This window comes from Cygnus atratus, chromosome 2, assembly GCF_013377495.2.
Source record: "Cygnus atratus isolate AKBS03 ecotype Queensland, Australia chromosome 2, CAtr_DNAZoo_HiC_assembly, whole genome shotgun sequence".
NCBI classification, from domain to species: domain Eukaryota; kingdom Metazoa; phylum Chordata; class Aves; order Anseriformes; family Anatidae; genus Cygnus; species Cygnus atratus.
Window position 1 is genome coordinate 118,752,066 of NC_066363.1, and position 144,179 is coordinate 118,896,244.

The 144,179-nt window shown below is 37.4% G+C and overlaps 1 protein-coding gene across 5 annotated transcripts; it reads right to left on the reverse strand.

The window, feature by feature from the left end:
- Window positions 1-5,578: 5,578 nt before the first annotated feature.
- RB1CC1 (RB1 inducible coiled-coil 1) lies at window positions 5,579-86,677 on the reverse strand. Of its 5 annotated transcripts, none has more exons than XM_050708893.1 (24): window positions 86,601-86,677; window positions 69,501-69,616; window positions 67,547-67,674; window positions 64,539-64,665; window positions 64,110-64,280; window positions 53,550-53,752; window positions 52,015-52,450; window positions 49,039-49,209; window positions 41,991-42,175; window positions 39,096-39,282; window positions 38,934-39,015; window positions 38,013-38,074; window positions 36,931-37,034; window positions 34,852-34,978; window positions 25,018-26,933; window positions 20,829-20,988; window positions 18,929-19,037; window positions 18,576-18,816; window positions 17,582-17,633; window positions 16,207-16,254; window positions 12,217-12,275; window positions 10,268-10,404; window positions 7,130-7,200; window positions 5,579-6,551 (listed from the first exon to the last, which is right to left on the reverse strand). In XM_050708893.1, the coding sequence occupies exons 3-24, from the start codon at window positions 67,615-67,617 to the stop codon at window positions 6,474-6,476; spliced, it is 4,797 nt and encodes a 1,598-aa protein (XP_050564850.1). In that variant the 5' UTR covers window positions 67,618-67,674; window positions 69,501-69,616; window positions 86,601-86,677; the 3' UTR covers window positions 5,579-6,473. The 5 variants fall into 5 exon arrangements, with proteins under 5 accessions (XP_050564850.1, XP_035409084.1, XP_035409086.1 ...); XM_035553191.2 differs by lacking the exon at window positions 86,601-86,677 and adding an exon at window positions 81,794-81,984; XM_035553193.2 differs by lacking the exon at window positions 86,601-86,677 and adding an exon at window positions 81,794-81,904 and having other exon boundaries at window positions 5,579-6,325; window positions 10,277-10,404.
- Between the last annotated feature and the right edge of the window lie 57,502 nt (window positions 86,678-144,179).

The following is a 144,179-nucleotide window of genomic DNA, read 5'->3' on the forward strand; positions in this document are numbered from 1 at the left end:
GTCCTGGTACTTTGTTCCTTTGCACACATTGTTTTACCTTTTAATAGCATTTTCTCTCTTACATAACAGAGCACAAACAGCAAGAACACGGTATTTTGAAGCTATAAACTACAATGCTCTGAAACAGTCCACGTGCCTCAATTTGGTCACCTTGGTTTTCAGGTACCAGGTATAAATGGAAACTAAGAAACCTAGAGACTCTCATTTCTTACCTACGAGGCACATAGCAAGTATTCTACTTGAAAATTGTCAACATAAAAGGGACAGGAATGTAATCATACATTTAAGACAAGGTTTTAATGTAGAACTGTGAGAAAAGATGTGAAAGAGAAGAGCAGGAAAATAAGAACTAATTAAAATGTGCATCCTCACGCATATGAAAGAGTTTAAGAGTTTGTCAAGCAGTCAAACTGAAATTTCCTAATTTTTCAGAGCTTTAAAACTAACGTTGCAAAAATCTAAGTGCATTCCATCAGACTACATACACACAAGACAAACATACATAAGTCTGAAGAGATCTGGTATTCTGGACTGCGGTCACAAATCAAGCATGTAACTATATGCACTTACATTTTAATGTCATTTAACAAATTTTACAAACTCTACAGTATGTTGTTAGAAGGTCAACACAAGCATATTTAACTCCATGCATCATGTTTGGATAATTATTTGTGCTTACAGAAGTTCACTTATATCCAAGAGCTACAAACAAAAATTATAAATACAATGAGCATGACAGGGTCTAAACTTAAAAGAGGGCATTTTACTTCTTATCCATTTTCTTAAATATTTTTACAGGTACAATCTCTGAAAAAGTTATTTTAGCTTGATTCAAGAAAGATTAGTATTAAACCAAGAAAGGTTATTTCCAGTTTAAAGCCTTTTAGGCATGTTCAATTGAAACAATCCTTTTTCTTTTTTTTTTTTTTTGTCCTAATTACATAAAATAAAGCTCTATCACAAAGTTTAAAAAAGAAAACATTCTACGGCAATATAAGAAACTTCTTTGCCAAATTTAGTATTCATCATAAGCTTTTTCTACAATTTCAATCTGAAAATACCCCTCCTCATGAGTCATGGCAGTCAATTTATGCTGAACGGTCCCCTGTGAGAGGCAACACTCAGCAGTCTTCTGATTACCATTGCAATTACATTAGATATTTTATATGCTTATGTTTCAGTTGCTTAAATTAATACAGGCTCAGAGATGAAATGGTTATTCAAATACTTTAAATCAACTTATTCTCCTTAAGTCTCCAGGATCTTTAGGTCACCTTTGTTCTTCCTCGATATTTTCTCTGCAGAGACTATTGAAAGGATGAGCTGCTAAGTGGTAAACTGTTCCAAGAACAGAAACCCTTCAACAATAGAAACACATAGGTCCTACTTCTGTAGTTAATCTTTGCACAAAAAATCTTGATACTTTTTTTTTTTCCTCCAGACCTCTGATACTCACCATGCAGGTAAACGGGACCAAAATATAGCAAGTAGGTCAGTATCACTCAAGCATTTGTTGCACACATGTTCAGACTAGATAGATCTCATGCAGAGATCTGGGGCAGAAACAGGTTTTATTACTTTATATGAATGTGTCTACCTAGCTTCTAACACCCCCCTGATGACCTTTACAAGTTCTTGATTATAAGACACCTTCAAAACTGCTCCTATTACAGAAACATCAGCTTCTTACACAATAATTCTCCTATTTTTTCTTTTCCAGTGCAAGTTTTTCAGTACAAGGTGAAAGCGGTGCCTTAGGAAAAGTCCCAAGATAAATAGGTAAAAGGCAAAATTTAAGTCCAACAAGCAAAAGGTCGGGAAGGAAAAGAAAAGCAAGGCTGCCACCCAGGAGCAGTTTCACAGGATTAAAACAAGAATATGGAGCAGAATATTCAGCGTATTCAGACTATTCAGCACTGCAGTGGCAAGCCATATGTTTATGGCTTGAAATATACTACAACTATGAAATGGAATTAACATATAGGACAAAAAAATATTGTATTTGCTGGGAGCAGCCATAGAAATATTAATTGGCAGCCAAGTTTGTTTTACTTAAGAAAAAAAATATTGTAAAACAAAAACATGCTAAAAGCCAGTATTTACCTATGATTTTTTTTTTGAGGGGAAAACTAGAAAACTTTAAAATTACCCAAATTATACCATCAGTTTCAATCCAGCTTTCAAAACAAAGGAAATAAATTGAACATTTTGAACATTTTGAGTTTGTTCAATTGAACAAATTAGTTTTAATCTCAAATCCTCTGGTGAAAATGTCCCTGCAATTCTGCCTGAGCAGGGGTTTGGACAAGCTGACCTTGAGAGATCCCTTCCAAACCTTAACTGTCCTGCAATTCTGACACCACTTGAGCATGTTAACACTGAACTGAATTCTTTGCCAGTAGCTACTTGGAATACAGGACTAGACTTTCCCTTACTCCTCAGTATTATATATGGATGTTGTTAATACAAGTGATTTAATTACAGTGAGTGCTAAAGGAAGTAACTGTTTAACATTTCTAATTTATCATCATTGCTTTAGGACTGTGGAATGGCTTGTAAAGTGATATTAAGACACTGTGACCTTAAAACACAGTACCGAGATAGCTTACTGAAGTTTAATAGCCAAATGTAACTTGAAAAGGGAACAGTTCTTGTGTGGTGAATGCTCCATTTCTAAAATTACTAAAATTAACTTTTTCATATTGTACAAAGGTAACTCCCTGTATTACAGCTTATTAATGAAAAATCTACCAGAATGAGTAAGCACTACAAACTACTATTCAATTTTTGCTGTTTACAGCCAACATAGTTTCTAGCTGAAACTCCACAGAAAAAGAAAGGCTGGAATATTGGGTACGGAGGAAATCTTGTACTACAAAATGGCACAGAATAATTTTGCAGAGCGAAGGGCATACTTTCCAGTCCTGCTATACAACATATGTAACGGCAGCTATATTTAGGGAAACACGTATACTTCTGTGTATGCTTAATCAGTCTTACTCATTGGCCATCTTAAGATTCAAATGAACCACAAATGAATTCTTAACAGCACAAGCGCCTGACTGGAGACGTACAGCAGCAGAGGTGCAAAAGCCACGTAACTCTCAGAGCACTCAGATACAGACTTCCAAGACTTTTTTTTTTTTTAAAGTCCTTTTAAATTATCACCTCCTTTCTGTTTAAGTCTACAGGATAAGGTTTGCTCTTAATCAACTTTATCCACTCTTCATGTTACTTTTTGCACTTCAAAATATAGTTGCTATTGTTAAAAGCCAGACTTACAGACTAAATATATATTAGCAGTAGCACAAGAGGGTTTGTTTTTAAAAAAGTCAAATACATTTCCAACACACAGCCACACACAAAACAATGAAAGAAATCTCTCATGACCTAACTAATTCCCAGCCTTCCCCCACCACTTCTGAATATGCTGTTCCTCCAAATTATATAGCTATATACAAAGTTTTATTATGGAGCAAGATGAAACACATAGGTGGTGCATAACAAGCATAGTTTCAAGAACCAGTAAGGCTGTGACATACAAAAAATATGTAAACTAAATTTTTTTCAATGACTGTTCAGAATCATTACTGAATATGTTAGGAGTTTGTTTGACAGAATTTCCATTTTGAATATACATAAAGATTATAAAATGAAACACATGACAAATATTCCTAAAAACCAAAGCCATTGCTGGTTATTTACATTTTAGAAGTATGATGTCATGTAAAAATAACAGCTATATCCTGGTATTCTTTTAAGTGGCAGATATCAGCAGGGAAGGACTTTTTTCTGCCCTCATGGTTTGCATTACAGTACTTTATTTTAATCAAAGTATTTAGGCTAAACACAAGTTCACACTCAGAAATTGCTTGTGTGTTTCTTGGTTCTATAAGCATCAGTCACATTTTTGTCTATGATAAGATAGAAATCAGAAGGAAATCAAGCCAACTTTTGTAGCACCATGCATCACTACTGCTACTGTCCACATAAAAGTTACATATAATTTCAATCTGCACAAACAACTTTGACTAATTTCAAATGAAAGCACAGACTTTTAAGACTTAAGACAAAGATAAAGTGTTTTTATTTTGTTAAAAAATTCCCAGTACGGAGTTGTACACTCAAGAAGATAATCCAAGCAGCTGCAATGACCTAATGTCATCCAAAATGTAGCAAGATACAGAGACCTTGGTGCTGTCTTAAAGGCTGGAGTACCAGAAACACAATTTAATTTTTGAATGCCCTAAAAGTAGTGTTTTGTAGGTGCATAGTTCTGTAAGCCCGTAATAGTTTACAGTTTTATCCAATCTAGAACTTCACAAACACATCCTTCTCTCCATGAAGATGGCTCTGGGGAACCTTTTACTTATCTTTGAAGTAGACAATTCAATAATGGCAGAGTGGGATTTTACATTGTAGTGCTGGACTACACACTATTATGCAGATCCACTGCTACTCAAGGAGTAACCATTCTCCTAGAAATAGAAGGACTCTGTGCCTCATAGCTAGGCCTAGTGGCTTCTAGGAGATGAGTCCCTAAAAGACAAATAAGGCTCAAAGCAGTAGGAAGATTATCTAAGGACTGGAGAAATTTTTTCAGTGGAGTAAAAGTATCAAGGCAACTGAACACACAGCTTATTAGAAGGAATGAATAGTGCTATGTGTGCACCTTCGTAAACCACTTGACCCAACTGACTACAGGACCTTTAAACTTGCTTTATAGATTAATGTTATTTACATATTTGACACTGGGTAATACTCAAGTATGGTAATATTGTTCCGGAAGAACAAGGCACTTTTTTTTTTTTTAAATAAGTAGCTTTAAAAAAGTCCATCCATCAACTAGCAAATTTAAGTGTCAGGTTGGAAAAAGACTTGGCGAAATGCCATCCTATTTTCCAGAGATTAACTGTCTTAGTTTTATTTTAATTAAAGGTGAGATACAATTCCAAGTCTACACATTTCCTAATTTAAAAAAATTAAAATCTGAATTTAATTTTTGTTTGTTTGCTTGTTTTAAAGTAAATCAGACACAGGATTTTCTGGGTATTCAAGTGAACTAGCTAGTCTGAAGGAATAATATTTTCAACATACCGGCAGAAGCATCGACATTTTCATGTGATCATTTCTTTATCTTTTCTCTTCCTCAACTCTATACCTTCCGAAGACAAATTATCGTTACATAATTATATCAGTTAAGTCCTAGACATAAGCTTATTGTTGAATCCAGAATTTCTCTTTCAACTGGTTACTCATTTGTGGTGTGTCTTCTTATAGTATTATTGAAAAAATGAAACAGAATAAAGTAGACTATATTTTTAAACTGTAGCCAGTATAATTGTTTTTAAAAATGTCACGTTATCAGTCTTATTTGCTAACAAAATTAGTATCTACCTACTTAAGCTCTTTTTATTATTACAAGGCAATTACTGAATGTTGTTGAACACTAACTCCTTCTGGTGAAAATGTAGTTGTAATGAAACTTTTGAGTAATCAGATAAAAGCTACAACAGATTAACATGAAATAAACATTATAGAAAGTTAATATTTAAAAGGCACACAAATGCTTCAAACATACAGTTTCAAATCTTTATTGTTTTAAAATTCTACATGTCTTTTACAATTACAATAATTTGTTACTTAAATGACTCTTGTATGGGTTAATGTACAATGAGTTTTTTCCTGAAACTCAACCATGAAATACAATTTCATCAATATGATTTTTCTAAATAGATTAATACAAGATTTCTGGTTTGTTGGGAAGAACAAGCACTTCACTTTGAATAAACAGCATGTGAGTCTTCCCTTCAGAATCTGTGTGATCAATCCATCGAAAGTGCTTTTGAAGATTGCAGATCTAATAACTGTGACTGATTTCCAAAATCAGTCCATCAAATTACTTTTTTTTAAACATTAAAGAGCATTTTCATGTAATGAAACAAGTTGCAGTAGTTATTTTTATTCATCTACTGAGGCAAACTCATGTTGAAGAAAAATTATATGATTATCTGCATGCAATGAACACTCCTCTTTAAATAGTTGATGAATTTTACACATATAAAGAATCTGTTAAAGAGTGCAAGTACTTTGATAATGATTTCACAAAAGGACATATGCTGGTAATAATGGTAACTAACATTTAACACCTAAATACAAGCTAATGTATATTTAACAGGCAATTAACATGGCTAACAAACCATGTTGCACGTGGTTGCCCTTTGAGAAAATGAACTCATTTGGTCCACACTCCTAAAGTTATCTGGGTAAAAAAATTGGAACAGGGCCAGAGATTCTGATGAAATTCTTGTTTCTAAAATGTGACCTGTTAAAAAGTAAAAGCAGTACATCAGTGAAGTATCTTGTCACATGACCTCAGTATAAAAACATGGCCTGGTATTCGGAGCGATGAACAAGCACTGAAGGACAAGTCAAAAAAGAATGGAGACAAAATGAACTGAAATTCTGTTGTGTTATACTTTCTTGTTCCACGGTACTGCCTTCACTCTGTAGAATTTTGTACCCAAAGGAACTTTAAATCTGTTTTGTGCCTACAAAAAAAAAGCACATCAGAAATGTAATCAGAGGATTATTTTTGTTTTTTGTTTTAAATAAAAACTGACTCCCATCCCTCTAAGTTTGCCAGACCCGGGCAAGGTTCCTCTGTATCTCTTCACACTAAAGTATTGCCTTATCTGGGTCTCCAAAGACACCTCATCATTTTCCCTGATTCCAGTAAAATTCCGATGGTTTCAAGGTACCAAAATCTTACTAGTAACTGAACGGAAGTTTAGGAATTGTACCCTACAGGTCATTGAAATATTATTACACAGGGTTGATGGAAATAGTCACTAGGATCCAAACATAAACATGAAGTTTAATCACACAGGCAGGTTTTCCAGAGACAAACCTACCCAAGCCACTTGCTCACTTACTCTTTTTTCTACTTCCCCTTCTCTTGCTATTCACTGACTCAAAAAATATAGCAAGAATGGCAGAATCCTGGACAATCTCTATACTGAAGTACTCATTATGTGAAGAGTATAGTTTTATAATCGGTACAAACATTTAATCTGTTTTTCTTCTCTATTAATGTAATCAGATGATGTTTCTATTCCAATTTGCTTACCTTTTTTGCCTGGCAATATTCCTTTTCCATAACTTTTCCTAGCACCCAAGGTCTCCTAGATGCACCTGAAGCTAAAGAGACAATATGCTTATTTTGGATAGTCAACTACAGACAACAGGACATTATATTAACTATAGTTAAAAATTATTTGTTAACATTCTCCTTGAAAACATGAATTGTTCAAAAACCATATAAAAAAAGTTAAAGCCACAAAAAATAAGAAATTCAAAGGTGTCAAAATGGGGTTACTGGCATTTTCAAATAAAAACAATGTTTCAGTTCAAACTTTATTTGAAAAATTAAAATCAGCAATGAGAAAACCAAATCAAAATTGAAAATTTAATGACTCAGAATTATTCTAGTCAACCTTGTTTGACCTTTTAGTCAGATTTAGGATGAGAATTTCTTGATGTATTTCAAAGGATTGAAAGTCTTCCATATAAAACTTTCAGCATTTATAGATTCCAGTAAGAGTAAGGACATGTACTTGTCTATTATTCCAAGAAATTATATATATTTTATCAATGATCATGGCATGAATAAAGTATCAAAAACAGACTGAATGAACATGCTCTGCATAATCAGTGCTTTCTAAACACATCTATGAAAAGCTGGATCTAGTAACTAGAAGATAAGTCACTCAAGAACCGGTGTTTGAAGTTTTAATCTTTCTCTTCAAAATTAATTTGGCTATTAATAATAAAGCAGATTCCATTCTGCTCAAAGCTCCTACATATCAGTAGGACATATTCATATCTGACCTGAATGCTGTACAACAATATATTGTGATTTAAATACTAGATTTTTTTTTTTGAATTTGCTTGTCTGGTGGACTTCATTAAATTCACAAAAATTAGAAAGATGCCATCCATTCCTGAAATTTGCAAATTAAAACTTCCATATCCAGACAATGTGTGACAAAACAAATCCTGCAGTCTTCCAACCAATTTCAGCATCATCCTAACATTCTAAGTGTTCTTAATGGAGGACTATGACAGCCTAAGTCCCTGACACTTAATGTTGTAGAGATCTATACTAAAATATTAACAATTTATACGTGTTGGTACCAAAGGTCAGATTTATGTTGTTTTTGGAAGACCTTAAAGCAATAATTTGTAGTACCTAGGTCCACACCAATTCTGATCTGTCACAAATAATACTGAAGTAACCTTTATTTCATTTTCCCTACTTTTCTGATACAGAAATAGAATCAAGACACTGTTTCTTGAAATACTGAGCTAGAAATAAATGTGTTCCAAAGGTAAGTCTTCATGGTTGTTTTACGTGCAGTTTTCTCAAGCTTAACACTACCTCTGGTTAGCAAGTGGTAAGGACAGAACAAACTAAGTCCGTTCAAAAACAGAGTTCAGTGAACTGCATACTCAGAATAATATACAAACTGAAATGGCGGTTACCTTATGTACGTAAACCAACAGTAAGAAAGTCATATTTCACAGTTACATATGCAATACTAATGCCATTGTTAGACTGTATTTTAGACTGCATTATCTCTGTAAGATAGGAATTCTGCCCAGACATGTAAGATAAAACATACAGCACAGATTCTTCAATAGTTTCTGAATTCAGTTAGAACTTTGTGGTCTTATCTTTCATTGTAACTGAAATCCATAACGAGGTCTGCTGCTTGAGTATAAATTAACAGCTTCTGACAAGCAACAGCAGATATACATTTTCACTGATAAGTCAGAATTAATAAAGTTCCTTTTGATGCACACTCTTAGATATTTCTGCAACAAAGACGTGGAGCATGGTGGGATGGGGAGGTTTGCAAAACATAATTAGCTGTGATAGATAAAGACATTTACATGAATCTATTTAATTTAGCATGGTTTATTGTAATGCACTAAACATTGTTTTTTTCCTGATATCTGAAAGATTAATACTTCAATTTAGTTAAGTTTACGTAGCTGCCAAAAATCGCCAACGAATAACGTGAAGATTAAACAGGGGAAAAAGCAAATGTACCACCAAGCTGGACATAAACAAAAGGTATAGAAACTACTCTCTGAAGAATAATGAGTCCTGCTAAACACCACGTAAATACAGTGGAAAAAATTTATCAGCAAAAAAAATTGCTTACAAATCCCCCTATACTACAGCTTACATTTTATTATAGACACATATTTAGGGCCGTAAATACATGAACCTAAAATCAAGTCACTTCACAGAAGATGAGCTAGAAAGAGAACACATTTTATCCAAATATAATCTTTAAAGAGCATCATAAAGTCACGTATTAAAAATAAGAACTGAGTATGCACAGTTTTGACAGAAATGTTACGAGTTTTGCATTTGCTATCCTCACCAAATAAAAAAGACACTGAAAACAAATTCCACATAATAATAGGCCTGAGACCTACACGATTACACACTGTTATTGCTGATACTGAACAGCTAAGTGGCCTGACAGAATGTTTTCCCTAAATGATCAAAAGATTGGCGAAGCTGCCCTATGAGGAAAGGCTGTAGGCAGGTCTTTTGACCCTAAAGAACAAAAGGCTTGGGCAGACCTCACAGTATTCCAGTACTTAAAGGGCAGCTGCAAAGAGGACAGAGGATCTCTTCACAAACAGCTACATGGAGAATGCAAGGGGCAATGGGTACAAGCTGCACTGGAAGAGGTTTGTCTTGATATAAGAAAAATGTTTTACAGTGAGAAGAATCAATCACTGGAGTCCACAGAGACGTGGTAGAATTCCCCATCACTACAGGTTTTCAAGATGCTACTGTACAGGGTGCTAGACAATCTCATCCAGGCTCCTTTTTTCTACAAAAGGTTGGATGTGATGTTCTTTTGAGGTCCCCTCCAACCTAGGCCGTTCTATGATTCTATGTTAATATACACTGGCTGTGCATAAAATTGGCATTTATTTATTACAGCTTGAAGATACAGATATTCTTTTCTTTTTTCAGAGATATCAATACCTACATAAAATTTTGAAGTGTTCTGTGTTGAAAAACATTTAGTATCAAATAGCAAAAGCTACAAAGAAAGCTAGTAGCTATTTATATTACACACTTGTATTTACCACATACGTATTTATATCACTTACTAAGTGTTAGAAATTTAAGCGTTATTTGTAGGAAGACAAATATTGAAAATAATTTGACACTTACCACACTCACCTGGTCTGAGATCCAGTGCAGCAAGAGATTCTGAGTGCAAGAAATACAAGGTTGGACTAACAGTAAATAATACATAGTTGTCATGCCTTTCATCCAAGATTATTAGAACCAAATCGCCAACCTGAAAACTAGAGATATTAAGGAATTTAGTGAAAAAAAGCACGAAAGTTTAAGACTACATAAATTACACGAAATATTTTTCCACATACTGCACAGGATGAGATTAAGCTGCAAACCAACACAGAATTTTCTACTTGTTATGCCAATTCATATACATTTTGTATTTTCTGGAGTCAACAAAAACTCTACTGTTTAAAAAGTAAGTTTTTGAAATGTTTTTCTATATCCATCAGCTCTTATTATTTTTTTCAAAAGAACTGACAGCTTTGCTTTAAAATATAAACAAGAATACCTAACAAAATACTAAGGTCTTTTTTTAAATTGATTTATATTCACCCATACTTATGATGATGACCACTGTACCACAGTATTTACAAACAGCCTTTTGATGTTTTAAACTGTAGTTAATTTGATCACATATAAATACACATTTGATCACATATAAAAATACTGCAAAGCATTTACGTAGATATCTTAAAATTTTAGGCATGCAGGACAAAGAAGGGATGAAATATTCATCTGACTCTGACCAAAGGGATAAAAACAGATACTTTGGTGACTACATAAAAAGTTTCAAAAGTCTCCTTCTTCACAGCAGGTTAACACAAGCCACAAAGTTTTTCAGGCAAGTTTCAGTGACAGAAGTCAGAGAATTTCTGTCTCCAATTTGTTTCACGGTGCAAATGTGTTGGAAGTAATTTAATTACCCGTGAATGAAATGAAGTCTGAAATAGCTACAAATTAAGCATTAAACCATGAGAACACTAAGAATAAATACTATTATACTATTACTATTATACTGAACGTGGGGGAGGAAGTGTCAAAGAAAGGGGGAAACACTTCTTTGGGGGGGGGGGGGGGGGGGGGGAGGGGCAGAAAGATACTCAGGTATAGACAAGTAAATCTGGAGAGAAATATAGCTCATATGCTTGAATGCACACTTTCAGATTAAGTAACACTTCCAGCTTTTCTCCCTGTTCTGATCATGACAACAGACTATGACTCAAAAGATATTTCTCCTGGACAGGTGAATTCTTTTTTCATAATATTTTTCTCCCCAGAGAATACCATGAGAACTGCCATAATATTTAGATGCTCAAAGGAAAGGTTGATTCTGTACATACTGCCCTTGTTACAGTAAAAATGCAATTTGGTGCAGTTCAGAAAACATTATAGGAATAATCTGTTTTGTTTTTTTTTTTTTTGAAAAATCACTTCTGATGTTCCTCAATCTCAAACTGAAATATTACTTGAAAACAACTGTCTGTAGCTTTTGTATTTTTCAACAATTGACACATGCACACACCCACACAAGCAACAACTTCACATGTTAACAGTTCCATAATACATAATATTTGAGTTAATTTCATTCTCTCAAGGTAAGTCAAAAGATTTTAGGAAAGTAGAATTCCTACTGAAATACAATGGAGCACTATACAGATTCAGGATTAATAGCATTCCTTCTACTTTTTCTTAGCATGATTTCAGAAAGATAACTAAACAAAAAGTAAATCTAAAAGAAAATACTGGATGCATTCTAGAAATCCCATGAAATACTAGCCTTATGAACAGCGTAAAGAAAGGCAGGGAAATCAAGAAATCAAAAATTCAATAATGAATTCAGAAAGGCCTTTTTAAAAAGAAATGTTTATAAATTTTGATTTATGCTGAACTGGCATGGTTCAATAGCTGATGTGTAAGCTATAAAGATGATCTATACACCTTTCCATCAAAGAGAATGGACAGAAGAACTGTGACATTCTTTAAACAACTTATTACTGAAGGCACATCCGACTATAGGAAAACAAATATGTACTTACTCTCTAATTGCTATTTTTTCAGAATGTCTTGAGGATACTGAAGACATGCTCTGGGACATCTATAAAAAAACAAAAAAGCTATAAAGAATTGGCAAGCTATGATGAAATGTAAACAGCAGGCAACAATATGGTTGAAATAAATCATTTGTTTTCAAACCTGCCTGCTCTTGTAGATCATGTTCACTCAAGAAAAAAGCATCTTTCTTTCAGCTTGTTCTGTAGCAGCTTTTTTAAAATAACTACCTTTATGAAATAGCTGGTATCTCCCTTGTTATTAAGGATGAGAAGTGCTTTACAGATCAGTGCTACTGAAAATTTGTTCTGGGTATACAGAAAATCTATGATATAGCTACACACTAACACAGAATCCACTGGCATTCTAAGAAGTCTGATGGTAAAATAGTAGAAGTTAAACTCTGAATGTTATATTTGTCTAACAGCCATAAATTCAGTATGGGGATCTTGGGTTTACAAAGGATTGTCACACAATCCGAAGTTTATTGTAATAAAGCAAGATCCCCTGGAGTAAAATTGTAGTTAGATGTACTAAGACCAAACAAAGGCTTAATTATGAGAGTTTTTGCACATCATTCTCATCTCCTATAAATGCAGTATTCGCCTTTAATTCGGTTTAAATTCCTCTAATACTGACACACAAACCAACTGTAACAAAGTAAATTAGATGCAAAAATGACCCTGTGTACATACACTATCAGCAGTAACCATGATATAATAAGAAATGAAAATGGGTAAAGCTACTGCTCTGTATTTACAAAGGTATACCAACCCATATACAAGCAACTAGAAAGAGAAGCTAATCTGATGTAAATTTATACAATTGTCTCCACTTTGATAAGTGCCCTGTAGAAACTCTGATTAAAGGTTCAGTAGTTTTTCCCTTGGTTCCTACTTTCTGGATCATTTATGTATAAATGGCTAGACAAATCAAGGTTACTGAATCCAGCACAACACAAAAAGCTCCTGACTTCCTGACTTTTGATGACCCTCTCAGCAGTTTTCTTTATGTAGTCCGACTTCAGACTCTTTTTTTCTTAGATTCATTTGACTCGCATAGTAATTCTCTTACTTGAAAAGAGTTGCATCTAACAAGAAAAGTTGTCACCTGCTTATCATGTACTTAGATTTTTCTCTAAAAATATTTGAGAGTTTTCTTTAGATGTTAAGACTAAAGTTTTTCATTTAATTGGATTGTTAAATTTAAATTAAAATGCAAGCTAACTTGTACCTTTTCATTAATTTCTAACTTAAAGACAAAGCACAGAACAAACGAGAGCATTAAATACATTTGTACTACAACTAGGCAAAGCTTAAGAATACTCTAACTAGAGTTCAAATAGCTTAAATTGTGATGGTTTTACTCGGGTGGGCAGCTGAACTCCACCACAACCACTCTCTCCCCTTCCTCAAAGGGAAATGGGGAGAAAACACAATGGCAAGGGCTCAAGGGTTGCGATAAGAATGGGGAGATTACTCAATAATTATTATCCAGGGCAAAACAGACTCAACATATGGAAATTAATATAATTTATTGCCTATTACTAACAATCTAGAGGAGTGAGAAAAACTAAACCCACCTTCCTCCCATAGGAGGTAGAAGAAGGTACCTCCTCCCCACAAGCAGCACAGGGGAACAGGGGAATGGGGGCTGCGGTCAGTCCCTGACACTTCGTCTCTGCCGCTCCTTCACGGTCACTCTCTGCCCCTGCTCCACGTGGGGTCCCTCCCACGGGATGCCGTCCTTCCCGAACTGAGCCTGCGGGGGCTGCCCACAGGCAGCAGCTCTTCAAGAACTGCTCCCACATGGCTCCGTACCACGGGCTCCATCCCCCAGGAGCAAACTGCTCCAGCACGGGTCCCCCACAGGCGGCAGCTCCCCCCAGACCCCCTGCTCCTGCGTGGGCTCCTCTCCACGGGCTGCAGCTCCGGCCCGGGGCCTGCTCCTGCGGGGGCTCTCCATGGGCTGCAGCCTCCTCCAGGCCACATCCACCTGCTCCTTTTTTCCTCCTTTCTTAAATCTGCTCTCAGAGGCAGAAACATCATTTATTGGCTCAGCTCTGACCAGCTGCAGGTTCCTTTGGAGCTGGCTGAAACTGGCCCTTATCTAAAATGGGGCAGCTTCTGGACTCTTCTCAGAGAGGCCACCCCTGAAGCTGCCCCACTACCAAGACCCTGCCATATAAACCAAACACACAAATGGAAGTTTTTTCAAGCTCATATAAAGTAATGAAAATCCTGTAACAACATTCCTGTCATTAAAAGAAGCTCCTTTTTATCTTGTATTGCTAAAAGAGGTAACCCAAAAACTTTACTGCAAAATCCAGTCACCTGTAAAGATTCTTTTATTATGCAGTACACCTTCTGGGTTCCTTATCTGAGGTAGCTGGATATAAATAAATATTGATATGTTAACGTTGATGTATATTTTAGCTTTAGAAGAGTATTGGGAAGGGGGTGAGAAAGAGGAGGAGGAAGAGACGACTAAATGTTTTATTTTTGAAACAGCTGACCTACATGGAAGGAATCGAGAAGGTATGTTCTCATGCCCATTTAGAAATTAATTTTGAATAGATTTAGACACCAATGATCTGCTAATTTCTCCTATACTGCTTGTTATTAATTACACTAACAAAAATAATTTTGTATTTATCTTGTACAACACCAGACTTTCTTCAATTTAATTTTACTCTTAGATGACAAAAGATCCAGAATTTAATTCAGGATACTACAGAGAAGTTTAGCAGACGGTCCAGTGCATTTGTTATACAGAAATGCCTTGTGTGCACTTTATTAGCATTCTGAACGAACAAATATGAGGAAATATGCTTTAAAAGGTATTGCAATCATTTATGATCTGTAACAGAAGGATTTTTAAGGACATGTTTTAATGTGGAATGGAAAGCTTTTGAAAAAAAATCATTTAATACCTGAATGTGTAACAGGAGAATAGGAGGAAATTCTAAACCAAATTTCAATCCTATCCCAGACAGAAAACTGACTGCTGTTATGTAACTGAAGAAATTTAAACACTTTTGCTATGACATGTAACTTCATCCAACCACACAGATACCAGTTCTTACAAAATTCCTAGATATATGTTGATTTAAATAAATGGATATCTCCATGGCCAGTCCAACCACTCAACTGCCAGTAGAACTAACAATTTCCTGTATAAACCTTTTTTTTAAATTAAGGTTAAGATCTGCTAGCAATACTATGCTGTAGCTAAATAAATCGATAAGGATTCATAGTTCATGAATTAAAGGAACTCTGTCAGCATATTCTCTATCCTTCCTTAGGCATTGACTAATATTTCAGCATATAAGTTAAAAATGATGACTTAGTATTTTCAGTAGCTAAGCAAAATTAAAGTTTCACATTTGATAAAAATACAGATGCAGGTGGAAGGGTCTCTGAGTATTCTGAATGCTTTATTAGGATAATTAGATTTTTGGCTTATAACTTAAAAGCACTTTGTAACAGAAATGTGACAGAACCAACAGCACTGTTGGATTCTAATGTGCTGCATCCCTGTTTTGAAAATTAAAAACTAACAAAAAATCCTCTAAAATGCTAACATCAAAAAACAGTTTTCCAAAAACAATCTCCTGGTTATTGCTAGATATGCTTAATGTGCAGGCATATATATAAACTTGTAAACTGACTTTCAATCTACTGTTCTCAAAGAACTTAGCCTTGGTGACACTGAAATTTAGTCCCCCCACACCAAGGCTGGAGAGTCTGCGCTCTTTGGGAAGAAGTCTCTCCAATCATATTCATCCGTTCTATGGGAAAACTGCTAAACTGAGGTAACTCAAAGGTTATCAGATCACCAATTTGCCACTTGCATTACCATTTAAAACACTTTTGTAGTTAATAAACCACATTTTTATATTTAAACGAATTTTAACAAATTTAAAATTTGTAATCTTTTTAAGGTACTTAAGAGATGTGCATTGCACAAACACTTACCAATCTTTGATTTAATCTCTTATTTTCCTCTTCTTTCAACTGCAAAGTCTGAAAGAAAAAATCTTATCTGATTAACTAATACAACTTGTACAGTATACACATCTTAAATAATGTTGACACTACCAGTTCCAGAGTAGTTGCACAATAGAAATCTTTACTTGCTTCAGTTTTAAAACAGTATCAAAACATATTTTGAATGAAGACTTGTGCAAAGATCAAAGGCCAGCAATTACTACTGTTAAACTATGCTTATCTCCACACTCATTCTCCTTAACTTGAAAACATGCCATTGATAAAACAGAAAAAAATATATATTACTATTTTGTGGCTGCTAGCTACTAACCATGACAAATCCTTTGCAAGCAGAATACAGAATAAAACGTGCAAGTAGTCCTAATCAGAAACATCCAGTCACTCGCATTATGTGGTTCAACATTCAAGTTCTCCTGATGATCACAGAATTCAGTCTAAGTGATCCTAAAAAACTGAAGGCTAAAGACTGAAACTCGGGTTTCAATTTTGAAGAGGCAAAAAAAAAAAAAAGGCAACTAGAGAGGAGTTAAATATGACTAGATTGTTAAAAATGACCAGAACCTGAAAGATTTCAGTTTAATCACTGAGGATTAATTTAACTGTTTACAAATAAGTAAAAAGCTTATTTCAAACAGGTTCCATAATTTAATGTATGCTGAAAGTTACATTCAAAATAAAAGGTGTAACAGAAGTAAAAATTAAATTAACATATATTATTTGGGAGAGGCAGGGGCGCGAGTCTTAGTTTTAAACTTACAAACCTAACCTGCACATTAAATAAATACTTAATGTAGGAGCATTACTGTAAAGTCAGAAAATCGTTAATATGAACATTCAAAACAGGTGTTATCTCACTTTTTACAGAAGCAAAATTAGGATTATAATGCATCCCAGGTAGAACTAAAATCATCTAAGTAGTAACAGTCTAAGAGTAGAAGTAACCTGTTTCCAAAGGAAACGCATAAAACCAACCTTGATTCACGTCCAACTGTTTTGGATGCCTTGATTTGAAAATGCAAACTATTTTTTCCATGGTAAAAAATTCCCTAGATCAATGAACTGTTACTCCAAAAGAAGAAATACTACACATGACTCATTTATCCCGAAATCTATATAAACAGAATGAAGTATAAATGAGCATTAAGTTAGGCCTGGTATAAATACAGTCTATTAATACTTACTTTGAATGACTTCACTTATACCAATCTGAAATTCATACAAACAGAAAGCATTCCTCGAAATGATATTTATAAGCTTTGCTGATGCGATATTGCACCAGAGTACATAACAGACATTTATAATAATTAGCTGTAATTCTTAATCTCACAAATAATCTACTCACTCTTTCTAACAACATGATCCTCTGTTTTTCTTCAGACATATGGACATTTTCACTAAAAGAGAAAAAAGAAAATGGGTACATTAAAAGCAATATTTTTCCCCACACACTCTAAAGTGCTTTTCCCCCCTTCTCATTCACGCACAGATGAATGCTGTCATTCTGCTAGCATGATAAGTAGCTTACTTCAGAGTTTACAGAATACTTTGGTACTAGCATTCCTAGTATATAGGCAGGGTATATATTTAGGAAAGAAAGAATCAGGAAAGAGAAGAATCGGGAAAGTAGCTGAGAAGCTGGGGGAGAAAAAAACTACAGCACAGAAAGGTAGTTTAAGAATCAGCACTGATATTTCTGGCAGAACCTTTGAAAAAAGGAAAAAAGGAAAAAGCTTTTTTTCCCCCCTCTATAATCCAGTGAGTTTTCAGTTACTGATAAAAAGTTTGCGGTCATTTAAGAAGAATGGGGCCATTTCTGAATATTTCACAGGATTCAGCCCAAGATTTAGCCTAATTTCTACCAAGGACAGGTATCTCCACTTCCCACTCATACATGAACACTGTTATGCAATCTACAGCAGTCACATGCTCAACCAACCATGAAGTTTTGTGTGTTTGATATGAGTCAGCCACTGTTCAAAAGATAAGCCAAAAAATGCAAACACTCTACTAGCTCATCCTAGGTCAATTACAATTACTCTTAGCAATTAGAATTGCTCTTCTTCCACTTGATTTATATTTCATACACCTAGATGTAGTTTTCTGCCTTATAATTGCAAGGCCCTTAAGGCTGTCTACTTCAAAGCCATCAAAACCATGCATTTCTGATGACTGTCATGCCACAATTGTATGTGTACATTTAAAAGAAAATTCTTAGTAATAATATCAAAGGTGGAGGGAGTGTTAAACATGCTCATTTGTACATTAGAACACCCAACAGTGCACACAAAGAATGAGAGCATGCTTTGTGCAATTCTACTACAATGCCCCATACTTACTGCACAGCCATCATACTGGTTTCCATTGTGGAATCCATTCTCCCTTCAGCTGCAATGTCAGAAGCCAATCTATCTGTGTCAGCAGGAATATCAGCTGCACATGCTCCACAAGCTTCTGAAGCTGCTGCTAAGTAGGTTGATGGAGAAAGATTACTAGTTCTCAGCTTATTAACTTGTTCTTCAAGCTTTTTCTTTTCTTCAAGTAAACGAGCTCGATCTTCAGAAAGTGTTTCAATCAAATCTATGACACAAATAAATCAAAATTCCTTTAGTAATAGCAGAACTAAGGAGCAAAACCAACCTGAAGCAAATGGAATTGTCCTAATAGAAAAATACTTTCACAGTACGCTTACCCTTATCTTTTTCTTGCTGTTGTGTTAGCATTTTTAATTTATCACTAAGATCATTAATTATATTTTCTTTCTTCATTTTTTCTCTTGTCAAAACAGTGTTAAAGTTGGTCTGAAAACAGAAAAAAGTATTACTGAAGTAGGAAATGTATGAGACGAGTAGAGCAAGAGAAGAGAGAAATGTAAAACAAAGGCCCAAGCAAGAAATAAGCTATTTGTTTTGATGCCATACCGAGGAAATTTTAGGCATTGGAATGGGTTGCCCAGGGAGGTGGTAGAGTCACTGTCCCCGGCGGTGTTCAAGGAAAGGTTGGACGTGGTGCTTAGGGACATGGTTTGGTGGATGATAATGGTGGTAGAGGGATGGTTGGACCAGGTGGTCTTAGAGGTCTTTTCCAACCTTAATGATTCTATGATATGAATCCCTCTACTAACCATTACACCCTCATACCTCCTACTTTTAAGGCTGTGGTGATGGGAGACAAAAAAATTATCAACCATCTATTAAGAGGATATTTTAAATCACAATTTCACTTTGGTGAATTTTAGGAGCCAGTCATGACGTTGATTAGTTTTAGATTCTCTATTTCTGTTTTTACTTTTTTTCTATGCCTACTCATCTGTGTCTTGAATCACAACTTATTTGACTGGTTATACAACTTATATAGCGCATTGCAGACTTTACTAAACGTCTGTCTAATAAAACTCACATGACAACACATCGCAAGCATAAGCGTAAGTAAAAACTTAAGTAACTTTGCTAAGGTGAAAGTGACATCAAGTATGAGGTTAAATACACAGAAAATTCAGCAATCATTGGAGGCAGTCTCATAAGTTTTCAGCACTGGTGGATATGTTTATTTATTTTTAATTAGGTTCTGTATTTCATTGGAATTTGATGTTAATGCTTTCCCTACCACGCTTCTGCTGAATGAATGAAGATTATTAGATAATGAGGAAAATGGCATACTAAGGCAGATTCCAGCACAAAAAGAAATCTTAAAATTATCAAAGTAATCTATAAAACATCCCTATTAGATTAACTATGTATGGCTCACTTCAGTATTAATGTCTGCAGTCCAGAAATTTCAAAAATACTCTTTTCCTTATAACTGTCTGATTTTCTGCTCTCTGTACCAAGTGATTCAAAGTTCATTCACCAAGCTGATTGATTGCTACACTGTCTCTGACCTTATTTGATCCTATTATAACTAAAGTAAGTAGAGGTGCTTAAAACAGAAAAAACCTTTCTTAGTGGTTAAACGCTAAGCTGTAGATAATAGCTGTTGCTAAGAGAGATTTAATTTCAGAACTGAGCACCTCTACAAAATCAGAGATTCACGACATTTTAAAAAGAAAAAAATGCACCATTAAAGATATTCTAATAATTAAATCAGTGTAGTATGAGTTTGTATCAAGGTAAGGAATACATAGTTGTTTAATATAGGTTTAGAAAGAAGTAAAAGATCACATTTGCTTTGAACCTCAAACGCCATCTGCCCAGGCTAATAAAGTATAAAAGCCATTAAGTAGCATTCCAAATCAATTAGTATTTCAAAGCTTTAATTACATATTGCACAGAATAACACTTAACTTAAACTGTACTTAAGTGACATCTTTCTGGAGTTCAATATATTAACAGATACAATTTACAGAACTAGCATAACAACACAAGCAAAAGTGACGGAAGAACAGAACTTGAATCTGGATTGCACATTTCACAGATAGTTAAGCAATTAATAAATAAACCATGGAGTGCTGAATTTCATTAACACATCATATGACTCCACAAAACAGTACAAATTCTGAATGTGTGTTACATAGCAAAAAAGAAGTCCGTATCTTCAAAACGGCAAAAGAACACATTCTCACAGAAGGGACGGTAATAAAGAATCAACTTTACCTGCTGCTCTGCAGTTAGCGATGTTCTGATGTTCTGCATTTCTTCATTCTTTCTTCTCTCTTGTTCTTCAAGTTGCTCCAAGAATTTCATTTTTTCTTCCTGAAGCTTTTCTTGAAGTTCAGCAACCAAGCTTGATTCAGCAGATGATTCAGTGGGAGGACTTAAAAGAAAATGTTTAGGCTTTAAATTTATGTCATATACAGAGTCCCAGAATATATGGAAAGAGGGAAACACACAAATCAGAAGTCAGTTTTGAGACAGTTTTCTCTGAAATGTTTAACAAATACTGTAACTGTATTCCAATTAAGTCATTATTAATACTCCATTCTATTTTTAATCACATACATCTCAACATATTCACACTCTTGGGCATTGTTTTCTAGTGCACTACAGTGACTATACTTTTGAAATTTTATTGAGGGAGTGACTTTTGTTTTTCCTTTTTTGAACACAAAGGTATGGGAAGTGGTGAAACAAGAAACAATGACAGATCAATTCCATTGAGATTTTTAGTATGTCAAAATGCAAAGTCTACAGTACCCTTACAAAAATAAGCAATTCAGCAATAATTCAAAGGAATGCAGATGTAGAAGACAACACTGGCTTGCAGAATCTGAAGAACAGCAGTAATGATCATAAAGAAAAGAAAGCATTAACTGCCACTCAGGCAGGAAGATTAATAACAACATTAAACAGCTCTTTAAACAGTTTGGTTATACCACCATTGTGTACAGTACTGGGACAGACAAATCCCTTTTGTTCAGCAACTTTTGTGAAAACTTGTATTATTTTAAGTTTCAATTGTTCCTCCACTCCAGTTATATTTTATATAAATTAAATTTCCCCAAACCTATCTACATACATGTGTCATTTTTAAAAATTTTTTCCCCCGGTCTCAGCAGCCTGCATGGACAGTCTCCTGACATTAGGTAGACTGTGCTGAAAAACACTGTGTGCACTAATATACCAACTCCCAGAAGCACATCTAATCTAAAAATGCTTCAAGAATTCTTCACTGTATCATCCAGCACAAACTCACCTGTTTCCGCCATCAATTCTCCCTATCCAGTTAAGAGAGCTATGTAAAAGTTTGGCTGGGAAGTGTAAGGAGGTATGCCTGCATCTTACAATACAAACAAAAAAACATTACTCGTGTTACTCCAGGTTGCCTGAGTGCCAAGCTAATGCACCAGCCTAAACCCAAGACTGTCAGCTGCACCAAACCAAAGGAGGTGTCATCTGCCTCGCAGATGAACTGAATGAACTCTCAACTCTTTAGAAAACGACACTCAAGTTCATTGTTATTCTAAGGATGCTCAGTACCTATGGCATTAGTTACAATGCCTACCTAACCTTTATTTTTCTTTCAGATACCAAAAGCACCTTTCTTCAGCGACTGGGGTTCCTCTCGCAAGTAAACAGTGTACTACTGTACTTTAAGTCGACAAAGGACATATTTAGGAACACTGCCACTGCTCTACCACATGGGCATATACTGAAGATACAAAATATGATGCAGTAGCGGAGCACTCAGTAAGCCTGTCAGAAGCTGTAAATACAAAGGCCCTGAAAGAACTGAGTGCACACAGTGGCAAAACAACCTTTTGAGATCCCAGAAGTCAGAGGGAAAACGAGCAGAGAAGAAAGCAAGTTGTGAGACACCCAGGCAAGTCTTTTTTTTTTTATGCCAGAAAAAGCATTTTTGTGCTGGATTAAATTTAAATTTGTTTTTAAATAAATTAAAACTATCTGTGAGATACGACATGCATGCTTTATGGAAAAGCTTCACCACTAAGCTGGAAAATCCCATGGCTGGAAGATATCAAATCGGTAATTCAGTTTTAAAACCAGTCAGAAGTTCTACTACACTTTTAATATTTTTTCAAAGTTATAAATCTTTTAGCTAAACAAATTGCTTAATGACAGTAGTTATAAAAATTGCATTGTTCAATTAATCTCTGTTAATCTAAGTTGGGAACAGTACACACTACATACATAAGAAAAATTAAATAGTTACAAATGCTTTGCACATCTATTCTCTTTCTTAATCACGACAACTTGAACTCCAGGCACTTTATAAACAAAATGCATTAATTTTCATGTCTTAGTAATGCATGAGCCATATACATTTATTTCTAGCTTCTAAATACTTTTGTTCACTTTCATGAAAGTTCAAAAAATTAAGTTTCTGATACCAGTGCAACACTCAGATCAAATTCAACAATGCAAGTCCCTATCAGTGACTTCTGGAATGCTAGTGTAACATTGATCTTGAAGAAAAAAGCATTTATCTGACAAGCATTTAAGCAGGTGCCAAATAAAAGCTGTTTTCTACTGTTAAAAATTAATGGCTAAACAACAACCAAGTGAGTATAACAAGTCAACTCAAGTTACTGACATCGCTTGGGTTTTAGGTACTTGAAAACCAAATAGCTAGACAGTGACTTTGAAATATTAAGACAGATTCACATAACATATGTGCCCTCTGGAGACGAAACACGTTGTGTCTTTATTCCTAGAGAAAAAGCCTAACAGCAGATTAAAGGCATAAAGAGCGGCCTTATTTTAAGATCACACTTTGAAAATTAAATCACTTGATAGAACGCATAACAAACTACTAACATGTCTTCAGACTGAAGCAGATAACATTTCTTTGAAATATATTGCTCTCCATTTCATCCAGTTTGTATAGTAATGCACACAGCTGTGTTCAGTTGTTCAAATTTAAATGTCGGTCTATTTTTTAAATAAGTCTGATGACATAGCTACATCTTTTTCCTGTTGAGTCATATTTCTAAAACTTCTACATGCATCAATACAAACAAAAGGAAAAGAACATAGTGCTTGATGTATTCATTTTTTTCCTCCTCATTTCAGTGTATTTCATTAAATTTAAAGAACATTTAAAAACAGAAGTTTTAATTTAATTGTATCCTGATCACTGAATCTTAATTCAGGAAGCACACCCTCATTTTGACCTTTTTAGTACATGGACACACAAAACACAGACAGTAATACAACACTTAATGACAGATATTAGCATATCAAAATCCTTAGGTAATGGGGACGAAGTGGATATTTCAAGTGAAGCGGATGTTTATATTTCTTTACACCACAGAAGTGAACCGTGTACTGGATTCTCTGCATAAACTCTCCCCATTTTTATTTTTTTAAAAATATTACCTTGATATTTAAAAGGTGAATGCCAACTTAAGTTTGTGTTTGCGTTCTGCACTGTTCTTTTTATGTATATTCTGCTAATTTTATCACGGTTTTCACATTTCACATACCTGATATATCATAATACCTAGAACAAAATGCTTCAATTGGGTATTGTACAAACAAGAATTATCTCCAGAGCTCCAAGACTCTACAGGAAGGTTAACAACAAGTTCTAGCATTTCAAACTAGAATATTGTTTCTAAGCCACAGTCGCATAGAAAAAGTCTAGTATTTCCATTATACAATATACAAATGTCTACTCAGTTGACAGGCATTATGAACTAGTAGGTAGATTAGAAATGGGAAGTCAGGAGAAGTAACGAGGTTTTTATGGCAAGGATTTTTTTTCCCCAATTGGAAAAATACTGCAAAAATTAACAACAAAAAACAATTATGTTAGGATGTCCTTTAAAAGGACGTTGCCCAATAATGTTTCATTATAAAGCCCAAATGGAGGACCCTAAATTTATAAACAAGGCAGCTAAAGTCCAGTTTTCAGTTGACCATGTATTCTCACACATTTTTCCATGGCAGCATTAGCATCACCATGAGAGTACAACTAACCGATATAAGAAAGTTACTAGCCTAAAAGCCATCCACTTCAAGCTCATATAGTGCTAGTGCCAGAGCAAAGGACAGGACAGGACAGGAGGCTGAGACCATCAAATCCTGAATTTCAAGCAACCGTGGAAGTGCTCCTTCAACAAAGCATTACAAGACTGAAATAAAAAATCTTCATTGCTGTCTGAAAATCATACTGTATAAAGTATGTTACAGTCTTTTAGACTAAATGCAGACACAGGAACACCACTACCTATAAAACAGAAATAACTTGAAACCTGAATAAAAAAATCAAACACTACTACAAACATGTAGAAATTTTACCTACTGCATAATGCATCACGAATATACCAGATTAATTACTTTAGAATACTAAGACAATACAGCAACTTAATTCTTACAGTACCTCCGATTTACTTGCATCTCAAGTTGTTGTATTTTTTCCAAAAGCCCTTTTTCAGCAGCTTCTCTCTGTAATTCAAACTCTTTACAAGCAGTTTGCACTGCATCCTCTTTTTCAGAACTGAGCTTCTGAATGAGCAACTGCCTGTCTTGCTCTTGGTTAGATACTAACAGTTCTTTCTCTTCCTTAAGCTTATGGATAATAGCTTCATATTTTTCCTGCTGCTCACAGAGTGCCATTTTTTCTGTTTTTTCCTTTTCTAAGGCATTCACTTCCAACTCTAACTTACTTTGTAGTTCTGTTATTTGCTCTGAAAGTCTTTTTTCTGCTTCACAAGTTTTTTGATGCAGAACTGTTACTTTGTTTAGTTCAGTTCTAAGCAAATTTGATTCTTCTTCATATCTGTCTACCAGCTCAGAAATGCACTGATCTTTCTCAATTGTCATTAGAGTTCTCAGTTCTGACAAGCCCACTTGATATTCATCACTGCTGATTTGTATCTTACTGTTTAATTTATCAATCTCTTTTTTTAAGCTTTCAGTTTCCTTATCAATCTGAGATTTTAAGGTCTCTTGTTGCTGGTTCCTGTTTTCTTCCAAGAGAAGCTTCATTTCATCAGTTTCCGCTTCTTTCAGGGCAAGTTCAACTTCTAATTTGCACCTCAAATCAGACAGATCTGAAACTTTCAGTTTTAGTTCTTCTACCTGTTGTTGTTTCTCTTGTACAACTGCTGCATGAGATTCCTGCATTTGTTCAAGTCTATGCTGGTTCTCTTTTTTTAATTTATCTAAACAGTCCTTGTGCTCAGCTAGCACTTTCTCAAATTCCTGTAAATGTCTAGCTTGTAGGTTGTTTTCCAGTTCTTTTAAGTGACTTTGTTCTGAACTCTGCATTTCTGCCCTCAGGAGTTGTAGTTTTTCATCATTTTCGATATGAAGTTTTTTCAAGTCTTCAAGAGCTATCTCACGTGACTGTCTCAGTTTCTTAATTTCACAAATTTGTGTCTCCATTTGGCATTCTAATTCATGTAATTTCTGATCTTTTTCATTCTGAAGGCAAACTACAGCTTCTTTTTCATTTTTCACCATTGCAAATTCATTGTTTTTATTCTGAAGTACTTCCTCAAGGCCTAACAAGTCACCTTTTAACTTTGTAATCTTTTTTTGGCTTTCTTCACCATCCTCCAGTAATTTATTAATTTTAGTTTCATATTCACTTTTCAAAGACTGTAGTTCTTTTTGATGTTTATCTTTTAGTGTTTTTTCAAGTGAAAGTTTTACCTTCTCAATAGTATTTACTATTTCTAATGAAGTGCATTTTAAAGAATTAGAAAAGTCACACTGTTCTCTTTGTACAAGTGTTCTAAAGTGGCAAAGATCTTCTTTTATACTTCTTAAATGTACCTTTGAATCTTGAGCAATAACCCTACACTTCTCCATGCAAACACTGAGAGGTGCATTTTCTACTGAAACGTCCTTTACACAAGAATTTGTGTCTTGCATGCGTCTACTGTCTATTGCATTGATAACTGAAGAATAAAGAGATTCCACCATCATTTCAGGACTTTGTGGATCACTTATTACATTAGGAGATACTGGATTTTCTTCTATTACAAATTCATTTACCGCTGACATAAAGTCAGATTCTGGACTTTCTGCTAATGAATCCAAGTCTAACGATCCTTGTTTAAGAGCTTGCTCCAGGTTCGGGTGGGCAATAGTTTCAAAATCAAATGTATGAGCATCAATGCTGTCTGGTGACAATTCCTCTAACGGAGCTGGGGGACACACAGGAGGACACAGGGGACCCTGAAGACTGAGCGATGGAGGAGTTTTTGAAGAGGTAGCAACTGTGGTTCCTGTTGTACTTTCCATCCTTGGTGTAGCAGCAGATTGTGGCGATGCTTGACTATTGGAGGCCTAGAATATAAAGAACACAAAAAAGTATTTAAAGAGATTAGCAGAAGTGTTGACAAGTATTTTTGATTGATCAATAATTACCAGGAAAAACTAGAATGAAGAAGTCAGCCTTATCTGTAAGGATCCAAAATAACTAAGACTGCAATTTAACTAAAAATTACAGAAATTGCAAGTGATACTTCTTAAAAAATTTGAAAATTGCTCAAACAAATATTAAATGTCCACCTATATAGAAATCCTACATAAATCACATACAATTGTGTTTGAAAAGTCTGAAACAATTTTGGATGAAAAAAATGAAGGAACTGGTCAGAAACAGACACCCTTTGTTTTCCAACAATCTGTTGAAATTGTTTTTCCTTAATAATTTTAAGATATTTTTATTTTATTCTTGCTAATACTGCCGTTAAAATTTAGTTTAATTCAGATACTATTAATGAATATTAAATTAAAAAGATTTACACAAACTTTACCAAGACAAAATGTTGTCTTCTAACGTAAGTATCAAAAACATGCAATGAGAATTGTTCTGCTTCTGAGATCAGTAAGTGCAAGCGTAAAAGACTACTAATATAATAACGTGCACCTTCGTATTAAAGGCAAAATTCTTACTTTTCACAAGTCAGGACATTATGGTTGGAGTGGATTTATTTCCCCATGTTGCTTCCAACACCAACGTTTGTCATTTTGCCTAGAGACGCCGGATAGCACTAAACCTGATTCTGTAACTCCAAACAACTCAGTCTTCAACTGAAAGGCTAAGGATTAGAATACCTCTCCACAATCACCCCTGAATAACAGCAGTTTGTAACCCAGCACAAATATTATGCAAGCTTCTTCACCATTGTGGAATTATTTCCGAAAAAACTCTGATCACAGTGCTTTTGATATTTAAAAGGCTAAAAATTACCTCACATCAATTTTCCAATTAATTGAGATTAGATAACATGTTTAAATCTCATCACTATTACCTCTTGTTCAGCACTATGAGAATTATAAAGCAAGAGTTCAAATTCTGCAAACTCTACTGTGAAGTATAAGTTCATGTACAGTGTTTGAAAAATCTGAAGCAATTTCAAAGACAGGTGCTACAGTACATTTCAGAAGTGTAAATGCTTTTCTATACTGCCATGGAAAATATACTTTAAGTGAATTCAGTTGAAGGACATCTTTCAGAATGATGCTCAGTTCCAAAAAGCTAACAACCTCCTCCAGCTAATGATCCTGTGCACGCCTCGTTTCCAAAATATACCTGCTGTCACCATGCATTTAAATAGTGTGTCTAGTCTTCTCTAGTATATTAATTTTTACTGAAGAAACTTTTGTTATCTGTTTAACTCAGCTACTTAAATGACATGACTTAGTAGAGCAGGGAAATAAATGGTCAGCAACAGAACCCCAAAACCAGACAAAAGTGGCAGACACCAGACTGCTGTTGCATAAATACCTATTTTTTTTTTGTTTGTTTGTTTTCTCAATCTTTTTACAAATAGCTGCTACCCAAAAAGGGACCTTATCCTTCTCTGTATTAGGTATATGTTTTCTTCATGGAGATGTAACATGACTAATATGAGTAAGAAATGAATACTAAACTAAGATTTAGGAATAACTTATTTCCAGTTGTGACACTCACCCAAACAGCAGACTTGCATGTATACCTTACCTCCATTAGCCTTTTCATTTCTATGAAAGTAAATCATACAATGATTTTTAAATTTGATGATCAAAACCCACTGCAAAAAGCTTTATATTATTCATTCAAAATACTGTCTTTAGCCATCAAAAATGAATACAGGACACAAGAGACAAAAAACATAAATGGAACCATTCCTTTTTTAAAAATACTGTCAGTCCAGATTTCAACACGTTACCCTTGTGATTAATTTCAGCTTGCTGTATATCTAAGAAAATTGAGAAAAAGAAATGTTGAAAGATACTCTATATGTTGATAAATGCCTGGACTCAAACCACATGCTTTAACTGACAAGCATTTAATATTGATAAACCAGAGCTTTAACAGTAATAAAAGCTAGCATCACAGATGTAAACAAGCACATAAAAAAATGACTTTGAAGACTGAATATTAGAAAACCCTACAGAAAGCTACATGCCTTTGCAAAAGATGGTATCAATTTTTGGCACTCCTGGGGGATCATACTAGAAGGTGTAGAGTAAGAATACAGCATAAAGAAGAGGAAAATAAACCACAACTTTTCACTGCGTAGAGAAATACTCTGAAGTGAACTTGATTTTTTTTTTTATGCAGTTCTGAGGGAAACTGAAACAAGGCTGTAACAAATACGATGTCTTTGCAGTGGCTGCTGTGAACTAGGGTGGAACTCTGGTTGAATTACTAGATTATTTCCTAGTGAAGAGTAGAGCCTCACATTTTGAGGAACTAAAACTAGACAGAAGACTTTGTTTAATGCTGCTTATTTCCCTGAAAACTTGATGTCCGCTATGTAGTCCATTTACAAAGTATACGCAGTAATGCATGCATATGTCATATGCTGTAATTTCTGTGACAACAAAGAAAAAGTCCAGAGCAAACAAGAAAAACTAGAGATCGGAAGTAATTTTAATGCTCTGAGGTGTTACTGGATTACATGCCTTGTTCTAGTTATATCAGTAGATAAAATCATAGGCAAGGAATTGTGCAACTCTTTGAAGGATTATAAACAGCGATGGATTTTGAACTCAACTAGAACAAACGATAGATACCTAATATACCTAATCTCATTTGAAAAGCCTTCTCTTACATTAGGACCTTTTAACACCACAGGATTGCACATGTTAATTACCTACTAACCATGGAGAAGACACCTTAATCCTCTTACCTCACTCCTATGGACATCTTAACTTTCTCCTAGGTATCTTTAACCCAATCACTAATCAGATTGAACTTTGTATTATAGAAATGAAAGAGACATCAATCTGTGTGAGACCATTAAATGAAACAGAAAGAGCAGTAAGCATTGCAAAGAAAAACACATTTCAAAATAGCAACAAATTAAACAAAACCAAACAACATTCTTTAAATACTTTGATGTAATACTAAAAAAAAGAAACCTCAGATAAAGATGCATACTATCCATGTCATCAAAGCTGGACTGATAAGAATTAATGGGACACTTAAAATATATATTACTAGCATCCCCGATCAGTTACTGGATTCCCTCTGACTTGCTCTTTGTTCACTTAGCTGCAGACAGATTTCCTCTTCTGCCTAAAGCAGCTATCAAAAGACGATCCTCCTGCATCAACCACAGAAGCTGAACTCCTGCCTGACGCAGAAAAAGCTGAACTGCTGCACTATCAGTAAGCCTGGAAAACTATCACAGTCCAACTTGAAGAACCAGGCTTCTGCTGCTACCTGTGTGGAAATGGAGGCTGGGGTCAAGTGGGCCTCCTAGGGCAAATACTATATGGGCTACATGAGCGACATTCAGAGTCTGCACAATCATCAACATCCTGGAAAGATATCTCACAGTTCACAAACCATGAAAAATAGTAATATTCAGGATTATTATTAAATATGTATTTATCCTGCAAATTATATTGTGTAAATTCACAGAATGACAGAATGGGCAGGGTTGGAAGGGACCTCTGAAGATCATCTAGTCCAACGCCCCTGCTGAGCAGGATCACCTAGAGGATGTTGTGCAGGATGGCATCCAGGTGGGTTTTGAATATCTCCAGAGGAGACTCCACCACCTCTCTGGGTAGCCTGTCCCAGTGCTCTGTCACCCTCACAGTAAAGAAGCGCCCCCTCGTAATCAGCAGGAACTTCCTGTGCTTCAGTCTGTGCCCATTGCCTCTCATCCTGTTGCTGGGCAAAACTGAAAAGAGACCAGCTCCACCCGCTTGACACGCTCCCCTCAGATATTTATATACATTAATGAGGTCTGCCCTCAGTCTTCTCTTTTCCAGGCTAAACAGGCCCAGTTCTTTGAGCCTGTCCTCGTACGACAGGTGTTCCAGTCCTCTAATCATCTTTGTATCCCTCTTCTGGACTCGCTCCAGCAGTTCTATATCCCTCTTGTACTGGGGAGCCCAGAACTGGACACAATGCTCCAGGTGTGGCCTCACCATGGCTGAGTAGAGGGAGAGGATCACCTCCCTTGGCCTGCTGGCAACACTCTTCAAAATGCAGCCCAAGATACCACTGGCCTTCTTGGCCACAAGGGCACATTGCTGGCTCATGGTTAGAAATACCTAGCAATACTGACGATAAGAGGTCACTTTCATATTATCTCAATCATTTTAAATAAAAACAAAAGAGCATATGCAAAGAGGGATGTAGATCTGTTAGAGCAGGTCCAGAGGAGGGCCATGAGGATGATCAGAGGGCTGAAGCACCTCTGAAGAAAGGCTGAGAGAGCTGAGGATGTTCAGCCTACAGAAGAGAAGGCTCTGGGGTGACCGCACTGAGACCTTTCACTACTTAAAGGGGGGTTTCAGTACTTAAAGAGGATTTATAAAAAAGATGGAGAGCAACTTTTTGCTCGGGCCGATAATGATTGGACAAAGGGAAACGGTTTTAAACTAGAAGAGGGGAGATTTAGATTAGAGGTTAGAAGGAAATTCTTCATTCAGAGGGTGGTGAGGCACTTAGAACAGGTTGCCAAGAGAAGCTGTGGATGCCGCATCTCTGAAGATATTCAAGACTGGGTTGGATGGGGCCCAGGGCAACCTGATCTAGTGGGTGGCATCCCTGCCCATGGCAGGTGGGTTGGAACTAGATGATCTTTAAGGTCCTTTCCAACCCAAGCCTTTCTTTGATTATATGTTCTATGATTTAAAGCAAAACAAAAAATACTGCTAGAAGATTTGCAAAACGAAGTGACAAAGAGAAAGGGCCCAATCTTCTATCAGGTGATAACAAGAACACTGACAAAGAAAAATCTCTTCAGACCTATTTGCTTCAGTTAAAAAGATGTTCAAATGAATCACTGAAATGACATACAGAGATGGGCATTTTCAAGATGACATCATGAGTTGCCCAACTCTGTGTAATTTAATTTACTTAAAGGGAAGAGAGAATTATCCAAATCTGTCTAGGCATTTCACATTTTTGAGTCAGCCAAGAATCCAAACCGATCAAAGAACAGCAAAAAAAAAGTGGATAGAACATTCTCCTGATTTGGCAAGCATTTTTTGTAAAGCCTGATACAGATACGAATTTCTCAGATAAACAAGTCTGAACCAATATTTAGGTGGACTTTCAGAGCAATAGAAACCATCCCTTCTATGACCAAGTAACCAACCTGGTAGATAAGGGAAAGCCTGTTGACGTAGTCTACCTAGACTTCAGCAAGGCCTTTGACACGGTCCCACAGTATGCTCCGGGAGAAGCTGGCAGCCCGTGGCATGGACAGGTGCACACTTTCCTCGGTTAGAAACTGTCTGGACAGCCGGGCCCAGAGAGTGGTGGTGAATGGAGTGAAATCCAGCTGGCAACCGGTCACCAGTGGTGTTCCCCAGGGGTTGGTGTTGGGGCCCATCCTCTTTAATATCTTTATTGTTGACTTGGATGAGGGAATTGAGTGCACCCTCAGTAAATTTGCAGACGACACCAAGTTGGGAGGAAGTATCGGGCTGCCGGAGCAGGTAGGAAGGCCCTGCAAAGGGACCTGGACAGGATGGATGGATGGGCAGAGGACAATGGGATGAAGTTCAACATGGCTAAGTGCCAGGTCCTGCACTTTGGCCACAACAATCCCATGCAGCACTACGGCTTGAGCCAGAATGGCTTGAAAGCTCTGCAGAGGAAAAGGATCTGGGGGTACTGACTGATGCTCGCTTGAACACGAGCACCTTGGCCCAGGTGGCCAAGAAGGTCAATGGCATCCTGGCTTGTATCAGGAGTAGCGTAGCCTGCATGCCCAGGGAGGTGATCATCCCCTTGTACTCTGCTCTGGTGAGGCCGCACCTCAAGCACTGTGTACAGTTTTGGGCCCCTCACTACAAGACGGACATTGAGGCCCTGGAATGTGTCCGGAGAAGGGCTATGACAATGGTGAAGGGCCTGGAACACAAGTGCTATGAAGAGCAGCTGAGGGAATTGTGGTTGTTTAGTCTGGAGAAGAGGAGGCTCAGGGGAGACCTCATTGCTCTCTACAACTACCTGAAAGGAAGTTGTGGGGAGCTGGGGGTTGGCCTCTTCTCACATGTAACTAGTGATAGGACTAGAGGGAATGGCCTCAAGTTGTGCCAGGGAAGGTTCAGATTGGAAATTAGGAGACATTTCTTCTCAGGAGTAGTAGTCAGGCATTGGAATGGGTTGCCCAGAGAGGTGGTAGAGTCACCATCCCTGGGGGTGTTTAAGGAAAGGTTGGACATGGTGCTTAGGGACATGGTTTAGCGGGACAGTTGGATCAGATATCTTAGAGGTCTTTTCCAACCTTAACAATTCTATGATTCTATGATCAAGACTGAACAAGGCACCCTTCCTGTTTCTTGTTCTACTGTTATGTATATTTTGGATTAAAAGTTACTCTTTTGATTTATTTCACACTATCCTGACACTGCAAGCTTCAGTGATATTAAGAATTCCCTAGAACCCGTCACTGCCTTGGTTTCTTACAAGATAAATTTCAGTATGCTCCAAGATGGGGGTGGACTTCTACATACCATAGCGTGGCATGGTAGAAGAGTATATTCAGAAAAATCCCAGACTTCACAGAAGTTACACTACTCCCAGCCATCCCATTGTCTAATACAGCAATCGGGCCCTAACTCTCTTGTTCATAATGGCTGTTCATAAAGAAAGCAACTTTCATAAAGAGAAAAGAGCTAAGTTGACAAATAGCACGGCATTTTTATATTTCGGAACAAAGAATAGCCCAGATCTCATTTTATACAAAGACTTCCAGTAAATATCTTGTTCAAGTTTCAAAGGAGTAAAAAGACAGAGGACTTCATGCATGTAGTTTAAGCAGGAATTTTCTAATTCAAAATTGAACATACACATGATCTTGAGGATAAAACAGTAACAACCTATTTGAAGAGTATACCTCAAATTTCAGTGGAACTAGGACATGCTCAGTACAAAGACAGTTACAAAAATTGCTTCTAGTCAGCATCAAAATGTATCTGAACATTCATACTGTAGATAGCATGGAGTCCTGCAAAAATTCTATACTATAACTACTAGAGAAGCCCACTCTGAAGCAGTCAACTTTAAGCTATGTTTGAACTTTTGCTTGAAGTCAACAGGACAGGTTACAGTCACAAGCTACATAGACTCCATTTGGCATACTATGAAAGAGGCAGAATGTGTAGAATCAAAAGTGATTGACAGGAATAGAGTTTCTAGGGCAAAGTATCTGCTGAACAGTAGAGTGAAATGAAGAAGAAATTTTTCCCATCTATTTCTTCTATACTCAAAGAACTGCACAAATTACTTCCCTTCCCCAAGAAACAGGACTGCAACAAAAGGAGTAGATGACACACCAATATGCAGATTAATGTGAACAATCAATCAAGGTCCTGAATTCTCCCTTACCCGTTTGTGGCAGAAAGACTTAAAAAAAAAAAAAAAAAAATCAATGCAAGTACCTAGAGGGAGAACAAACTAAAATACAAGCTAAAGCAACATAGGCAAAATATATACACTGCACACACAGAAACTCACAAAGGCAGAAAAATATTTAGAATCATTCTATTAGACTCTCTAATTTATTTTCCTAATTTTAAAAATTCTGTAAAATATAAACATCTGATAAACGTTTAATATCTTTAGACTGCTTTCTAAATAGGCTCATTTTACTCATCAGAAAAGAAACAATTACTATGCAGTTGTGAGATAACCTAATCTTCATGTCTGGAACAACAAAGTTTTTTTCAGTTAAAACACTATTATGAAGATACACAACTCTTCCAATATTCTATTTTCTTGGTAAAAAAAAGCACATACCTTTTGTTCATTCAGCAGGTCTGTAATGGTTTGTGACATTTCATCCAAACTTTGTGCTGCTTTTACCAGGTTATGTAGAGCACGTACATGCTGGTGAAGAGGTTCGAAGTCGCAAAGTATGGGAACCCTTAAAAACAGTACAAGATTAACTTTTTTCCCCTTATTGTTACATTTAATATTCAAATATATTAAAGTGTTATATAGATATTCCAATAATGCTAAGCTTCCCTCTGTATAAAGTTTATATTTTCTTCGTTTCATCTATTTTACATGGAAAATCCACAAAAACACCTGGTATTTATGCTTTAAAATAAGAACTCAAGAGCTCTTAAGGACTAAATAATAATAAACACAGTAATGGGGAAGTAATATATCAGAGTCTTTCCTTCTGAGAAAAAGATTTACCACTAGTACCTAGAGTTACAACAACACTAACAGAAGAGAATTGATGATGATTAGATTTTTAATTAAAGCACTTATGACTCGATTATTCTCTTGGATTTTCTCCAATCCAGCTCTTCCTTTGAAGCAACAATTAATTCTCAATTATGCTTTCTCAATGATAAGTAGCCTAAATTAAAAGGCTGAATAATGTGTTGTGATCATATTGCAAGTTTTGCACTGTAAGATTTCAATTGCAAGTTTCCTAAACCTCCAGAAAAGTAATATTTATTCCATTTTTCTCGAGAGCCTGTACTTCCAGAATATTTGTCTGGAATTACTCCACTGAAGTCATGAAGCTGAACTTAATTTAGACTAACAACATAATAAAAGCAGATTATATTTCACTGTATTTTGCATTCTCTAATCAAAATATTATATACTAGATAATAGTATATATACTAGAAACGTCATTTTAATTATGCAGCTCAGGGTGATGATAGGTAAGGATTCCGTGCTAAGTTTCAGCTTGCTAGTTTGCTGATTGTTTTCTTTTTAGATGTTAAATGAAAATACCAGACAAAGCACTGCTCTGAAGTTTGTTCTGAAGCTCAGAGTGTACCAACATTAGGGGCAACTCAGCCCACTCAAGTTACAAGTCCTCCACTGTCATCAAAATCGCCAAACGTAAACACGGAACAGAGTGAACATGACATAATTCCACCTCTATTGCCATCAAGTGGAAAGCTCTATCATTACATCAGTAACCCACAACAGTTTAGTTACTGATGATTTCCCGACAACAGAAAAACAAAATTCTTCCTGAACTCAGTCTGAACTTCCTATGAAGGTTGTAAAATTCACAGTAAATATCAGCAATACATATCATGATAGTTTGCATTTTATCTCCACAGTGACTGAGATGCAAACTTAACATAAGGAAATTAGAATGGTTTATCAGTTGCATTGCAATCTATGGCAAATTCACTCTGAAGCAAACTAAACTCACTATACTTATTGTTAATGTCAGTAGCCATAGCACCAGGAGGATTTCCAGGACTTCTGAATTAAAAAGAACACCAGTACAACATAAAGGTGAAAAATGCAGTCAATTCAGCTCCTGCACTGTGGACCAATAACACGTTGCAGGTTGGTACTGTTGATGAACCTGACAAATGACAGTGGAGCAACTCCTTTTTATATTATCAATCCTTTGTGGGGTTGTGGCCTTAGAGCTAGAAAAATGAAATTGAGAAAATCTCTAAATACAGCGACGTTTGTTAGAACGGAGAATGCAGATACCTGTAGCATCTGATCACAGTGATACAGATAGACCTCTTCCTAGACAGGACCTTATAGAGGACTTGCTCCTATTTTGTGCTTGCCCAATTTTTACAGGTTTAAGACACATGAATTGAAAGCTCACTAACCATCAGAGCAATGTCCAACATCCTTTACATTTCCATACAGAATACATAGGGCATACGTGTGTTCAGGTCATCTGAGCTTGTATATAAGAATATAAGTAATATATATCTGCACTAAGTCAGCAAAAGAGCATTGCTTACGAATATCAGTTTAACAAAAATATCCTGGTCTGTTCCTTATGCAAAATAAATTGGAGGTGGAAGCACGACAGAAAGGGAAGCTACCTCCATATTGTACAAAGTTTAAAAGGTTTAAAAGTTTAAAGTTTACCTGAGTAATGGCTGTACTTCTGAAGGACAAAATGACTGCAAAAACTGCAAGTCACTTAATGAGATATCTGGAAGCTCACTGTCAAACCTGCGAGGTTTTCGTGTCTGTATTAAGAAGAAATTAGTTTATATTGTTATAAAGGTGATATCAAGATGACTAAGGAATGATTCAAAAAAGGAGCCTAATTCATAATGGAGAAGTTTAACAAACTGATCTCTCAAAAGAACTCGTTATCTTTTTAACGAGACTGTGGCTACACCCTCACCCATACAACCCTAAAAAGTTAATTTACATTTACAGTCATTATCCATAGTGCCTCTGGCATCAGTACTTCCTCCCTATTACCAAGCTTTGTAAACATTAATGATTTAAGTAGTTAAGGGCTAAGAGATGGCACTGAAAATTTACTTATTGTGCTGCTAAACAGATATTTAAGTATCAATCCGGTTCAGTATTTAAAATAATGGAAAAGTAGCATTTTTATTTCTTGCCAGCATCTTTTCAAAAAAATGCTGCAAAAGAGAAGCTGCAAAGGGTAAACAAGGCAAAATAAGATGGCAACATTAGAATCACAGAGATAGATCCTACTTGAATTAACCAGTCTGTGCGAAGTTAAATTTAATAGACAATACTTGATTATAGCTACAATTTTTCACCATCATGTTATCAACCAATGAAGAGATGAAAACTCTGTTCCACTCATCTAGTAATTACAGGAAAACACGAAAACCTTTTACTTGCTTTTGCAGCATGGTTAATTTTATGGCTGTATTATTCAAAATATTGGATTAGATAGGCAAATTATCCCTCCTGGCCTCTGCTTTCCGATCAACAGCTTTTTTTTATTCAATTCCAGAGGCTCCTTCTTAAAACGGAGTATCAAACTGACATTTCCTCTCCCACCGCAACGCAAATTAGGAACCAGTGTTAATACAGGTCACTTTAAATAGCAAAAAATACTAGTTTCTGGTTGTTTCTTTTGTGTCAGCAATGTGACAGGCACACAGCATGAATTAAGCCTAGTTTAATTTACAGAAGTACTGTTTACAAACATGAAAGAAACAAAGATGCTGAGTACATACACAAAATGATGGAGGCCAGGAATCAAGTCCTCTGAACAAGCGATTCCTTAGAAAAGACTTCCCTGGGCAAAGAAAAAAAGTGGTTATTTAAAAGAAATAAATGCAACATACAAACAACGCCCCAAGAGAAACACTTTAACAACTGAACCAAATTTGAAGGTATTACCAACTATGCTATTTCTTAACAGAAAGTGGAACTTTTTGCATGGAATTTCATGCAAAACCCACCACAAAAAATACAACTTTGCACTCCATTTGAGATTGTTCCCTTAGTGCTTATCTCTTAAAATCCTCAAGTCGTTTTTCAAATTCTTCTTCGCAATCTTGCAAATCTCCTTTCCAAAATTTTGATAACCTTTTACTCAATTTTCTTATTTTAGTAGTTCATTTAGAACATAGGATGCAGATTTAGTAGAAAAAATCCAGTTTCTCCGATTTATTTTTTTTACTCAAACTTCATTTTTTTTTTTTTAAACCTCTGGTCAAGTGTTATACACGTGCAACTTTAGTTTTTGTCTTTCCTGAAGAAATACCGATGAAGCTGTACCAATACCCAAATATTCGGTAATGGTTTCACAAGTGTTATTTAATGGAATAGTAAAGCTTGTAGAACATGTTCAAGAAGAAACTCCATTCAAGTGTAGTAATTAGGAATTTTTTTTCTTTCAGAAGCATTAAACTAATTAGAACTTTCACAGTATTTTGGATAAACTATATGAAATAGATTAAATCATAACATGACTTAGTAGCAAAATTTGTTCATAATAGGACCTCCTGGCACACCGTATGTTCTCTATTTAAGGGACAAAAAACAACGTGCAGGTATTTAAATTATAACATAATGAAAATATTTTAACTACCTTTAAAGACAAAAGTCATACTAAACCATAGCTCTGATTTCACAGAAGAGAAAGTACTTACTGAACAGTTTACCAAAAGATTCTCTTTTTGCTCTTTCAGCTTCATATAGGTGTTTCCCATCTTTTATTAAAGCACCCGCCCACTGCAGAAAGAAAAATGCATAGTTAGTAGTTAATTTATACATTGACAAACTGTCAAGACCAAACCTTTGTATTTACTTACCTCCCTGTAGTGTTTTATGAACATTTTTCTCCTTACAACCTCAACGACAGCTAGACAGTACATTTGAGGAACAGTGCTGAGAGCCTCTACAACCTTGACCCTTTCTAGAAGCTCTGTTACAAGACGAAGCAAAGCTTGCAGTTTCTCTCCATCTTGGTCAGCATGAAGCATTACAAAACAACACCACCTACAAAAGCAGGTTACACTTTAGAAGACAGCAACTTAGTCATCTCTTCTGCATTTTAATTTATCCAAAATTAGCAACATCTTTGGATCAGCTAAACAATATTATTTTACACAGGTCAACAACAGGCCATCTGGAAGTACCACGTAATTCAGAATTCAGCAGTTGTCTTCTCTATTAACTTCTCAGTGTAAAAAATCCACATAAACGTTCAAATTAACACTCACCAACATTGAAGTTAAGGTATTGTTTTTGGTAAGTAATACTCTTAGCATACATAACCTTAAAATAATAATGTAATTTTCTCTAGAAGAATTTACAAAGAAGTTGGTACATCCAGAGCAAAGACGACACTAGTCTTTGTTCATAAATCTTAAAAATATGGAAAAGCATTAGCCAGAAATATCAGGGGTGGGGATACCGTCAAAGAGAAGATCGAAAGACTGCCTAGGAAGTTCACACCATCTACTTGCTCACTACAAATAACTGCCCTGCTAACATACAAATTTTCATTTTATGTAACCACACGTCCAATTATCTTATTGAAAATATACATGTGTATTCCTTGGTCAATATAGCAATTTCAAACACAGACACCAAAATAATTAAATCACAGCTTAACTACCAAAAAGGTGATAACCTGGTGTCTCAGTGGAAACATTACAGCAACTTTTCCAAAGAAGTCATAGCACCCCTGCAGTAACAAAAAATCTTTTTGTTGACAGAAGTGAAGTAAAAGTGACAAATACAATGAAGTCAACATTAAACTAGGAGAAACATATACTAACAGAGAAGACAAACATACACTTTTAACTTTCTCACAGTAATGAGTAGCAACAAATAAACAGAGAGCATTACACAAAGCCAACAAGTGGCCAGTTCAAGCACAAAGGAAGGACTTTTTCCACAAAAGAGTTGCAGGGCTGAACTTACAAAAGCCAGGAAGAGTTTGTGGATTCAAAAGAAGTAGTTAAAGTAATTAACCAGCAGTTAAACCCAGAAGAACTACTTCTATACGTAAATATTCTTAGAGGAAAATATGTATTTTCCTCATTCCTGTTACAGTCATTTGCTACTAGCTGCTGCTAAAGACAATCTAGAACCACCTTTGGTTTGACATACAAAAGTTGTGTTTTTTTTTTTTTTTTAAATCTATGCTTTATTCTTCTCAAGATCTATCCTCCTTGCATTCATTCTCTGTGCCTCACTTTCTCCTTCCAAAGGGATGCAATTCTTTTCCTCTAGTAACTTGTGAATTAGGTGCATAGCTACACCAGTACTTCAGCATATAGGAAATCAAAGGGATGTTTATGGTAAGCTAACTTCTACATACTAACCCTCGCTACTTTTGAAAAATGGTGAAAAAACACAAAACACATCTTTTCAGAAGGGTAAGAGTAGGTGCACGGGCACTGAAGAGACAAAATTCCTATTCTGATTTCTCTAGCAATAATTCATCTTACAAACACAGAATCTGTCATTACTGCACTGCTGATTCTGCTTTACTTTATCCTGCATCCTTAAACTACATTTTTTCATACAAACTGTAGTCTCGTCAAGAAGAAAAAAAATCTTCTTGATGGATAACCAATCCAGTGTGCAAGTTTAACAGCATCAGTGTTCACAGAACTACAAAATATCCCGAGTTGGAAGGGACCCACAAGGATGATCAGGTCCCAGCACCTGGCTCCACACAGGACCACCCAAAAATCAGACCATGTGTCTGAGAGCACTGTCCAAATGCTTCTCGGACTCGAACAGGCTCAGTGCTGTGACCACTGCCCTGGGGAGCCTGCCCCAGTGCCCGACCACCCTCTGGGTGCAGAACCTTTCCCTAAGGCCCAGCCTGACCCTCCCCTGTCCCAGCTCCATGCCGTTCCCTCGGGTCCTGTCACTGTCCCCAGAGAGCAGAGCTCAGCGCCTGCCCCTCCGCTCCCCTCGTGAGGGAGCTGCAGGCCGCCATGAGGCCTCCCCTCAGCCTGCTCTGCTCCGGGCTGAACAAACCAAGGGACCTCATCCACTACTCATACGTCTTGCCCTCTACACCCTTCACTAATGTTGCTTAATTATTAACAGCTAGTATAAACATATCATTTCTTCAGAAAGGATTATAAGTCTGTACACTTTCCCTATGTATCTGACATAACATTAAATAAAGCTTAAGGATTAGGTTTAATAGCGGAAAGAACACTTTTTACATTTAGCAATACAGACTACTTACTGCCTTCTATGGCATAGGCAATGACACTTACATGAAAAAAATGACACTGTCAGTAGATGTAATTATTTTTCATTAACTGCAAGTAAATAAACTAATGTCACGCTTTCTTGCTTTGATATGATCACAAACTACTGAAGAATGTTTTACTTATATTTATTACACTCTTTTGAAAATATCAATATAATTGCCAGATTTTAAATAAGATATTGATGGCTTTCAAGGTTGATGACAGGAGAGGGGATTGTAGGTTCAAGAATATTGTTTTATTGATATGAAGGTCATTAAGAGATTTTTTCTTACAGCTTAAGTAATATTTTGTTTCATACTTACAGATGAGTTGATAAACAACCTCAACTGATCCAACTTTTATTTTCTCTTCCATTGAGAAAAGCCTCTGTGCATTACTGAAGATTTCCTTATGACACTTTTTCTTTTAAGAATATCAATGCAAGTGGAATTTGCAGTGCCAAGTTGAGAAGTTGTAACTTACTTTAGTCTGACTTGAAGATTATTTGCAAGCTCCTGTTTGGCAGTGGTGCATTTCTGTTTAATATCTAACAGTTTTCTGTGATTAGTTAACATAATCATCAGCTGATTTGCATGACTCAAACACAAGTCAGGCAGCACAGAAGGATCTTTCAAGTTCTCAGCTCTCTTCTGATTAGCCAAAAATCCCTATAGGAGAAAAAGACACGTTTGTTACACAAGCTTTGTAACAATCAAAAAGCACTGAAGTAATCATCTTCTCTGTAAGCATGCAAGACTTTTAATAAAATTCCTGTAACTATTAAAGGGTATAACAGAATCCTACATAGAGAAATCAAGTGTCAAGCTCACATTACTTCCATTCTCTAATCCAATACCAAATAAATCTCAGCTGAGATTTTAATCTCCAAACATTACCAACACAACCTTTTAAGAACTTCCCACAACTAACCAGCACAAGTGAAAGATTTTAAATTTAATGCAGCAGAAAGAAGTAGATACTAATTCTAATGCAATCAACCATCATTCTAATTCCTGCAAACAGCTTTTTAAATTCTGGCATATCCAAGACTTAACATTATAGCATATCCAGTATTATTACTGTGGGCGAAAGAATCTACCTCTTAAACAATTAAATTCATATATGAAAATAATTTTCCCCCCTCCTTCCTAGAATGAATGTATGTACAAATTTAAACATCTTCATTCATTATCTGCCAATTAGGAAGTACATCATAATTGTCACTAAATTGTCAGCCATGCAAGTCCTACCTAAGACAAATTATTGAACTTCTTTATGCAGTATGGAATGTATAACCTTCAAAACACAGCAAAATAAGTACATGCAGTGACAATTAAGGATGCCTGATACTCCTTATTAGAAGCATCAATTTTCACTTAGCCTTCATTATTCCAGGATGTAATTGTCTGTCATTAGCTCTTCCATTGTCTACTTGTATAAGACTGTTCCTCACAAATATCTTCTGAAAAGTCAAATACTGAACCATTAAAAAAAATAACCTGAGGAACATTAAGTGCTTTTGCAATATGTTAAAATTCTTATAATTGTTTTTACTCAGAAGTATTAACTTTCCTATTATGGGGCAGGAATTAGGAATTTGCCCTGGGTCTCTACAGTGTAAGAAAATGCAATGAAAGAGAGAAGGACAAAAGAGCATTATGACCAGGATTTTCTGTGGAATCTAGACCACAACACAGACTCTCTGAAACAGTTGTCCATTTTACCAATTGTAGAGCTGAGAATACTGCAAACACTATCAGTAATACATTTTTCTTATTTTATTCCTGTAAAGGGCGCTGGCTTTGCATAACAACCAAATAGAAAGTTTTGTTGGCAAACATCCTATCAATACCATACGTGAGGGTGGAAGAAGTTTCATGAATGGAAATTCTCCCCACTGACTTCTCTTCAGTAATCCAGAAAGATACGAAAATATTTTAAAAGCTGAAGTAGCTAAGTCAAGGGTAACAAAACACTTGCCATAAAGCAATAGGGTCTCTAGTTTATCCATATGCATCATGGTGGGGAGGGCTGACAAGTCTCTCCAATTGTGAACACTTGCTCTAAACTCTTGTTTCTGATGAGCCAGTGGAACAAGAGGAAGTAGGGAGAGAAAGCAGCTTCAGCAAAACAAGAATGGAAAAGTGCAGCCAGACATTTATTTGCAAGTTGGAGATTGGGCAGGGCAAGGAATTACTTGTTATGTTGTGGATGACAACAGGCAACCCCGTAAAAGGGTCAGTGGGCAAAACAGGAAAGTTGGACCATCTTAGACATGTCTTAGATTGGTGATTACAGAAGGTAGCATATGTAGACACACGCAGAAGAGGCAGCAAAGGCAGGGACAGGGAAGCATCCTGACATAAGAACTACTGTGCCGGGCCATTGTCTCCTTCGTCACATTCAACAGGTGAGACAAAATACTGCTGAAGGCAGTGTGGTTCTTTACCTATGATTTTGCTCATTGATTTTGTCCACTTCCATGTTGCATCTGACACATTGCTTGAACACAGCGGACACTACATTTGTACTTCCATAAACTTGTTTATTAACCCTTTGTTTTCTTAATAAAGAAATAAAAAACAGACATTAGTTCTAAGTGTTTCTTTCTGATGTTGAAGTCAATGAGAACAGTAAGCCATACAGAATTACATATACCAGGTGACAAATGAAATTCCTGTCATTGCTGGTTTAATATTGAAAGCGAACAGGTCTTGACATCAAATACTATAAAGCTTATTTGCAAAGCCTGCAATAAGTATTTGTATCCTAGTGAGAAAAGCACAGAAATCGGAAAGTATCATAAAAGTAGGTTAAGTGTAACGAAAAGAAAATGAAAGATGCACACAGCAGATGGAAGAGAATACTGAAGAGCTATGCAGTTACTGAACTCTGTGCAACTTCCGCATTGAATGAGGGAGGACCTTTTGGCAAACAAAAGCAGGTTGCCAGCGTTTTAACTGCCTGTCTTATTCAGCCCAAGTGAATGGAAACTAGAAAAGGTGAGAAGAATTGTTAGAGATGATCGAGATGAGGAGTCTCACCAAAAGAACTTGAATTGTTTAGCTATGGAAGACAAAGACATTGAACATGCTGTGCTAATCATTAGGGAATTGCCAAGTACCAAAATCAAAGACAGGATTAGGCATGAGAAAATAGATTTGAACTAGACAAGAATACATGCAGATCTGAGATGAAAGGATGTTTATACATTTTAGCACAATCAGATTGTATAAAACTGTAACACGTACAGAGAAATCAAGAAAATAATTGCTTTTAAATTGCATCTCAGTAAGCTTTTTAAATTGGCCACGTGGTATGGAGCTTGCAGTTACACAAAACTGGATGCATTGAGCTAGGAAATTCCTTCCAGCTTTACTCTCAGTTCCAAAAGGCTATCCATAAGTTTGAATATCTTTTGGGGTTTCTGTATCTGTGAATCCATCTTTAAAATAAATTTCAAACTAAAATTCTCATAGCATGCAGATCAGAAATAAAATTCTCAGCATACTAGAAAAAAACCATGTCATTGTTTTGGCTGGGATAGAGTTAGTAGAGGCTTGCATAATGCTGTGGTTTGGATTTTTTTTATGAGACTAGTAGTGATAACAGACCGATGTTTTAGCTGTTGCAGAGCAGTGCTCACACAGAGCCAAGGCCTTTCCAGCTCCTGGTGCTGCCCTGCCAGTGAGGAGGCTGGGGGTGCACCATGAGCTAGGAGGAGACACAGCCAAGGCAGCTGGCCCAGGCTGGCCAGAGGGATGTCCCATACCACAGAGTGTCATGCCCAGCAATAAAAGCTGGGGTAAAGAAGGAGAAAGGGGGGGATGTTCAGAGCGATGGTGTTCGTCTTCCCAAGAAACCATTGTGATGAGCCCTGATCTCCTGGAAGGGGCTGAACACCTGCCTGCTGATGGGAAGCAGCAAATGAACTCCTGGTTTGGCTCTGCCTGTGCACATGGCTTTTGCTTTACCCAGTAAACTGTCTTTATTTCAACTCATGATTTCTCACATTTTTACCTTTCTGGTTCTCTTCCCCATCCCACCTGGGGAGAGTGAGCAAGCAGCTGTATGGCACTGAGCTGCCTGCTGGGGTTAAACTACAACAGCTAGTTAAGAAAAACTACAGTAAAATAAAAAAAAAACAAGGAAAACAAATGTTGGAGAAATCCAAGATGTAAAGTAATCAATTGTACCAACAAGTTCTTGCCTTTTTAGCCCTGAGAAAAGGGAAGGGTTGACATGAGCATCACAGGTAAACTAAGAAGAGCCCTGAAAATAAACAGGTATGCTAGTTCTTTCATTGATTTTCACAGTGACTATTTCTAAATCAAAAAAAAAAAAAAAACAAGAAAGAATATTTAACGCTTTAGACTTAAATTCAAATAGTCAACAGGGAAAGGTGGCAGTCAGTGGGGTAATTAACAGCTGAGAAGACCTAGAAGCATGATAAATCCCCCCAAAAAAACAAAGTAAGATTTCCCTAATGTCAATAAGTGGAAGGGATATAAAAGTACAAAATATGACACTGACAATATGGATAACTCTCCCCCTTTTAATTAAAGTTCTTTTCTCATTAACTTTATGAGAAGCAGAACAATCCCAGAAACAAGAAAGCCATCTGAAAATCTGTGTGTTGGCTATGGTTAACAGAACTAACAGAAGACTAACACTTCTATGAATCTAGTTTGTAGAAGTGAATTTTGATGTAACTATGTTTTAAAAAGCTACACTATTAATTGAGAAAATTTGGAAAAAAATCAAATGCAAGAAAATGCTGTAAAGGACAAGCTACTGGACAGAATCATACTGAAAGATTAAAGAGGCTCCAAATGTTCTATATGAGTACCCTTATTACATAATGCCACCTACTGACCATAGTTATATATGCTTATGCTACAAATCCCAGCTTCCACAGAGAAAAATAGTTTTTGAATTTAACAAAGCAGCTTTCCATTGCTCCAGCAGCTGGAGATTAACTACTCAAGTACATAAATCAAAAAGTATTTTTTCATATAAAAGGCTGTTTAAGGGTCAGTTCATTGAAAAGACTAACCAGAGACAAAATAACTCTTAAGACAGTCCAAGGGACAAACAAATTATCTAAGCAACGAGGCCTTCTAGCAGCAGATGACTGTTCTGTGGGCTAAGTTTGTTCTGAATTTCAGTAACAGAACCTAAGTTGGAATAGAAAGTCAAGTCAAATTCTAGATGGAACATAAGCTTTTTCCAGCCTGGGAAAGACAAGTATACAGCTTCCAATACATATACTGCCGCTAGAATTACCATTTAGATGTTCCTTACTCTTGTTCCATAAAATACATCCACTTGCTATTTCTTTATGAACAGAAATAGTTCACTGCTGAAAAATGTGATATAAAGGAAAAGTTAGAGTTTTCTTCTAGTAACACCAAATATCAACAGTCATCAAAAAAATTTAAGCACTCCCTTTAAAAATACCCAAGTCTTTGCCTATATTTTTCAATAAGATGAAACCCTTGCACATAGCTATCCTTTTTAAGATTTCTATGCAGACTATCACTTGATTAATATGATAGTAGCTCTAATCTCACATTAAGCATCTACAAGCACCTAGTTTTTTCAAACGGTATCTAAACAACTACATTAAATGATGAAATCATACAAGCATATGAAATGAAAAACGATGTACGATGTCTTCCTAGATCTGATTAGAAAATGCTTCCTGAGGCTTTTCCATCATATATGCAGCATATACAGAAATGCTTCCATATAAAATGAAGGAATAAAGCTATCTAGGAGTACACTTCGTACTTAATCACAAGCATTCAATTCACTACGGAAGAAAAAAACCTTGTCCTATCTAGGGTATAGGATAAGGCATACTCTTCTTGATGAGGGTGGTGAGGCACTGAAACTGGTTGCCCATAGAGGTTGTGGAACCCTGGAAGTGCTCAGGCTGGATGTGGCTTTGGACAACCTGATTCTAACGGAAGGCGTCCTTGTCCACGGTAGGGAGATCAGAATAAGATGATATTCAAGGTGCCTTCCAATCCAAACCATTCTATGATTCTATCTCACTATTCTTAAAACAAAACAAAAAACTTGTGTCTTTTATGATACACATACAAAAGGAACAGCCAGTTTACAAAAAAAAGACAAGGCAAAGATGAAGATTTGAAAGTTTGAAGTCTGATAAATCTTCAAAAGGCACATAATCAAAACGTACAGAGGTATTTAGAAAAGGTACCAAGTATCTTTCCAATTGACTTTTAGGCATGTCACTCAAGTAGAATTGGTAAACTTGAGGTACATTCCTCATTCAAGTGGAGAGGGAGAACACAGCTAAGACCACAACAGCACTGGGCAACCAAGTAGAGAGATACAAGAATAGCTTTCTCCATCATGCTAAATTTCCCTTGGATTTAGCACCTGCCTACAACATAAACATGTTTTTTTTGTATGTCTGTCTTGCATACATTTAACAAAAACTTATGCCTGGACTTACTCATTGAAATTACTGGAGAACAGTCTCCACTTTTAAGTAATGCTGCCAGAAGAACTAGTAGCACCCACCTTTACACACCAGCCAAAGGACGCAGCTGGAAACCTGGGTCCTACATGACTGCCAGTCCAATTCTTTCCTAGGACTTGAAAAGGGGCCCCTAACCACCCCGCTGACCAGCAAGATAGGGAAGAACGCTGCTCAATTATTCCCACTAATGATACACCGCACCAAGCAGAAATGAGTAACTCGTTTGTTTCCTTATGGTCCCCATTCTGACACAATGGTGAACATCTACACATCTATTACATCAGGTAATGATCGCATACAGGTCTTAATATACTTCTAGTTCCAAAAGACAATTGGGTATAAAATTAACTGAAGCTCTTCACAGAAGCTGCATTTAATAAAGAAACTTTACTACAGCACTATACTATTTAAAATGTACAGCTCATGTGTTTGTGTATTTTAATATTTAGAAAAGCTTTAAATCAAATTTCTTACCACTTCAAATGACAGGCACACTACATTTTCTCCTCACTACAAGCTTGGTGATCAACCATTAAGCACATTACCTCTTCTCAGGTACTTTTATAGTGGCATTTACCAAGGGCTAAGTATTTGCCTTCAAAAACAAAAATTAATCTGTCTCTTTCTTATTCTGTATCTCTCAATCAAGCTCTGATTTTTTTTCCTTAGTTCTAGACAACAAGGATAACAATAAATCCCTCCATGACTGAAACCTGAAGGTGAACAGACTTGCTCTTACTCCTGAAGTATACAACAGTGATAACTCCTCTTTTCAGATCAAAAAATAAAAGAACACTTAAGTATTCAAAAGAATACGGTAATTAGCTGTGCACTGTAAACATAACATGTAAAAATAATATTTAACTGTCCAATTATTATAAATATAGTGCTTTACTGTAACACATTGAAAACTATCTTGCATTAAGACATGCAACTGTTTCATTATAATCTTTAACAGCATACACATATCAAAAGTCTACCATCTTCCAACGTCACACAAATATACATTTGCATTACCTGAGCAAGTTCTTTTTGTTCATTCACCAGTCTGCTGCAACTTGCTATCATCTGATCCAATGCATACAGCCTATCCTCAAGGCCTTTAATAGCCTTCATGTTCTGATTATCTAGTTTGGCAATAGTTTGTCGACATTCTGCCAAAAATGGCTGGATGATCCTTGGATCGAGCTAGAAATAAAATAATGGAAAAAATTAGCACTTGATGTATTCAAAGGTAACATGAAATAACGACGTGAATTTTCATAACCTTAATATTTTTCCTTCACTATTCTGTCGTATCTAGTACTATTTCCACTAAGCATTTTCTTTGAATCAAAGGCATGCCTACATCTTTCATTTGTTTCAGAATCCTGAATTAATTAGATTGTGGATTTTTGATCAATGCATCGGCTTCTTTTAAGTTTTCCAACCAGATCATCGTACAAATCAGGTCCTTGCAAGGGGAAGGGACAATGAGGGGACAGGGAGAATTAAAGCTAATGGACAGAGCGTACACTAGAACAGAGTCTATACAGCTATAATCAGAACAAACGACAAATGTGACTCAGTAGGAAGTGCAATAGGGAGGGTGGTAGGAAAGAGCTGCAAGACTCATTAGCACTTTCCCACTAAATGAAAGTGTTTAATTTATGGCTTCATATATAATGCAGATCAGTACTAGTAACTAGAATACAAGCTACAGAAAAATAGTACATTTCTAATACTTTTCACTATTATTTTTGATAACACATTGTTAATAAAATTGTTTCATCATACTCCTTTGTGACCCATCATCCAGGAAAAAATAAAAAAAATAAACTGTGAAACATTAAGAAGCTACAACACCCACAGACAGTAAGGGTAACCCTTTAAGTTTCACTAAAGAAGCAACGAAACAAATTAAAAGCATTAAGTGAGAATCTAATGAAAAGTATACAAGTACAAAGTCATACAAGCTGTCATAACACTGACTTCTTCCACTAATATGCAGGTTTTACAACAACCCACACCAAAAAGCATACTTACACCTTCCTAAAGATACACTTACGTGTATCAATATTAACATGAATAAAAAACCTATTTTCCCCAATCTAGTATTTGGCTGTATAAAAGCTTTCCTATGCAGTACTTTCATTCTGTTACAAATCTCATACAGACACGTTACACTTCAATGAAAATCTTACCTGAATTCAGAATTTCAAATAAGAATTGCAATTATAAGTCATTTGTATGGTTCATATTTCCAAGAAGGACAGGGCAGGGGAAGAATGGCGAAGAACAGTAACAAAAAATGATTGGCTTTTGTATTCTCACATTGAAGTGTTCTCTTAATATTTACTTGAGATGACAACTGTGTTGTGAGATACTTATTTGGTTGATTTTCCTTTTCAGCTACACACTAATTCTGTTTTCTAATTCTAAATCAATGGCAAACAAAGATTGAATCCTTTGTCTGTGCTACATTAAAGAGAGTAAATTAATGTTTTCCTAGGAGCTATCATATTGAAGCTTTTGAGTTTTTGTGAGAACTAAATCAAAATTGATCACTTATAGTTGGTCTGGTGGTAGCCAGAATAGATGGAGTATCTACCTGTCAATTATGATTGGAAAAAAAATTGCAGGGGCAACTTCATTCCCCCCCCCCAAAAAAAAACAACTAGATAAGAAAAGCAAGGACAGAAAAGTACACAGTTACAATGTAACCTACTCAAAACAGGTGACATAGGTCAAATAAGACTTCAAGCTAATCTAAAAAAGGTACAACAACTAACTAAAATGTTTTTTTCTTCAGCATCACTACATTTATTTTGAAGCAACTCTAATTCCTGTCTCTCAAAATATTGATAGATATAGGGACATAATACAGGACAACTTAACTAGTATGAACAAAATGAATTTCTTCGCCCTCAAATTGAACTACAGGGCTTTGTTACTTGCTTAAAACCATCAGAAAGCACCTTGTAGCATTACCAAAGAAACAAAACAGAGGATTGTCTCAGACTTCGGCAAAGTTTTTCAGAGACAGCACTGAACATACTTGGTTTTGGTAAAAGAAAGTAAAACTGTCACAACTTGGAAAGCCCAGTCATTCACTCAGCCTTTTCTGTACTACTAAAATTGAGACAGCTCAAAACCTTGGGCAGGCCTTAATATTAAGCCCAATTCTCCACTTACTTTTAAGGCAGAATTAAAAAAAAGTAAAACTGATCACATGGTAATGCTCCTTGTAACAGATTATGCCTAGACATAATTGAGAGTCTTCCATTCTTACCTTAATTAAAATAAAGTGTCCAAGACAATATAAATTATTTTTTTGTTTGTTCCAGGTACATTGAGTTATATTAAAACAATACATATGCAAACAAGGTTACACAACATAAGAAATATAAGCTACAGAAAAAGGTACAAGCAAGCAAGAAAGAAGGATATCTCAATGTAAAAGGTTACAACGTTAATTGGCTAAAGCAGTGACTTACAAAGAACATGAGCATGTACCAGTTAATAAAGAATGAAGAAATATCATGATTAACTACATGAATTTGATCTTTCAATAAATATTCAGTATTTTTAAGTACAGACTAACAGCGAATTTGGTCCAGGAAAATTTTAGTTTCATTATAAGCACAAAAACACAATCAACTGAGAGCAGAAGCTGCTTTGATACAAGAAATTATTGGCTTTCCAGAAGGAGTAGCTACTTTTGGAAAAAAAAGACAGCAGAACCCCAAAACAACAACAAAACCTCCAAGATAATGAACATTCATTGTGAAATTATAAATTTTCTCAGAGGTCAAATTCTTAAAACTCAAGAACTCATTCACAAAATATTTCCCCCACCCCCACTTTGTTTTGGTCTCCCTTCAGAAAGTTATTTGAGAAACAACAAGCTATAGAAAGTTGAATCACTTCAAAAGAACCATCATCTGGAAAATAAAACTATCCCATAGCAAGTTTTCAATATAATTTGAGTGAGAAAAAAAATTGTTAACTTACCCTGCTCATAGAATCAAAACATTTTCTGACCAGCGATTCAACATCGTTAGGTCTATCTTGAACGTTTATCCAGTCTAACAAAGACACATTGAATGAAGGCTGATCATCATCTTTCAATTCTACTGATGCTTCATTGTCCTGGACAGTAGCATTTTGACCAGACTCCTTATCATCTTTTACATTTTCAGGATTTGTGCCTTCCAAAGCTGAACGTTCAACTGACTTGCAAAATGATGCTAACATTGATTTATTGTTCATTTTAGATACATCAGAATAAAGCACCAGTTCAGGAGATTTCCCATCCTCAGTTTCTTCACTTTCTGCCCCTCCATGCTCAGCTGAAGAATCCAGTCTTCCTAAACACTCCCTGTAACTATGTCTTGTTAGGCACTCCAGCAGTGGTATCTTGGCCATGATAGAAACAGCAGAACCCAAGCTTTTTTAAAAAGGGTGAAAACAAAAAGCCATCAGTATCCAGAAGCCAATTGCATACCAACTTTGACACAAGCCACTCATAATTAAAGTGCCATTTGTATATTTTAGAACTGAAACAGACTTCAAAATGAATTTGGTTATTACCCTTTCAAAGCACTGCGTTCAGTAACAACATCATGAGAGCACAGAAAGTAATTTTTGCTCTCTTCCACTGCTGAATATGAACTCTTCTAAACTTCAGGGTAAGCTTATATGTCATATAAGCTTATATGTCAATATTATATGGCATAATGCGATGACAAAAACATGAAAAAACATGGCAGTTTGATAACTGAGACATCCATATTTTAAACACACAACTGGGACTTTTATGTTTGCATTCTGCATAGGTACACACCAATGCTTATTAGCAAAGATTGAGTGCCCTCTGGCTGACTACTTTTGCAGAGCTTGAATGCTCTCTACGTATTTGGTAAAAACTATGAAGTCCAACTTATTTTTTGTTTTATTAAAATAAGGTAAACCATATTTCTGCTTGATTTCTCTAAGTACCTGAAATTCTATTAGGCACTTCACTCACAGAAATACCACAATAGTATAACGTCTCCAGAAAGATGTCAAAAAAATATTTTCCTTCAAGCAACATCCAGAGTTTGCAAGGCTGTAAGTATACATTTATATACACACACCCAAAGATGTATATATACACCAAGATTCCGTGTTATAAGTAGCTTCAAATTTGCAACATAGATCATCGTTCTTAATATGTAAGTATTCAGAAGTGCAAATATGTATTTAAAATACTATTTAATGTCTAAATTTATTATCTAGATATTTCTAGTGTACATTTGGAAGGACTCCAGCTCTTAAACAGCTCACATTAGTGAGCATAATCTTCCAGATAATTCAATACAGGTTTCTGTGTGGTGATGAATGCAATGAAAAAAAGTCAATTAAAAAATAACTAGCATAGAAGAGAAAATGTTTTCAGTGACATAATCAAATACACGCCTGATTAATTAAAACTAGCAAGAGATATACAACACAAAAAATGTAAATAAGCTCTGGAGATTGAGACTGAAGTTAAATGGCAAACCTACTGTGTGAGTTTCAACTTGATATCATCTATGGACTGCAAATAGCTTGAATATACATTTTCAAACTTGAAAAGTAGCTTTTGGTAAGAGTATGTACAATCTTCCAAGTTGGCCATTATGGCAGCCCAGCCTTGATGCTGAAGATGTTCATCATGTACAAGACCTTCACAGAATGAGCAAAGCTTCTTGGCAACTTCATACATTTCCTAGAAAAAAAAATCCAACAAAAAAAATGAAACTCACTTAGCTGGACTTGTGATGTTTTATATAGCTACCATAGAAAAGTGAGACACTTAGAAAATATTAAGATAAAAAGTGTTAAACTGTGACAGCTAAAGCTGCACATCTCTTAAAACTTCAACCAAAAATAACTTCCTTTACTCTTAAGAAAATCAGTTAGAGGATGAAAAAATTATAGAGCATTTACTGAATTATTTTTCTTCTAAATAGGCAGATGAAAAGCTGCAGTTCAAAAGAAAAACTCATATACTTGAATTCTGCTAATATAAAATATTCAGTGCACACGTGAATAATAATGCTTGTACTAATCTAGCAGAAGGAGCTGGCAAACAAGGTAGATTAAAGAGAAAACTATTGAAGAGCCAAGCAGAAACTCAGAATAAGACAAAGAATGGCAGTATCCATCAATAGAAACACAGGTACATCAGATGCAGGGAGAGATGCATAGTGTAAAAGGGAGGGCAGATACTTAACTGAAGTCTTTTAGCAATTAATAAACCAGAGAAGCAGAGCAGAGAGCATACAAAACTCTAAAACACCCTGAAACTTGGTGCATGCAAATCAACACAGTTTTTCTGTTAAATAATTGTATGACACAAACATTTAACCACCATAAGAAGGTGAAAATTTAATTACCACCCAACATGGCAGAGATAAGAGAGACCTAGATATGGCAAGTACCAAATCCTATTAGAAATGCACTAATAGCAATGCCTTATTCTATTCGGTTCCAAAATTTTAACTATTAGTAGAAAATCTATTTAAAGTATACTAACAAACTGCATCTCCCCTACTATCCCCAAGATGCCTACTTCCCAAACACCCAAATGAGAAAATAATATAGAAGTCACACTTAATCCTTCAGCTCAACACTTTATAACATACTAAATTGGAAATAGTCTCTTCAGAATACCTGGATGTTTGGTTTTAGTGTTTGTCTACCCACCAAGGAAAAAAATCCTACAACTTTTTGCATGTTGTTCATAGCGTTGAACTAAACAAAGCATATCTTTCCCTTGTTATAGTGCACGTGAGGAAAGCGTACATGGAGAATCAAGTTTACATTATTTAAGTACAGTGAAAAAGCAGTAAAAACCTCAACATATTATAAAATACGTTCACTTCTGACCACATGGTTTACAGCACATATGCATACACAAAATTTTCAAACAATAACACTTATCTTCCCAAAATAAATCACAAAACTGCAGAGCATCTTATCTGAACATTTCAGAATTAATCTTGACAAAGCCTAAGTTACAAACTCACTTTAAAAACAAACAAACAAAAAGCAACAAAAAAAGTCCAAGTATTGTCTCCAGCAGCATCACAAAATTCCATCGTCTTTCAAATTACTGGTATCTAACTTATCAGCATGCAAACAATGAATATATAACTACTTATATGTGAAACCCAAGAAAATCAAAAGCTATTACAAATTTCTACCATTTCATAGTACAGGCACTGGTTTTCCTTTAGTATGTCTTTGCAACTTGGTCTTGTTTTCTGAACTTTGTTCACCCTCTGGGCACACAACAGGAAGAATTTCTACTTTGAAAAGAACAGTTATTTTATTTGCAGCATGAGCTCTCTCTTCCCAAGTCAAAACTAGCAACACAACTTGGACAGCATCCAGGTTGTGCTGACATCTTCAAGTCATTACCTTAATACTAGATCCAGTCCCTCTGTACAACTTAAATATACGCATGCAAACTAACGCAATACTGACAACTTGAAGAACTTTTATTACTCATTCTTGAATACAAATTACTCAAATTCTGCAGCAGATGAAAAAAGAGCTGCTGCTTTCTCATTTATACTAAAAACCAGAACAGACCTTTTACCCTAAAGTATACTAAAAGATATACCAAAAATATAAAGCTGAAAGGCAACTAAATGTCTCCATTGTACTCTAATGTATGCCCTGTGAAAGTAAATGAGCATTCTACTTTCAACCCACAAACACTACTCCCTTCCCAAAGTCAACGTTCCCCCACCCTATCGGCAACAATCCTATAAATGACAGCATATGGAAACCATACATTAGTTTGAAGACTAAAACAATTTAAGCTATCTACAAAATCTAAACTGATCTCAAAGTCTTTTTATGCAGCAGTATCTTCAAGTGAGTACCATCACCGTGTACTGAGGAAAATAAAGACTGAATTTCTCCCACCCCTTAACTAAAATGTTTCTTTGAAAGCCCTGGGCATAGAGGACTTTTAGTTCTATTTTCCTTTGGACAAACTGACTTGGTATTGCACAGATCAACTATTAGGCTTGATAAGAACAGATGCTGTGCCCTGAGACATACTCTCAACTCAGACCACTTTTTTTTTTAAGCTAGATCTATTTACTGAGTTCAAAATAGGAGTCAGAAGCTGCTAAGTTAGTTTTGTTCTATTAAGTTTTGTGTGTCATCTTTGATACTCCCTGGAGAATTTAAGTGCTGTCAACTTAAGACATTAATTCTGTCAAGGTTGTCACAACACTTTCAAACTCAAAATAAAAATTGCAAGTTATCACATTTTAATAGGAAAACAACATTACAACTGAGATTGCTTGTTATACTACAGATGACCAGCACTGACACTTTTTTATCTAGGAGTCTGACCTGCCATGATTTACCCAAACTTATCCGAGTCAGAAACTCGTGTCCCAGAAAAGTGAAAGGGTAAAGAACAGTATTTCCCATAGAGGCAAATTAATGCTTTTTAGAAACCACATAACAGAAGGGCATTCTAGTAACTGTCAAGATTTCTCATGTAATAGAGGCAGACCCAAAGAAACTGCTATACAAAAACACCCCAGTGCCGTGTAACTATTCAACCAGTTTCATCTTCAGTGTGAAATGAGCTACAGCTCTTTAGTGTTGTACATACACACAGAAGACATGAACACTGAAAGAAAAATTCTCATTATGAAAGCAACCATAAATAAGATACTGAGACAAAAAGATATTTTATATGTAGCTCAAGTGGTTCAATTAAAATCTGCACAGGTGCATCTTTCTTATCATTCCATCACTACTGAATGCAGCTTCAAGTGATTTGGCTTGTTTTTCCTGCCTTTTCTATAAGCAATATTAAAGGGGAGGCATCCTCAAGCTACTTTAGAAGATCAACACCAATCTATTTTACACAATCAGTATTGCTGCATGAATAAAAGAATTAAGCAGTTCCCTTCCAAACGAGTAACATCTAAAACCACAGACATAAATAAAGGCCTGCAGTTCAACATGTTTTAACACTTCTCAGTAAAGCTCCAGCACAGAAAATGAAGCCTGCCTAACAACAGGTATGCTTTTGTCATTGATTTTTCTACAGATCAGAGTAATTTGCAGCCAACCAATGGTTCACAGAACATAAAAATTAAAAACTAGATGACTTGAACAGCTACATTCATTTTACTCAACTATATTGATATACCTAGAACACTGAGTTTCACCATACCACTGGAATATGGACCTCAAGAAGCACTGCTACAAGACTAGACAAACCCAACTTGCCCATTTATGTTGAAGAGGAAATAAAGGCATTTTGCCTTTTTAGTTAGTCCAAAAATCCACAGGCTCACCAGAAAGATTCTTTATCTCCATCTAGATGTTTTAACAGAATGTTTACTTGAATTATTTTATTCTATCAGCATGACTTCACCATAGGTTATTCTTCTAATTATTTCAATTTAGTAAGTTGCAACCAAAATCAGTAGAAGCAACAAAGTACGTTTTATCTGAAACAAGAATTAACTGGTAAAGTGCTTCCCATTAATTTCAAGATTTTGCCCTTGCATCCTAACACCCTAATTTTGCTCATCTAAATGGGGAAAAAAAATCATGGGAAGGTCCATTTGTCTTAAGCGCTTTTTTGGACTTACCTCTAAAGAACAAAAGTTCTCAGGAAATGCAGGGTTCTTTCCATTCTCTACAACCCTGTGGTAAAAGGAAACAAGGCATCAAAGTCCTCTATTGCCATGTGTCTGAAATTCTGTTAAAGGACTCCTTACAGGTTTGAGTCACCCTAAACAAAAAAGTAATCAACCTCAGGCCACCAAAAAGGATCCCTGAAAGTGAAGTTACACACACCACACACTACACTAGAGGATAAACACTTCCACAAAAGGTAACCAATATCTTGGTTACCAATACCAGAAACTAAGACCAATATCCCTTTTTTAACACGTCAACTGAAAACAACAGTAATGTTACTATATTAACCACTTCTCAGGATTTCAGCTTTTAAAACCTGAAGCTGGAACAGTTAACTTGACTGTGAGGGAGACTTGAGATTTCATGATAATTTCTCGTCTTTCATTAGACAGCTGATTATTCCATTCTCCTTTAATATTGATCAATTTTGGTGACTGTCCTTTGAACATTTGTCCACACAGTTCATGACTTACTACATATTTATTAAGTATTTATTTCATCAGCGTGATACAGAGCCAAGCTATTCATAGCTTAGTGACTTTTTCTTCAGTCCTGTTTTCACTAGCTCTTGGCTGAGATCCTAAAAGCAAGCTAAGAGAAGTGACAGAATTTACCACCAAAAAGGACACTGAGAAGCTGATATAAAACACCCAGCCAATGAATCAAAGCAGGGTATGAGGTAAGTGATAATTTTCACTAGCTTTTCCAAGCCATCCAAGTCTTTTTTTTTTTTTTAAACACTCCCAGTGAATTTTCCAAAAGCTTAACCTAATGATTTTGGTCAAAAAGGCCAACCAAAAAACATTTAATCATAAAAGCTATTCTATTTAAACCCTGCCCAGCTCAAAGACATTCAAAGATGATGAGATTGATCATTGATGCAAGTTAAAGAAGTCTGGACTTCTGTGGAAGAGCTAGAAGTGTTTCCTGCTATTAGAATATTTAGTAAAAACGGATGAATAATAGCAATTTAATCACACAATTGCTAGAATCATTACAAATGCTTTACGAACGCAACATTTTTAAGTAATTGTTTTCCACTGGGTCTCAAAGTAGCTTTCTAGTCAAAGTGAAAGTGTACATATTTAAACAGTAGTTACATCGCTTTCAGGAAGCATGATTATATATCTTCACTAGGGTTGGAAGCATTTGGAACTGAATCAAGAATGATGTAGGTACTAAGACTACAGACATGGTTTTACATAGCCTTATGAAACGACCACACAGTTTCTCATTGCCATCCCTATCTCTAAAGTATGACTGGAATTGACAGCTTGATGATGTCAGCAACAGTATTACATGAAATATGAAATATATCCACTAACCAAAAGTGCAAGTCTCCAATAACCTTCTTCTGTGACTTCAGTTAAAATTAGGGAATTTCAGTTAAATCACTTAAAAATAGCTAAGTAAACCCTGTTCTAAAAGATAAGCTATCAGATTTTTTTAGCAGTAGTGTTAAAAAAAGATTAGACAAGATTCATAGAAGAGAGTTCATTGCGCAATGCATTGTGTAGAGAACAGCTTGTTTTCTCCTAAGCTAATATGTACGCAACTTTTTGCAAACACTCTGTGCACCTCATTGTCCACATTCCGCAGCTCAACACCAAAACTGATGAACTGGAAGAGAAGTAGGAAAGTAGGGTAGCTGTAGAAAAGCACGCTGTAACACTTAAGGCACTTACATCTCAACAGTAAATTTTTAGCCAGAGGGCAACCAGGATACTTGGACATAAAATGAAAATAGGCTTAGAAAGTTGCTTTAACTGCTATTTAAAAGCCAGACAATATATGAAACAAACACTGAACAAGGAAAAGACGATTAAGAAAAGTTTAAAACACTAAGACATCACCACATTTGACAAAAGCTATGGAAAGTATTTCAGTTTAATCAGTGAAAGAGCAAATTGTGGTAACAGATACAGCTTCTTTAAAGTTTTTATACTGTGAATTTTATGTAATGAGATCTCCAGTTTAAAAAAAACACACACCTTAAAGAAATTTGTTTAAGTGTTAAATTCAGGAAACGAAAAAGAAAATAATTTATCTTGATATGGGTAGTTATAGTACAGTGGAAAACCAAACAGGTGGCAATAAGCTTGACACAGGAAGGACTTTTGGTTAGGAGGTATTAAAACCTAAAAAAAGACTAAATGTAAGTTAATGAAATTAGCTCCAATCAGAAAATAAGAAAATTAACATCTGCTGCTTTTACACATCTCTATACCATGTGGATAAAAAGTTACAAGAATGCAAACATTCCGTAGGACTTTTAAAGTTCCTTGTTCAAGAAAAAACTATATTTGTAAGTGGAATTAACTTGGCTCATTCAAGTCATAAAAGCAGTTGAGCTATTCATGTGACAATGGCTCATTAACGTAGGTGAGAGCAACATCTGAAAGAGAAAAATGCAGGCCATGAAAACAAACAGTCTTCCATGAATATCACTGAAAAATGTTACAGTTCTGCATATTTTTTCCCTCCCGATGATTCTAAATTACTGACCTGGAAGAAAAAAACGAGCCATGAAGTAGCAAAGCTTACGCAGATTTCTTAAGAGACTCTTTAACAACAATTCCAACTATAATTATGCTGCTATAACTACGCTCCTGAAGAAATGCACAGAATATGACTATTTACCCAACTCAGAATATTTGAGCTATCTGTAAGGCAGGAACAAAACAGGGCCTTCACTGTGAACTAAAAGATAACTTTTGTTTTACCTGACAGTAACCAAGGATATCAGAAAATTAGGACAAAAAAGAGAAATCTAGATCAGTAGTGGTCAGCTCTAGCTGACCATCTAACAAAGGAAAGATGGGAAACAAGATTTTAGGCAGGCAAAAAAAACAACAATGGGGAAGAAAATAAATACACAGACTAAGAAAAATACTTGTTAAAGGAAAACGCAGAACTACTTTTTTACTGCAAACAAGTTTTTAAAACACCATATCCAGAAAGTGAATCAGATATCTGTCAGCTTTCTCTACAGTACAAATAAAGTTCAAAATAAGGTAAGATAAAAAACACCTTTTCATACTGTTCTACAGCATAATACAACCCATGGAAAAACTGATCAAATTCAAAAGTTTTCAGGAAGACTTAAAATAAGGGAAAACTAAGATGACGACAAAATCCATTACACCCTGAAACATATATAACACTCCACACAAGAAAATAAATTTGCTTATTACTAAATTAGAAGCAGGCCATGCGCTACAAGAGATAACCAAGAATAGTTACTGTACTCCTGCGCAGTAAATTGGAAGTCATCTTCTAAGCAATTTTTACTATTTCATATACTGTTTTACTATTTCTTATAAAATCTGATTTTAAAGTTATACTGCATATCTTCTGGGCAGAAGAGATAGTAAATTAAATGTAAACTGGCAGCTATCTAACATTCTCCTCTACTTTTAAGTAGTTGCACGTCACTGTTTCTTATTATTGACAATAAGATTTTGTAATCATAAGTAACAATTTAGATTGAGATTTCTATTCTAATAGAAAACATATTTAAATGTAATTAATACATGATAATTATTTAAGTTCCTTAAATAATTACAACATGCAAAACCACCATCAAGTACTGTAACTCTGTTTTTCTGGTAACACAAATTGTCTCTAAAATGAATTAAAAGATAAGTCTTCAATCATTATGCTGCAGATTTTTCATGCCCATTTTGCATGAAATCTAGTGTACAGTATAGTGGTTTTGGATGCATCATTCTCACAACTACAGAGGTTCAGAGACTCTCTTCCTCTCCCCAGATCTTAATTTTGAGAAGGACTAATATCCCATGTTCCATCTTCCTCCCAGACCAGAGGCTTACAATGAACCTTGAAGAAGATTAATGATCTAACCACATTTCTAGCCTTTCTCTAATTTCTTCTGAATTACTGCTCAATATACTTCAAGTAAGCATCATGAAAGGCTGTAGTAACACTGCAATACTCCTTTTATAATACTCCTTTATGAAGTCTTCACACCCTGGCACATCTCAAGTCAGGTTAGACTATTTACTAATCTTCTATGATACAGAGCTGTTTTCTTAGCATTCCCCTCAACTCTCAGAAAAGCACCCAAAGCATTTTCACAGCCAAATACAGAGCCCATGATTTTGAAATATTTCAAATATTGGACAAAGCTAACTGATGGTATAAAGGCACATCAGATTTAAGAACATAACTAGATATTCAGTCTTTATTATTTTTTTTTTGTTTCCAGAAAAAATACTATAATTGTTGCCCTTTTACCAGCAGGGAAGAGCTGGAAGAAGTGTGGAACATAGGACAATCTTTTACAAGATCAATGTGCAGGCTAAAACAACAACTCCATTCCACTTAAGTGGATGTTTAAAGACCTTTAAAATCCTAAATCCACCCTCCTTCAACAATAATAATAGATTCCATCAAGCATAGAAAGATTTCTTTACTTTGATCCTGAACTGATTTCCATCTCTATGTAAACTCCACAGTCTTAAGCTAAATGTTATAGCTCCAGTTGGCCAATAAATGCTGTACTTCACATGGACTTAGAGTATTTCTGAAATATGGGTTTCCCTGACAGAAGACTTGCCAACAGAACAAGTCAGTTAAGATATAAGTAATTTAAAAGCAGAAACACTTGAATAAACTTGCTTGCTCTGTGTATTAATACAGCCTTCAGAATTGAGGGGGAAGAGAAGGTAGCACTAACAATCCTTCTCAAGTAGAAGTATACATTAAAAAAACACTCCTGGAATATAAAAACTTACTCCACAGGAATCAAATCTGTTTATCTATCAATGTATAGTAACTTCACTGGGTCAAAACAAAAATCAGGAATCCCTGCTGTGTCAATTTTTCCCCTTCAGAGATGGGGAAAACAAAGGAGAGAAAATATCAACAATTAGAAACAAGAAACTCATTAATACCACCTTTTCAAGTAAAGTTCATACATAAATACCAGAACTCCCATTCATATCAAATCAATTAATATGTTAAGCATTTAACAGACACTAGTCTTATTGACTTTTATAAAATCCTTTTAACACCTCAGAAAAATCAGTATTTCAGTCTCAACTGCTGAAAAAACTATCTTCACACTCCTCAAAGCAAGGAGCACAAATGAAAACCTCCTACTCCTAGATGAATTCACATCTATATCTACTCTTTTCAGTCTGACAGTCATATGATTCACAGATCCCTAATTACTCAAGGTCTTATTTACTAAGTCAGCAATAACTGTCAACAGGTGGTAGATGGAAGAAGAGTGTTTATTGGACTTGATCCTTGCCTTAAATTAGACAGTATGTCAATGTTAGATTATTCAAGCTAACCTCCCCACTCCTGATAGGCCAAGGGGGAAAAAAAGCAAAATGAAACTCTGTGCTATATGCATGACTTGGCACTTTTCCTCTGAATTCTTCTGTACAGTACTTAAAAAGTACATCACTTAAAATACTAAATACTCTTTTGGACTGCCTTAATGTTGTTACTGAAACTTGCAAATGATTACCAAGACAACATGCTAAAAGCATGAATTACTATTCAGTCTGTGCTAAATGCTACACAACCACTAACCCACTCCTAACTGTTGGAAATCTAAACATTATTAGAGACGGTTTTTTTAAATAATTAGAGACTGTATTATTTAACCCATTTAGAATGTAAAATTTGAAAAGGAAAATGAGGACAGCATTTCGTAACACGAAGAAACGCAGTTAGCTCAGCTACTGCGCACGTCACATTCTAGAACATGCAGCCGTTCATACTGCTTGCACACTTGGTATTTTACTACCCTTGTTGCAGGGTAGCCCCCTCCTCAAAGTAATATGAAATAATCAAATCGGAATTCTAACAAGTTTGCTTTCTATGCGAGTAGAAGCCAGCACTCAATAAGAAAACACCTGAAAGACATTTCAGGAAAATGAAGCTTAGTTTTACATGTCTATGCAACTGGTGAGAAATTTATAAGAGGAAACAGGAGGTTGGAAAGGTACTTTGAAAGAGATTATGCTGCATATCTTCTATCTGGGTTAATACTGTTTCTGAACTAACAAACTTTTCTGTCTTCAAGTTGAGACAGAATAAAGTCACTGAAAATGAGGCAGGGAATTGAGGCACGAGTCCAAAGAAACCAAATTTCTTTCATTTTGCCAGTGCTGGAAACATATGCATCCATAAAGCCATACTACAATTTGCTTTCGAAAGCAGCTTTGAAAATGCTACAAAAGCACATTTCAGTACCTACCTTGAAAATCAGAGACAAAGGCTTCAAAGAATAGATCATTAATAGTATATCATTTTCACTGTCTTCTGACAAAACTACTTCAAAATTTGCATCAAGTTACCGCTCTGACATAAAAAGGGTATTGTCCTTTTGTGCGCAAGTACACTACAAATTTACTTACCACAGCAAGTTGTGTCCGTGATGCTACCGTGTGAAAAACTGCAGGCATCATTAGAGACTCTTCTACTTTCAATTCCATCTCATTCTCCGCTGAAAACGTAGTTTTGGGGATAGCTGGGGGACGCTCACACAAGATCATTTCTTTGTTGAATAAGAAAATTGGGTTGGTGTCCTACACTCAAGAAGAAAGTGAAACCACACATTTAGTAAAGGTACCATTCAATCACCAGTTATTCCATCATATGGGTAATATGTCTTAAGACCATGTTAAAATCCACATGTATAAATAAACTGAATAGATAAAAAAGGTTTCTCAAATGAAAAATTCAGCAAACATGATATACTATGGAAAAATACTTAAAAATCCTTTACTAAAAAAGTTTTTTCTTCCCCTACCACAGCTTAAATGACAAATGCAGTATGCACTTACTGTTCCAGCACTGTAACTACACACTTTTCTGTCTGGTGCCATACACTCTCCTCCATTGACAACCAGTACCTGGTGCTGAATGGCAATCTTATACTTTGCTTGTATCGCATGTTTCAGATCAGCCACGCTGAAAAAAAAAAATGGGGGAGAAGATGACAATAACAACATTTGTGTGTCTAATTTCACATATTACTGTAATATAGACAGGCAACTTGTCCGTTTCAAGGCAAGACTTGTTACATTTGCATTCTGCACAATGAAATATCTGCACATTCTGCACAATGAAATAAGTTTGTAAAGGCTGTAATACGTTGTATTCTGGATATCCATCTAACAAGCTATCAGCTAAAGGAGTAGAGCCTGTAGAACACTGGTATATCATCAGCAATCTTCTTCCAATAAGATCTGATAATGTGCTGAAATTCTAGATCAAATAAAGCATTTAGGATAACAACTGTAAAAGTCATATTATGTTCTTTGAATGCTTACTTTATGAGCATACAAATGACTTTCTGAAATTCTATAATATGACAACAAGAGTACTCAACACTTCATTAAGCCTAATTTAAGCACACTTCCACTTAATCAACTCTGATTGATTTACAGTACATGAAGCACAGTATAATGCTCAACTGACAGGAAATTCAATCAATGAATATGCAACAAACGAATATAAACATTGCAGACATGTTTAATTTAAAAACAGTAGACCAGTAAGCCATCCCTGCTTTTATTCAGCATCCTAGCAGCTTTAATTCCAGGTGATGACATCTTCATGACACTGCTTACTTTAACAATTCTAGACTTTGTCTCAAAGACACAAACAAAATAAAGAATTTGTGAATATGATACAGTAACTGACTAAAACTATAATACACAGTGGTGACAACTGAGCAAAGGCACTGAAAAGCTTCAGATTATCAAGTGAATAATCAACATAAGCATCACTGTTTTTGATATAATTCGCAGGAATCAAAACAAAGTTATTGGCTATAAGGTACTTGAAAAAATAAAGATCTGTTACCTAATATAGCCTACAAACACCTCAAACACAGGCTAGTACTCACTAGCTGTGTTACAACAAGAATTCACCTGTCATCCCCGTGTTCATTGAGAAAACTGACTGGCACACATTCAAGGAGATAGGCAAAGAACCCAAGAAAAAGGTCTTGCTAAAAAGAGCAAGCGTCTACAGACATATAGAATACAAAGTTAAACTACTCAGCTGAATAGTCTTGTATTTTGTCTTGTCCACCAGTTTTTCCTCAAAAAATAACAGACAGAGCAAAAAGTTGGCCCACACCAGGCTTTAGATACCCTGTCTGGCAGTTCAAATGCTGCACCTCACCATGATTTTGGCGATTTTGAGATCTCAATGTACTAGATGACACACAGAGGTATTGATGTCTGCAAATCACGGAATCATAGAATAACTTAGGTTGGCAAATATGCTTAAGATCACGAAGTCCAACCATCAACCTAAAACTTTCAAGTACACCACTAAACCACGTCCCTAAGCACCACATCCACACATCTTTTAAATACCTCCAGGGATGGTGACACCTCCCTGGCTAGCCTGTTCCAATACCTAACCACCCTCTCCTGATTTCCAATCTAAAGCTTCCCCAGCATAACCTGAGGCTATTTAATTGTGTCCTGACAGTTGTCACTTGAGAAATGTGTCACATCCTCCTTGCTGCGATCTCCTTTCAGGTAGCTGTAGAAAGTGATGAGGTCTCCCCTCAGTATCTTCTTCTCCAGACTGAACAACCCCAGTTTCCTCAGTCACTCCTCATATCTTATTTTCTAGTCCCTTCACCAGCTTCATAACTCAGTAGATCCAAAATAGCTGTGGTATTTTATTTCATCCCCAATAATATCCTCAGTTAGCTTTGCAAAACAGCATACAAAATCATTCAATGCATACAGTGTTAGGGCTCTTCCAGCTCAAAAGTTTCAAAATCATGATTCAACAAGTGAATTTGGAAAGTTACAAACAGAAATTCAGGAGTATGGAAACAATGGACTTCATTACAAAATCCATGGAAGTCTTTCAATCAGCATTATCTAGCACATGTAACAGCATGTACATGAATTACTTGCAACTCATTCAACACTGACAGAATATGAAGACAGCAGGTCAGGTTGGCTCTTGCTAGCTCCAAGGCACATGGGCTATGATGATGTTATACAAGATTTATTGTATTAGATCAGAGTTCTACATGAGAACAAGGGTAGATCCTATAATATACTTAGCATATCTAGGTCTCTCTAAAGCATCATTAAGGTTGCAAGATGCATTTAATATGCAGTGGGGAAAAAAAAAGTTGTAAAGTCCTTGGGATTTGACTGGTAATCTAACACACTGCTCATATTTCAAACAGTTCACAGTTTGGAAGTTTGTTTTATATAGAGAACGCTGTAAGATATGCTAGAGCCTTACAACATACAACAGAAACAAGTTTTTCCCATCCTGGAACATAAGACAAAAACCTATACGCCAGTTCTTCAGCATCTAGTCTAAAACATTACAGAACACATTTTCTTCAGGATGTATAAATACTGCAAGTAGAAAAAACAATCCGCAGAACTTATTTTATGATACCAATAAACAAAAATCAAAAATGCTGTTCAATAAAAGATCACAGAAGACCAGAAGTAAATCTGACAGTTTTTTCCAAAATGTAATCCCAAGTATAACACCAGACAGAGCTAAGATCAAGTAAATAACACCTACATCCCATGTCACTACTGCAGAAAGTAACCTCCCTGCTCTTTCATGGGACCTCACAGAAGCACAACCACCTGCAAGACACTGAAAATGCTAATAAAAAAAACCCCAATTCACTGAAATACATGAAAACCTAGTGGGGGGAACTATGTGGACATACTCAAAACACAATTGAATATCAACTCTCAAGAACTCATTATACAAAAAAACAAAGCATATACCACTTCTTTTATTTCTTAAAAAAAACAAACAATACAAGATTAATTTACTTTCTTACTTTTGTACAGCAAGTTCTGTGTCAAAGGTTAAGGTAGTTCCAGTGTTGACCAGAAATACATATAGCTTCATGATGATTTCTTTAGGTTTCTGAAGTTTATAATTTCCACTCTTAAAATCATCTAGAAACTGAAAAAAAAAAGATTGAAGTGTGTTTCACATATGAGTTATGAAAAAGTACGTACATGCTTTTGAAAGAAACACTTTTAGCTACGTAGTGGGTTAATATATCAGCTCTCATATTCCGCAGTTCTTTTGCTGCTAGTAAACGTACAGATGCTTCTCTTACGAGAAACATGGGCACAGGAGGGCATTCTCATATGCAGATGGGCTAGAACACATGAAAGTATACACTGGGGAAAGACAGGAAGGAGAGGAGAAGACAACTTTCAGTTGCAGAGGCCATCATCTGGCATGATTACCTGGCTTTTCTCAGTTATGAAATATATTTTTAAATTCCCATATAGTCATTTCTAGTTATCTTTTCTACACTTTACAAATAGCAGCATGGTCTAAGCTGTAAGTACTCATTCCCCAATCTACATCAAAGTTTACCTATCCCTATGCATAATTTTTTTCCTCTCAGATATACAGAAACAATATCAATAAAAAAAATTGCTGAAATTAGTTTTTTAAAAGCTATTAGGTAATTACAGACAGATAAAAAAAATACAGATTTTCCTTTGTTTTCAGCACTGCTAAATCTGTAGCTACCTTCTTAGTCACTACTAGCCACTATGGAACGATCAAAGAAACATTGGACATTTTCAGTCATGTGCCCTACAAGTTTCTGGATTAATGACTATAAGCAAGCACATGTTTTTCCAGAGCACATAGAAGAAAAACATTTAATTGCTTTGCAAGACATTCTCAGATTTGATATTCTACCCCTGAAATATTCCATACTTCTAGGCCTTTTTCTCCACACTAACAGAGTGGCTGCAAAAGTACACTGCCACTGCAGTCACTAATGCACTGCTTTTTTTTTTTTTTTTGATGTGAAAAGAGTGATGAAAAGTTAAGCTGGAGAAGTTTTAGACTCAGCAATATTCCTACATCATTACAAGAATGACTTTTTGGATTAAATTATTTCACAGGAAGAATAAGTAGTCCTCCTTTCCCTGAAATAAGAGGGAAACACACAAGACCCACACAGCTATTTGTACTATTTTAAAATGAGTTTGAAAATGCATTTATCTTTGTCTACACAGACAAAAAAAATCTGACAGACCACAAAGAAAAATAACAAAACAACCATTAAAGTGTGTGAGGGGTCGGAAGATAGTTCTACCAGAAGAACAATTCCAGAAAGTCATTAACAGCTTTTTTTCAAGAATGACTTTCTGCACACTTTTCAAGCATGAACATAAACTAGTCAAGACATGCATTTTAACAACAAGGCTTAGAAAGAGAACTGTGTCAAATAACAAAAGCCTTAGTAAGGAATATACTCTGTTAAAAAACTTACTAGACATACAAAAATTCCTGAATCTCAAGAACATACTAGCAGTAATTCATTATTTCTATAGCTTAGGCCAGTGAATTTAATAGTCTCATGAGCACAGAGAGACTTCATTTGCGACTATGGTCCATATAAAATTAGAAATACACATGTTAAATACAACGTTTAAAACAAGTACCACAGTGCACGTAAAAGCTGCTGTTCTCGTCTTTCCCACCTAAGCAGAGTAAAATATAGTATAGTATCTAGTTTTCACAGAAACAGTACTTTGCAAGCCTGAGTGGTATTTAATAGACAATCTGTCCTGAAGCCTCATTTATTCATGTACAGAAAGTGAAATTTTAATTGATACACCCCATTCTTAACACTATGGCTAACCATTTAAAGCTTCTAAAAAAAAAAAACCAGCATCAAGATCAGAAATATTTATGACAGCATCTGCCACACATGCATCAGTCTCAAAGTTTTCAACTTCAAGCAAAGAAAGAATTACCTTCAGGCACTATAGAAAGCTATCACCTTCTTCAAATACACAGGGAGAATAAATGCCTGCTTGCTTTACTTGATTTTGGTAACAGAGTAGCATGACTGTTCAAAACCAGAGAAGATCTGTAAAGAAAAGATACAGAATGCAATTACTGGTACCATTAAAACATCAGGATTTTATGGTTATCACTGTATTTAACACTGAAGCCAAAGTATATGCCAATACTAGAAAGAATTATGCAGATTTTTTTTTTTTTAAATTAACAGTGACATCCAGTTGTAAGTCTACGCAAAGCTATTACACACCTTAGTACTTTTCCCCACAAGTTCAATTTAAAATCACTGCAACATTTGTCAGTATTTACAAGGAGGTAAAGTTAGTTCACTAAAAAGAACTGCTTGTATTTCCATTAACCAAGCGTTTTTCAGAACTGGTGCAAAATTCTGATACGATGCTAAGAGTAATGCTGATATGGTGTTAAGCTTCAAAACACAATGCAATTGATCTAAGAAAAAACAGTAATTGAGGCATTTTCCTAAACTAAAGATGTTACCAGACCCAGCTGCTCATCACTGGCATCTTTGCCATGGGCTTCCTCTCCCAGAAATGCTGTTAAAAATACAACAATCAAAGTGAGCCAGATCAGCAAAAGTGGTCTTTTTAAGCCAATTTAGTTCATTTTAACTGCTATCAGTTTGGTAGCACGCTGAAGGAGAAGGAGCCCTTGGCAAGGAGGCGGTGACAAGCAGCAGGGCTCAGTAACTCGTTCAGTTCAACTGGTACAAAAGCAGTCAGGAAAGTGCACAATCAAACTGAAACAAACGTTATTTCTACCATGTTAATACCCTAGCAAGCTCTCTGAGAAGATGATCAGACACTATAAAGGGTGATAATCCACTACTAAAAATAGGATTGCTGAAGCCCCAAAACCATTAGAACATGTAACTTGTTTTACGCAACCCATGCCCCTAACAGTAAATTGGAAACAAACTCTCTTCATCCTGAATTTGTAAACATTATGATCAAGGGAAAGATTACACAACTGCATTTTACGTGCATGGAACAGATGGCAGTTTGTCAGGCAGTTTGTTATTTGAGCTTTTAAGTTATCTTCCTCCATTCCCGCACACTCCCTCTTTCCTCCCATTCAAAAGGCATATACATCACCTGGTCAGAAGTAAAGGTGCAGTATGACAAAAAAAGCAATGTGCTTAAGTATCACCATTGGGAAAAGTACTAACTGAAGCATCCCCCTTTGGCTATCAGCAGTTGTACTCAAGCAAAATAAATTTATGAATACTTGTTTTAGACTGAAGTAATGGATGTTACCATAAATCATAAGAAACTACTTCTACCACAAAGAAGGACCCCAGTACTATAACCTCTATCCTTCTAATTCCTCTGAGACCATTCAGAAGTCAGAAACCAAGTATTGTTTCTTCCACCCAACACTTCACCAAACAAGCTAACAAACAATCCTGAGGGAACTGAAGTATGCTCAGACAAGCAGGACAAATTTTTATGTTCACACTGTTAGGTTACTATTTAAAGAAGAAGAAAAAAAAAGTAGAGTTTACCCACTCCCACGGTTGCCACAAAATTCATTAAGTACTTCCACGAACAGAGGAGTCACATGAAGCAAGATTTTAGAAAATATATGCTTTGAATGTTGAGTTTTCCTGCACATTCCCTAAGGAATAAGGAAGGCAGGCTGCAGCCCTCCATCCAGCAGGGGCCATCATCTGAAGACAGGACCAAGGGTCTCCCAGGCTGCTTCTTTTCTCAACAATTGAAGAAACTTAACATTGAGAGCTCTCACTATTCTCGCATCTCTGGATAACGCCTGCCTGAGTTTGCCCAACAATATCCACGATTAGTTAAAGGGAGATAGATACACACGAAATTCAGTCACAGATGCCTCAATCTTTTTTCTTCAAAAAGGTTAAAGTAGGCTAACACAAGTAAGGTCAGCTCCATACCACAAATCAGCTTTTAGGTTTGTTCCTAGAATTCAAGAATATGATTCAGCAGTAACACAAGTTTTTAACATAAGCTTGGAGTGAAAAATCAGGAACCATCAAGTTTCAACAGAACATACCCATAAACAAATACATTTTATTACTCTTCTGCTTGCATTACTTCAATAGTATGTTAAGAGAATTTCACAATGTGTTACACTGTTACATAGTATACAAGTGTTAGTTAGGATTTTTAGTGTTACGCTGATGAATTATTTCCAGCAACTTTAAAACAGGTTGAAAAATTACAAAATTTGACAACTACTGAAGACAAAGCTGCTAACTATGTAATTAGAAGCTGTAACGAAATGACTTGTCCACCCAGATTTGTTGTCTGAACTGCATGACCTGCCTGCACCATCAGGTCAATGCCATCATAGAAATAAGATCTTTCAAGTCATGGGGTGGAAGCTTGTATGATCAACACCCAGGAATTATTAACAACGTCATTTAAAAGTGCCAAAATTTGAAAAGAGGAATTGCTGTAGTAACTGCCGGAGCAGACAGAACATAGTACAAATGAATATAAAAAATGATTAAGATGATAAAAAGTGAAGGTAAAAATAGCACAAAGCAGAAAAACCTTCAAGAAGTAACTCAGATGTGTATTTTGTTACATTAGCTAAAGCCAAAAACAGCCAGGAATATGTTATGCTGACAATATAACATTTATTTCATTGCTCTGTGTTGTGTTTACATTGCAATACAATTACATCTGCTTCACTTCACAAGAATATTGCAAGCTTGTCCTATCCAATATAAACTCTGAAACACAACTGTGAACTTTTGAAGTCTGTGTTGATCAATACTTTCAATGTATGTTGTTTAGAAATTTTAAAATGCAGCTTATTTAGTTCAGAATATGCTCGTTATTTCTACATCTGTAAAAGGAAATGAATGTCTGTTTACAGACCTTCCCTTTTTGTAACTACAGCACAGACATCATGGGTTTCACAGCACTCCACAAATAATCCTATGGCTACATTAGCCATCCACGTCTCCCACTAAGTGCAGAATCCCTGCTCCATCATCCCACCCTGACCGTTCCACTGCTTCACAGTGCAATTCTTTCCAACTTCACTAACCCAAACACTAGAATACAGCATGTAGGGTAGGACAAAGACGGCAATCAATGTTTATTTTTGCTGTTTGTGTTAAAAGGGGCATCATCAACTTCACTTTAAATTTATCAGGTTTCCTCTACAATATTCTAGTATTTCAGTTTGCACTTTTTTTTTCCTCCTCTCTCTCTCCTTTGTGTGTTTCTTTGTGTGCTTTTTTTTTTCCACATCTCATTTTCCATGCCTCCTTTATAAACTGGGTTGTTCAAGTTTCGTCTGTAATCCAAGTTATTAATACATTTTTATTTAAGCACCTAGAACTTAAACTAAATTATGCCAAAGTCATGGCTTCCCATAAAACCCATGGGTTCAAGAGGGAACAGCAACGCATCAGCAGTATAGGGTACCTTTCTTTTAGTGGGGAAGCGTTACTTCATATCTGCAAAATAAGTGCTGTACTCATCAGTGCTTCACCTCCAAGGTCAGAGTGGACCAAGGAGACCGAACTCCTTGCCCCCGTGCTTATCTCCAGGTTGGAAGGAGCATGGCTCTAAAAACAGACAGAACTAGCTTTTAAGTACCTAAGCAGGGCAGTAACCTCGTTATTCACTCAAAAGCCTGCAATTTTCCACATTGCTAATGATTAGACATTGCAATAGCTCTTTATGAACATCATCTGTATAAGCTAATAAAGGACAGTTCTCTTCTCTTACTGAGGCTACGTTACAGGTAATAGATATTGCCTCCAATATGAGTCACAAATATTACCTGTGATTACAAGGGCCTGGTTTCTCACAGGGGATCAGCGTTGAATTCCCACCTGCCAAAAGGGCAATTCATCCGAGGTGAAGTCTGACAAGTCTGTCACATGCTAAAAAGACTCACATTGTATTCCTCATTCACCGAACATCATATGTGGAGTACATCTCTCCTCAAGGAGAATATGCCTTCATTACCTCTGGGGATGGAGAACCAACTCTGGAGCACATTATCATTTTATTAAGCTGCCCTCCATGTCCATGCAGCAAAAATTTAAGTTTTGCCTTTGAGCTGCTGCAATTCCCGTGACTTCACCTTGCTCTCCTCTGAGCAGGATTTCCTGTTTCACTTCAACTTAGGTAACTCTATAATAGACAAAGTAGTAGACTAGCACAGAATGTTCCTTCCAATTCAATTTGCTTTCTTCTACAAATCTGTGTTCTACCTCTATTTTCTTTCTTTTCTTTCTGGTGCCCTTCTCAAAAAAAAAATCTCTTGATCTAGCTTCCACACCTCACTTCAGAAGCAAAGAATTTAACATCACATTTACTAATATCAAAGGAGAGGGAACAGAGACTAAAGTTGAATTTAAGGAAAAAAACACCTTTCTTCATGCTGTAAGATCACCTCTAAAAGCAGACATCAAGGAGCTTTCCTCATTATTGCCACCAATGCTTCTAACCAAAAATCTCTTAATTTTGCAAAAGACCACTGCAACCACCCAGAAAAATAGACAGGATGACCTCACTACATTCTTCACTAATATTTTTAGCAACACAAACAGCTTCATTTCTAAAACACAATGCAAATGCATACCCTTATCTGGGCAACTGAAAGGAAACATGCTTTAAGAGGCACTTCAAAAAACAAATTCCAAACTTCTTCAATAAATCATAGAATGGTTTGGGCTGGAAGGGACCTTAAAGATCCCATGTTCCAACCTCCCTGCCATGGGCAAGGGCAATTCCCACTAGACCAGATTGCTCAGAGTCCCATCCAGCCTGGCCCTGAACACCTCCAGGAATGGGGCAGCATCTCTGGGCAGCTTGTGCCAGTGCCTCATCATCCTCTAAGTAAAGAATTTCTTCCTTATATCTAAACTTACCCTCTTTTAGTTTAAAGCCACTTGTCCTGTCACTGCACCCCCTGACAAAGAGTCCCTCTCCAGCTTTCCTGTGGGCCCCCTTTAGGTACTGGAAGGACGCTACAAGGTCTCCCCAGCACCTTCTCTTCTTCAGTCTAAACATCCAGAGCTCTCTCAGCCTGTCTTCATAGGAGAGGTGCTCCAGCCCTCTGATCACCTTCATGGCCCTACTCTGGACCTGCTCTAACAGCCCGACACCCTTCTTGTGCTGGGGGCCCCAGACCTGGACACAGAACTCCAGGTGGGGCCTCACAAAGGCAGAGCAGAGGGGCACAATCACCTCCCTCGCCCTGCTGGCCACGCTGCTTTTGACATTGCCCATGATACGGCTGGCTGTGCTGCCTGATGAATCAACAACAGGGCCTCTCCTTACCCAGACGCAGAGAGAAACCCCATCGCCCACCCCTTCAAAAAGTTTTAAACCAGGCCACACCTAATGACCAAGATGCATGTTACTCCAGGTGGAAATCCTATCTCCCACGGCCACCTTACAACAAGTCCTAAAAATCTCATGTTGAAGCCACAGTGTAGTAGTCTTCAAGAAAGGCTGTCAATCCCTGACATCTGCAAGGTGCCATCTGGAGCTCTATTTATACTGTGCCGAGATGTGCGTCAGGCACAGAAGCGGTTACTTAATTAAAGCGCCTCCGACAGCCCCTGCCTTGTTAGCAGCCCTCACAGCCACAGGCTGGTCAGCAAAGCAAGTCCCTTCCACTCTGAAGGCAGGAAAGGAGCTGCAATTTTGCACAGGAACCAGGAAACGTGCCAAGTCCCTACTTCCCAATTCACTAATGAGGAGTTTCAAAACTCAGTAATTCAGAATGTAAGAGGCATTTTTTACTTTTATTTTCATTGGGCATTTGGCACGATGCCAACTTTGTTCTTAGCTTTTCACAAAATAGGTGTTACACACGACCATCGTATGTATGAATAAAGGAGCAACTCAGAATTATGTGGGAGCTAATTCTGCTCTCCCTGCCAGCAGGGCAGGTGGAGCAAGACCCTCACGGGTCCCCAACACCACCAAGGGTGGAAGAGCATGAGACCAGAAGCGACTGCAGCCAGGCAGGTAAGAAAACATCGTGCCTCAAAGAGTAGCTTTGAAATTGTGGTGGCCCAAACAATGCAGCTTCTTTCAAGTTCAGACAGAACTTGTACCAGGAACTGTAAGAAAGGAATAGTTTCAAGCACGTTTATGAGGCAAAGACCACATTATTAGACATTATGTTGTGATTCCGTATGTATATAATTATAAAACTTCAGTTCTGAGGGCTAGCATCTATTTACATTACTCTTTTCACTGTATTTGTGCCAAAACACAATCCACATAATGAATCAGGCAAAAGTTCTTCTCCAACAGTAAAAAAGAAAAAAAAGTTGACTGGCTTTTGCAAAACCCCACATCTCTTATCTGTCAGAAAGTGAAATTTCTGTGCCTTGGTTAACAAGTAGAAGTTGGAAAACAAATCAAGGTTTTCTGACATTCTTATTGCTAGGAAACAGCCCACAGCTTGTAAAAGTGCTTTTTCTTTTTTTCTTTTTTTTTTTAATTGATGGAAACAGTCTTTGCACAGCTGCCTGCAACTTTGTCTTTTGCAAAGTTAACTGAAGGTTTAGTCAGCTTTTTTTTTTTTTTTGAAGTGTAATTTTGCCAGACTACACATCTCTCTCCAATTATGGAGATAAATGCTTTGCAAAGAATGGTGCTTTTGGGTATGTAGAGCTTCAGGTGGTTTTATTCAAGTTACTGACTCCATGCTGGTGGGGAGGTTTCCCTGTAATAAGCTCTTTTAAAAATGATTAGCATGTAAAATTACGCAGTGTTTGCAAACAATTCTGCAAGAAACAGACAACAAAAATTCCTGTACTTCTTACACCAAAATCAGACAAGTCAGCAGCAATGCCTCTCCTTCTTTACCACTCTCCCTCTGGCTAACCAAGACCACAAACACTGATTAGAGCACGAGCAGCAGTGTCCCCTCCTCAGTCAGTTGTCCTTCTGCTCCTCTCCCTGCATCAACTTTCAGTTGTGCAACCTTCCATAGTTAGATGCAGAAAACTGGATTACTTTGCTGTAGCAAGTTAGAAACAACACTACCATAATCATGGTAAAATCTTCAAATAATCAGCAACTTCCAAAACAGTTTCAAACTTTTTCTTCTTCATATGGATACTTACGAACATGCAGAGTTCATATCCTCCCTATGAACACATTCCAAAAAAATCACATCTAGATTTTTGGCAAATCAGCTTACTGCTCTATTTGCATATTACATAATTACAAATCTACTTCAGGTCTCTATTGGAATCAATCTGAAAGATAATAGCAATGTATCAAGAAATGAGAAGAAGTGCTGGATGGGTATGAAGAATATTATTAAACAGCTTCTTGAAGTTCGATTTTACTTTCTCTTCAACTAGCCTCTTTACCTTTCTTGGCTAAATCTTTGGCAGTTTAAAACAACTAACAAAGTGCATCAATAAATCCTTCCATGGAATATCACCAACTTATGAAACAGACAACCTCGGACAAAAAAAACACAGACAACAAAACCCACAACTCTTTATGTATGACAACTGTACCCCCACCTTATTAAACTCTGGTTGTGTTGACAGAAGATTTATGTGAAATTGCTTTGTTGTATCATATACCCATGAATTGGAAAAAAAAGCGTACTTTATCTTTGAGTCTTCCACATAAGATAAGTAAAGGCAAATTTACACACTCCACCCCCTCTTTTTGTTCAGACTGAGATCTGAGAAGTTTTGTAAGAGATATTTTAGGGTTTTTGTTTAAAGTGTTCATTCGGTTTACATCAAGTCTCTTCCAATTAGTAGGTAACACAAGTATCTGTACAGAGTATTTTTAATTACAATAGACAAATCATCTCAAGTTTACTAGTAAAATACTTGCAATGTAAAAATAACATAAGCATTATATACTATAAAAGAGCTCCTAGTCCAGTTACACAATATATTCTTAAATAACAACCTCCATTTCATCTGAATTTAATAGAAATACACACACTGGAGGATGGAAGGAAAACTGTATCAATACAAGCACCATTTTATCAGTGTAAACTGCCTAACCCAAGCACAACTACACTAAGTAAGAAACGAATATCCATACTTTTGACATACCATCACAGCTAGTAGGCAGCGATGAACCCAAAATAAAATTTGAGATAAAACACTGACATTTATAATCCCTGCAATATCAGGAAAACACCGCCATTCAAAAGGAAAAAGAATGAGAATTGCTGCAGCCATTTCTGCAACACATGTAATAGACAAAAGAGCATATTTTACAGAATGAAGCACAAACATTCAACCATATAAAAAGGGGAGATAAGTTACAAGATAAGATCAGTCACAAAACAGAATATGAACACAAAATTTGGGAATTTAGAAGCAGCTATCTCAAATGTTCATAGAAATCAGGTCTCAGCAAAGTGCCATCCTGAACAGATTTTATATTGCAGCTTTGCTAAGAGAGGTCTGATCTGTGAATTCGTGATGAAAGTCAAACTTGCCCTTTAATTACTTCTCCAGTGCCACTTTCTACCTCAAAAATACACGTTGCTTTCAATCTGTTCAAACTGAAAACACCATGCTGGCCTTTCAAACGTATCTTCAAGAGTAGTAATGAAGATTGCTGTGCTGTGTTTCTATCATATAGACACTAGTTTCAACTCATCTGCCCAAATTAAAAACAGGCAATAACGAACACACTACTCCCCCCCACACACTACCAAAACTTTCCCAATCTCCAGAAAAAAAAAAAAAGCAAAAATAGTGTTTCAAAAATAATCCTTAGCAGGTAAGAAAAGCTATTCATAGCAAGAAAAGTTCTGAAGTCGGAGTGGCATAACACAGCAAGACATCTGGAACCCACCTAGCCAACAAAGCAGCTTTACATTTCATTTTCAATCAACAGGTAATCAATACATATTGGAGAGAAATTCATATAACACTTCAAGTCACAGAAAGCAGGCTACCACATTCTACAACAGCTGATTTTCTAGGTACACCAGCTACTAGAGATTTATATACAGCATTCCGTAATCATTTTACCTTGATGTGATAAAGGCAGCAGGCCCAGCTGCAAAATCTCTTCCCAGAAGAAACCGTCAGCATCTTGGATGCACATAAAAAAGCTCCACTAGCAACTGCCGTTGGTTGCTTGAGCTCAGAACCCTGCTGGAGCAATGCAAACCCCAACTGCAAACCCCAACAACAAAAGGAAAATACACACGTGGAGATGGACAGAAGACAAGCAAGAATTCTCCTCACACCCCAGGGGCTTCTCCTAGTCGTTCAAGAGCAACCAGCCCTACCTGAATCTCTGAGCAAAATGTTTTTACATCAATAAATTTGTTTTGATATTTTTATCAACAAATGCCAACAATATAATTTAGATATTAACAATCCAGACGTGTTAAAATCCCATTATCTTTAGAAAACATCAAAATATATCCACTTCCAACCCTGCTTACAAAGGGAAACAGCTGATACATGGCTAGTTGTCTTCCAACTGAACTCAAAACTGAACTAAAAGCAGATCTGCAATATGAGTTAGCCCATAGAGGAGTGACTTTCGCAATAACCACCACGGAATCCCTAACTAGTTCCCCGAACAAGTTACTGTTAGTGATTTCTCTATCACCATCAATCACACCGCAAGCTTTTATGACAAAAAAAAATCATAAAAACTTGTACACAGAAATCATTATTCTGAAAAATCGGCTACAAAATGCACGCATGAACTCTAGCAACTAGGTTAGTAATTTACGTTAGTTTTTTTTTTTTTTTTGCTTGCTTGGTATCAGTGCATTCAACCAGGCCTTGCAGTATAATATAACATTACGTAAGCCTGCATCTTGTAATCAAGCTTTGCTTCTTCACAGATCACTATTTCTAAGGACCTCACTAACAGCTAATGCTCTGGTGCCAAGTTGGTAGGGTATTAGATTTTTTTTTTTTTCCCCTTTTCGGAAACTCCTCGTGTAGTATCATGGAGCTGCAGACCAACATCAGGAGCATAACTGTTCTTGAGCAATACACACGGGGAGAAGGAGAGGCATAGCAGCCTGGACACTGTCCAAATGACACTGTCCAAATGACTCTGGAGCAGCTTGTGAGACAGCCTGGTATGCACGCTATACTTTTCAGAGTACCCACCTTACACAACAGTTTTCATTTTGACCTGTTTCATTTTACCGTAGTATGTGAGCAAACCCAAACTTTGCAATACAAGCCTCAAGATCCTCACAGAGCAGAGCCAGTCATCCACTAAAATTATTACTTTAAAAACAAAGGCATAAGAACACACTGATAACAACCAACCCCACAGGATAACATAAGGAAAACTTTCCAACAATTCTACTCCAACTGTCACTCTCATATCAAAAGGAGCAGAAGGACACACACCATTCCTATCCTCCCACATAAACCTACCTCCAGTTTAACCAGAATAACCGAAATTCTAAGAAATTTACAAATAGCTTTGTAGCTTTTTTTTTTTGAAGTGTTTTTCACTTCAAGTTTTGCAAAACTATGTATAACCTTAGCGATGTTGGAAGTACACGGAGGGACAAACCATGTTTTAAACAGACAACACAAAAGACCTCAAAATAACCGCTGCCCTCTCCTCCAGCAGGCGCAAATCTGCTTGGTACACTTCTAATTATAAATATGGTAACATGACATGGGGAGAGAGCCAGCCCCTTGAGGAAAATCTCAGACACTACTAACCCAAATCTATGCCGAGCAAAAGGCCAGATCAACAGATTACAGTACAATATATAGTGGGGTTGGTTGGTTTTGTGATTTTTTTTTAAACCTACAAAACATACAGCTATTTATACAAAGTGTACAATGTTAACATACCTCCAAAGTGCAGGTACATCTATCTTACACTAATCTATTATCCCAAAGATTCCTGCTTCTATTTCTGGCTCCATAACTGGCACTGCTCAAGTCCTTTTCTCCACATTCTCAGGTAAATTCTCTTCACTATTCCCCATAAAATAAAACCATTTGGAGCTCTAGATGGCATTTAGAGTAAGTATAACTGTATCCTCTGCACACTTTTATTTAAACTAAACTTAATGATTTACATCCAATTTCTTTCTTGCTAGTATTTGTTCTTTGGTGCTAAATTGTAAGGGAAAACATTAATTAACAGCAAAGTCCCTTCTCCATGTGCTTCATCTCCTAAGAACATCCCAAAGTACTAGATATTAATTTATTTTAGGTCCACAACTTAAATATATCATAAGTGTGCACAAGCTTGCTTTATTATGAAGTTATGAAGTGCTTCTATTATCTAGTACTCCTCATGCTACTGCCAAGCTATACGAACTTCAACTCTAAGATGCACCTTTCTCCATCTTCATTACTTTTCCAACACAGTTAAGATAACTTATACTGTGCAATCAACCCATTGATTTCAGAAGCGTAGTTCTTCCAGAAAGTCTACTACGCCGACCACTTCTCACATTTACGTAGTGGTAGGAAAGACATCCGACCTGCTCATTCTCTCCCAAAGTGAAATACAGGCACAACTTTAAACGTGAACGGATTGCTCGGCTCGCCGACAGAACGCACCACTTAATTACTTCAGGCATGAAACAGATGGTAGAGTAAAAACAACTACGGCTAAAAGAGGGCTAAACTAACATGTCAAGGTTACTGCTGAGTACCTTGGTTTCAGGCACGAATTGTTTTTCTTTAATCTCTAGATAAAGTAAAGAAAGACGGCGATGCCAGGCTCTGCTCATGCGATTCCCCCAGCAGCCAGGTTAGCAGCCCTACCTCCACCCCGCAGTCAGACAAAACTTTGGGGTCACCGCAGAAGCAAAGCCAGCCCCGGCCGGCCCCGCAGCAAGGGTAAAGCAGGGTAAGGCTGGGCGCGGGGCACGGCTCCCTGTGGAGCAGAAAGAAGCCAAGAGCCGAGAGGGCGGCAGGTCAGCCCTGGCCAGCACGACGTTGCCCTGCCTGCCTGCCTGCCTGCCGCCGAGGGCTAGCAGGGAGGCGCAGGCCGGCTGAGTCATCCCTCAGAGCAACTTCGCTGCCAGGGCTCCGCCGTCAAGCCGCGGGCAGGGAGCGCCCCAACCCGCCCGCCCGGGGGTCCCCATCACCACCATCACTACCGCCCCCCCGTACCCCGACTCCTCGCCTCCCAGCCCTCGCCGAGCTCCCTTGTGGCAAGGCGGTGGAGCCGGGCAGCCCCCCGCCGGCCTCCCCGCGGCTCCCTGCGATAGAACGGGGCGGCCGAGGGGCCCGCGCCCCCCCGCCCTTCCCAGCGCCACTCACCCCGGGGGCCGGCGGCGGCGGCCCCGCGCATCGTGCGGCGGGCGGGCGGCAGCGGCGCCCCCCGGGCCCGGCGGCTGGGCGGGGGCCCCCCCGAGCGGCTCAGGCAGGCGAGGAACGGGCGGTGCGGGGCCGGGGGAGCCGGGGCGCAGCCGCCGCCGCTGTTTGTTATTGTCGTCAGCCGCTTCCGGAGCCGGGGAACGCCGGGAGGGGGCGGCCCCGGGGAGGAACCGGGCGACGGAAGCGGTGGGGCCGGGCCTCGCTTCTCCTCCTTGTAGCGGCGGCGCGGCCGCCGGGCTGATTTCAGTCCCCCCGACGCCTGGGAACGACCCGCTCTGCCCTCCCCAGGCCGAGGGGATCCCCTCGCCGCCTCCCCGAGTTGGCTCATGAGTTGTTTTTCGTTTTTTTTTTTTTTGGCACGAAGCAGCCCTTGAGCCTCCTCGGGGGCTGGCCTCTTGTTCCTATGCTGGGAAAGCGAAAATAAACTGTGCACGCCTCGCTTTCGGGTTTCTCTTTTATTTTTGGTTTCTCTCGTGGTCTAGTCACGTACAAAAGAGCAGGATAGTGGGCGGCGTGAGGGGGTTTGCCTCAGCTGCAGGGGGGGTCACGGTGCTTGGGTTCAGGACATCCTTAGAAGAAGCAAGGCTCCCTTACGTCATATCTTCTCCGTATCATATTCTTTGTGTTATATTTTCTGCGTATTGTTGGGTTTTCTGTACTGCAGCACCGTGACCTCTCCCGTAACATAAACCATAGGCTGGAGGTCAGGGAATAGAAGAAATTCAAAGCACGATGCCGTGGTCAGAATAGGAAGCAAGCGCAAAAGAGGAGGAATGCAAAGCGAGAGCACAGGCATCTCATTTTCAGCCTGCAGGACAGATGCATTTAGTAAAACAACTAGGGTCATTACAAAGAACATTTTCTTCCCCCTCACCTGAGGTTTCCTCTTAGGCCTGTTTAAATCTCATGTGCACAGCCCGTCACCCAATTTTATTTTTTCCTTAGTTCATCAGCCAAAAACCACGCTTTCTTACAAGCTAGACCAGGCTTATGGTTCTCACAGTAAACTGAAGTAGTTATTTCTGTCAGGTTGAAGAGCTTCCTGCCTGCCTGTCTGTTAAAGACAACAATGAACAGCCACAGCTTGTGCAGACAGGTATTTGTTCTTGGAAAACACTGCTGTGGGATTTGCAAGTAAATAAGACCTCATTACCCCCAGTTGCCACCATGTGGCACCTGATACCGAGTGCTTTCTGACTCCTGCAGCCTGTAGGGAAACGTGGCCTAGTTACCCACATTCTGGAAGACGACTTTGGCACTTCAGAGTACAACCGTGACTGGAGTAGAGAAGGCATTGGTACCGAAATGAGCAGACATAATTTAATGGGAAATATGATCAGGGCAATTGAGCAATTCAGGGCAGCTTTGTGTAATTTAACTTTGATTACTCAGACACTGAAGTGGCGGTGCCAATGGGCTTGGTAGTTTCCTGACAAAGCACCTCTGCCGTTCAGGCTTTCAGCAATTGCATAAAGGCTCTAGGCACTGAAGTGCTGTTTAGTCTTTGACGGCAGGCACGTATGGGACACCTTGATTTCAGAGGCAGCTCAGGAAGGACTGAAGCAGCAACAGGAGTAAGCAAAGCACTGCTAGCAGAGCAGGTTGCTCTGGCTTGATCCTGTAACATTTCATTATGTTGCTTCCTCTCAAAGTGATCCAGAGCCACTTCATGCCAAGCAACTAATTACAGTGGCTTTTTTTTTTTCTCCACGAGCCTGTCTGAACAAAAACAAACAAAAGTTTAACATCATATCTAGCACTTCTGCCCTGAAAAGCTGTATTTTATGAAGACTATTTTGCTCCAGGATGTGTATAAAAAAGCATTAATTTGGGGTTGCTGATAATTCTTCACATTTTCAAAGCGCTGTACCAAATTTAAGTTAGTATTCTTTCAACGTATTGTTCAGAATTCACCAGTACATTGTTTTCACATTCTGTAAAACAGCCAAGGAGGTTGAAGGAGTTTTTCACTGTGTGCTTTTAATTTTGGGAGCTAAATTTGGTATACCAAGGAATGTGTCTCTTAAGTTACGTGTTCATGCAGCTGTAGTTGGGGAGCAAAAAGAAAGGGGTGCTCTGCGAGGGCAGGCAAGCTGGCAGCCGAGGCTGACGGCTAGGTTGGCAGGAGCACTGTCATCATGAACAAAGAGTGCAGTCCCACTGTACCAGAAAGAGGTCTGGTGATGAAAACCTGGTTCAGCCACCAGGTCAGCGGCTGGGAGGCAAATCTATGGTGACAAGGCAGGCCTGGGGTTGAGCCAGCACAGTGCATCAGGATCCATGGGGTCACAGGTGCAGTGTACCTCAAGAAAGGCCGAGGCCAAGGGCTGAAACGTAAATGCAGCTCCTGAGCAGAGGGGAAGCAGCCCCCCAGGGCCTCCCACACAGTCCTTTCACAGCAGCCTGACCAGGTCCCCATGATCACACCATGTCACAGCTGGCCTCGAGCAGGACAGCCAACCCCTTGGAAGGGCTTGCAGAGCCTGTTTGGGCCATGAGAGCTGCCATAAGTGGGTATAGACACTGCAAATGTGATTTATATTTCAAAATTCCAGTTGCAAGCCAACACTATGTATTTAAAAAAATTGAAGCAAGGTTGGTTAGCTACTTACTACAAACTATGGGGGTTGTAATTTCATGAAGTCAAGAATGCTTTTTGAGTGAAAATGCTTTAGAGAAATATATATACATATATTGATTTAATTCAATTCCAAAAGAAAACTAGGAGACATGAGTTAGTCTGAGTACTCCCAAAACAAATGGGACAAGACTGTGAAAACTCTTGTTTGATTTACAGTGTTTTAAGAAAGACATTCAGTGTCAATCTAAACTTTCAAGGATTACAGTGGTTAATTAGCATCATATTGTTATCTTAACTGGGCAGTTTCACTGTCAGCCATTTAATTGCTTACATGCTTCTCTTCTGGAGATGTTTGTTCACATGTGATTCCATAGCACCTCTGAATTTTCTCCATGACACCAAATAAGCTAACTCCTCGAGTTCTGCTCCTAAGTGTTTATTCCCATAGTGCATCCCTAACACTTCTGTCAGGCATACCCTTTAAACTGATAGCACTAGGTCAGCAGAATGATTTCAGTATCAAACATGGAAATAGCATATCAATCTTTCTGTAGCTTCTTCATCTGCAGTTGTAACCTGCCTTGCCAGTAATGGACCAATACTGTTGGTATTTATTCAGTTCCAAATGTACTTGAAAAACCACATCTTCCTGTTTTCTTTAGCTCTTCTTGCCCATAACTGTCCCTGTGCACTTCTGCTTCCCTTACACTTGATATCTTTATCAACTTCCCTTCAATTTTGTCTTTTTTGAGGGGTGAGGGGTCAGGGGGTTAGGATAATGGACATAGCTGCTTTCCCTTCCCGGCTGAGCCAGGCTGATGTTTGAAACCTAAGTTCCTTGTCTCTCCATTCACACTCACTGAGTCTTTGCAGCATCTTTTAAAGAAATCTTGAACAAGTATTTGTTTTCAGTTTAAGTTTTCCTGCAACAAAACAAGTTAATCACTTTTTAAAATAGTGGGGTTTTTAAAGCACAAAGTAAATTACTGCTCTGAACTGGAGTGTACAAAGTAAATACCAGCCTCCAACAACACAAGTTCTCCTCCATATTAGGCAGAGAGGCTTAAAGAACTTTGATTATCCCTTAATGGAGCCTGGCACTCCACAGCAAACACCAAGTACTGTCCCATCTCTTGCTTCTTTCTAGAGCACAGACTGGTCCATAAGCTCCCAGTAATTTGTTTTTGAATGGTCAGTGACTCAGGAGCAGCTGATGCCATTTTTGACAGCACACCACTCCCTCTGACCCTTTTATGGATCATTCCTAACCAGTGATTTTAACATCACGTGACTCTTCCCAATATATTTCTGTAATTCTGACTACATAGGTTTTGAATTCATAAGTGAGTAACTTGATTTTTTTGTGTTCATTGCCTGAGCTCTGTGCAGGAAGCTAATTATTTAGCTTCAATTTAACATCTAGGTCATGCGATCAGGTTTTGGTCCTGGGCAGAAACATGCAAATGACATTTAAACCTCAGATAAAATAGTCAGAATGGACATACCTTCAGACGTGGTTAAGAGCAGGAGCTTTGAAAGGAACACAGGCCACCTGAATAATCATATAAAAATCCTCTTTGCTCATTTTAATTTAGAGACCTCGTTTGTGTGTAATGTTACAACCAAACCTTCCCACACCACCTCCTCTCCACAACACATGGAGGATACTGAACACAAGGAAAAACAAGTAATGCACTAAACACTACACAGAACAGTAATAATAATTACAATTATATAAAGGCATTGCTGTATTAGTATTACTGAGTATTTCATGTTATTGGGAATAGAATTGACTTTTTAATATGTAGCAGCTTTTTTTTTTTTGTATTAAAGCACTTAAGTCACATTCACATATACAACTATAGTTTTAAATGTTAAGTCTAATTCCTACAGACAAGAAAATTAATTATATAAACAGATATCCGGGTTGAAGAAGTTATCCCAGGAATTCAGTTGGCCTAAGTTGCTAGAAAGCTGTGGAGACACCTCTTCATTTTAGAGTTATGGCATGGGATACGCTGTCCCCATTTGCAAAACATCATTCCAAATACCTGGTGGTCTTTCTGTTCACAGATCACATATTCCCATCCTCTCATGACTTGCATCAGTCACTGTTCCGGATCAGTCACCATAAAGAAATAATTCACAAACGAAGGGGTGCAGGCTTACCTGTGAGACTGCAGCTCCTCTCAGCCTCAGTGGTGAACTTTACATCTCACTGTAACTCTACCACAGTACACAAAGCCACATTCAAATGGCATTATTCAGGGAAAAGGGATTTGGGATGTACTCAGCTGAAAACCCAGGCCACGAGCCAACCAATGTCCCAGCACCCAGCCTGGAGATGCCCCTCATCAGGCACTGCCCTGAGACAGCCTCATACTCTTCTAGACCATGTCCACTCCTATGTTTAGTTTTTAATGGGCAGTCTATTTTTTAAAGGCTAGAAAAAGTATGATTACATATAATCTAAGGCAGTAACTTAGGCATTTTTTTGTTTGTTTGTTTGTTTTCTTTTGTTGTTGTTAAAAAGGACTGCTTGGATTTTATATTAGCGTATAACTTCTCCCCACCCACAAGCTTTGTATTAACTCAGATTAGAAATTCAAGATGCAGAAACTCTTCATTTAATGTAATTTATTAATTATATTTAAATAAATTATTAAGAGCCTCAAACCAAATTTATAAAACCCACTTTGTGCTTAAATGAAGATGAATTGTGAAAAGAAAATATCACCTATTAACATATTGAATTATTTTTTCTCCTTTGGTCTTGTAGCTTATAGCATTCAGCGCTTTTTGTTTCATTTTTATTCATTTTTATTCCTGAATGGAATGGAAACAAAACCATCATTTTCTTCTAGCTCACAGATTCTTAATGCAAAGAATTAGTCATTGACCTCAATTAACTGAATAAACTGAAGTGACGATTCTTTGTATCACCAGAAGAGGCTATACCTAAGTACCATTCCTAAGTACCTAGTTTAAGTATTTTTAAAAGATTATGTAGGAGTAGACTAATTTAAGCTAGATTTTAAATCATTTTCAAAAAATAAAAAATAAAAATCTGACTTCTGAGTGTACTTGCATTCATTACTCATTCTTAGAAGCTTTTTGATATTCATTGATGAGATCAGCTGTGGGTGCTGGCAGAATCCTCTTTCAGGGTTTTGCAGCTTTGGAATTTGCTCTGCATTTGAGCTTTGCAATACAGCAACTCTGAAGTCTGCTGGTTTCATTGCATCATTTATGTTCCCTATGCATTTTAAAAGCATGTATAGATTGTTGAAGCCAATGCAGAGAGGGAATTGTTTAAAGAGATAGAGGTCGTGGAAGGCTATTTTGCAGTTAAAAATACTCAAAGATCATAAAATGAATATTTTTCTAGAATGTATTTCTAAAATGATTGTGTTTGGTACATTTATGCATCAACGCATGAAGGACACCGAAATGGAGACTAACAGGTAAAAATCTCTACTAAGAACAAATTACTGTTTTCTGCTTAAATAAGCAAATTAGCGATAATGCAGATCACTATCTGCATAATCATTTGGGCATGGGAAAATAAGAAAAAATATGTCAAAACTGTAATCTCACCACCATCAAATTCTTAATAGGATTCTTTTCTTGAAGACTGGTTTGGGTTTTTGCTTTTCTTCATTTTTTACAGCATATATACAAAATCAGGTTTGTGCATAGAGGTTTTCTGTGTTCATGATTTAACTGTGAAGAAATGAGCTTCAGTGAGTAGTATGTCTATTGTTTCCTCTAACATATAACCTGAGTCAATGAAGCTTTACTGTTTTGGATCCATTTTCATGGAATTATTCTGAGCAGTATTATCGTTATTCTTAGTCCTTTTAGCTGTATTAACTGAATTAAACTGTTGGCATCATGATGAAAAAGTGTGCTGTAGGTGTCACATCAAACTATAGATTTTAACTAGTTTTATCCATTTGCAACTTTCAAAAATTGCCTTAACCTTAGAACTCTGCATTTTAGTCTTCTGAAGTTTCCTTTCTTTTCACATATTTATTGTATTAACTTTAATGGACCGGAGTGTAGAAATCCAAATTACCTGGATTTACTCACTCAAATTATTAATCCCTAGCCCGGTTCTAGTAACTTCCTTGATTAACACTAGACAATGTTTATGTCATTAACATTTTCAGCAACTTGTTATGGTCTCAGTGTTAGTTCTAGGATTTGGGGAACAAAAGAGTGATTGACCCCTGCCTTGATGGGCTATGGACTTCAGCTTTCCAGTTTTTCATATTTCATAGCTTCCAGGTCCCTTTGCTCCTATCTATTTCCCTTTTCTTCTGTTCTGTCCCATAATACTTACTGACTTTGTTGTTTAATTTCTAGCTATTTCTTTTATATCACTAGTGAATCTGCATAGGCTCTTAGTTTTAGCTCTCTTTAGACCGTGGAGTTGGGGATTTTCATCTGCCTTTTAAGACCATTGAAAGCACACTCAATTTCAACCACATTTATCTTTGTATTTATCTTTTCAGAGCAGTTTTTCTCATTACCTTTCCCTTTGGAAGACTAGGCAAAAGGAATTGCCAAGTTTACCTATGCCCCCTTACCTGACCAAAGTGCACCCATTTTGAATGAGACAAACTTTACTGGTGGTCACTAAACAGCCACACACTCCACTTGATGAATAATGTAGGTTTATCTGCAGGAGGAACTTTTTTTTTTTTTTTTTTCCAGCTTGTTTATAAGAGGTAATTTTTGAAAGAGGTGGAGAAAATGTCATAATTTTGTTCATTTAATATTTCTCCAAGTAGTAACTCCACTTTGCAGTTTACTTAGTTCATAGGAGCACAGAAGCCCGATCTGTCCCAAATGCTTCTTAATGTCTGAGTGTGCTTACGATTGATTTTGCATTGTGCTCTCCAGAGACATATGGAAATTCAAGCATTTCTTGTGGTTATCTTAAATTCAGAAATACTCCAGATGACCATCTCAAAAAGCCGTTGCTTTTCACACCTTCCTAAGTTCGTTGTCCCTCTTAATATTTTGTGAGGTACATTCTAGCACATGCCAGGGTGTTTTGTGATTTTGCTGCAGACAGCTCATCCCACAACTTGCACGCAGTGTTGGTGCTCTGTATTGGATTTCAGATCGCAGATGTGGAGCAGAGCTTGCGTTAAGTGTTGCACATCTTTTATTGGTGATAGCACAGCTGAAGTATCACCTGCTCAGCTGTGGCTGCAAAACTGGTTTGTGAACTTGGGAAATTCACAACTGGCTATCTCAGCCTGAGCACTATGTCCTTGCAGCTATGCCACCAGTAGTGCTGTGACCCATTGAGGGCTAGCAGAGTCGAACCTTTGACTGTAGGCTTTACGGTCACTTTTTCTCTAATGACAGGATTACATTTCTGAAACTAAGCAATAGAAATCATCTCAAGTTGCAGATATAGATTGACTAGTGTATTGCATAGATGTACTCTAAAAAAAAAATCTGTGTTTACACAGCAAATAGCAATGAATTGGAGGCAATTAAAGAAAATTATAGAAAACTCTTGCAGATACAAGCAGTAACTCAGCAGTGTGCTTAATATTGTCATTACAAAGGAAGAAAGGAATGTTAAGAAGAAGAAAAGTGAGGAGCAAGTGAGAGCAAGCCAGATCCCAAGTTGGAATTAGACATAGAAACACTGCACTCTTCAGTGCCTGCTGACCAGAACAAACCCTGGAAGAACCCAGAAAGATATTGTGATTTCAGTTCATCTGTGTTTATGAAGGCCTCTGGAGTCCTCCTGTAAGATGTGCTAGGGTTCCACAGAGGGTTTTGTTTAACCTTTTCAACCATCCTGCTGTGGCAACTTGTCCCTAAAGACAATTTTTTGTATTCCTCTGAAGCAGTTGGTATTTTCAATAGAACTGAATCGATCTCGCTTCTCCAACAGATGCACCAGAGATCTGAAAGCAAGGTCTGGGCTGCGGGACTGAGGCCAAAGATTCTTGGCATATCTGTGATGTTACCAAAGAGAAGTATTGTGTTCCCTCTCAAGCCCAAACGAGCAATTCATTTACATCCTAGTACTGTCTTTTTCTAACCATGTCTATGTATCTAGGCTCTTTCTGTTCAGGCTCATGGCTATTGAAGCCAATATGCAACAGGGGTATTTGTCTGTGTAGGGGACAGTAACAGCCTTATCCTTGCATGAAGGTTGTCTTAGAAAGCACTGCTGCTCAATCCTTTCCCCTCAAAAGGTCTGTAGGATTCACAGCATAGCCAGCAACAGTATGAAATGTAATAGCCTCTCACCTACTTTTGTTGTTGGGGTTTAATTCATTTTCTCCTGCTCCTCCTGTCTTGCGTGTCCTGGGCATACGAGCCAGATGGAGTGGCCTCTCAGCTGAGCTGTTGTCCTTCTTCCCCATCCAGGTGCAAAGAAGAGCACAGAAAGTTTTTTTCCCTGCTATAGTCAGAAACAGGAGCTATCAATCCAAACAAATAGAGTTCCATAAGTTTTTACTAGCTTTTAAGAGAAATAACAGAGTACTTCTGCTGGTGTTAGCTTTATTTAATAGAGTAAGCATTTTTTCTTCTCTAAAAGATCCTCTTCTGCATTACACCACATAGTTTAATACAGTCTAGAATTACCTATTTCATGGATGCCGTGGTTTATTGCTGGCAACACTATATTGCAATTCTGAGAAAGCAACGCTAGAGGACATTGTTAGTCTTTACATGTTGATTCTGCCTGAAAGCAAGCGGAGCTCTCAGAGTTTATTTTTTTTTCTCTTTAAACATACATGATGTGGAGTATGTTTAGGAACCAAATCCACTCTTGATGCATGGTTTCATAAGGTTTCATGCTTCATCTTTTTATTTATTTATTTATTTATCAAATAAGAGTAGAACATCAATCCCAGAACAGACAAGGGAATATATACATTAAAACCGACACAGTGGTCTAACAACCTGCATGTCAGTCCTACACAATTTATTTATTTCTCTCTAATATTTCTTAATTATTTTTCAAATATCTCATTTAGCAAGGATGAAACTGAGTTTTAATATTTTCCATTAAAGACATATATTAGGAATTACTATTGAGCTGTGTGATATAGCCATATAGAGTGCTTGCTAAGGTTAGGCAGTGTTTCAGAAAAGAAGCATATCTTTGTTCTGTTTCTTTTACAGTCCGATGAGTACAAAGTTGTCTGAATGTCATTTACCATATGCAAAAAGGCATGTCCTTGAATATTTCTAATATTCTAGCAAAGAGCAGGTAGACACTTAGAGGTCCAATATAGCACAATATTAAAAGTTTAAGTACCAATACTTAGATACTTTACACAGAGACTTCATTTCACAAAGGACTGAAGTTGTACTATGCTGCTTAGTGGGTTTCAAGGTTATGTTTCAATTGAAGCTTACCATGTGAAAAAAAAAATCATTTCATAATGAAAAACAAAACAAAAAACAAAAACACCTTTTGGGAACATTTTTTCTTCTGTTTTCTTAAAGCAACATTTTAGCTGGGACAGCCACCCCGGTATAGTATTTTCTAGTGAGTTCTAAAGCTACTGTTAGATTTTATTTCTGCACACTTTAATCCAAGGAATTTATCATTCAGATTTATAGAATAAATTGTTTTCTCTATAGAAAATGCATTCACACTCTTTTAGAACTCCTAGCTACTGAAATTTCGTTAGTTACTTGGTGAGGCAGTAGACAGGATAATAAATAATGCACATACATATTTTGTCAGGTTCCAAATGTCTTTTGCATTTGCCATATGGACCTCTCTAAAGGACATACTGGGACTTAAATATAGGCTTTTTTAACAGGCTATAAAATAACCTAATAACCTTATTTTAACATTAGACAAAAATCACCTACTGAAAGAGAGTGAAAGTAAGTTCTTTCTTTCTGACTAAAAACTGGTAAACATGGTTGGTTATTTACATACTTAGTAAATACAGGAAGAGAACTTAAAGGTTAAGAAAAATCCCATTAAGCAGATTAGAACTTTTATTGCACTTACCTACTGAAATTCAATATCTACTTTAACCAAGAATAGCAAGTTTTTTACATTAAAAAACAAAACAACAACAACAAAAAAAACACCAGCCTTTTATTAGTATGTTATATAATAATAAATTGCCCTTATGTCACCTTGAGTTATTTAACTTCACTATACTTCCATTTTTCCCCTTGAAATAATATTTATGAAGTAAATAGGTAATACACATTTGGCAGCAACTTCAGAAAAAGATATTAATGCCCTGGGTTAAGTTTGTCATATTAGAGTGTGGTGCCATGGTTCCTCGAAGCTAATTCTAGCAGGGCTGAATAACATAAATGACATCTCATGTTATCGGAGCTTATTTTAAATCCTATTTTCTTATGGATATGTGAGCACAGTACCTGCTTTTCTGAGAATGTCTTGTGTGCTACATGGATGTTGTAAAATGAAAACTGAATTTGGTCAGGTGGCTGTGGCAAATACATGTAAGTAGAAACAAGAGTTTCATATCATCTTTCACTTTGAAAATTAACTGATATTTCTGTGAAATGATTGTCAAATATTCTCAGTGCAATACTTTTACAAGTTCTATTGAAACACTAATCTGAATGACAAACGGGGGGGGGGGGAGGGGAGGGAGGAGGCATATGAAGAGGAAACTATTGAATATGGCTCAGTTTTGCACCATACCAGCAGTGTGCTCACTGAAATACCATAGAAATGTGTTGGGGAACATGTCTCAAATCTGCCATGTCTGCTTTTTTGTTACTTTATGTGGGAAAGAGGGAGATTTCATGGGAAAGCATGGAATATATTGAATGCATGTTCTTCTTTTGCCAGAGTTTTGTTTGTTATTTTGTTGTGTTTTTGTTTTGGTTTTCAATAATATCTTAATATCTTTCTACACTAGATGTTTATTTACTTCTTATGTTTAATTGTGCTGAGACATTTTGACAATGCCTTCTCCTAGCCGACATTCTTCTAGTTCCCTTCAAGCTCAGACACAAGGAGGACCTGCAGTCCCTGTTCCTTCAACTATCATTTGTAATGCTGTTGTTTTTCAAAGCTCTGTATTGCTTCTCCATTTCACATTTCTTTGCTGGACCTGCATATTCAGCTACAGAGAGTTTTTCAAGGCTGAGTAACTACAGAGACAGAAGAAAATATCCAAGGTTTAGGAATTAATTTCTGTTTCTTTGGTTATTTTGTTGGTTGGTTTGGTTTGGTTTGCTTGTTTGTGGGTTGTTTGTTTTGTTTTGTTTTTCCTTTCAGTTTAAGTTGGGAAAAAGCGGCTTCTCATTCTTCTGTTTAATCATTAAGTACTTGCAGAAAGTTTATTTGGACACTAGATGACAGTGGAAGATAGTAATTGCAAACAAGATTTTGAAGGAGAACATCATTGGAAACATATTTGCTAAGGTTATGTGTTATGACTGGTGATAAACCACTAGTGTTATTTCTAGAGTTAGATATTTTGCATATAGAAGTTTGCATTATAGAACTTCTACAGAACTTATTCTATAGAACTGTAATATACAAGGTAATGCTACCTTGATTTTACCAGAATTTTATGCTGAGACCAGACCATTTTTTGCTTATACTGGACTCTATATTTTTTTAGCCTAAGCTAGAAAAACAGATTCGTAAAGCCTATTTTAGTAGGTACAATGAATGCATTCACAACCAAATATGATATTAAATATTCAGGAAATAAGATAGATAGGCAATCTTAAATTCGCATACTACCAAAAAAAAATAAAAAATAAGAAGAAACAACAAAGAGGGAACATGGAGACGCACTGTTTTAAAGTAGAGATGACTAAATCTTTTAAGTGATTAAAAAATATTTGAATAGTTCTTGAGAACTTGCTGGTAACATGCAAATTCTTTATTTTCAAGCAGGCCATTCTCTTAGTCAAAATACTACATTAGTGAAACAACACATGGCATTTTTCATTACCAGTTAGTCTTTTCAAATAAATACAGTTTCCGGTAAATCTTTTGTATCAAGGAAAAATTATTCACAAAATTTAAGAATTACACTGAAGGCAAACTTAAACTAAATATTCTTTCCCAAATCCCATAATCATCAGTACCTGGCAATGCAAATCAATGAAGGCAGGAACATTCTGGCTCCTGCACCATTTTTGAAAAAGAAACCTACAGAGCTATGAAAGTTACCACTAAGACTGATCAAATTTATCCAGAAAGGGAGATTGAGGGTTTCGAGGAGCACCAGCCCTGCAGTCAGTCAGAACAGGGCTCGGCTTTGTGTAAAACCCATTCTCACAGACCCCACTTTGATTACTTGTAAGTGCTCAGCACCATCAGGTACAAGACTCCTGGTCTAATGGAGATGTTCAACAGAAATCAGCACAACAAAAAATGCCATCTGCTCTGCCTGCTAGGATAGACTTTCTGAAGTGTTACTTCTTCACTTTCTATATATTACACCTTAATAATGGAGAGGGTAATTCCCTGAGACTCTAAAAGAAGCACTTTCTCATCAGATAAATGCCTCTCCTGAAATGATTAAAATTTTCAATATACACCAAAGGCTTCAAAGATGCCTGCCCGCAAATTTCAGGGATTTCTAATAATCCTTCACTGCAAAAGGTGAAGGGAAAAAAGAGAGAGAGAGAGAGAGAGGTCTTATGATTGTCATTTTCTGTTACTTGTTCTTAAATCCCTTTCGTTTCTGTTAAAGCTTTTTTTTTCTTTTTTTTTTTTTTTTCTGATAGGCAGCCCAGACACTATCCAGCAAAGTGAGTGCTGTCAGCATCTTTGTGGTGCTCACTGCCTCTTCCAGCTAATGCCCAAATGCCTTTCTAACACAGGTTTCATGCTCCTTGGATTGCTTGCTAAACTTTTTTTTTTTTTTTTTAATTTAAGAAATGAGTGGAGGATTTTCAAAGGAACAATTCACGCATTCAAATTCAGAAGCAGTTTGATGCTGTGAATTTGATCACAGGGGTGCAGGTAAATGTTTAGATCAAGAATATGATAGGACTTCTGCCTGGCATTTCTTCTTGGTTGGTTTAGCAGTCCCTTCAGCTCAGTATCTTGCATTCTAGGGACTTTCTTCTTGGTTATTAGTCTCTTATTATTATTAGGCAATACACTGCATGGAGAATTTAGACCTCCTTTTCAATTAGGCAAATTCTTCTGTAAGAGCCAGCCTCCACAACTGAAACAATTCCTGTCACTACACTGATGTTTCTTTGTGGGCTTAAGTTCCAACTGTCATTTCCATTATCTTGCTTTTATCATTCTGCAACTGGAAGAGGAAAAAGGAGATTTTTTTAACTGTATGTTTGACTCGATGAACATTTGTTCTGCTGATAGCAGCGGAACGAAGACAATTTTATTTTTACCATTGCCTTTGTAAGGCTGGCAATTTAGAGGACATATGCTCAGCTTGCAAGTCATGATATTCAGTATGAGACAGAAGGTGTCAAAAGCATCCTTAATATGCTTGTTTTTCACAGCAGTGGTAAACTACTTTGTTCATCATCAAACTAATGCTTTGTGGTCTTCATATGAGCACAGAAGCATAAGTATTTTGCCAGAATTTCTGGCATGCTCACATTTTACTGTAAACAAAATACCAACAACTCTGAATACTGTACAAGATTAATTCAAGTTAGTTTCAAATGCTTACAGTTGCTTTCATTTAATCCCATCTACTTTGACTGGTCTTGTAGTTTTCTCTATGGTATGTTATGGACAAGTCTTTGGAAGGTCAATAAGAAGAGCATCAGCAGAGACCTGATTTCTGTCCTCATCCCAGGATATTAGTTACTGCCCCAATTAACAGGAGTTCTTTATGCTGTTCTGATATAAAAATAGGAATTTTAAAAACCAATATTTACTAAAAATGCGACTGTGGTTAGCTGTCTACTCACTGCTCAGAGATTGCCTTAATACCAGGCAAAAAGTTTATTCTATATCATGCTTAAGGATAGTACTTATTCTATATGAAACATGCTCTACAGCCAATGAAAATTAGCAGATTTGCCGTAGATTTCTTCAGTGAGTTTAAATCAAGAACATATGAATAAATGCATGCCTTTTTTAACATCACATGATTTCATTGGTTTCAGGATAGTGTAGTAGTATATTGGGTGCAAAAGAGCAGCATGAATTGTCATGGTAGTACTTCATGTCTGACATGTTTCTACTGTGGTACAACAAATACTTCCAAATTTATAGGTGAATTGCTTCATCAGCGTCGTATTATGGTTAATAATATACTGTTAAAAAATGCCAATTTATAAGTGTAGGTAGAGGAAAAACTGAAGACAGGGCTGGTTCTTTTCAGTCAAATAAACTTTAAGGCAGAATGAAATCTGTCAAACCAAGCCAGTGTTCCCACATGTTTCTCTCTGAAAAGCAAGCGAAACTCAAAGAACACACAGATGTCTTTCCAAACCACCTGCTATTTCACAAGTCTGTGAGTCCCTAGGGAAGTCCTCCCAGGTCTAGCTTTATTCAGAGGCAAGCTGTGCATCAAGCCACAGAAGGCAATGCAGTTTACACAGAGGGTTTGCACCTGTTTAAATAAAAGAAGTTTTCTCCCTGTGACACTCTCAGCTGGACCTCTGCACCCACAAGCAGCATGTAGTTAGTCTGAGCACAAAAGCAGACCCAAAATACAGGCATTAGTAAGAAGTGCACCTTCTCTCTACCACTGTAGAAATAAAACTACTTCATATTGCAAATCCATAGTAAACAAAGGATATCTTTAAGCTCTTTGTCGATCCTCAGTCTGCTATTGCCTTCCTAGTAACCCAGAAAAAAAACATCTCTGTTCAGTCTAGAACTCAATTTTAGGGTGGAGGACTCATCCCTGGGAAGGAACACGTCACCAGTGCTTGTAACAGTGAGCACCTAAGCCTGCCTCTTGGCAGCAAGGGCAGCTGAGGTGAAAGTACAGCTGCGTAAAGCCTCCAACAATCACAAGCTGGACAGCAAATGATTTTTCTGAGTGATTTTTGCTTGGGATTAATTACCTTTTGCTCAAAAAATTGCTTGTCATCGTCAGTTCTGTACCACAGAAATACAGAATGGTTGAGGTTGGAAGGGACCTCTGGAAGTCATCTGGACCAACCCCACTGCTCGAGCAGGGACCCAGGATCATAACCTTGTGGCTTTTGAAGATCAGCAAGTATCATAGACTTATGGAGGAAAACCTATCCAACAGAGACGGGAAAAAAATCACTTTCCATGGGAAATGAAAATACAGCCTGACAAGTTTGTGTCAGCATTTGGTAAGGACTCCAGTGAAGACATTCCTGGCATAATGTTGTTGTAGGTGTAGGAGCAAGTTAGATATAGAACAATAAATGCTTTAAATAATGTATAACATAAAGCTAAGCTCAAAACTGTTCTTTATGCATAGTTTTTAAACCATTAAAAATCTTCTGATGACAAAGCAGCAAACTTGCTACTGCACAGAATGCATCCTTTCATTTCCAGTTTTGTGGTTAAATACTAAGAGCTATTTGACTTCTGACGTGATATAGTAACACTGTCTCCAGAGGCTTTGTTTTCTCAAAGAAAACAATTTCTCATGCATTTTCAGAGATATTTTTATGGTCTGATTAATAAAACTGCTTCAGCCATTACAATCAAACAAACAACTTGGGAAAGCATCATTTGTTCTTTCATTTTGGATGTTGGAAATCATTGTCAATGTTTCTCTCCAGACTCTTCTCCCTCCACCATTTCCATGAAAAGTGAATCGAAAGCTCCTATCCCATATGGAATATAAAAACAGCTATTTCTGTGCAAATTCAAAATATTTTGGTTTTCCTTTCATCGATTCCTATTATTGTGCTATTAACTGTATATATTTTTGTACTGGAAATTTGTAATGTGATACAATTGTTACATCTGAAAGAAAATCTCTCTACTGAGAACTCTTTTGAAGAATTTGGCCTAAAATGTTTTTTTTTTTCTTGCTAATATATGCTTAAATTATTTTGTTAATTTAAACTTGCTAACTTAAAACTTGAACTTTGCTTGCCCAGCAGTGATAACATTGTAAATATTTAGATTAAGCAGAACCAGCTTTCTCTTTTATTCCTCTTGTTTCTCCAGTCCCTGCCATTGCCGCTGTCAAAGGCAGGTGTGCTTGAATGTCAGAATTATTAATAAAGGACCTGGACCAAGCAGTACTGCTGCAAGCTTATGAAAAATAATTAATTTCACATAAATTTCAAGCCTCAAACAACCACATTAGATTTCAGTTCTGAGGTGACAAATCTGCCAAGGACTTGCTTGAACTGCTATTATACAAAGTGAGCACAAGAGTAAAAGCTTACCTTAAAATTAGAGTTTTGCTTTCAAAAATTAAGCATTTTGCATTATGATCATGTTGATGTCAGAGTGTTTGTTGAAGTTGATTCTGATTGTGGTGAAAGGAAAGAAACAGACTGAGGTTAACACATTGATGAAAAGGCTGAATTGGAAGAAGAATGTTGAACATTTTGCTGTAATTACACAGGAATAGAGTGGTGGTTGCAAAATCAGTTTTCTCTGCATTACCGCAAGTAGTTCAAACAATGAGTTGTGTGGTAAATATCTTTAAATTAAATCACTTGGTATAAAGTGTAACAGTAAGCTAATCTCTGAAAACACTCCAGACTTTTTCATGAATCACAGTTAAGAATGAGGGAATTATTAGTTCTAATCAACTTTACATTCAGTCAAAACAAACACATTAAATGTCAAAAAAAATATTTAAAACAACCATCTTGATCTTGAGATAAATACAGTTAGTATGGTTACTTTCTATGTGAGAATTAATAACCACAACAATATTTATTATTTGCGGTATAAAGAATTCATCACTGTTTTTTCAGACCATAGCTCTCATTATTGCTGGTCCACAGCCAGCACCTCAACACCCACTGCAGCACAGAGGCTGGCTGAGTTGTGCACCCTGGGCCTATTTTGGTAGCCTGCTCTGGCTATCAAAAGCAAGCTTATATTTGAAGAAATAATGAGTGAATGTATAAAAAATGCAGAAAACAAAACAGATTTGCAGAGTTCTTAAACACTAATAATCTCAAAATAGAGAATACATCCCCAGTATAATCCTCCACCAGTGGTTTTGCCTTGGTCTGAAGAGGACCTGCGCATTTATAATCACACTGGAGCCATATGGAGTCCCCTTACCTGCTCCAGTTTTCAGGACTGCTAAAAGAAAGGCATTGATGAGATCCTAAATATTCACAGTATTTACCTTTCCACACAGAGGATGTCATGGCAGTTAAATGGATATGTTTAGCATATCTATGTAAAGAAAAGAGTAGTGGATTAAAAATACTAAGAATACTGAACTATCATCAGTACTGAACTGAATATTCTTGAAAAGTAGGGAAATCTAAAATTACTTAATTCATTTTTTTTTCTTATGATATATTTTGCACTGAATTTCTGACCATAAGCTTGAATCCTACTGTTCTCTGGTACTTGTTTTTTTGGTTTTAATGTTGTCTGCTTAAATCGAGAGTCCAAATTATACCATCCAGGGAAAGATAAAATACTGCTCAACAGTTGGACCCGGCTTTCAGTTCAACATTTGTGCCTGACCTCAGAAATCACAAAGTCTTATCAGTGCTAGCAGTAGGGTATGAGCAGCATGTCTTGTCTTGCTAATGTGTGGATCTATCTTCTTTTCACTAGGGAATTGCCTTAGCCTTACTAATAGTTCTGTGGAGCCAGCTGCTTGAGTTGTAGCTTGTAAAACCTTTATTTGTACCAAGCCAGCTGCTCAGCAATAAGGCTACACAATCAGCTGGGTTGGTATAGCAACATCAAGTGGCTGTTAACCCAAATAACCTTCCATTGGAACAGCACAGGCTACAAAAAGCTGCAATCCTGCAGGAGATGAGACCACAGTCATGGAAAAATAAAATATGTCGTCTGTATGTATAAAGGAAATGTGACAGTGTGCTCCCACCCCCACTTTGGTCTGGCTGTTCCCTTGCTCAAAAAGTGTCCCAGCTGCACCAGAGGCCTTGCTCAGGCAGAGAGCAACCATGGTATTGGCTCAAGTTGGGCGCTGGAGGAGCTGACAGACAGATGAGATGTCTTGCTCAGCAGCTGAGGGTCAGTGGAGCATGTACAAAAGACTACGACCACAAGTCAATTAAAAAGAATCTTTAATTTACTAAAACATTCTTGCCTATTTGTTCAGCCTAAAGAGAAGGCTCCGGGGTGACCTTTTTGCAGTTTTTCTATACTTAAGGTGGGGTTGCTTATAAAAAGGATGGAGGGCAACTTTTTGCTTAGTAAGATGATGACAGGACAAGGGAAAATGGTTTTAAACTAAAAGAGGGGTGATTTAGATTAGAGGTTAGGAGGAAATTCTTCCCTCAAAGGGTGGTGAGGCTCTGGCACAGGTTGCCCAGAGAAGCTGTGGATGCCCCATCCCTGGAGGTGTTCAAGGCCAGGTTGGATGAGGTCCTGGGCTCTGATTAAGGCCTTTTGCCATCATTTTAATTCCAGTTCCAAACTGCTGCTTTGAAAGTGAATGTATGAAAAGCCAAATCGCACAACAGAAATGTGCCAAATGGGACAGCCACACTTCTAAGTAATAGAAAGGACTGATTGTGCATATATAATCCTTCAGACATAAACCTCTGACCAAGCATGGGACTGGGATTGTATTTAGCTGCACCTAGGCTCCCTACCTCCTTGGTTCAAGGAGTTTAGAGAGCAAGGGGGTACACTATGAACTTTGGGACTCAATGGGAGGCCTCCCTGATGATCTTGTCTGTCCTTATCCTCTGTGCAGTAAATAAAAAAAATTGCCATCATCAAATCTTTAAGTCACATAAGCTTTGTTAAATCACTACTTCACATCAACAAACCATATTACTGCTTCTCTCTTCCAAATGAAATGTGTTTCTCATCTGTGACAGGAAAGGCACGTTCACTTGATTAGACCCAAAGTCTTGACTTATAAAGCTAATAAGAGATATGTTTAAGAATTGAAATAATTGTTTAAGTTACTGAAATACCTAAAATTATGGGAAGGAACAGCATTAGTTTTGGTGCTAGAGCAACTGCTTCATGAAATCCCTCCCGTAAAAGTGGTATTGAGCAAGTGGGCCCACCAAAGCTATAACTTACTCTTTTCCAAATTGCTGCCTGCATGGAAGTGCCTGCAAGTTCAAAAGCAGCCACATCATTAGAAACAAAAAAGTTGAACTGTAATTGTGGCAAGTGTCTGTCTTCATTTTTCACACACACACCCTAAAATCCACTTAGAAGTATGTTTTGTTTTCTCTCCAGATATTGACTCTGCCATTGCTAAAGGTGAATAAGTCTCAGCTCAGAGGAGAATAACTTCCTTGTGTTGAAAACCATTCGTAGTTGCCTAAAAAGGTTTTGATTGGATACAGACAAAGAAAAAATATTAAAAGTGGAAAATTATTTTCAAAACATGTTTCTTTCTCTGTTCTTTTTCAACTCAGAGGTAAAATAATTATGATAGCTTCTTGTTCCAAACTCATGAATGGATCTATTGAAAGATACAGATACTAAACAAAACTGAAAACTATAATTGTACCTCTTTATCCTGGTTGCAGCTGGGATAGAGTTGATGTTCCTCCTAGTAGCTGGTATGGTGCTGTGTTTTGGATTTAGGATGAGAATGACGCTGATAACACACTGATGTTTTAGTTGTGGCAGAGCAGGGCCTACACAGAGCCAAGGACTTTTCAGCTCCCTGTGCTGCCCTGCCAGCGAGGAGGCTGGGGGTGCACCAGGAGCTGGGAGGGGACACAGCCAGGGCAGCTGGCCCAGCCTGGCCAAAGGGATGTCCCATAACATAGGGTGCCATGCTGAATGATAAAACAGGGGGAGTTGGCTGGGGCTGCTGCTGTTGCTCAGGGACTGGCTGTGCATTGGTCAGCAGGTGGTGAGCAGGTGGTGAGCATTGTGCATCACTTGTTTATTTATTTATTGTTTGGTTGGTTGGTTGGTTGGTTGGTTTTATTTCTTTTATCCGTCTTATTAAAGTGTTCTTATCTCAACCCATTCTAATGTCTGACTACTCTTTCTGAGAAGAAATTTCTCCTACTGAAACTTACAGAAAAGCTGGGGAAACTAATCAAAAGAAAAATATCATATTAAGCAAAAGAAAACTAAGGTATTAAGAACTACTCATGAGGTTAGTACATATTTCTGTAATGTCAGGATGGGACAATATCTAACCATAATCTTTGCATAAAAATCTGCTTAGGAGAGAAGCTGCCATGAACAAATATTAATGCATAGGAGAGAAACCAATGTCAGTCAATATTGATATCCATAGACCTGTGAATGTTTTGGTAATTATGTTGAAAACTTTATGTACATTTGATTTCCAAATGCTTGAATGCAGGATTGTGAAGGAACCATGTTGGATGGCTGCTTCTGCTAGGATAAGAAGTGATGAAGCAATTTGCACTTTGAATTTTCACTCTAGCATCTTTAGATTTCAAACTTGGTGTCTCATTTAAACAAAGTAACAGCTCACAGCTCCCACAAAGATTATTTCAGAAAGGTTAAGCAGACTTTCAAGCACTTGTACCCAGCTCATCATGACAAAGGGAAAAAAAAAATCATATGTTTAGATTTACGTTTCTTCAACAATCACATTGACTGCTGCTCCAGTATCATTGCTTGAGATGCACCACTACAATTGATTGTGGAGCTGTGTGATAAACAAGAAACAGAGGTAGGTTAAAAATAGGTTCAAAAATCAATTTCTCCTTACAGTATAAAAGTAGGACAGGAGCAAGGATCAGGTCTGGAAGCAGCTTACTCTGGCCCCATAATTGAAAGAAACAAGCAAATAGCTGTACTTGGAGGTCAGAGCAAAATTTGGAATCAGAAATGTGCAAGGCATGGGAATTCCTGGATTTGAGAAGAGACCCAATTATTGTGCCTGGGAATCTAGTTACAATGTTAGCAATTGCTAATTTTCACCTCTTGTATTTCTTACCACTTGAGATCCAGCTATGCAACTTGATAAATAAACCCCCTCAGAATGTGACCAGGGAGAAATGTGGAGGAGGCAGTGACTGGGCTTGTAGGTGACTGACAAATGGAAACTCCATTCCCCAGAAGATTCCAAAATTAATTACTTTTATTTTCAATCCACATTGCATCCTCCCATAGCTCAACCAGAGGGAAATATTGATAAAGCCCAAGTTTGAAGCACATTCTGAGTCAATATATTGCAACATTCATGTCATTTCTTCAGAGAAATTCAATTTAAATACTTCTTTTCCCATGAAATTGTTTGCAATGAAATTCCATTCCTACACATTAAGTGAAGAAACTAGCAGAGATCTTATGGCAGAGAAAACGGTCTTTCTTCTTATTAGAAGATCAGTATAGGGCAATACATTTGATTTTTTTAAATGCCTTTCAAAATGTACAAACAAAATCTTCACACATAGTCTACTCCATCTGCTTTAGTTATCTAAATCATCGCTAAAGTGTTTTCATTTTTAAACTAAGTTTTTTAAGCTAATACAAATTCTAGATGAAAGAAACAACAATTTGCATTAGATCCAAAAGTTGTTCAACATTTTCAGCATTTTCCCTTGTAGAATCTAGCAAAGAGAAAAGCGAGGACCCAGATATTACTGGGGACAAAACATACTCTCTGGCATCCAACAGTGCCGTCAAAGCCAAATGTGCTCCCACACAGGCTAAAGGCTGTTATTACTTGCTAGAGGTGCCAAAACTAGTGTTTGGAGAATGATGTTAGAAAATGAAATATTAATCAATATTCACTACTTTTTTCATAGCTCTGTTAGTAGAAACTGTGTGGTATTATACCGCAGACACCTGCACTATATATTTGGTTTTGCATAGGTCCTCTTAAGTAACGTTTCTGTAAGCACCGAGTTAAGACTCAGTTCCTCTCACAGAAGAGCAGTGATAAAGGAAAGTACTAAAGGTATTAAGCACATTTCCTCTTCCTCCCGCCCCCCCCCCACCTTAGCCAGTAGAATATCCAATATCTAATATTCCTACAGACCTGAGTGCAAGTCCTATAATACTACCCAAAATGACAAAGGCAGAGAAAAATGTAAATCTCACAGGGAACACCTCACAATACTTAAGACAGATGCTTCAAAATCACACTGTGGCTAGCATCTATCATTTATTGTTTGTCAGATCATCCTATCTTCTGGCATTGCCTGTATCAGACATAAAGTATTCCTTGATTTCTTGTTTTGTAAGACAAAATATGAAGTTCTCTTTCGCATTATAGGAAAAAAAAAAAAGAAAAGAAAATGTGGTAGCATTCATTATAATAGAGAAAGCAAAATCAAAGAAATCCAACTTGTAATTGAAAAGTGAGTGGTTAGATCTGTGGTAGTAACTAGCTCTAAGTTATTTTCTTTCAGAATATTTCTTAAAAATTAATCCAATTATATTACTAACCCTGCCATGGTTAGTAGCAGCTGTGCACTTGCTCCCCAGCTCCCCCTCTCCCAGCAGTGGGACAGGGGAGAGAATCTGAAGAGCAAAAGTAAGAAAACTCCTGAGTTAGGACAAAGACAGTTTAATAAGTGGGGGGAAAAAAAAAAAAAAAGTGACCAAGTGGATTGTGACCAAGTGACCAAAGGCTTCAATTCACCAGCTCCCTCAGGCAGATCAATGCCCAGCCAGTCTCTAGGTAAGTCAACTTAAATGCCCCAAATTACCACCACCTTTTTCTTCTACCCCAGTTTTTATTGCAGAGCATCACACTATATGGTATGGGAATTGACCCTTTGCTCAAGGAATGAGCAAGGTACTATTGATAGTCTTGGGTGGAACAAATCTTGCTGCCTTTTTTCTCACAACACCTGATTTTGCCCCACAGAAATACTTTCTTACAAAGCAGATATTACTCCATACTACATATTATACACGAAAAAATCCTTTTTATGCTGAACAAAGAAAATAGTCACTATGAAATGTGATGAACAACAGTTCAAAATAAAGTCATTTTATGCTTTCATTTTCATCTGACACAAAGCACTTTAACGAAAGTGGGCAGTACAGAATATAGGATTTCATTTTACATGGGAAATTTTAACGTGTTTTAATTACTGAAAATATCAATTGTTAAAAGTACTTTGAAGCAGAAGAAACAACATTTAAATGGAAAAAGTAAGTTTCTAAGGAGAAATAATTCAAATATTCTTCAACGTTAAAAAAATCAAACCAGCTCTTGATTAGGAGAGTTACAATAGGAAACATTCTCAAAGAGTTCTTGAGGAATATCTGAGACAATCCAAAGGACTTCACCAATTTTTATCTATCCTGATTTTATGGCTATAAACATATTTATGGCCATTGGTGTGGGTTCTTATGGCACTCAGTGGAGCTGAATGAGATATGCATTACCAGACCCACATAAGGACTGACAATGTCATCACATGGAAGAGAGTTTCCTTACGTCCTGTTGGCACCTCTCCTGTTTCAAGTCATGCCTATGATCTCTCATACTCCCACTGTGCTCCTCTGTGAGGAGCCTAGCTCTCTCTTCTTCAAACCATATGCAAGGTATTATGCATGAATATCAAAAACTGTTTTCTGTCTGGGGATAGTGTAAAATATGCCCATTTCATATGGTAAATGCAATTGCATTTCCAATTGGCTGCACTGATTTTGAAGATGACAAAAATAGATAGCAAAAAGTAATTTTGACATTTCCAGAGGATGAAAACAGCCTACTACAGGTACTACTGTAAGGCACTACAGATACTACTGTAAGGCAGGAAGCTGCCATGATTTCATGCTTTGTTTTACCTGTGCTCTCTCCATAATACTCCAAAGGTCAATCATCTGCATGGCTTTCCAAATACTTAGGTTCTAATTTTCATTTTGCAAATTGCACAAAAGCAAGGAAGTAAGTGCTGAGATACTAGTTAAAGCTTGTCAGAGCTATGATCAAGTAATACAGTTCAACCAGTCTGTCTCCGTTCATGTGATGAGCCGACCAGACATCCGTGCATAGATGTCTTCAAGCAAACACACCCTCTGCATGCACCAAACCATAGTTCCCAGAGACTGGCAAGGGACTATCCACTGCAAGCTTTGATTAAAATGTTCCTGCTAATTTAGCATAGCTGGAAAAGCTTTGTAAAATAAAATAAAAACCATTAACTTCAATGGTGGGTGTTTGTGTGTTGGAACAAGGAAATTAGATGAACCTCAAAGCATTCTATTTAACTGAGTGTGGGTAGAGAGATAAATTATATGTACGAAACCACATTTGGACTTGTAGGCTTTGCTTCACTGTAATTTTTTCTGTCACTGCAAACTGTGGAGATAAAAATGACTGCAATCAACTCTGATTTTTGTTTTCTGAACAGGCAACAGATTGGCAATTTTATTAACATTTATAGACAGGTGGGTTGAACCTTTAATTCTCCCTCTTAAATATATTTTGCATTTCCAACAAATTATTTCTGTTGCATTTGCCTGCATATGTTCAAGACAAAGATAATAATCACTTGTTGTTAAATAATTACTCCAGTTCCCATATGTTGACATATTACCGTTGCATCTAGAGACTGAAAACTGGCTTCTAATATGATCGGTAGAAAGTAAAGAATATGGCTTATTTTAAGTTTAGAAAGATGAGACACAACTCAAAGTGAATAAAATAAAATAGAAAAGCCTTTACCATGAAAGAGAAGATTAAAATGCTGAAGAGGAGGAAAATCATAGAATCACAGAATGGTTTGGGTTGGAAGGGATTTTTAGAGATCATTTAGTCCAAAAAAATACAAATACGTAAATGTGAATGATAAAGGATAATTATTTGAAAATATTTTAACATGCAAGAGAAAGAATGCTCTGTTAATTTAAACTCTGTACTTGTTGAGTGTAAGTAAATACTGTAAGGAAAAGAAACACTCCAAGCTACCAATGTATAATAAATGGAAAATATACACAACAAATTGACAGCAATTAAAAGCAAGTGAAAATGACAGTTATAAAGAAGAATATATGAAAATTAAGCCCGTAAAGGTTAAGAATAAGGCATTTTTATGTAAGTATTTTATATAAGTATTAGAAGAACTACAGTCCAACTGTAGCACAATAGTGCCAAGCATTGTAACTGCATTTCAAGAAGGAGCTTTACCGAGTGGAGAGGATTCAGAGAGAAGTTGCAAGGTCAGAAAAATATCCCTTAAAGTTGTTTCCTAAAAGGCTGAATTATTTATTTATTCCTGAAGCAGGTTAAAAAGATGATTTTGCAATAGCCTAACAGCACCCACATAGGAGACCAGCTTTTGATACAAATACGGAATCTATATTAAAAATAAATAAATAAATAAATGAACAAAAACAACAACAATAACAAAATCCAATGGTAAGTCATTGAATCTACAATGTTTCTACATAAATACACTAAAAAAAATATATCCCAGTGAGGCCACAGGGCTGAAGCCTTTCAACATAGCTGAGAAGATGCATTCTAGTTTTCAGAAAAAATGAAACAATCTTGATGCAGAGTGTATGGAGCAAGTCTCTTCAGCTTTGTGCTCCTCAAGACATTTCATTACATGCATTAGACAAATCAGCTGGTCCCTGCCCATGACTGTGACCAAGGGACTGATTTACAATGGGCTCACAGATTCGGATAGGATAAACAGCCTTGGGAAGCTCTGCATAAGAAATATCTAAGGCACTTTAGTGTGCAGAAGTGGTTTGAGATGTAGGCAAGCATAGACTGCCTTCATGATGTTATCAATGTATTTCAAATGTTATCATCTCCCATGGGCTCTACATGCCACAGGGGTTTCTTGTGTAACATTGGACACTGAGAAGCAGATTCCTGCTGTTGACATAGGGCTGTTTAAGTAGCCCTCAAATGCACTTAGAAAACTGTTGAAGGCACAACGATACATTATGGGTACTCTTGAGAATTCATGTAGTGTCCTTACTGCAAGAGCTTTCCCTGTAGCATGGGTTTAGGGATCTTAATATTGGCAGGAGCAGAATGGCCTGATGCGTTAGAGAACTCAGGATCAATTTTATCCCTGTAGATCTTTTTAAAAGATAAAGCTGAGCACTTTTGAAAACACAGGCTTCCAACAGTGCAATAAAATTGAAAAAAAAATCCGGACTAATAAAATTCCATTCAACTGGAAGGATTTTGCTTGGCATCTCTATCACCCCATTCATTTGTACAGAAGGCTCTTCACCTTCTGCAGCTAAATCCAGTGCTGTCATCCTGTAAAGTTTCTTGTTGTTAAAGGCTAAAGCTGCTTTGAGATTTCAGTTTCTTCTATGCCTTAAAATGGAATTCCTGTATTTACTCCATCTCCATTTTTCCTTATCCTTATGTCCAGGTTATAGTACATGCTTTTATGAAAGAGTCCTTTGTACAGTTTATGCTGCTTTCTACATTTAAAACTTGGATAAAACATAATATTTTTGTTTTCAATTTCTATTACTTATAAAATCTTATTGGTACACATGTGGATGGTGCAACATTTTTTAAAGATATGTGTTGTGAGCCTTGGACAGCTTTTACATGGGATTACAAGGCTCAGTGGAAGCTGAATTGATGATAATGTTGATCTGTCATTCACCACCCACCTCACACTTGCAAAGCTCAGAAGATGCAGTCACAGACTGCCTGTTGCCTGTGCCAAAAAGATTCACACTTTTAAAATGGACCATTGACATCTGGTCATCACATTTCAAAAGAGCCTTCATTTATAAGAGACTCATTCACAGTGTCAGCATTTCAAATCCTAAAATCATAGAATGGTTTGGGTTGGAAGGGACCTTAAAGATCACCTAATTCCAACCCCCCTGCCATGGGCAGGGACACCTCCCACTAGATCAGGTTGCCGAAAGCCCCATCCAGCCTGGCCTTGAACACCTCCAGGGATGGGGCATCCACAGCTTCTCCGGACAACCTGTGCCAGTGCCTCACCACCCTCATAGTAAAGAATTTCTTCCTTATATCTAACCTAAATCTACCCCTCTTTAGACTAAAGCCATTACTCTTTGTCCTGTCACTACACTTCCTGAAACAGTCCCTCCCCAGCTTTCCCGTAGGCCCCTGTTAGGTACTGGAAGGCTGCTACAAGGTGTGCACAGAGCCTTCTCTTCTCCAGGCTGAACAACCCCACCTCCCTCAGCCTGTCTTTGTAGGAGAGGTGCTCCAGCCCTCTGATCATCTTTGTGGCCCTCCTCTGGACTTATTCTAACAGCCCCACATCCTTCTTGTGCTGGGGGCCCCAGGCCTGGATGCAGCACTCCAGGTGGGGTCTCACGAGAGCAGAGCAGAGGGGCACATTCATCTCCCTCGCCCTGCTGGCCATGCTGCTTCTGATGCAGCCCAATATACAGTTGGCTTTCTGAGCTGTAAGCACACACTGCCAGCTCTTGTAGAGCTTCTCATCAGCCAACACCCCCAAGTCCTTCTCATCAGGGCTATTCTCAATCCATTCTTAAGTTTTTTTTTGGCTACGCTTTTATTTATTTATTTATTTATTTATTTATTATTTTCTGGCTACGTTTTCTACATTTTCTTTTGCAGTACTTTGCCGCTTTTTGCAAATATGCTGCTCCAAAAAATCCACATTTGCATTTGTCTTCTGCCTCTAGTAAAACAGTCTTTAGCTCACTTAGTTGTTTTCTTAAGCAGACCTGATAGTGGTTCATCCAGGCTCAGTTATCCTATTCCAAAACAAGCAGGTTTTTTTTGTTTGTTTGTTTTGTTTTGTTTTTCCTCCAGAACCTGTACAAGAGGCTGTTTATGCCAACATGGCAATGCCCACCTTCCTGCGGCTTTATCCTAGGCTTCCCTGCACAAAACTCCTTAACTTGCTGGGGCAGAAAATCAGCTGAATCTGTTTCTGTTTGGAAGATGCAGCTTTCAGAAATCCAAGCAGCTGAGATATTTGAAATTCTACCTTATGTGAATAGCTTTTCACTAGTGCATGAAATGTCTTTGACAAAGAAGTTATTGATTTTATTTCTCTTCTTCTCTATGAAACAGAATGAACACTTTGGAAGCTTTTCAGAGGCACAGGACTGAATTTATGGGCAACGAAAGTATAAGCTTTTATGCAGTTTGTACAACCAACTATTTAAAAAGTATTGTTAAGTGGAGTGATTATTAATTTCAATTTCTGAAATGTATCATTAATACTATAAGCTATAAGTTTAAATAAAGTGTTTCTGAAAAAAAATATTACTTTTGCATTTCAATTGTTGTCTACCATTCAGTAAAGTAAAATTCATCTTGTGTTGATTTGGATTTTCTAGTTCAAATTATGTTTCAAAGACTCAGAATTTTTCAGGCACAAATTACTAATTATGGCTACAGTTACTTTATGAAAGATATTCTTTTTTTTTTTTCCCCGCATACAGAACTACAGACAGTTCACTAGATGCAAAAAATTTACCCTTACTTAGAGACCAAGAAGGAAAAAAAAAAAAAAAAAAGGAAGAGGAGAGAAAGCTAGCCCATCTGCTTTAATCTTTTGGATAGATAAAGTACTCTTAAGCATGTGAAAAAGTTTAATGGCAGCACCATGAGTATGAGGAGAGAGAGAACATTAAGAAATAGGGAATGGCAAGACATCTTTTCAGATCTACAAAAGAGAGAAGAAAGGAAACAGTGGAACTTCATTTGAATTTACATCAACTGAAATGAAAAGAAAATGTAATTTCAAAGTGAAAAATGAAATTACATTTCTGTGTAACTGCAATTTTTAAAGAATTACCTTTATGTAGCCACAGAAATGCAACAAAAAGTCATTGTGATAACTAGCTTCGTATGACTGTAGTTAAACTATTGGCTTGTTTAACAATCCTTGCCCACTAGTATTGTCCAAGCTAATGCATGCTCAATTATTTGTTTTGGGCATAAATCTTTGGCACTTTATCACATGCCATTTCAGGACTGAGTTTTGTTTCTTGCAAAGACTATATAAAACTAAACCCTTCTAGACAAAACACACTAAGGCTGTGCATCAAGGCGTTTGTTAAAGGCAGTATAAGTTAATAACTCAAACAATGGTATCTCAGTCTGTACTTGAGGTAATTATAGCAGCATTTTCACAGAGTGTTTGAACACACACAAAGAAAACTAGGTGAGCCTAAAAAGCCAAGGTGAGAGTCACTAGCCAGTGCATGAAAGTGAAGGCAGCAGGTTTACGGTGCACAGCAGAAATAGTAATTCTCAAAGAGTAAGTGAATGCCTTGCATATTGGACTTCACTGTCACAAATAGCAGTGAAGCAGAAGGCTTAACAGAATTCAAAATAGGATAGGAGATGCTTAAATAAATATTTAGAGTTGCAATAGAAGGGGATGATGAGAAAGATACCAAAGATGTCTGAGCAATACGTGCTTCTGTGCACTATCATCACTGTCTTGCTGTCTGCCTCACGGATCTGAAGAAATTATCTAATTTCTTGCAATTAGTTGTAGACATGGTAATGGCATCGATGGGTCACTGGTCTGAACTAGTGTTATAGCATCCTGGTTGTCCTACGAATATGCTGCAAGTGCTCCAACAGTCTCCTTACCTCATTATCTGTAATAACAGAAAACTCAGTTTTAATTCTGGAGCTTATAAAGACTAACAGGGATATTTATTACTCATCTGCTTCACTCAGATGCCAAATTTAGCCAAGATGACTTAATTGTACAGAAAGTATGCTGGAACAAGACTGTGTCCTTCACCAAAGGGAGAGTCAATGCCGTTATTTAAGTATATGTTTATAGACTCAAGACATGTTATGGCATTACTTTTAATTTAAAAATAAGATTCGTTATACAAGGATGAACTAAGCCTTCTATAGAGTCTACTTCTAGAGAGTCTACTAACACGAAAGAAAAAAGTCAGAAATTCTGACTTATTTCAGGTAAGTCTGACATTTTGGATGGTTGTTTAAACCAACCATTTTAAGATATAAACATCACTGCCTAACACATACTTAGAGGTTTAATACCTTATGATGCACAGTACTAGAAACAATAGCAAATGCGTATATGCACCTTTTTGAGCATGATATAAGCCTGCATATCTGAATTAATCTCTTAAATTGCACTTAACAGTGACCTAAACACACACACAAAATCCCTTGACCCTAAGGAATTCAATATAAAGAAAAGAGAGGGAAACAAATACTGCATAAAGGGCATTACTTAACTTTAACAAAAGTGTTTGTTTAAAAAAATATAAGATTTGTTCTTATATCTTTGTTCACACTTTGTTAGCTATGGTATCACTGAAAGCCATGTGACTCAGCATTCCACCTTCACATTTCTGTATTAGTCAGTGATATCTCAGCCTCAAAACAGTTGAATGCACAAAGCACTCCCACAAACATCAGAGATCTAATTATCTTCAAAAACTTTAAACAGTATTTTATGTAACACCTTTTTTTAGTGATCACCAAGTCCAGAAAAGAAAGATTTTCATCTTGCTTCTGAAAGTTTTGTTTTGCTCATGCCATCTTAGCCACCTGAGAAAAAAGGAATCAAGCAGTTCAACTGAACCAGCTGTGGTGGTTTCACACTGATAGACCTCTAAAAGCAAAGGCTGAATGGAAGCAAAAGGAGAAAACAATTATTCTCTACTTTCCATCAGCTAGCAATGTTCAGCCATGTCTTGGGAAGCAAAGCTTCAAGGCTCATAGTGGTTGCTTGGGAAGACCACACTTTCATAACAAGAGACCCTCTCAGGTACTGGATACCTCCTTCCATGGTGGTCTACTTGCTTTGGAAATTTATAGTATCTTCTTTGAAGGGATTCCTTTCCTTCGGACAAGACAGGAGTCACATCCAGAGGCTGAGGACTTGTGCCCATTTTCCAATCACTTTGCCAATGCCCCTTTCCCTACAAAAGTATCCCAACTGCTTGGCTTCTTTGCCCTCCAGTTCCTGACTACTGACTCCAGTATACCAACATCAGGGCAGCTAGCAGACCATGTGCTTGCCTGGGTGACAGCTGAAATCCTCTCACATACCTAGTGGCTCACTCAGGGACAGAGATCAGGTGGTTTCTGACTCACTTATGATTTCTGTCTCTCTCCCCTCCTGTTCTCACAGTGGCCCTGCTGCAGAGCAGCTTGCTTCTTTCAATTCTTCCTCCTGCTCCCTCCTAGAAGTTTCCTCTAAGTGAGTTGACTTCCTCTTTCATTGTTTCGTCTTGATCATGGAAGAAGCTGAGATCTAAAGCTTCCTAACACCATTTTATCAGTAACTGGCTCTTTTGAAGTGATTGGCTGTTATATAATAGGTTTTTTTTCTTTTTTTTTTCCACGTCAGTCCCCATATAAAGCCCAAGCCCACGTCCTAGGTATATGTAACTGTCCTAGCTTTAATTAAGTTACACAGGACATCCTGGTAGCACCTCTTACTCCAAGCCCACTCCATAACTGCAAGTGTTTCGTTTTACAGATTCTTGCTCTCCATCTGCATCAGTGACACTTTTAAGAGTTTTTATCTTTCTCTGCTCTAACTTGTCTCCTGTTGCTCCACTTGACACCTTCGTATCCCATTAAAATGTGTCATTTTGCTGCTCTTTAAATATCGCAGCAAAGTCCTTGCTTCCCAAGCTGATCCAAACTGCTGTTTCAAGGCCATTTATGATCTTAACCTCATCTCCCAGTTATCTTTGATTTTCACTCTATTAAAACCTGCATTTTAATTTCACTTCATAGCTCAGTTTCCACAACACACATTCTCATTTCATAACTTCTCTGCTATCTCAAGTGTCTCATTTAGCTCCTGGAATCAGCTGTAAGCTGAAATCAGCATACATCTGAGCAGATCACTTTTGGGGGTCTTTTTTTTTTTTTTTTTTTTTTTTTTTTGAGGTCACCAACACATCCTATAAATAATGACATTGACTTAACCAGAGGGGTTAGAGGGGTTAAGATCATAATATTTACTTACTTTAACGTATTTAATGAAAAACACTCTGTAAAGTCAAAAGTTTTGAAACAAGCAACCCGTTAATATGATTAAACTTCACTTCCAAATACAATCTCTTGATAATAAATATATGATATGTGACCTTGTAGTAAAGGGGAAAGAATTGCATTTGGATATTAAAGCATCAATATACGAAATCTGATATGTAAATCTCAGGAGTCACACTTCACAATTTATAATAGAGTATCTCAATTTTCATTAATATCTGTGCTACACAGCCATTAAGCATGTGTGGGTACTTCAGTGTGAGGACTTATACTAGAAAATATGCTGCCGCCTTAGACTGGAATAATAATTTCCAAGGTCAAAGAACAATTAGGAGGAGGTATTGGACTTTTTTTTCTTTTTTCATTCTAACAATGGCAAATACTTTGTCCTGTGTCATATAACACTCATACCATTAGTCTTAGGTAAAGCCCCCTTTTTTTCATACAGCTTCAATTAATGTAGTAAAGATTTGTATTACCTCAAACTCCAGCATCTGGAATAAGCTAGAGGCCCTTGAGAAGGGCCAGCATTCATTCTATGTTATCAAAATTGATTTAATCTTCCTTTTCCTGGGAAAATATGTGATGGACAGCCTAAAAATATGCTGGAAACAGTGAGTAGTTTTAGCCAGACAAGTGGTTTTGCAACTTAACACATCAAAGAATATACCATGCATTGTTGGTAATTAGGAATTTTTCATGAATAAATTTTTATTGCCTGCAAGCTGTTACTAACAAATTTTGTTCTTGGCACAATTACTGGATACGCTTTTTTTTTTTTTTCTCACATTGTTAAAAAAATCTTAGAAAACAAATAGTTTTTGCAGTATTTTCATTTTTGTAGTCTTCATTTGAATTAATAACTCATGGTATATGCGCTAAGTATTTAAACTTTCAAATTTTTGTTAATATTATTTTTGTTTAATATTAATTAATTTTGTTTAATGTTATGTATAATGATAAAAATAATTTTCCGCAGGGGTCAGTACTGGGGCCTATCTTGCTTAATATCTTTATTGATGACCTAGATGAGGGGATTGAATGTACCCTCAGTAAGTTTGCAGATGACACCAAGTCGGGAGGTATTGTCAATATGCCTGAGGGTAGGGTGACCCTTCAAAGGGATCTGGATAGGCTGGACTGCTGGGTTGAGGCAGAAACGGCCTGCCCAGGGAGGTGGTGGAGTCACTATCCCTCGCAGTGTTCAAGAAGCACCTGGATGAGGTGCTACAAGATATGATTTAGTAGCTTAGGGGGTACTATTGGTGATTGGAGGACAGTTGGACTAGATGATCTTGTAGGTCCTTTCCAACCCTGTGATTCTATGATTCTATAATACTAATGTAATAAAAATAATGGATATAACATTATATACTATGTTTAAGGTTTCACAGAAAATGAGAAATGTTATAAGAAGCTTCTGTCTTGGGTTAACGTGGCAAGGTTTTGGTAGCAGGAGGCTGCAGGGGTGGCCTCTGTGACCACAGCCCAGCAGCTGCCCCATGTCAGATCAGAGCCAGCTCCAGCAGGCTCCAACAGGGACCCGCTGCCTGCCAGAGCCAAGCCAGTCAGCAATGCTGGTTGGGCTTCTTGGAGAGCAGATGTAAGGAAGGTAAAATATTGCTGTGCAACAGCAGCTGGGAGAGCAAGGAGTGAGAACCAGAAGGAGGGCAGGAGGTGCTCCAGGCACCAGCAGAAGTTCCCCTGCGGCCTGTGGAGAGGCCCCTGGTGGAGCAGGCTGTCCCCCTGCAGCCCATGGGTCCCACATGGAGCAGATCTCCACGCTGCAGCCCGTGGAGGAGCCCCCGGTGGAGCAGGTGGATGTGGCCTGGAGGAGGCTGCGGCCCATGGAGAGCCCCTGCAGGAGCAGGCCCCAGGCTGGAGCTGCAGCTCGTGGAGAGGAGCCCACGCAGGAGCAGGGGGTCTGGGGGGAGCTGCCGCCCGTGGGGGACCTGTGCTGGAGCAGTTTGCTCCTGGGGGATGGATGGAGCCCGTGGTACGGAGCCATGTGGGAGCAGTTCTTGAAGAGCTGCTGCCTGTGGGCAGCCCCTGCAGGCTCAGTCTGAAAGGACGGGATCCCATGGGAGAGTGACCATGAAGGAGCGGCAGAGATGAAGTGTCAGGGACTGACTGCAGCCCCCATTCCCCATTCCCCTGCTCCACCTGAGGGGAGGAGGTGGAAGAGGGTGGATGGGGGGGGGGGGGGGGCGGCGGAATGGTGGTTTTAGTTTTTCTTTCTTTCTCACTCCTCTAGCTTGTTAGTAATACATAATAAATTTCTCTAATCTCACTCTGCTGAGCCTGTTTTGTCCGTGATGATAATTGTTGAGCGATCTCCCTGTCCTTATCTCAAACCTTGAGCCCTGCCATCATATTTTCTCCTCCTTTCCCTTTGAGGAGGGGGAGTGAGAGAATGGTTGGAGCTCAGCTGCCCAGCAGGGTAAAACCACAACAGCTTCAGGAAGACTTCTATTCTCAAAAGTCATCAGATGGGACATGCTTCTTTCTGACTAATAGGAGACATTTGTAAATATTCAGAAGATGTTTATGGCCTATGTAGCTTGCAGACTCCAGATTAGAACAGGCATCAAGACCTTGTGATACATTAAAAAGCCATTTATCAGCTGCATTTGGCACTGCTTAAATGTACCTTACAAAATCTATATGCCTTTAAACTGGAATGCTGAGATGCTTTTCAGACGCTAAAGATAGTTTTGCTGAATTAGCAAGTTTGGCTAACCTTTTATTATATTATGCACATTCTAGATACCAAAGCAATTAGGATAGTAAAAATTCATGGATCAGTTTGATATATGTGCAATTGATACAAACTTACACAAAAAGAAACTTTAAAAATTTCTTTTGGATGGAGGGGTACAATTCTTTCTGCTAGAATTTTGCAATCTAGTCTTGCTAGATTTTTCTATCACGTAAGGAAAAAAAAATAAAAAAAAAATAGGCATTTCCCAAGCAGAATGAAGCAAATGACAAACAATTTTGAGTATTGTATTTAAATATGATCTGTAGTCCTATCCAGTTGAACAGAGTGTGAGGAATATTTCTCTATGCAGGAATAATTTACACTGAATTTACCAATAAATTAAAAAGGCTAATGAAATTAATTGATGTAAGATGAATAAGATGAGCACCAAAGAGTGGGTTATGCTCCACACAGTAACAGGTATGAAGATTTAACTGTGGAAAAGACACAACCATCAAAGGGACTATCACAGATTCACTGGAGTCAGCTCTCAGTTGCCCCGCAGCATGGGGCTGGGCATCCACATTTGTTCTGTGTTGTGGTCACTCTGATGAATGTCAAATGGAGGCAGATGAACCAACAGAACAACTTCCAGTAACCAAATATTTAAGAAAAAATATACTTGAAGTCTTCTAGCTTCAGAAATTTCTGTGAAATCCAAGAAGGAGAACAGCTAGGGTCAAATAAAAAATTCTCCCTCTGCATAATACCTGACTGCAGGAATTCTCCAGCAATAGATGGGCACAGGCAGGCACTTCAGTAGACGTCATCTCCGTAGGGAAGAAAAGTGTGTTGTGTGTTTTCTTGACAAAGTGCAGACAATATTTAAGAAGCTCTGGTTATAACCTCCCCAGTAAGCAAGCAATTATGGTTAATTTCTTTCTAGTTTTCAGAAGTTTAATGCTCCTTGGTGGGGTTTTCAATGCTTTGTTTACATGATTTTGTCCCTTCTCAAGAAAGCCTGCTGTTTTATTCCGGTATTTCTGTAAGAACCAATAGCACACTATGTATAATCCAATTAATTTCATTTTCGCTAATGATAGCCTTCAATATTAGCCAGTACCCAGCCCTTTTATTTTGTGCAGTCCTGCTGTGCTCTGAAATATGGTATATACATGTGAAAGAAAAAGCCCAATAAAACAGACAATGGACTTTACATAAATGTCTGGCATAATAAGGATTTCAAATAAAACATGCTATTTTTTAATGGCAATATATATATATATAAGATGACATTTCTAAAAAGACTTATTGTGGAAGTATATCATTAAAAGAATAACAGCAGAGAAAGCAGAAGTTTTCTCAGGTTTCAAATGCAAGTATCTGAGAGCAAGAGGGGCTCTCAGAACATCCAAATAACAGTCTTTTGCCTATATTTAAATAATGCTTATTCTTGCTTTTACTTCTTTCATTATGAAAATTCATTTTAATTCAATTGTGGAAGAAAATGAACAGCTGGAACATCACCCTTTTTTTTTTTTTTTCCATTCAGCTATTATTCTTGTTTTCTGAAGTGCCTACTTGAAAATGTTTTGGGAAATTCTTTTCCAAATTGGAAAATCTTTTCTAAATTTATTTCATATTATCAAGTTAGAAAGAGAGTAAATTTAGTCAAATATACCTTATCCAAAACCAAAAAAAAAAAGCCTTGTTTTTTGTAAAATAAAATATATCCAAAATTAATGCTTTTCTTTTTCCTCCTTTCTGTTCCAATCTCATTTAAATTTATCTTCTGTTCAGCCTCAACCAAAATATTTCCCTACCTTCCACAAAATATTTTTCTACTTTCCATTTGATTGCTTTTCATTAATTTCCATTCCTGAAGCCACTGTAACAGTGGCAAAGTGGAAATGAGGCCCTGAGCAACCTGATCTAGTGGGCGGCATCCCTGCCTATGGCAGGGGGTTTGGAACTAGGTGATTTATGAGGTCCCTTCCAACCCAAGCCATTCTATGATTATATGATTCTATATATTCAATTTCAATTACATACTCTTCTACTTTGAGTAAAGAGGAATATGTGATAAGAGAAATTTCTTATGCATTTCCTTCCATCAGGTTTAAAATTTCCAGACAAACACATCAGTCAGTTCTTTATCTTACCTCACTTAGAGTCCATTGTCTAATTGAATAAAGCATGAAATAAAGCACCACTCATTCTCACTGAACTATCACACCAGACGTTTTATAGTTTAATCACAATGTCCTGAGATGGAATGTTTTGCCAGGAGAAAAATTTCAGTGTAAAAAGCAAAGTAGGCCTAGGTAGAATATAACTGTTGCCCTAAACAGAACAGGATACCTCTTCTCTTCAGTTGGCTAGTAAGTGTTTGTAGTGAAGAGGAAGAACACATTATCAGGAAAGAAAACGTTCTCCAGAGAAATTGAGGGATACTCAGATATGAGGCTTGTGGAGAAATTGAAAGGACACTACATCAGACATAGGGGTGGAATATGATATAATAAATACAATATCCTGAGACTTTCAGATTTTCCACAGAAATTGCCAAGTAAAGATGACAATTAGCATGGCCACTTAGATCTCTCAGGATTCACGAATGCTGAAAAACTGAGTCATCTTTGCCCAAATCTGACCCTGACCCTTCAATTCCTTCCCCTTCTGTGACACCCTAGATGGTCCCACTTTACTGTTTGTCTACAGTAGTAGACAAACTTTTGACAGCCAACAGGAGCTGAAATAAAGGAAAAAGGAAGGAAGGAAAGAAGGAAAGAAAGAAAGACAAGAAAGAAAGAGAGAGAGAGAAAGAGAGAGAGAGAGAGAAAGAGAGAGAGAGAAAGACTAATACTTCTGAACCTTTTACTATAGTGTTTTAGACATGATACAGTAACAGGTACGAGCCTACACTCCCCTCTATCCCTTCACTAAAGGACCATCTTTGTAGACAGACAAGGAAGAGAAGCACACATTTCCACCATGCTTCCCCAGCTGACAGTTCAGCAGTTTCATTTCACCCACTTCCACCAGCAGTGAATCCAACTGAGCAGGCATTTAAATGGTGTGGTGAGACGTGGGCTCACAAGGCTCTCAGGCAGCCTGCAGCTTGCAGAGTGCAGCAGGGAGGCCAGCTCAATGCTCAACTGCTGCCACTGGTTATGTCAGACATCTCCAGGGGCCCTTAGAAAATGTCAGAAGATAATCGCTGAATACCCTGTCAGCACATCAGCTGGAGTGGCAACCCGCACTGAGACAATTAAGAAGCCATTGTAATTACTTATGAACTAAATTGGTTTATTATTTTCAGTTTAATTTTAAAGGGCAGAGAAGAACAATTTTACTGCTGAATATGTTGCCAGCTATATAACCTTATTTGAACAACCAGCTTAAATAAAGGATGCACTTAAAGTAAGATTGAATGACCTAACTTTCTCCAAAACACCAAATAACCTCAGAAACCTCCATCCAGCTGCTATCTCCCCCTGGGGATCTCTGATTCCATAGAAATATGCCTGGAGGGTTTTCTGACTCAGAGTTCACCAGATACTTCTCTGATACATGTGTAGAATTACCCAGCTTTAACATCACTGAACAAATATCTGGCATATTTGAACAAGTTGGAGAGCCACAGAGTGAGCTTTGCCCTCCTGTAAGGGATCAGCCTGGCAGGCTCTCTTGGAATATGGGTAAACACAGTGTCTGAACTAGAGTCTGAGCCTGACAGTTCAAACAAAAAGCATTCATAACAGCTGCTTTTTAATAAAATACAGCAGGAGGAAGAGCTACGGTTAAGCCTGCCTGCCTGCCTGAAACAACAGCATATTTGTTGGAGCACTAATCCAGAATGTGTTTCTTTACCTCTTCTGCTTGATTCTTGGTTACAGCTCACATATTCCCAGCACACACCTAAACACTGTGGTTATATGATCAGAGAATCATATTATCATAGAACGGTTTGGGCTGGAAGGGACCTTTAAGGGTCATCTAGTGCCAACCCCCCTGCCATGGGCAGGGACACCTCCCACCAGACCAGGTTGCTCAAAACCCCATCCAACCTGGCCTTAAACACCTCCAGGGATGGGGCATCCACAGCTTCTCTAGGCAACCTGTTCCAGTGGCTCACCACCCTCTGAGTGAAGAATTTCTTCCTTATATCTAATCTAAACCTACCTTCTTTTAGTTTAAAGCCATTACCTCTTATCTTATCACTACAATTACTGACAGAGTCTCTCCCCAGCTTTCTTGTAGGCCCCCTTTAGGTACTGGAGGACTGGAATAAGCAGCCAGGAGCCTTCTCTTCTCCAGGCTGAACAACCCCAACTCCCTCATCCTGTCTTCACAGGAAAGGTGCTCCAGCCCTCTAATCATCTTTGTGGACCTTCCCTGGACTCACTCAAACAAGTTCATGTCTTTCTTGTGCTGAGAGTCCCAGACCTGGACGCAGCACTCCAAGTGGAGCCTCACAAGGGCAGAGGGGAAGAATCACCTCCCTCCACCTGCTAGCTGGTCATCCCCTTTTATCAGCTGTTGGGACCAGATATTCAAATTAGCTTCTAGTATATTTTTAACCTCAGTTAAGGATGACTCTGTTAGGCAGGAGCACATGCATTTGTTAAACTGCTTCACTGTTGAACTTAATGGATCTGTTTAAAAATAAGCAAAGGATAACAATATTAGATATGCCAGATTGACCATTTTTTCACCTCAAACGACTCAGGTAAGGGCAATTCAACATTAATTATACTACATTCAGCTTCATCAGGTGGTGATGTTCACAGCTGATTTCAGCTCCTGATCTGCCAGAGGGGTAAAGTTGTGTAAGGGGCATGGATGTAACTGATTCTTCATCTGCAATGGTTGTGTTAGAATCATAGAATCATAGAATCAGAGAATATCCCGAGTTGGAAGGGACCCATAAGGATCATCAAGTCCAACTCCTGGCACCGCACAGGTCTACCCAAAAGTTTAGACACTGTGACTAAGTGCACAGTCCAATCGCTTCTTAAATTCAGACAGGGTTGGTGCAGTGACTACTTCACTGGGGAGCCTGTTCCAGTGTGCGACCACCCTCTCGGTGAAGAACCTCTTCCTGATGTCCAGCCTAAACTTCCTCTGCCTCAGCTTGACAGCATTCCCGCGGGTCCTATCAGTGGTAATTATGGAGAATAGGTCACCTGCCTCTCCACTCCCCCTCGCGAGGAAGTTGTAGACTGCGATGAGGTCTCCCCTCAGCCTCCTCTTCTCCAGGCTGAACAGGCCCAGTGACCTCAGCCGCTCCTCATATGTCTTCCCCTCTAGGCCCTTCACCATCTTCATCGCCCTCCTCTGGACACTCTTCCAACAGTTTAACATCCTTTTTGTACTGTGGTGCCCAGAACTGCACACAGTACTCGAGGTGAGGACACACCAGCGCAGAGTAGAGTGGGACAATCACTTCCCTCGACCGACTAGCAGTGCCGTGCTTGATGCACCCCAGGATACGGTTGGCCCTCCTGGCTGCCAGGGCACACTGCTGGCTCATATTCAACTTGCCGTCAACCACAACCCCCAGATCCCTCTCTGCGGGGCTGCTCTCCAGCATCTCGTCGCCAGCGTGTTGCTGTCTCCAGATTAAAAAAAAAGGAGGTCTGAAATATTCCTTCCATATCCTGATGTGTAAAACATCAGCAGAAACTTCAGAAATCCTTGGAAAGACTGTCAAATGAATCTCCCTGCCTAGCTGGTCTGTATCATTATTGACTAGGATTTAGTGTTGACAGTACTCATGTGGTATTGCGTGTATTGCAAACATTGTGTTGTATCGTGTTTTTAAAGTGTGTATGATGAATGGTGCCTAGGAGCGGGAAACATATTTTAGAACCCAAACAATTCAATTTCTTCTCTAAAATTCACAACAGGTCTGCTGAGCATTCCAATTCCCCCAGTCCCAGTCTCCTGTCATGCATTATGCTAACAAGACAAAACAACGTGTGTGTATCTCTGCTTTTACTTCTCAAAAAAAAAAAAAAAAAAAAAAGTAAAAGAAATCTATGGGAAAAACAGTATATTCAGACTGCATTTTCTCATTTTTTCTGAAACAGAAAGTTGGCATATGCATCATATAAAATATGAGCGGTGGCTCACACATCATCCCATGATCTTGACTATATAAATGTAGTCAAGCTGGAATTCCTTTTCCAATTAGTAATATGATTAAGGTGAGGAAGCTTTCCTTCATCAGAAACTCTCTAGGGTTACTAATTCACAAAGTTGAGGGAAATCATGATCCCACATGTATGTAATGCCCACTACTTATATATAATGACTTCGAGGGTCAATACTGCCTCCCATATTGTTCATTAGTGATCCAAATGATGGGGCAGCAAGTTTGCTGATGATATAGAAGTTGGAAGAGTGGCTGATGGACCAGAGAGTTGCGCTGCCATTCAGAGGGAATGCAAGGGCTGTCAAAATGGGCTAACAAGAACCTTATGAAGTTCAACTAAGTGAAGTGTGAAGTCCTGCCCCTAGCTAGGAATTACAGCAGGCATCAGTACAGGCTGGGAAACAGTATGCAGGAAAGCAGTTTGGCAGAAGGAGACCTGGGTGTCCTGGTGGATGCCAGGTGATACATAAGGCAGGAGTGTGTCCTTGCAGCAAGGAAAGTGTCATACAAGGCTGGGAGCGCTTGGACTGTTTAGACTGGAGAAAAGAAGAGTCAGGGGAACCTTAACAATGTGTATATGTGATCAGAGGAAGTAAAGAAGATGGAACAAGGTTCTTCTCAGTGGTATACAGTGAAAGGATGAGAGGCAATGGCCACAAACTGAAACATGAGAAATTCTGCTTAAATATAAGGGGGGAGACTGATGGATGGATGGACGGACGGACTTTCTTTACTGTAAGAACGATTGATTACTGGAACAGGTTGCCCATTTTTAGAGACAGTCAAAAGCCAACTGAACACAGTTCTGTGCAGTCTGATCTTGTTGACCTTGTCTGCGCAGGAGGATGGACTAGATCATCTGCAGATGCACTTTACAACTTCAGCTCTTCTGTGATTCTGTGGTTGTGACTCCAGTACTATACTAGTAAGAAAGAATATGGCCAGTGCCTGAAGACGTAGTCTTTTCAAGATTCGCTTCTTGGCACATCATATGGAATCACCAACACTATTTTTTGTTGTGTGTAGGGTGGGGTTTTATTTTGTTTTGTTTGATCAAAGGTTGGCTTCACGTATGTTTGCACTTAAGTTATTTGATCAAAGATGAAAGTTACAGGCATCTGTTTTACATAAAAATTCACAATATCTGGGAGTTAGCAAGGTTTCCATTTTTCTTCCAGATTCTGGATGTTTACCTTTAGCATTTAGAGAGTTTCATTTTGAGAGACTCAGAACTGTGACAGGAAGGGAAATAAAAGGAGAAAGGTAAGTAGCTGAAAAACAAAAACAAAAACACTATATTAAAATATCAGGGTTAAAATGAGCAACAGAAATTAGATCTCCGTTTATTCTTCAGTCCAAGCACAATGTATCCAGGAATAACTAGATATTAGCTACAGTACATAATCGTCATAATGGAAAAAAAAATATTTGGTAAGAAAATAGTGAAAAATGATTTGGAAAGAATGGACAGAATTTTAAGGAACTATGATGAACATCTGTATAAATAAAAGTAAAATGCTGGACTTGTCTTTGAAAAACCTAGACTTTAAATGGCAATAAAAAATCATAAGCAAGCTTGTTCATAAATATAACCCCACACCATCAAAATTAGCAACTTTTTAGAATCAATGATAAAGTGAATCAAAAGTTGCCTTCTGTTTCATAGCAATCAATCACACCTGTCTTTAATTGTCATCACATTGGTTGCATGGAAATAGGTACCTTTCATCTAATCATCTATATTTGGCATCTAATTTTTTTCTGTTTTTTTACCTTGCAATCAATTTATTATATGAATTTTATTTCAGGAACATTTGCTCTTCCAAGATGGAGACCGATTACTTTAAGATTAATTTGCAACAGCAAGCAGATGCTAAATTAAACCTGCATGCAATACACTAAGCTGTATATCCATCACTCACCTTCCAACAAACCTGGGTCTCAGTGTGAGTAGATTTGCTCCTGCATAGCCTTGTAAAAACACAATAAGTATTAGCTTGTGATCATATAAGCATTAGTCCGCATTCAGGAGTAATTCAGCTAATTTAGATTTTTACCTTCCTATATTTTATGTCTGGTAGGACTTTTCTACGAATTTTGTGCACAAGCTTGTTATTCACAGTGTACTGATCACCTTAACTCATTTCTTAGGACAGATGTTAGGACACGCATTTGTTAGAAGAAATCAAACAGAACTGCATGAAGTCAATTTGTGGGGGAAGAAAGTGAGAGAGAGATAGAGAGAAACAACAGAGATGGTTTGCTAACCCTTATTCTGAAGATGAGAAAGAAAAAAGGCATTAAGTCTGTTACAGCCTTAAAAGATACTCTTATGTCACAGCAGCTAACATTACGCAATAACAGAAATACACTAGTCAGTTATTTCTTTACTATGTCCAATAACCATGGCATCCTATCTTTTTGTTCCATGTTTTTCTTCATTATCATTTCCATCTTATTTCCTCCTTGCTATAGTACTTCCAAGTGACATATTTTCTGTTTCTGCATACACGGGTGCAAATAGTTGGGAAAAGAACAAACTTTCCAAGGTATTTAGAAGTCTTACATTTTCCTTGATAGATAGCATAGGTAGCATAGAAATCTTAGAGGTCAGTATTAGAGGTCGGCTGAGGATTCAGTTTCTCCCAACCTTCATTCCATTTTGTCTTCGAGGAAGACCTTTGGGAAATCTTTCTGTTTTGTTTGTTGATTCTTTCATACAACAAAAGTCTCTACAGAGCTAGTGACCTGTCTCCGCTGCCTTTTGGTGAACTGTATCCCTTGCCAAGGAAAGCTCCTGTGGTCCAACAGGGAAAGAATTACTGTAGTTTTTTATTTATTAGCGTCACCTAAGAAAGGACTCTCCATCAGTCTGCTAAATCTTTGTTTCTATAACAAGTCCCTTAAAGTTCTCTACATTTATATTTACTGAACAAATACAAACAAAAATACAAAAGCCAGCCTTGTGAAGGCTCTTGAGATGTGGCACAGGAATTTCCACTTTTTTTTTTTAAATGTGGGAATGAGCAATAGTGCTGAACAAAATTTGATTTTAATACATGGTCTTTACTTGCTTTTCTTACAGATCCTTCTCTCAGTCACATTATGAAGAAAACATGACAGAAATGCAAAAGTATAAAAAGCTGCCACAGCAACATTTTGTCCTTTCAGTGAGTAAATAGATGCAAAATAAATGCTGCAAGTATCTATCCACAGTCAAAAAAATCATCTGCTACTTTTCCTATGTTCAAAGACCTTTCGGTGCTAATGAATTTTGCTTTCCAGTATCATAGGAAATGTATATTATCTCATATGAGCATGTTCACAGTGTTTCCAAATACTCCTACACCTGCTTTTTAATGAGATATAACACCTCCTGTTATTCAGACTCTCAGCATTTATTCATTGTCTTCTTTGTTATTGACTTATTTATACTCATGCTGGTGCAGTTTCTTCTTTCTAGGATGTATCACCCTGATACATTTATTGATTTCTCCTTTGATTAATATTAACAAATCACTTCTTTCTTCATTTCAGCCTTTCTTAATTTTCTCGTTTTTCCCTGATAATTATGGCTAATCCTTCCATATTAAATTTCCATACTATCTGTTTCATTATCTTTTTTTTTTCCTCTTTCTTGTTCTATGTTTATTTTCTCCCCAAATTTAAAATATTGATAACCTCTAAGTTATGATATCGGGTTTATTCATCAAACTTTCCACATCTACTTTCCAGACAAAGTTTCATCCTATTGGATACTTCTTTTGCTTTTTTTTAATGATCCTGATAACTTCTTTCATTGTGGTGTCTATTAAGCTATTGTTAAGCAATCTTTGCTTAAGGGGAATGAAATAATTATTCCCCTAATTCCTGAGCACGAACTCCCTTTTCAGAATGCAAACCTTTTCCTGAAACATAACAATGTCAGGAATTGCTATGTAAACAAGGGCTGATTTTCAATTTCAGTAGGTCTCCTAGATCTCTCAAGCTCTGAAAGCACAGCAAACCTGCGACAAACTTGTAAACCCTTGAATTTCAGGCAGCTTCTCCCATCCCCAGGGAGTCACTGTAGAGTCTCATCACAAGAAGATATCTTCACTATAGAGAAGTAGCATTACCAGATCTGTTTCAGCTCCTCTAGGCAAGGGCACCTGTGCTTTTTCCCACAAGTGCCTTAAAGGTTATACTGAGCAGAGTTATCTACATGCTTCATTGTTTGCCAAGAACTCAAGATAAGTAAATATTAGGAGTTTATTTTCATACTCTGCACGTAGGCAATACAGTTAAAAGTTTTTTTATGGATAGGTTCCCAGAAATAAACAAACCTGCAAGCTTTGATCAGTATCAATGTAAGATCTCTCTGTGTCATCTAACTGCAAATTCAACTCTGTGTCTGGTCTTACGTAAACCTTACATCTGATACACAAGAAAAGGACTGCAATCTCAGGACGTGGGGAAATCATAAACCTAAATCTCTCCCTTGGTTTCTTTAAGATGTATCCCTTTTCCCAGCATCTGCTTCAAGATTTCTGAGAATAGGAATCATTTAGAACTTTGAGCATAGTTTTTTCTTGAGGGAAACTTCCTCACATACCCATAAATTTAGCAAACATTATTGGCTAAGTGAAGCAATCTTTACCCAATGTAAACAGCTTATCAATTTCTGAGAGAAAAGTGTTCTTTTTCTCCTGGCAGACAGAGGTGGAAATCTCAGGGCACACACCTCAGGGCACAAGTCAATCTATAAATTATAAATCTATGCTATGTACAAATATAGATATGAAATTGTGTGGTGTTTTTAGTTGAAGCTGGGAAAAACAATAACAAAACACATTTTTGGATACATGACTTCCTGTCCTTGGTTTGAAGTCTACTCTGTTGGACACCTTACATGTTCCTGTGAACAGTTATCTGTTCTGCTTCATACCATTGCCTGTTGTCAGAGCAGCAGGACTTCCATTATCTTCTTGTCAGATCATCAGCTGCTGCAGATGGAGGTTTTCTCTAGCTGTCTTCCTTATTAGTTCAGTGTAGGCATGTTTATTCATTCCTGCCTGCTTCTGTCCATTTTCAGGGCCCCAAAACCTCTAATGTGTATTCAGAAACCTGCCTTTTTTCTGGTGCCAAGTGCAAATCATTCATAAGCAGTTATAGAGGAAAATATTTCTTAGCATTTGCTTAGAGAATTAGACACTAAATATCGGTCATGCCAAGAAAACTTGCCAACCGGAGAAGAGTGAAGCAATTTGTATGTAAAATAACTGGTAGCAACAACCCATGACAACAGGAGAATTTTCTGATACTCCAGCTGTCATGCCAAATGGGAACTTCATTTATTACCTGCCTATCCTCCTTATTTTGGAATTTTTCTACTACAATAATAGTCTATATAACATGACAATCAAAGGCAGTAACAAGCAGTTAACACTTACTTTACTTCATTCTGAAAGTTTGCCCATACTTGCCAGTTTAATCTGCATATAAATTTATGGCCTGGCAAAATTGGCCTTTAGAAAATACATATGGTAGAGTTAATCACTGTGAAATCCTTAAGGCTTTGCAGATCATTGGAAAGGCATCCAAGCAAGCTGTTCAGCAGCATTAAATCTTTGCAACTATATGTTAGCAACAAGAGATCAAAGTCAGGCTGCAATATTTTATATCAACATAAACTAAAAATTATCTGCCACTGGTATGGAAAAAAATTACTTTGTTAAATCTGCATTTGACTTATTTGCAAGAGGTATTATTTGTTATGAATGATAAATTACCAACATGATACCAATATGAAATTGTTGATGCATATTTGTTCATAAATATTTATAAATAAGTACAGATCTATGCATTATATATAAAACTATTACTATTACATTATTGCTTATTGAACTCCTCAAGATACTTCTCTGGCACTTTAATTTTCTGTTGATTATTATGGTAAAGACAACAGATACATAAGGCCTCTCACCATATATGAACACAAGCATGACTATGGAAAGACTGGAATAAATTGCTACTTCTGAATTTTCTGCAAAAGCACTCATAAAAATTCAATGCAAGCTCTTGTCAGGTTTGTATTAATAATGATCATGTGAAAGTTTCTTCTAGGAGCCTGCTATTTTGTTAAGAAACTTGGTAAAAACATTTTAAGTTGGATCCCAAGTATGCAGATTCTTTAGTCCAGCCCCTTTTTATCACAAAATAAGAATGCAGTGGAAAATGCTCTCTATTTAAATAATTATGAAATCAGAAATTACAGATATTATCAGTCTCCTTTTTATTTGCTTATTTGTTTATTTTAGGTGGAATACACTGTATTTTACAACTTAAAGAGACAGTTATAAATGTTCAAATGGCTCAGACTTCAGTCCTAGAAACTCAGTTTTTTCAGATATCCTTCTCAGGATTCATTTCATCACCTCACAAAGATGAGATATGAAATCTGTGGGCCATCGACATTTTCTCATGTTCTCACTAATCAAGTGATCAGATTTTGAAAGGACAGCTACAAATCAATGTCCTGTTCCTCAGGAGTTCCCTCCTGGCAACTGAAATTGGGATTAAATAAACTTTAAAAAAACAGCAACAACAACAAAAAAACAACTGTGCAGGTTTTGGCCATTTTATTAAACAGTATCCAAAAGCCAAAAGCTTACGTGACAAGAAGATACTCTAAAGTTTTTCAATGAGTTTTATATTATCTCCAGTGAAGGGAAACAAATATACTGAATTTGACTGACTACCTGACACATGGACAGCAAGACATAGCCTTTTTCATGTAAAACAGCGAAAATGTTTCAGTTTCCAGCCCTCCAGCCATCCCGATCTAATTTTTCTTTTCCCTGACTAAAGAAAATGAGGCTGGTGCCCTGAGCAGCAAAGGATTTTTATGACTTTCCAAAGCACAGGCAGGACATAACAAAACACTTCCTGAAACATTCCAGCCATCTTGAATAAAGTTACTTACTAATTACTGCATAATATTTTCATAGCTGTTTTTTTCAAAGCTTGTTTCTAACCTCCCCATTCCAAGCCCAGATCAGCATGTCCAAAGAGACAGGCAGATTATCAAAGTGCTCCTGCTGTGGGTTGCATGGCAACAGCACACCACTGCATCCTTCTCAACAGGTGCCTCCATGTGACTCTTCATCACTCAAGCATTATTTAGCAATTGATATCAAAGCAAAAGAACATATTCTGAATTAAAAAGCCTTGAGAAAGCGAAACGAGTCCACCCCATTCAGCTCCCTGACAACAGAAACACACACCTGTCTTTTCCATGTTTTTTTCCTGCCCCGCAAAGAACTTTGCTTTTACCAAAGAATAGATTCAAAAAAGAGATTTAGTCCTTTTGTAGCACCTCAGCTGCACCAGAGTGGGCCTCAGTCACATAGTGTATGTTTTTAATAAGCTCAAGGGCTCTTATTTTTCTAACAAGAAAGATTAATCTTGTATCCAAAACATCCCTTTTACTTACCATGTAGAATAGATCATGAATCAATATTATTTAAGCCACTGGGATTAAGTTAAGACATGTTTCACAGAATATACTATTGGCCTTTTAGTTTCCCCAATATAATGTAATATATATCAGTTGCAATTCATGATTGTTTACACAGACATCTGTTTTACATTTCTTTTCTCCAACATATCAACCTTTTTGCTGATATTGTCACTCTTGAAAGTCATTATTATACAGATTTTGAGCTCTTCAGAGTATAACCCTTAATAAACACCTTGTTATACTATGGTAACACAATCAGAATCACATTCAGATCCACATTTCAAACATCTCCTAATCTATCAAGACTTGCGCAACTTTTGCAAAACAACTGGTTCCCACTTCACATTCATCCATGAGCCATTCTTCACTGACCTGCAATGTGGTGTTGTGGCTCCTCTGCCAGGGCCGACCTTGTCCATTTCTGGTCAGGTTGCACCTGACCTGAGTGGTTGCACAGTGCTGCAGCTGGGGCCATTCCACCTCAGGAGGCTCCCGTGGCAGCTGTGGCTGCCCTGCATTGAAAAATTTGTTGTGGTCAATAATGTAACCTGCCACAGAGCTGCTACTCACTAGATGTACAGGATTTGATAGACACGTGCCTAAGAAATTTTACAGAGAGGACTCATTAACATTAAGTGCATTCACAGGATAGTACACAGCTAAGTAATATGTGCTTCCTGGGCCCCAGCCAAAGAGCAGCAGAGTGCAGAAATTGCATCCTATTTCCTTTGCCTTCTTTTGTTCTTGTTTTCAGAGAAACAGAGGTCTTACAGGAGCCATTAGGGAATCAAATACAATTTAGTCTAGCCTGTTCCTATTCTCCCACTTCCCACTTCAACATTTTCCTTGCAGTGTATAAGCCTGCATGTTTCCCAACTTGACATGAAGTTTCAGTTTAGATTAATTCTGAAACTTCTGAACTCCACTCTTTCTTTTCCCTTTCTAAAGAGAACTGGAAAGTTGGTACCTTTCACATACCCAGGATATTTTCCAAGTTACATGTTTCCCTTCACCTCAACTCAGAATATGAAATCTTCAGGCAAGAAGGAAATTACTGACCAAAGCTACAGTCTGGTTAACAAGATTATTAAAGAAAACCAATTCATTCACACATTCTGAAAAGCTTTATCTCCTATATAGCTTGCTATTTCACAATAAGCTCCTAAAGCTTATTTCAGTGCTTTGTCCAGTCCAGTGTAACAAATAAAAGTTGCTTCCATTACTCAGGGACCTGTTATAGAGTTTGATAGATATTACCATAATGCATTTTAAAATCTGCTGTGTGGGGCTGAGAGCCCAGGAGGGCAGGTGGTCCGAGCCCTGCCATGTTCAGACTGCTTGTACCTCTTGGGAGCTTCTTGGAATCACAGCAGGAGCCTCCAGAAGCACTGTTGTCATGGTCCACTGGGCACATCCCAGACTGCTGGCTGGAGCAAAGCCATCCCTGCATCTCCCAGATGTCCAACTGGCCGATGAGGCTCACTGGTGGACCATACACTCCAGGGTCTGCTCTCTAAGTGCAGTATGTTTCTTGCAGGTTAATCCCAAGCAACAGCCTCCACCAGTGCCATCTGGCAATGAAGGGACTTTGCCTCTCAGTCTGTGAGTTCAGCTGGAGCTTCTTTGGACACAGCAAATTGCTCAGTTGTTAATTTCTTTCTCTGTTTTCTGTGGTTTGCTCTGTGGTTTGTTTCTTGTAAGGAACAAGAGCACAGAAGTTCCACTGGCTGCAGCAAGGTCAGCTGTCCCACCTTTGGCAGTGGTGAACACAGCAGCGAGAGGAGGTAAGCCTATCATCTCCTACCATATCAGTTATTGGTGATGGAGCCGTCCTAGAAGTCCTTAAGAAAGGCTTCAAAATAAAATGCCACGCACTACTTCTTAAAAAGTTCATATTTCACCTGCGATCATTTCTAGGAGAGGAAAAAACAAAAGCAAACAAACAAACAAACAAACCATAGGCCATATGCAGAAAGGATCTCAGTACATTTTTTTTTTCTTTTTTTAATTTTTTTTCCCTGCACTGCCCACTAGAGAGCAAAGCAGTCTAGGACAGCTCAGTGCAGGCAAAACCAAACAGTTGAGCTTGTCATTTTGTAGAAATCATGGCTTAAATTCTGGTAGCACTCCTGCCGCTCTGTGGCTCTGCCCGAGGGAATGTTTTAGCCTGTACACCTGGGTTGCTAGCAAGGGACAGCGAGGGTTTATGCTGCTCAAGATTTGGAAATAACTACATCATAGCTACCCAGGGACTGCAAAAGGGCTCGTAGATCCCTTTACACTTGCAGTTCTCTAAGGTTGTTATAGATGTTTATAAGGCACCAAAGCACTACCATATTCTTTGCCAATAATAGCTCTCTCTTCTGTGCTATAAACAATTCCTTTTAAATTGTGTCCCTGTGGAAGAAAAAGATAACAAGCTCTGCAGAAACCTCTTATCTGGACTTGATCACCAAGGTTCATCCTCTTTCTCCCTGTCCCATAATGAGAAACAACCTTTCCATTTTGACCACTGCTTTGGCAAGAGAAAACATGCACTTCTAATCCTCATTGCAGTAGCAAAGGAAGACATGAAGAAGGGCTAGAACTGAGACTGACTGTGTGTAACATACATGGGGACATGAAGAATCCAGGGAAGCCACACACAGTCGTAACCAAAATACAGTGGCCTGGGGACTTCCATGCTAAGCATATGGCAAGATAATGTTCCTGCTGATTTGAAAGCCAGGTGGCAGCTTCCCCACTCAATTGCTGGCAGAAAAGTGAAGACCATTCACAGCTGAACACTGGAAGACAGGGCCATACACAAGACATGGCACCTCAAAGGGTTTCAATGCTCAGTTCCCCATTACTACAACACCCCATCGTACAATCACATTTATGAACATATTGTGCTCCATCTTAAAACATTATTGGCCTTTGCTATGCTCTGCCAGACCTTCAGGCTGATCTAGATTCTGCCAATCATCCTGGAGAATTATGGTCCTAGCAAGACCTGGCTTCAGAATTGCAAGGCCTAGGAGATGAAGGGGCGAAAGTTTGTAGCAAAGAGGATGGATCCTCAGTGAAAGAGAAATATGTTGGATTAGATAGAACAGAATCAGGTTAGAGAATATTTAAGCAAAGTGGACATGCATAATTCCATGGGCCTGATGGAATGCCAGATGAGGGAGCTGGCAGACGTAATTGCAAGGCCACTTTATAATCTTTGAATAATCCTGGTGACTGGTAGAGGCGTCTGAGGACCAGAAGAAAGCAAATGTGACTTCTATCTTCTAGAAGGACAGGATGGAGCACCCAGGGAACTACCAATATTTCAGCTTCATCTCTATGCCTGGGAATGTGAGGGGGAAACTAATCCTGGAAACCTGGAAACATGAAGGACAAGAAGATAACTAGAAGTAGTCAGCATGAGTTCACCAAGGGGAAGTGATGCTTGCCAAACCTGATAATCTTCTATGATGAAATGAGCTGGCAGTCTAATGGACTGAAAAGCAGCTGAATGGCAAAGCCAAGAAGATGGTGATTAGTGCCGCAAAGTCTAGTTGGAATCCAGTAACTGGCAGTGTACCCTAGAGGTCAGTACTTGGTTCAGTCCTTTTTGACATCTTCATTAATGATCTGGAGGATGGGACAGAGTGTACGCTCATTGAGTATGCAGATGACACAAAATTGGTAGGAGTGGAGGATACACCAGAGGACCATGCTGTCATCCAGAGGGACCTGGACATGTTGGAGAGGTGGGCTGTCAAGAAACTCATGCAGTTCAACAAGGGGAATTGCAATGTCCTGCACCTGGTGGGGAACAACCCCAGACATTAGTACATGCTGGAGAGCAGCTTGGCAGAAATGGACCTGGTGGTCCTGGTGGACACCAAGTTGAACACAGGCCAGGAACATGCCCTTGCCACAGAGAAGGCTAATGGTATCCTGGGCTGCATTAGACAAAGCACTGCTAGCAGTTGGGGGAGGTGATCCTTCACCTCTACTCAGCACCAGTGAGGCCACGCCTGGAGTACTGGGTTCAGCTCTGAGCTCCCCAGTAGAAGATGTAGACATACTGGAGATAGCCCAGAAAATGACCACAAAAATGATTAAGATACTGGAACATCTCTTCTATGAGGAAAGGCTGAGGAAAGAGCTGTGACTCTTTAGCCTGGAGACGACTTGGGGTGATCTAACAGAATCATAGATCAGCCCAGGCTGGAAGGGACCTCAATAGATCATCAGGACCAACCTTTCATGCGAAAAGGGAGCCTAGATGAGATTATCTAGCACCCTGTTCAATCACATTTTGAAAATCCCCAGTGATGGGGATTCTACCACATCCCTGGAGAGGTCATTACAATCGTTGATAGTTCTCACTGTTAAAAATGTATTTGTTATGTCAAGATGAAGCCTCTCCTGGTGCAGCTTGTACCTATTGTCCCGTCTTCTCCATGTGGCTCCTTGTAAAGAGAGCCTCCCTCCTTTTTGTAGCCACACTTTAAGCACTGGCATACTGTAATGAGATTCCCCAGGAGTCTTCTGTTCCCCAGGGTGAATAAACTTAACTCCTTCAGAACAGGTTCTTTAGCCTCTTGATCATCTTCATGATCCTCCTTTGAACTATTTGATGATATTTTATTGTAGAAGGTGATCAGGTTAGTCAAGCACGATTTGCCTTTGGTATATCCATGTTGGCTTTTTCTGGTAACCTGCTTAATTTGGTTTGTGATAGTTTCTAGGATAACTCATTCCATTACTTTCCCTGGGATTAAAATAAGACTAACGATTCCAGAGTTTCCTGGGTGATCTTCTGGGTCCTTCTTCTATGACACTTGCCCTCTTCCAGGGCAATCAATATAAATGTTGCAAATTAATTTTTACACAACTTCGATTAAGCAGCAATTTAGGATTTATTAATAGCTTTATGGTAAATCCCAAGATTGGGTTGTGTAATTCCTAACAGCACTTAAGCATCAGCCAATTTAACACAGTGATTCAACAGAATTTACTACAATTGAAACAGTGACTTACTTAAAGATTCAAGAATGCCAAGGTTCCCACAAGATTTACTGCAGGATATTGTAGGGACAAGGTTCTAAACTCAGTTGCATGCTTAAGGACTTTCCCTCCTTTTTGGTGAATTACTTTCCCTCCTCTGCCATCAGCGTTTGTCAGCAGATAATCTTTGATCCTCAAGGAATCTGCCCTGAGAGACATCCCACCTCAGGAGTGCCCTGAGAGGTGTCCCAGCTCAGTGGGAGATCAAGGATCACAGCCCACTGAAATCCTGGAGATCTCCATGGGCTCTTTGCTCAGGACGACTATTTATAGGACCACGAGATGATCGATTCTTTAGTCAGTACTTTTCCGTCCTGGCTATGTTTCAGATAAAGCAGTTTGGCTTATTTTCCACCAACTTTGCCATTCTGGTACCTTCCAAAATGTTACTTCCCAGATTAGGCTACAATCCAGGCCACAGAGTCCAAGACATGATCAGGGAGCACCTGTTTGTTCTCACCCGTTATGCCAGTTGCCTGTTGACAAAAGAGGGATGATAATATTAGTTGATCTGGAACCATAGCTGAGCTGGGGAAAGAGCTACTACACCACAAATCTTTACTTCGGTTTCATAGCAAAGGTTTTATTTATTTTGTTTGATTGTTTGTTTTGTTGTTCTGTTTTTGTTTTTTAACTTTCCAAGCTAACTAGAGATCATCAAGCTGACTTAAATGGATCCTTCCAGAAAATTATCTTCTAATCATATCGTAATACTCACAAGAAGTGGGCTGAGAGTACCAACAGCAGCATCCTTACTGCTGTAATATATCAATAAACTGGAGGTCTGCACAGTACAAATGCCTATCATCCATGACTCCATTGGCACACTGGAAAGCTACCATGTGGCAGGAAAGAATCACATGAAAGAAGTTGAACATAACTAAATTTCTCTCCACAGAGAGGAAGGTTTTGGATCAAAACAGTGTTCATAGAACATCTGGTACAATGAGTCACTGCAACTTACTCAAGTCTGCTAGTTATTTTCTTATGACATATTGCAGTCAGGCAGGCCTAAGTTTTGCAAATGCTTTTGCTTTTCCTAGATATTGGCTTCTCTGTGAGCAAACAACTTTTTTGCCTGTGAATTTCAAATTGTTAATTTCTTTTATTTACTGCAAATTACAACATATGAAAATAAAACCCACCAAGAAAACAGATCAACCATTTCACTGTTTGTTTTCACAAGTCCATGCAAATCATCTTCAGACCCTCAGCCACTATCAAAGAGATGAAGAATAGCTGCAGGACTGACTCACTGACAAGGCCCATACCTCAGCTGCCAAAAGTGTTGGTGGCTAAACTTGAAAAAGTAAATCACAGTAATTGTCCTTAAACAAACAAACAAACAAACAAACAAAACAGGAAGCAAAGCATAACAGTTACCAGCAACACATATGTAAATAAATACTAATAATGAACTTGCAGGTATGTACAAGAAATCACTGTTGTATTCATTATGAGTACATCTAGTAACAATGGGCAATCTCACAAAATGCAGCAGGCAGCAACAGAAGACTATCAGGTCACTGGAAACTAATACTTTAACTTTCATTTGAAATCAAAGTTTTAAAATTCATATTAAGTCAGTCTACAACAAAATATAGCTATTTTAACAACCAAAAAATGAAACATATTTGTAATTCACATAAATTTGGTAAGATCTTGCTTAATCTGAGCTTTGCATTTGTCAAGGTAATTGAGTTTATTGCAGAGTGACTTATTTTCTGAGAAAGATTTTAACAATATAAGTAAAAAATTTCCATATATAATTCAGAAAACTAAAATTGAATATATATATTATTGAAAAAAGAAGCACATGTCACTGACCATTGATTTTGTAGTCCCCTCTGAAAACTAGATTGTAGAAAGACTATATGTTCTCATAAGGTATTATCATCTTGTTCTTTTGTGAAGAAGTCCTGTAATGGATCATGAGAAACAGAGGTCAGCAAAAAAGCTTGAGCCCCAAAGGAGAAGAACTATTCTGGGTCATTAAATGTGTTCAAAGAGCTGTGACAGTGCATCTGTCATACTGTACCTGCACATCTGAACTATCTTGGTTTATGATAAAAATATTTTAATATTTGTCTAAAAACCTAAATACCTTCATAGAGTTGGGTTATTAAGGCAAAAGTATCTGGGAAAACAGACCTCTTTTCCTGAGATTTCTGAGTAGTTTGTCTGTTGTATAATCTTCAGTGATCTTTCTTCTGAATACTTCTGTAGTTTTATTTTGAATCCATTTTTTTTAAAACCATCTCTTCTGCTAGTGAGATATTTCAGAGATCTACTTTTTTTTTTTTCCGTGAAGAATCATTTTGTTTTGTTTCTCTTGATTCACACTAAGTTTCATTTGATGGCCAGATTTCTGTCTTGAAAATTAAAATAATAATAATAATAAATAATAATAATAAATAAATAACAATAACAATAACAATAACAATAATAAATAACAACAGTGAATGGAACTTCATAATTTTTTTCTCTCTCAATAATAGGCACCTTAAGTTGTCTCTTTCACAAGACAAAGACTCATAGCTTTATCAGTCTGTCTTTGTGTGGAAGTTTGATCTTCATTGTGTTCATTGTATTTTTTCCAAGTTTAATTACATCTCTTTTGAAATGAGGGGTCCAATGGACAGTATTAATATCATGCACTTCAAATGAAATCCTTAAACTTAGTTTGTGTTGTTGTGCCTAATAGTTAAAATAGTTAAAAACTATTAAGTGAAATGTTATAAAAGAAACAATGACCATTTTATGTGTCAAAGTATTCACTTTAAGAACAACAAAGGAAAGCTATCAAATATCACAGGATGTTTGATCACTTGAAAAGAAAAATAGAAGACCAATAAATCAAACAAAAAGGCCACTCTTTATATTATATAGATAGAATTATGAGAAACAATGTTAGAACTCACCATGCACAGAGAGAAAGCTGGAATTTAATGATGCATCTAGAAGGTATCAGTGAAGGGCACCAAGATATATTATTTTTGTCCCTGTTTCCTGAGAAGAGCTTCACATAGTGATAAATCTCCTCTATCAGGGATGATGGTATTTGAATCAGGAAAGCAGTAAGCCTGTAGGCTGAAATTACATGTAAGATGATATCAAGTGTGGTGCTTTCTGCAGCACAGAAATGACACTTCCATCTAATAAGACAGGTATTGAGAAATTCTCAAAATCAAAACTTCATCATTATTAACCTTACTGATTGTTGGGTTTTTGTTTTGAGCTGTAGGCCAAAGTCAAATCGAATTTCCAGAGAAATCATTTCTAGTTAGTCAGTATCTAAGGAACAATCGTGCTCCCAAGGCAGCAGAACACAACAGAGGTAATTAACATTCACAATCAGGATCCCAATAACTCTACTTCTATTACTCAAGGATGCAAACAATTAGATAAGTATTATGGGATATGACTATGCTCATGTCACAACTTTCCACCTGAAGTGAAAGACATCCCTCTGATGAATAAATCCCATCTATCTTGCAGAGTATTTCTCCAAGTAATAGAATACAGGCCTTGAGGGCTGTCCTGGCCCTATCTATTTTTTTACCTATTTGTAAAGGCCATTTATAAGACAGAAAATTTGCAAGAGGGAAAATGGCCCTTCTCCTTCCTCCTCCACACAATTCTCAGACCCAGTTACCTGGACTTTATTCAAAAGTCTGTAACAACACAGCTCCTCAGCAGAGGTATTTATCTGCACTACACTCTGCAAGGAAGGTATATTTTGATGAACTCTCAAGACATGTTTGCCATACCAATAACTTTGTCAGCCCTGACAACTTCTACCATTGACATAAAAAAGTGAAGCTAAAAGTGTAGAGTTTAAGGGAGGAAGCTATAGAAACATTTACTTGTCTTTAAAAATCAGAGAACCCGGAGATGTTTGGACTTGTTAAGAGAATTCTGTGCAATGTCTTACAGAAATACTGCAAATATAAAAAAATATTTATCTGCTCACTTCAAAATGCATTGCTGAAATTAAGCAATTGAGAGCTGTTGTAATAGATGTCCCCTTACCACTCTGTTTAGACAAAAATCCATATGACCATTATTTGCGATCAAGTATGTTCAGAAGTTTCATTTATGTTTATAAGTTCAAGACTGATATATACCACTCTAGTATGTCATATATACAGTAGGGTCTTGATAGCTTTGGAAAAGGCTTACATAAAAAAATAAATAAAAATAAAAATGTGTATGAAACTGAGACTCAGACTGTCAGAAAAAAAAAAAAGATGGTTTCAGAGTACTAAAGGTACCTTATTTTGTTAAAAATTACAGCTGAACTAAGACAATACTGCATTTGGATCTTCAGCAACTCAAACCTCTTCAGAAACATGTTTATTCATTAGTGAAAAAAGAAAGCTGACTATTAAGAAAACTGCCTTGTGAAAAAGGTAGACATTTTCCCAAGTTGCTCCTGCAGCCAGAGGGACATTAAGGCCAGTGTATAATGTGCATTTGAATGACTATATACAGTATGACCATATATCCAAAAACAGTTAATTGAAATTAAATGAGATGAAAAAGTATAGTGGTACACATCAAAAAGCTACAAAAAAAGCTACAGAAACTCTCATAACTTGTGTAGCCTATTGATGACAACTAAGAGAACTAAGCTTTCCATAGTATTACCCCTAATGTAGCCACTTGGTGGTCTACAGCACGGTTCTCATTGATTTCAGCTATAGCTATCACTGCTCATCATTTCTGTCAAAGAACTATCAGGTTTTCCAATATGTCTCTGTAACATACAGACTAAATGATCAAGTACCATTGTTCATTTCATTTCATTTTATTACACTAGAGAAAAGGTGGCCATTCAGAGTGAGGAGCTAACATATGTAAAAATACTATTTCCACAACTCAAGAAAATCAAGTTTTCAAATTTTGAGTGTGTGTACAAATTGACTGAAAAGGTAATCAGCTCCAATTGTTTTGTATCACACCCCCACCTGCAATCCCCCAAAGACTGTGAAAAAAATGTTTTTTGAGGAGAAAATGCCAGTCCCAGGTCAGGTCATCACTAAGCAGGATAAAGCCAAAAAAAAAAAAATGGGCAAGTCAAAGTTGGATTTTTCTTCTTTTGTTTGTTTGCTTTGTTTTGTTTTAGAAGAAGAAGGGGATTCAAAGTTTATAGCAGGCAGCTAAGAAACAATCTCTTGAGTTATTATAAAGAACATCACAACTTGGGATTTTATTGTTGCCTACAGTATTGGGAAATTAGATTCCCTGGGATATATTAACTTATTGTGAGTTACATGAGAAAAAAAAAAAAAAGATAGTGCTTGTTTTTTGAACAATGGTATTTTATAGAACTATGTTGCCTTTGGGAAACCTTAAGGTTGTGTCAAAAATTCTTCTAATATTCAATGGCATCATGAGAGGTTACAGAATCTTTGAGGCAGGAACGAATCTGAGCTACTGCTCAGAGAGCTACATTGTGAAGCCAAGAAACTAGATTTCACTGAGCCACTGTAATAAAATGCTTCTCAGTTATCATCTATTTTGACAATCATTGTGTGAAAGATTCTCCTCTTGATCTTCATTTCTTTTTGATTTATCAACCTGTAAAAACAACAATAGGTTCAAGGAATCCTATATTTATTATCTACATATTTCACCTATTCCTGCTGACAACATGCCAGGTTTATATAGGCAATGGCTGTTGTCTTCTTGGAATTGGATTTTGATTAAACATACACTAGCTATAGACTGTTATTTGGCCTCAGAGCATATGTACTTCTTGACTACTCATGTGAAGGGAAGCTGAAGCAAAAACTAGCTGTAGTTTTACAAAAGAACAACTTCAGGATTTCCAAGCTGAACTTCACATTTAGAATATACAGTGAGTGCTTATTCCCATACAACGTCACATGGAGGAGTACACAGAAATTATGACAAACATCAAACTAAATGCAGAAACTTTGCCTGAAACAAACCTTGCGTATTGTCACCAGTTTAAAATAAGCAAAGGAAACTCATTAAGGGAAAATTAATTTGATTTTAAAAAGGAACTTGCATGTTATAGAATACCATGTGGAAAAATTTTCGCAACAGGCTTGAACTTGGCAGTTTGGCCACTTCTGATGTAAACACAGTCTGGACATCTAAAATCAGTTATCTAAGAATAGTTAGGATGTGCCTGGGGTATCAAAGAAACAATCCTTTCTCCAGTGCTTACACACCAACCTAGTTTATATTCGAAGGCTGATATTCTTCACTGCTCTCTGTAATGTCTCACCGTAACCTGCATATCATTCAAGTGTAATTTTGTCACCTTGTGTTCACTCAGAAAGAAGAACAGAGGATCTGCAGTCACAGTTATGGGAGTTATGGGAGATGACTTTACTGTAGAGGTTGGGGAAGAAGAGGGATTTTTCCTGGCAGAGGGACTGGCAGCAGACTGGGGAGTCATGTCTCAAAGTCTATTGAGAAAACAGCAAACTGTCAAAGAATCTGGAAAACTTTATTTATTCATGTTCCACAGCAGCAAAGTGTTAGAGAGTAATTTACACTTACAGCTGTAATCTAGTTTAGATCCCTAATGCATCATCCTCATACCCTGTTCATTCCACTGGCCATTTAGATCATTAACCTTGTTCCTACACCAGATACTTTACAGAAAGCCTAACGTACTCTAACAGGGATAGTGTATAATCTGATTGCATTTAAGGTGAATTAGTATTGCTTTAACATTTGTTTGAAGAACATCTAGGAGTAAAGAAAACAATTAAGCCTCCTGCAGATTTGTTTGCCTTAGCTTCCTCCAATAATAAATTCAAAAGAAATCAATTCCTTTTAAAAACTGGAAATTCATTACATTTCTAATGTCATTTGTGTCCCTTTTACATCTGTGCTATTGCTTTCCAAAAACAAATAAAATCATTGGTATTTAGTTTTCAACTTTAAATTGACTCATTGCTATTATACCATTCCCACCATCAACAGGATGCTTTGACTAAGGACATCAGAAGAAAAACTGGAGAAAACAGCAGCAGAGACCTGGAGTTCTAAACATTTGTAACAGATTCACTTAAATAACCTGAAGAGATATTACAGGAAAAAGTGCTGGAGTGAGAAACGGTTATCTCCCAAAAGTGATGGCTTTTATGTTTACACCATCTCACTGATCTCTGCTGGGAGGGTTAAGGAGGTTCAAAACACTGAAAAGAAAAAGACTTTCAGGAAAAGTCAACAAGAAGATTAGTATGTGAATAATACTAAAATAATGTTAGTAGTGATTATGACTGCTAGCATCAAGAAGTTAGAATGCATCAAGAGTGCATGAAGACAATCACATCTCATTAGTTCTGTACAGTAGTAGGAGAAATAGCCTTGCTTTATGATAATAACATGTAGCAAAGGAATTCAAAAAGGTAATAATTAGCTTATTTGTCCGAGATCTACTCAAAACTAATTATTATTTTTTTGTTGTTTCCTTTCTGTAGCTAGGAATCTCTGCCCAAGAGAATGAACTGGCCTTTCAGATATCGGGTAATGTGGGTCTGAAGCCTGAGGTAGAAGAATGCATAATTATTTAATTATGTCCTAAGAACATATATGGAGTGGAAAATAAGCAGAAAAAAAAAAAAAGAAAGTGCAGGGTGATACCACAGGCAAACCTGGAATTTTTATATACTATCCATATGCTGTGATGTGGTTCATTTTACACTGAATGCATTGCACTTCTAGCCAGTGCTTCCTGAAATCACTGCATTTTCTTATTTTTCTCTTTGTGTCAAAGTTAGTAACTTTAACCTACATAGATCAATTAAATCATATGCTAATAATAGCCGTAAACAAGAAAGACTAAGCATATAATGCAAGCAGATATTAAACAAGTTTTCATGGTATTCTTTAAACTTTAGTTGCGTATTAAAGATGTAATGCAAGAGCATCATCAGAGCAAAGGACAAACCCTCAGGAACAGAAGCACAGATAAGAAATAATGTTAAAATTGATTTTTTCTCTTTCTTTTCAATTCTACTTTTTCCTAAACAGTACCCATAGAGGCAGAAAAGCACAGCATGAAGCATACAGCACAGCAAGAATACCTCTTGTAAGGGGGAGGCAGTTCTGTCAAAACATTGTTTGCCTTTTTCCCATTCTCTGAGTTAATGCATGAAGACGATCACAAAAATTTATGGCAATGAACAAATTACCAAGAGAAGAGAAATTAACATCTACTATTAATAACGTATTAAACTGTTAGCTTCTGATGTAGTACCTTATGAAAAACATATCATACTTTGAGTTCTTTTTCTGTCCTCTCTTCCTTTTCCTTATCTCTCAGAAATGAAGAAAAGGTAACTTGGCTAAGCTGCTTATGCCTCAGGAAGGTATCTTACTTGTT

Bases quoted from the DNA above. Each gene is read 5' to 3' on its own strand.
- RB1CC1 (XM_050708893.1), bottom strand. From the start codon at position 67,617: ATGAAGCTATATGTATTTCTGGTCAACACTGGAACTACCTTAACCTTT. The intron at 49,210-52,014 runs GTAAGTTAACAA...TTTTATTTCTAG, and splicing joins GTTTTGATTCTATGAGCAGG to CTCGATCCAAGGATCATCCA. The intron at 42,176-49,038 runs GTAATGCAAATG...TTTCTCCTATAG, and splicing joins AACAAAAAGAACTTGCTCAG to GGATTTTTGGCTAATCAGAA.